Genomic DNA, 144,179 nt, shown 5'->3' with positions numbered 1-144,179 from the left:
TGGAGGCTGTCCCATCTGCAGCAGCCTCCCTTTGCAGCAGCAGTGCCATGCTCAGCAGCTTCCAGGCTGCACACAGCCGAGCAATGCAGAGGGGACAACTGAGTCAGATACCAGCTTCGTACCCAGTGTTCTCCTCTGGTGTGTCTTCCAAGTGATGCTGCCAGCTTCATACTTTCAGATGGCTTTCTTTTACCTCTAATGTCTGTTCAGGTCTGTTTGGTCTCTGTTTGTTTTTTCTTTCTTTTTACTGCTCTTCCACACAATCTGATCCCATCTCTCAGATGAGCACAGCCAAAATAACACCAATACATCAAAATAATAACATCTGATTCCAGGGGCTCTCACAGAGCCAAAGCACTGAGAGAAGGCTAACAGGTTTATTGATCTCAGTAGAGTGACAGCTCTCTCTAGCTCAGGATTTAGCTCCTAGATGGACACTAATGTGTAATTTGTTTTTTGTCACTGGCGAAAGCAATGTGTAAATATTCTGCAGTTAATGATACATGGCTGTTCCTAGTTGGATTAATGAGGAAAGAAAAAAATTGCCTTCTTGCCTTCTAAAGCCTCATGACTGATCCTAATGCCCTGTCCTTTTTCTATCAATCAAGGCTGATTGGCAAAGCTTTTTAATTCAAGTCTCTAAGCAGGATGATCAGCATTTACTTAGCTAGTGTTGATTTCCACTTGACCAGGCTGCTCTGGAGTAAGGTATCGTCTTATAGTGCAAACCCTCTTACAAGGGATAAAGAAACTGAGACTGCCTCGATCCTCCTTGTTACCTCCTCAGAACTAATGATCATCCCAAGCAGTTCTTGGTGTGGGTCAAGGGATGGAGCTGGCCCCAGCTGTGGGGGCTGGCTTGTGGCTGCCCAGCCCTGTGCCCCCCCGATCCCTGGCCCTTGCCCCCAGACACTATGCATAGCCTGGGCACAAGTCCCAGCTTGCTGTAATATAAACCAGGCCTGGCACTGGGAGAGCACAGCCTCTGGCACATCTCCCCTGGCTATTTTTAGCTGCTTTTTCAAGAGAAACAGGGATTATGCAGCCTGCCCCCGAGTGTGAGGGGCGTGCAGCTACTGCCCACCCCCCAGCACCTCCATGCTCGATGGAGCTGCTTCAGGATGGGTTTAACAGTGCTTTTGGAGAGAGCAAGCCCACAGAGTGGAGACATGAGCATCCCATGGATACAAACCCCAAGCTCTGCTACTTTCTGGTCACCTACCGAGGGCTGCATGGTAGTGAGAAAGAGGAGATGGAAATACGCAGTGCAACCAGTTTAATGTTAACTGAAGTGACTTATTTTTACATTCAGAGTTGTTCTGTTGTAAAACTTTGCTTCTGGAGAAGATCGGAGAGGATCCTGGTGATCAGAGCTGAGTGTGGCGGTTTGGCTTTGCAGGGCTGGTGCTTGCAGGTCTGGTTTTACCTCACTGGCTTCATAAAGCACATCCAGAAGATGCGTACAGCAGTGCAGAACTAACACAGAGCATTTACTCTTGATACAAAAATGGGGAACATTTTATTTCCTCAGGTTCTATATTTAGATCTGCTATGTGGAATAAGAATTTTGGGGCTTCTTTTTATTTTTTCAAGAAGAAACACTGTGCTGAGCCCCTGGAAGCAGATGGGTCTGGAAGGAGAGTCTGGAGCCAGGCAGGACCACTCTGCACTCTTTGAGGGATGTAGGACACACTTCCAGCCAAGACTCCCATGGCACAAGGATGCCTTCCGTCCTTAGAAGAGTCCGACGAGGCTGTAGGGACAGTAGTCTGGTCTCATGCAACATGCCCTACCAGTAGAGCCATCCTCCACCTGCTGCTCCATCCTACAAGCTGTTCAAAACAAAAGGAAGTGCTCACCTGTAGGAAAGCAATTAAATGCAGCTTGGGTCATTTCACAGCTCCTCTTGTTTGCCACCAAAGCAGAACATGTTCTGCCTTGTCACACCAGGCTGAGCTGTAGGGATGAGAGAGGGAAGTCAATAGGAGGCATCTGTGCAGGTTAGAAACTAACTATTCAACTAGTTTTGGGCCAGATGGGTCATTCTGGAGCACAGAGGTGTGCCTGCTCCTTCACACCACCTGGAGATGGTAGATCTCATGAAGCATCATCTGATATGGAGCGCCTCAATGGTATTCCAGGTCATTAAAGTGTTGCAGTGCTCAGCCCATGCACCAGCCGTTTGGTTGCGGATCACAGATGCTCTAGATCAAATTAATTCTTCCAATATTTCTGTAGTTTTCAACATTTGTATACGTAACACCAACAAGCAAAAAAGGGTCAGCAAAGAACCAGAACTTCAGGAGCTGTGTTGCAGCACAAAAGTCAGGATCCCTCTTTCCCCTCTTTGATCCATCCATTTATACTCTGCCGTGGGATCTGTGTTTGAGCACTGACTTTTTGAATGTGCTCACCTCCTCCTTACCAATTAAAACATTTAGCTGTTGCTGTTTGAAGTACCAGTGTATTCACATCTTCACTGCAAAGGTAATGAATCTCAGCTCATAATACTGTCTTAGCCTACAATAGCTCGGCATTCACATTTAAAGAAATGTAAATACTGAACAACAAAAATATTAGACAATTCTTCTAAGCCTGTGTGTACACTAATATTCCTATTAGGCTAGAAAACAGATTATTAAGCATGGAAAGACTATTGCACTAATGCCCTTTATAAAACCAGCCTGAGTTTGAGTACTCAGAAAGCTGCTTATCTGTTCCTTTGGACTAAGAGGACTCAAATGCCTTTCAATTATTAAAAGGGATGAATTATGTCTTGATCTAAACTTGGAAGCCAGAGGAGCCACAGACCTCTCCAAGACCTCTGAAGCAAGTAAACGCCTTTAGATCCAAGCTCAGATTTTCAGAATGAACATATGACTTCAGGATCTCTCATTTGTTTGTTTTCAATCAAACTTATTTCCAAGTGATTTGCATGAACACTCTTTCAAGTGCTTCAAGGAAAGCTCCAGCCTCAAGGACTGCGCCATCCTAGGTGATAACAGATAGACGTGCAGGGACGGACTGGGTGCCCCGTCCTGTGCGTGCAGGTCGGTCCAATGCCATCTAACAGCCTTTTATAAGCCTAATGCAGCACTGTAATCCTGAGAGGTCTCTGCATCAAAGGCAATCATCTCACTGGTAAGCTGCTAAAGCTTTGTAAATGGAGTATTTTTTTGTCGAACACCAGACCTGGGTAAAAGCCAAGGTCCTGGAGGTTAAAGGACGATAGGGAAATACAGCAGACCTACACGGCTACTGGATACATTTTCTATTTGCAGATTTATGTGTCTGTCCTGGCATGTGTCTCTTGTCATGCGTACAGTGTGAGCGCTGTGTTTGACACTTTAAATCGAGGAACAAAGGACTAAAACAGTAGAGAGGACTAAATTGAATTGAATTAATTTGTTTATCCTGCAAATCAACATCTGCTCAGACCTATTTCTTTCAACTCTGAAGTTGTCGTAACAGAATATTTTGCCTTCTGCTCAGTCTAATTATAGACACACAAGCCAAAAGCTTTTAATTTTGCTCATAGCCATCAGTGGGAGCTTTGCTCCTGCACTGAGAGCAGGAAGAGTTAAACCAAGCTGTGTTTTTTTCAGGACGGTGTTTTTCCCAGTAAATTGCATGCTGGTACCCATCTAAGGGGGTGTTTACTGAATTCACTGCCTAGCTGCTTTTCAGAACCAATGAAAATCATCAGAGAACACAGGATGCCAAAGGATCAGGTCCACTCAAGCAGGGATGCGAGGAAAGGGCTTGGGAGCACAGAGCTCTGTTATTGTCACCCCGCAGTGCCTGAGGTGACTTGTGCCATAGCACAAATGAAGCATCCCACACCACCCAGGGCCACAGAAAGGATCGTAACTCCATACATATCCACCATGAAAGCCTTTCCTCCACGCTCATGTGGAAGTACGGCTCCTGCAGGATGGAGGTGGAGCAACCACGGAGCTGGTGGCTCCACTGAGCCCAGCACAGACATGTTTTCAGGTTTAGTGGCATCAGGCCAGGGAGCCTGAGCCTCACTGTCCTCATACTTTCAGCTATAACATGTATATGACCTTAGCAATCAAGGTCATATACAGATGACCTTGATTGAACAGAGATAGAGATTTCTGTTCATTTCAAATTCTATCCCTCTCCTGCCATCCCCACGAGAGGTGCAGGTGTCCCACACTGTAATGATAAAGGACTGTGGCTTAATCCTTTCAAATTTCATTAATTTTCTTGGAAATATGAGGTATCCCCATTTCAATAGGTCTCCAAAAGCACAGGGAGATCTTCAGCTGCTGGCTGTCCTGATGGAAATGACATGGCTTTATTTGTAGCCTCGGGGCCAAACTAGGTTGGATACAAATAAATACAGCTCCATTGTTGTCAGAGAAGTGTCTATATTGACTTACACTGCACAGGAAGATAACATGACTTTTCTTTGCCTTGATTGTTTTGGCACAGCTCATGAAGCAATGTGTCTGGCTTACAAGGAACTGTCAACACCAAACTTCAGATCTGCTATTGAAGAAAAGGAGCACTGGCAGGGTGTCCAGGACTTCTGACCACAAACCTGACCAGAAAAAGGACATGGGGATGGGAACATGCAGAGGAATTGCTCTTCCCTCCCTCCAGAGACACACCTGCCTTTGCTCAGAACCTTTTTCTGGTCAGGAAAGTGTCTGCAGCATCTGGCGGCAGCAGCATCTGGCAGCAAGTCCCTGCCCTGTGGCTTCTCGAGATGTTGTCTGCCTGCCTTATTGCTCTACTGCTGCTTCTGCTGCTTATCAGCAGCCCTGGCTGGAGGCTACCCCAGTACAATGCATGGCCATTATTTCCTCTATAGAGTTGCAGAGCTGGGTGAGACAAGAAGCTATTCCCAGCGTTTGATATTCGCAGCTGTAGGTTGCAAACTTAATTAACTCCCCTATCTAAAGTCATCTTCAGCACACCAACGAGGTCTTTAAGTAAGGCTCGTTTAAAAAGGAGCATCTCAGTAGCAGTACTGGGCGTCATACATGTAGGGTTTTTCAGAGAAGTCTGGGGAGATTAAGAGTTTTTTGCCCCTAAGTCAGAGTCTTCAGATTTGAGTGCTTTTATCTCCATTAGAAATATGCCCTGGAAAACACAGCTGTTGAAAGCAGTCCCTGTGCACGGGGCCGTATTGGCCCCACAGGAGGGGTCAGGATGGGTGGTCATTTAACTTCCCTCTATGGACCTACAGCATCTTCCTTACCTGATGTCTCTGGATCCTCCATCAGAGTGGCTGCCTCAAACATCCCATGTATCTCCCCCCATAATATGACATATTGGACCAGAACTTATGGCAAAAATTTAATACTGTCATATAAGTGTAAAGCCATTATAAAAATAAATAAATAAATAAACCCCAACAAAAACACCACCACCAACCAAAGAAACCCAACAAATCAAACAAATAAACAAACAGATCCTCTGAAAATGAGGCTACCCATTCCCACTAGATAGCTCAGTTGCAAGTTTATCCTCCAGAATCCCTGGAGAAGCAAAATTCCCTCAGTGAGGGCAAATGCATGAGTGGTTCAGACGTTCCCTGTAAAATGGGGAATAAAAATCTGGAGGGAAGTTAGTGCTGTGGTTAGCTATTGAGATGCTGCCTTGCAAATGGGCACAAGAGATCCAGGTCTAAGGGACATGGTAACCATCCTTGTTCCTTCAAACACTGGAAAACATCTACATTTCTCTGAGTGGTGCCTGGCTGGTCTTTTCAGTTGGATTCTGTGTTCTAACAAACCAGGAAAAAGGGTATGAAGTAGAGCTGGAATGTGCCTGGTGAAACCCTGTCCTGCACAAGTCAGTCAGTCCACTGGTTTTGACAGGGCCAGTATTTGACTCTGCCAGCTGCCCTGTGTCTGTAATCCTGTGTAAGGAGTATGGCAGTGGCTGGATGTAACTGCTGTGTCCCAGACATCTGCAGGACCTTCTCTGCAAGTGGCACAGGCTTCGTCCAGCTGAAAGGCTTGGAAAATGAAGGTAACACTTAAGCAATATCCTTTCCTAGAGACCAAGCAGGAATTTGGAGCACTCGAATAGTCCATCCCCAAAGAATCTTTTCCAGGTCTGACCTCAGTTGTTGTGCATGCTGAGACAGGACTATGTAAATTTGTAATCAGTGCTGTGGACACGATTTAAGACACTATAATATGTATCTCACTATCACATCACAGTGCTTTGAATTGAGGAGCTCAAAGTATTGTATTTTGATGCATATAGCTTGCATCTCAGATAACTCACTGTAAAAGAACTGTCCTTTGCAAACCAGTATTTAGCTGATCTGCATCCTCAGATAACCCAGGGGTCATCTCAGAGTAACAGTATGTACTTGAAAACATGGGTATAGGGTGGCAAGCAGCCATCCGCTCCTTCCTCTAAGCCTCCACCATCCGTTCTGCTCCCACCTCCTTCCCACAAGAAGAGAGGTTTCCTGCTGTCCCCATTGCCCTCCCCATGTGCAGCAGATGTGACAACAGGCCCAAGGGAATCTCATTCTGTTCACACCTACCCTCTGGTTCAGTTTTGTTTCTACATGCAATTGCTGGTGCTTACACCAAGCATGGCCTACTCCAAGGGACAGTCAGTACAGTGGCAGCCTGCAGGTGCCAGGAGCTGATGCGAGGAGAGTGGAAATATGGAGAAAGTCACACGTTTGGCCCTAAAACTGTGGAGAAAAACAAAATAACTAATTCTGTCTCTATTGCATATGTTGCCCTGTCAGAGATAGCTCTATCCAGATGATCTTTCTGTCTCTTGTTTTCTTAATTCCCAACTCAGAAAGCTAACTCTAAAGCCTCACTGATGCAAATTTCCACTCCAGCCTACAGAAGCTTGGCAGCAGAGCTGAGCCTTTACAGGGTTGCTTGCTGCAGCCAAGAGCCTAAAATTAGACTTTTAATGCCACAGCCAGCACCCAAGAGGTGACCTGATTTTCAGAAGTGGAGAAATTTCAAAGCCTGATCCATGTATGGTGTGATACTCCACAGAAGCGGCCGAGTCTGCAGCTGAATCAGCTGCTTAAACCCTGTTTTGTACCAGTTGGGCAGGTCTGCAACACGGAAGGAAACCATGCACATAAAACCCAACTGTCCTCTCATTAGGGGACTTACCTGCAGAGATATTTCATCTGTGGCAAATTTATTAGCCCACCTTGCCTCCTCCAAACTCTTCTCACTGGCAAAAATGTCTGATCATCCCTTTCAGGTTCTGCAGTTGGGCAGCTTTGCACATGTATTTATTCAGCTGATAACAGCATAATGTTCTTGCAAACCTCAGCTCACAGGCACAGAAATTTGCCAGGCTATGGGGTTTATTTAAAAGCATAAATATATTTCATGGTTTCTGAATGAGCCAAAGAAATATCTAGCCTCCCAGGCAGCAGCACCAGTGCTGCTGGGTGTACACAAAGCCAGTCAGCTTCAGCAAAACAGTGACACATAAAACCATTTTTATAACAAAACCTGTGAGTGTATCAACCCCTTTGCACATGCTGCACCTTGGGGCCTGTGTTTGTTTTTGACCAAGGTCATCAAATGAATTATATCCTCATTGCAGGGTTTGTTAAAAAGGTCTTTGAAAGCAGATGGGATTGTGAAACACTCTTTTACTACACCTAATGCATTGCAAATAACAGTGAAAAAACTGACAGCAGGCTGGAATGCTGCGAAAATTGCTTTGATAAACTAAAGTGTTTAAAATAAACTTTAATGTTATTGATTTTAACCCATGTCGGGAAGCTGAAGCGAGAAGCATTCTTTCTAGAGTAAATGAGTTCAGCGTCAAGTTTCTGTAAAATTGAAAAAACCAACAACACAGAGAGCAAGAATTAATCTGTGAAAAGCTAGAGATGTGCGAGCCGCCTCAGATGAAAATAAACACACCCCGTGATCACAACAAATTGTCTATTAAAGCTGTGAAACAAGGAATCAGCACTCACTGGAGCAATGCCCACAGGGAGCTGCTAAGTCACTGGGCCTCATCTCGTCCCGAGCTTGGGGACATAAAGGCTGCCTTTGCACCACTACAGACTGGGACAAACAACAGTGACAATCTCCTATGGGAAGATGTTCTCAGAGTCATCAAAATACATAGAATCATAGGGTATCTCAAGTTGGAAAGGATTCATAAGGATCACGGGGGAGGGAGCAGGACCCATAAGCATCATAAAGACCCATAAGCATCATAAGTTGGACTCCCTGCTCCTCACAGGACTACATAACACTAAACCATATAACTAAAAGCATTGTCCAGGTGCTCCTTGAACTCTGATAGGCTTGGTGCTGTGACCACTGTCCTGGGGAACCAGTTCCAGTGACTGAGCACCTTCTCAGTGAAGAACATTTTCCTGATGTCTAATCTGAACTTTCCCTGACACAGCTTCATCCTATTCCCTTGTGTTTATCATTTGTGTTTCTCCTGTCCATAGAGCCAGGGGAGTGTTTGGAGCCCAAGGAACCAGACAGTGCCCTCCCATACCTCCTCCAGGAGAAGTGTCTGCTACAGGGAAGTGGCAGCACGCAGGGCAGCTGCTCCACCAATATGCATCTGATGGATATGCCACACTGGCATGGACCAGTATGCCTGGAGGGTTAGGCCCATCGCACACCAGTCCTGCCAAACAGTCTGGAGGGATAGGCAGCTCCATTCCTGGGCATTGGGATATCCTCCGTGCCAGCTGCCTGTATCCTTGGTATCCTCTCCTGCCCCAGAGGAGGCAGGAGATGGAAGCTGCCAGGGCTGTTTGTTATCAAAGCAGCTGGTCACTTGCCTTCAGCGATGAGAGCAGAACATATTGCTCTCTCCAAGCTTTTCTGCTCCTCCTCCTTCCTCTGATCCCAGCCCTCCCTTCTGGTTCTGCAGGTCCCGTTTCTGCTCAGGGATTGCGTGGGGTCTGTCCATCTCTGTTCAACGGTAGTCCAAGCAAGAAGACACAATCTTTAAACATCCAAAGTAATTCTATCAACAGCCCCAAAGAGCTGGGAAATGCTGTCTCCTGCCCAGGCCATGTCACAGAGCTGGGCTGGGACCTGGGATCTTTGAGCTGACCCCAGATTTGAGGCTTTAATGCCCCATCCTGCTCCATGCCCAAATCTGCTTGCACTGAGCTGAGCAGAGGGTCAGATTTGCCCAGGCTGCTTGCTTGCTTTTTTTTTTCCTGGAAATCTCCCAGCCAGCTGCTGCCATGGCCTTGTCTTGTTAGGCTCACGAGGTCTGATAGGATCACAGCCTGAGATAGTACAAGCACAGGCCAAAACGACTGGTGTCATCTGCTCCTCACTTATAGGAACAATAACCCAAAGACCTGATGGTGACAGGCCTGTAGGGTTCCCCTTTGGGGTCCTTCTGTCCACAGCACCTTTCTCTGCAGAGAGGATGTAGCTGGTACATCTTCTAGGTCCCCCCTTTCAAAAAAACACAAAATAACACTGGATTTGTCTCTAGGCTGGTAGATACTATTATGTAAAACAGCTGCTTAACCCCTGAGGGCTCTCCTTTTGGCTCAGTCTCAGGATGTGGAAGCCTGATTAAAAAAAATCTCCTGATGAACTATCTCTGCTGGACTGGGGACCCATGATAGGAGCGTAGGGCCCCCAGCCCCAGCTTGCCACGAGCAGCACAGTGGTGTCATCCCATTTCGTGACTTGATCTGTCTCTGCCATAACCCACTCCACTTTCTGATGGCAGCTGAGGCTTTGGTGCTTTGCTTTTTGCACATACCAACACAACCCCTCTGGGTATTAAAGCCTACCTCAGGTACAAGTCTTTAAAAATATGTATCAATACGCACTATTTCTGAAAGCCTACTGGAATCTGTAAAGCTGCTATTGTTGAATTAGAGATATTTGAGGGGCAAATAATAATAATGATAATACTGTGTCTCAAATGGACTGTTTAGGATAACGACTGTTCCTTGGGTGGTCACTACAGGCAGGGCCCCACGTGGCAATGTCCCCCCAGCTTGCCCTATCCTACTGTTTGCTGGAGGCCATGGGAACATTTGGAACCAAGGAGCCAATTGTGGGCCACAAACAGCAGAGCATGGCATAAAAAAAGAGGGTGTGATTTAGCCCTGCAGATGTATTTTTAGGCTTTCTATTTTGGACTACTCATCTCTAGCATAACATCTGTTGGATCATTTTATAGCTATGATATTGTTTACTGGTGACCGGCTGACACTGACACTGCAGGGATTCAGTAATAGTATTTTTTTCTGTGTAGCTGTAGATACATGTTTCTGGAAGCAGTGGGGACAGGTGAAAGACCTGTATTTAAACACGACAGCAAAGGGAATAAATTCTTAAAACAGTAATTTTCTTGCTACTTGTAGGATCATCTAGTCTGTAAAAGACAAAAGAAGCAAGCTGTAGGCTAATGCTTGCTATTCAGAGATTACCTTGAATTTGACCCTTCTGCTCAATTTACTCTGTAGAAGCTGCTGAAATGGTCATGTCCAAATGCCACAGAGTCAATTAATCCGGGCTTTGAGGTTGCAACTCTGTCCAGGGGCTCCATGGTTTCTGCACTGTCAGCTCCTGTGAGAGCCTTTTCTGCAGGGCACATGACAAAGGAGTAAGGGGGCTTTAAATGATAAAATTGTGGATTATTCCACAAAAATGGAGGGAGAGGGAGGGAGAGAGGCATAGAGGACAGGTAGTTTCCATAAGAGGGGAATCAATCCAGGTAGAATTTCCAGCAAGCACATTTAGATGCAGTACGTAATGGAGATTACATTGATTTTCCTCCATTTACTGTAAGGTAACTGTGAGTGAAACTGTAACAGGAAACTTCGAAATGCTCTTCACAGAAGCTATATTTAGGCAGACACACTGACATGATACCACTGAATAAAATAAACATGCAGGAGACAACCAGTCCTGAGAGACTTTCAGCTCCATCCGCATTACATGCACCAAGGCGAGTGGGTTCTCAAGCCATCTATGTGACCTTTACAGTAGAAACATACAGAAAACCAGCAGGCTGCTGGGACTCAATCTGTGTAAGCTGGGAGCATCTCACTTAAACATGAGGGTTTTGCCCTTCCCTGCTAAAACAAAATGCCTGCTAGACGGCCAGAGCATGGCTCCTTGGGCTGCTGCTCCTTTTTATATAACAGGATGATTTATGGCTTGTTATCAACAAGAAAAGAGCAACAATTTGTTTGCTGTGCAGGCTACAGGAGATGAGTTTTCTCAGAAGTCTGGGTGTTTTCTGGAATTAGGGGGCAGCTGCTTCTTTAAAGCCTCTGGCATCGCCTCCTGCATGAAATTAAGCTGTACACCAGGTCCAGCTGCCTGGTCTCAGTGATGCCATCACAGTACACGCAAGGGCCTGATTCTCCATGGGGCATCCAAAGCTTTACCCAGTTGCCTGTGCTGAATTCCCTATTGCTCCTTTCTCACTGGCAAAGGGCACCTTTCCCCAAAAGGACAGCTCCTAAAGTCCCAGGGAAAACAAGCATCCCTGTGCCCTGAGGCTTTGCTGGATTTTAGGTCCTGCTAGGGTCTTTCCAGAGCAGCCATGGAGAAGTCACTTAGCTCCCCCGTAAGTGGGAGCAATGATGCTTTCCCTCCTCACAGTCTGCACGTGACACACGCTATGTAAATATTTAGTATTTGAGCCAACTAATGCTTGCCAGAGTGGCACAAGTGAATATCAGATCTGCAAACATTACGTCCAGGAATGCAGCAGAGAACACTGTTTACTTTTATGAGCTAAGTAAGTGCACACCTTCTCCCCTTTGCTGCAAAGGCTGCTCTGTGATGGGAGGGAAAAGTATAAATGTCTGAATGCTGTCCCAAATCTCACCTTATTCCTTCTTGCACAGCATCCACATTGAAGTTAGCCTCACAGGCATTAAGGATGAGATGTGAAATGACCTTCCCACTAGGCTGGAAGACCTCAGGGTGCCACCACCACCACCACCACCACTACCCAATAGCAAGGGAAAACAGGGAGTTTCGGCAGGTAGCAGTGTAACTCACTGCTGAAGCTCTGAAGAAATGGATGTCAAGGCCAAATACCCTCAGAGATAAGAAAGCAAAGTCAGAAGATGCTGTGGGGCAGGCAAGGTCTGCAAAGGAGGCCCAGGAAGCTACGCCAGCTGGTATTTGCCATGATCCATGCTTGAGGATACCTTCTGAGCAGCTGGGGAATAAAGATAATCCACAGAGGCAGAGGGTATATTTCAGCCCAAGAAGGTGACCCATGTAATCTACTCTTTGTTATCAAGCAAGTCCATTGTTTCCCATCTTCTGGTTTATAACAAGTGCCAAAATGATGGATTCATTTGTGGGAATAAGCCACGTGAAATCAAGTCTTTGTTTTCGCATACCTGGGTTAAGTCACTTCTCTGTGCATTAAAGCAGGTTTTATCTATCTACCCACCAGAAAATAAATTCACAACTCTTAACCCAGATTGATTGCTAGGTTGAGGGGTGGGTTGCACGAGTAATGCCTTGTTCCATTTCAGCACGCACTTAATATTTGGTTACATTAATCACACAAAACTGATTGCTAGGTCATTTCTTCTGCCAGGCAGAGGCAGAACCCCCTTGCTCCATGGTTACAGACTGCAGAACACACTCAGTGCTGAAGCCACAAGCTAAGATAAATATGTTGCATAGATATTTCAAACATTTGCAATGGCTCAAAATCCAACTGTTTCCAGGATGAGTTTCTGTATGAGTTTCACTTGTTACAGACAAGTGTCTGTAAGGCACCTCTAAGGCTTTTACCGTGTGCAAGCTCCATCTTTCAGATGACTCCTGTGGTAAACCAGCATGAGACATCTACTGTAAAAATCTGCTGCAAGACAATTAGATGTGTTTGCTGGTGCCACTCATCCTCGCTATATTTAGCAACGTGAGCACCAGGTGGGCCAGCGAGGGCTGACCTGCTGCAAGTGAGACCATGGGTGATCTCACTCCCCTGCAGCCCAATGGTGTGAGGGGGAGGAGGAGGTGTCAGCGGAGGCCAAGGCGAACAAAGGATATATGTCACTTTTCAGTTATTCTGCTGTCTTTTTCATCATTTGGTGTAGGTCACAGGGAGGCCACTGGCCAAGGCAGAAACATCTCTGACACCTTGTTGGGGAATGCTTCTCCACAGCATCACTAGCGTGATCCAAGTGGCATCCACTCGGTAGGAGCCCGTATGCACCAGTGCAGCTGGAACCAGTGGCATCTTTAAGCAGGGGAAAGAGCACAGTCCAGCGGTTGCACCCTCAAGAGATGGTGTGATGGGGCACAATGCTGGGGGAGGGAATTGAAGCCTGGAGAAGGGTGAAACACGCGTAAGGAGTTGTGGACACAACACAAGCCGTCGAGTGCCATCTGCTGCTATCTGGAGATCATGTTAGCTCTGCGAAGGGCATGACACTTAGGGGTCTGCCTAATATGGAAGAAAAAGCAGGAATGAGCTCAGTGGTGCTGCATCTGATCTCCTAGGCTATGGGCAAGCAAGGAAGGGGTCTGGAAATTGTATAGATCCACCAGCTGGCTCAGCACAGCCCTGATGCAGAGTGCAGCCCTGCCCCTGCGCTGGGGAGAAAAGACTTTCTGGTGATGTTTTTCTTGCCACCAAACATTAATAACGTGGTGTGAGGTCCTTGCAGTCAAGCAACTGCTGCCCTTTGTCTTCCCACTGCAGAGCTCTCTGGGGTGATGTTTTTTGCTGTTGTGGCTCGTTTTCATGGCCCTTGCTGACACCATGCAGGGCCTACAGTAGGAGAGAAGACAGAACAAGGCTGGCAAATGACTCACAGGAGCAACTGTGGCTCCCAAAATAGTTGGGTTGTGCCATTTCAGTCCCAGTAGGCCAAATCCAGCATCTATGTGGAACAATCAGGAAGCTTTTTGGGCAACGTTTGTGGCTTGCACAGCACTTCCTTGTCTTCTCCAGATGGTTGGAGCTGCTGCACCAGGATGTGACCTGTGGGCCACCAAGGGAACTTCACTGCAAAGAGGTTTTGTGACACATGGTTGCCTGTTCTCCCCTCCCATAGCTCACAGCACCCCAAATCATGCCTTAATCGTGACAGAAACCCCCTTCCTTGCCCATGCCTGACTCAAGGAAACTCAACCCCTTCCCTTGACTTCCTCCTTGACCTCTCCCTAAATGCAAAGTGAAGTTCACCTCTGGCGTCTGCCTTGTCTCAGTGCAAGGTGAGCTGTACACAGAGCTGAGGCTCCTGAGTTACTTTACTCTCAGACAACGCAAGATCTGCAACTTTCAAACAACTGCTTCAATGACTATTTCATTACAGCATCATGTGAGTTTGGCCCCTCCTGTCATTCCTTTAGGAAAGACTGACTCGGTTAGGAGGGCAGGTTCATTTGTCAGTGGTTGAACAGCTGCAGTTAAACACAGTTCTCCTCCCTACCGTGCAGCTGACCAACTTGTTCACAGGCCTACCCTGATCGTCTGGCCACGATACCATAACCCAGTCCATGCAGCACTCAGCACTGAAAACAGTGATTCCTTTAGAAATATGGATGCATCACAGAAATAATGAGACAGTTTCTGGGTAGAAAATGCTTTCTTTTCTGTTGCCAGACTCCCCATGAACACTGCAAACCAAACCCCCTTCTTTTACGAGAGGCAAAAGAAAGAATACAAATTGCTGGTTTTTCCACTTAGGAAGGGTTTTGGCTGTTGTGAGCTATTGCACAGTGCCATTTCTGGGACTCCACCAGCAGCAGGAAAGCTTTGGGCAGAACCAGTGCTGTGGATGGGGGATGCTGGGGTGCTCGGTAGGGAGGCAGGGCTGGACAAGGTGGCACTTGCTGTGTCTGCCAGCAGCACCTGCTCGCGTGTGAGTCAACTGTGGGGCGGGAGGCTCTTGAGAGAGTATAAGAAGGAAAGCAGATATTTAAGAAATTAGTCACAAATACTATGGCTCAATCAAGAGCTCCTGGAGGCTGCTTCGGCCACCCAGGCTGAGACGAGGGGTGAGGGGTCTCGCTCAAGAGCATGGCTGGCTCTCAACAAGAGGTTCTTGTGCCTCTCCCCACCTAGTCCCTTGCCAGCACCAGGGAAACCCTCCAGCCATGTACCTGCCTGTGTGGTATCTCTGTGAGCCAGCCCAGGATGCTGATCCAGCTGGAAAATAACAGGGAAGGAGAAAAAAAATAAATCACAGAACCACAGAATCATTGGGGTTGGAAGGAACCACTGGAGATACAGTAGTCCAAGGCAGGGCCCCTAGAGCAGGGCCACCTACAGCAGGTTACACATGAACATGTCCAGGTGGGGTTTGAATGTCTCCAGAGATTGACAGCCTGTTACAGTGCTCTGCCACTCTCAATGTAAAGAAGTTCTTCCTCGTGTTGAGGTGAAATTTCTTGTGTTTTACGGACATTGATCCTCGTCCTGTCTATGGACACCACTGAAAAGAGTCTGGCACCATTCTCTTGGCATCTAATAAACAAGAGGATTTTCCCCACAGCCAGATCTCTGCTGCTGTCTTCACCAGACCCTGATACCCTCCTGCAAGCATGGTTAAGAGGATGGAGCAGGGCAGAAGCAAGTTACTGGAAGGGAGGAGTGGGAAGGGTTGGCTTGTTTGCAGCTCAATGTGTCTGGGCTAATGACCCAGAGATTGGCCGCTGGCCTGGGCCGGTGCATCCGTACGAGGTGTCACACCACCCCGTACCACAGCAGTACCTGGGCCACCGTGCTGAGCCATGCAGGCATCACTTTCAGGCCTTCAAAGTCTCCAAAGGAGATAATGCAGCAGTGGCTTCCCCTCCCTCACACTGCCTGATGCTCCTCTAGTTGTTGTTTGTCATAACAGCATGTCATATATCTATTTATTAAGACAACCTGGGTATCGCTACAGTATAAACCAAGGGAACAGAGGGATGAGATGCTGAAAACATTTGCATCTTAATGCAGTTCACACTTGGAAACTGATTAGGTCTTCAGTGTAAAATGGACATTGAAGGTAAGCCAAGTGTATCTCCCAAACAGGAGAATAAGGATTATTGCATGAACAAAGAAAATGCAGACTGTACCATCTAAACATAAGAATTCAGAGATTGAAACTGCTTTGCATTAATAGCTGTCTATTTAATTTCAAGTACTGACTGACACATATCCTACTAATAGATAGGAAGAGAGGACACACTGCTATAAGTAAATTTAGTTGAAACGTTTCTGCTGAGACATTTTTGCTAGCAGAAACAGTAATTTTTACATTAAAAAGCATTTATCTTTCCATAACAGAAATCCAAGTTTTCCTGAAGAAAGCCAAATGCTTCAATGCAGCTAAAACTTCATTGTGTCAGAAAATATCTTAGTTGGAAAAGGGAAGGAAGAGATAAGGAGAGGATTTTCCTAGTCCACTGTAGCCATTAGCAACTTTGCTGCTTTGATATCTTGATTTCATGACCTCTAATAAAAACTTAAGCTACAGACAGGGAAAAGTCCCAGCACAATGAAATTATTTTTTTTCCATCTCTACAAAATGCTTCAATAAATGTTTAGCACAAGGCAAGAAGTTCTGATAAGAGATATTGCCAATAAATTCCCAGCTGTATTAGGGTGTAAACATAAAAGACAAGGGAAAAATAAAAGGGTAATGATTTATGTTAAGAGCATTCAGGATGGAAAAAGTACTTGCTATAAACAAAACCAGAGGTTTGAATTAGATCTTTAGTTTGGTTAGCTTACCTACTTCAGTCTCACTCAGGAACTGAAGGCAGAGCCTGGCTTTTTCAGTGTATTTCTAGAATTTGCATATCAGGTCTATGAAAATGTGTTATCAAACTTAAATTGTTACTTCTCATCTGTTGCCTGAATGTGAACCCTTTGCACAAAGAAGTACATGGCCACATTTCACTTACAGTAAAACGAACGAGAGCAAGGAGGGAATAAAAGCCACCAGCAAAACCCACTCCTTCTGTTTAAAATTATAGATGTAAGCAAAGAGCCCAGGGAGCAGCCCATATTAGGCAAAGTGCAAGCCTTTCTTGTAAAAAGTTTAAAGAATTGGAAGTCTGCTGTCCCCACTTACAGTCAGCAGTACACTCGTATACTGTAAATGAAAACAAGAGAAGATGCAAGGACACCAGAGTGAAAGGAAGGGCTTTAAACTCCTCACTGTATGGACTGAGGGGTGGATGGGGAGATGAGATGCACACAGAGGGAGATCATGGGGTCACTCGGCTTCAGCTTGATACTCACAGCCAAGCTGCAGTGAGCATTGCTGCTGCACTCTCTCCACAAACAAGAGGGGACCTTTTGGCCACGTTCCCTGGGAGAAAGGGCAGCTGCAGGGAGATCTGCATCCTGGGGTTTTTTCCACATTGCCCACCTCTGCGATTGAGGTAGTGGTGATGAGCCATGCTCAGTCCCACAGTTGATGGTGCTTTGCTTGGGAACCCAGCAAAGAGCACACCACGCTCCCAAAGCACCATCACACAGACTGTGTGCACCTACAATACAGTACTCTGCCTGTGATGACAAAACCAGAGCTTGTTTTACCACTGAGAGCCTCACTGTACGTGACAGTGCTGGGTAATCTAGCTAGGACATCGCAAGTAATCAAACCTGTTTGAAGCATGATGTAACACTATACCTGGGTCAGGATCCCAGGTATGATTTTTGCCAGCTCTGTAGCTGAAAACGTGCTTTCTGGTATCTGGTCTCTATCAAGCTTCAGGGATCAGATTGGTTTATGAACCTGCTTATATTAAGAACAAACAATTTATCACTGCAGATTTTCCATGGAGTTGCCCCACTGTTGTTCTGGTTTCATAGCTACCTGCCCCCAAGAGCTTGAACCATGACCCATGGCTTCTGGGAGCTGTGCAGCCTGTGGTGACCCTGTGCATACCTCTCCCTCCTTCTGACCCTAAAGCACACCTCAAATCTGTCATTTTCAACCTTTTTTTTTTATTATTCTTGTAATTCTTTCTGTGAAGAGTCATCGATCACAGACATTACATAAAGGGTGCTGGTGGATAACTTGAGCGAGAATGGTACGCTCTCTACCCTTTACACACAGTTTTTTTCAGTGTGTGCTGTGGATTTTGGGTTGGTTACACCACAATCAGTAAGGTGTGTTTGTCTCCAGATAGACTCCGCATACCATGCAGTATGTTTAAAATTGCTGCATCAACAAATCAAAGTAAACAGCCTTCTCTCCTCTGTGAGATGATGAAAAACATAAATTATGTAGTCTTTAAACAAATGGTAAAGAGTTTCCTTATTAGGCTTCAGGGTCCTCTGTGTGTATATGCCCATTGTAAAATCCTTGTCATTCCTGGGTCTGTAGGTCTGTATAATGTTCTTCACAGGTTCAATTGAGTGGTCAGCATACCAGGCTTGGGGATTTGACATAGACACACACACATCATGCATATATATATTTATAAACTACAGTGAAAAAGTTAAAATCTTTGCTGCTTTGCAGAAATCGTCTTGCGGGTGACAGCTTGCCTTCCTTTCAGTATATTTCCTCTTCCTTTTCCCTTCCATAGCATTTTCTCCATTTCTTGGCTTGTATAGAAACATCTTCTACATTTAACCTCTTGCTTTACCAAGTAAGATGCAGGCTGGGGACATAACCTTGTTCTTCCCAGCCATGTAAGCTCTAGTCAACCTCCATCTCCCCCAGACAATGGTCCCAGTCACATCCTCACCCACTGCCCTTCCCTGCCCACCACCTTCTCCTGGCCACAGCCATCAAAGCACCTGAAAACCAGGTAAGACCTTAGCTCAAAACTGAAAGAAGACATTGAAAACACTGAATAAAAATGTATCGGAAGCTTTGCTCAGTCGCTCCATAGCAAGCTGGGCTGTGGCAGACATCTGATCTGGGTGAGCTTCCTGGAGGCAGTGCTTGGATAGGGCCAAGAGGTGCTGTGCTCACTGCCCCATGAGCAGGGGACCACCCTGCAGGAAATGGCTCCTTTGAAACAGGACATTGCTGTGACCATCAGCTACCCCAGAGTGCCTGTGAGTATGAGAATCACAGCACTGGCCTTCTCTGCATAAATAATTTCGCTTAAACAAATAGCATCTAGTTCATTGTACTTGTTACGGGACATATCTTGAATAAGGCAAATACTGAGGTTATCAGAGAGATATGTCTTATCTAAGGCAAATGGCAATTTTTAGGGGGGTCATCACTGTTGACTGATTAAACATGATCCTGATGGGCTTCCTGGGATGTACTTATCCAGAGATATGCCTCACTTCTTCTGGGTAGCCTTTGAGAGCAAGAGTCCTGGTCTCTTGCCCAACTTCTATTTCCCATGCAATTACCTGTTATCTCAAAGCAAATGTACAACCAAGGAGGAGAACCAACAAGAACTTTACAAAATGGGGTGCTGAACCACAGCTAGGCCTCAAAGGATTAGAGCAACACAAATAAGTAGTGTGTGTAGCCAAACGTACTCACTATCTCACCACTCCGGCAATTCTCTATCTTCTTTCTACAGCAGCTTTTCACGCCACCATGTTGCTGTGTCTCATTGGAGATGTAACTCACATTAAAAGTAGAAAATCTTTCAAGTTACTCTGAGTCAATGAACAACCATCCCAGGACCAAGCCATGAAACTGCAATCTCTGAATGACCTTTTTCTTCCTTCTTATTTCTCATGGACTGATAAGGAACTGTTAATATCTTTGAAACTACAAATGGAACTGGAAAACCAAGTACTGCACAGGTAAACCAGCTGGATTAAGGATGTCTTCAACTACATAATCACCTCAATTTTCTTGCCCCATTGCTAACAGTTGTTCTTTGCAGTAGCTGAGCAGTTTGCTAGCACTGAGGAGGCCACCAGCTTGATTCCCCGAGAGAGCTAGTGGCATTGCCTCTTTCTGAAAGCTGGAAAAAATGGGAAACCAGGAAATTAAGGTCAAAATTGTCACTTTTCCAATTACTAGGAGTGCTCAGCTTGAGATTTTTCTGAATGTTCTGTGTTTTATAGCATGAAGTAGACTTTGTGTTTTGAACATAAAGAGTTTGCACTGGCTGTGAGCACTCAGACATCTGGAAATCTGAAGTCAGGTGTTAATCCAGTGCTTGCGCCCTTACATGCCTACTGAAGCACAGCCAAGTCAATGGGTATCTCCTACATCTCCCCTCTCCTCCCTTCTCCACTGCATACATACATGCATGCTCAGCAGACCCATGAAGGGACAGGAGAGACAAAAGAGCAAAAAATTGTTGATGTCCAGGGACTTCACCCTGGCTCTCCACGGGGAAGGCTCTTAGGTGCTATAAAGCATGGTGGCAATATGTCGCAGTAAAGTGGATGTCTCATACAGCACACATAGAAAATGAGGAATACACTAAAAAATTGCATGTGAACAATTTGTGAAACTTGCAGGATGGGAGGTGCAGGCGAAGACAGTTTCTCCAGCCTGGTGTTCAAACACCCTACTCAGACCATCTCTTCTCCCTCTTCTAACTCACCACCTGCTTTCTTCAGCAGACAATGAAAAAGCCCCTCTAGAGGAGCCCCCAGCCCTTCCTGGAACACCAAGATTGAGAGGATGAAGGGAGGTTGCATGTCGCATGGAGGGAAGGAGTCTCACAACTTGTCTTACAATCAACTGAGTCTCCAGCCAGCTGGATTTGCCTGGAGTCCAAGAGCAAAAGAGAAGGAAATCACCTCTGTGACTGCCATTGCATGGGTTTGCCCCTTGCACTCTGCTTGGCTGCCCATCCCCAGCCTGTGGGAGAAAGCCTGGAGCACAAGGGATGTGGGCACCAGGCGGTTCACCATGCCATAGGAATATTGGCCATGTGGGAGATGTCCCAGCTGTGTGGTGAATAAAGCCTTGACCAGATGGCACAGGGTCTTGACTGAAACCAGTCTCTGAGTTGAATTAGGGAAACCGTTTTCATTTAAATAGGCATTTTCTAAGGTCACGAGCAATTTGAAGGTGGGTTTTGGCTTTGATTTCTTAGCACTCACTGCAGTTAACTTCTTTAAATCACTGCTTTTTAAACCCCCTGGTGTAAGACTATCCATTTTTTCCTTACTTTCACCACTGTCAGTCTTTCATAGTGCCACATATTTTTTATCTGATTACTCTTGTCCTGCCTGATGAGAATCCTGTGGAGTTTCAGCCCTTGCATCCTCACCCTTGACTTTGAAGCAGAAAAGTGGGAGGAAAAAAGGCATCTCATGCAAGGAAAGCTAGAGATAAGCATTTAAAAATATGCTATTTTACCTAAGTTGAGATTTTCTGACATTGGTAATTCAATGCAGTTTAACATAACATTAGGGACCTACCTCATGCTTCATTTACCTCACTGAAAAGCCAGAATAAACCCATTCTATTTAAAAGGTATTGGAGGTCACCAGTAGGCGTATGAAATCTAGGCAAATTTACATTATGTAGGAGTCCCCAGCTTTTCAGCCACAGTGTAGCTATTAAGTGAACGATCAGCGGTTCATTATATTAATGTTGGCATGCAGTACAAGGTAGCAGATGACTGGGTAACACATTTCAAACGATCGTTGTGAATCAGATTTAACTCATGCTTTCGTTGAGGGCTGCTCACCATTATCTCCTGTGGAGACCATTTCAGGCATTAGCTGTGGAGGGTCATGTACTGAAATGCTCCATCCCTATATATCAATAGGTGTAGATAGAGCCGGAGCAGGAGGTCTATGATCAGCATACCTATGCCCAATAGGACCAGGCTGGGCACTGCAAAAAGCAGCCACTACATGCACCAGCACAGCACTGCTTCAAAGCCCCATTGCTGCATCTTCTAACCAGGGTGGAAAGCACTGCCCATCCCCACACTCCCAGGACAGTTTGTGATGGGGCAGGACCAATAAATAGATGCTGTTTACATCTCCACTTCCTCCCTCTAAATGTCAAAAGGATTATGTGGTATAATTTGCTTTCGTACGCAGTGTTTGTGAAGTGCATCCCACGTTTCCTGCTCAGTTTTGCCCATGCATGCACTGATTGTGTGGATACTGCCTTATCTTTATCCCAGCTAAGCTTTTTTATCTGGACTCTGCTGTTTATTGCTTAACACATCCCCATATAGTCATTTGGCAGCTGAACACATGCCTTGGGAAAGGAAGGAAAGAAGTAGAAGGGCACTTACAGTAGATTTAGAGACTTATTACAGTAACCAGCAGTTTGTGCCAGACGCTATAGAGATAAAGCATTGAATAGAATTTCAAAACCTACCAAAATCCAGAGATTTTAGGCTGATTTTTCTGTTATTTCTGTATCACACATTACTGGCTCAGAATACTATTTTTCAATGTACAGGCCCATACCAATACTACTGTTTCACGTGGGTAAAAGAAAGACTTTGAGAACAAACACACAAGTCTCCAGGAGAGATTTGCAGCTCTGCGCCTCCAAACAGCTCCCCAGCAGTGGTAGTGGCTGGACTCCCCTGAGCACTCAGGGAGAAGGGGCAGTGTCCATGACCCAGCAGTCTGCCATGGAGGAGAACTGCTAATGGCATTTCTTATCTCTTGGCTAAAGCTGCTGGTGATCACAATTTCCATTTCTACCCATTCCCACCTCCCATTAGACCAATTTGTCTCCTGCAGCAAAGTAGGAGAATAAAATACTTGTGACACTGGTACATGCAGTCACCTCAGTGGCCAGCATAGCCAGACATTCAATGCAACACATTTAAAAAGTCAGTGTCATATGGCTTTTTCTTTGTTTTTCCCTCATCCCTCTCTCTTCACCCCACTGCTTTTTTGCCACCAGAACTTCTGGCTTCATTTCTGGCTTCCACCACAGGCAGAAACACCCAGCTCTGCCTGCTGTGCTGCTCAGCCTGAGCCGATACCTGCACAGCTCCTGGAGCAACAACATGCCTGTCAGGTCACAATGCTCCCTCCATATCCATGGAAGGAATTCAATATAGTGTAAATGTTGCTGCACCCAGTATCCAGGTCCAGAAACATGGCTTACAATCCCAAAGCAGGCACCTGGCCTCTCCAAACTGCTTTCTGACCAGGAGTTGCTTGCAGGCAGCAGGGCTGCATTGCTTACACTACAGATTGATGTCCAGGTTGCTTGATTCTGAAGAAGTCAGTTGTGCCAGATCAGTGGATGGATAGGATAGTGAGAGTGTGGGAGCACAAGGGAAGCCTCTGGGGTCACTCTTTACAGTGACACTGTTGTCACTTCTACTGCACTGGGTGAGCACCAGCTGTGGATCTGGCCATGTACTGTGTTTTCATTATCTCCCAAAAGCTGGACTCAAAAGACAGCTCTCCTGATGCACCAGCACGGCTCCTTGCTTTCTTTTCCCCAGAAGGAAAGTAGGCAGCCGGGGACTGAGACCCTGGGAGAGCTGGGCTTGAAGCCCTTCAAACAGCAGCAGTGCTTGGACGAAGTGGCTTCATTCCGTCTGCAATGAAGATGGCCTGTTTGCAAATCCGGATTTCAGCAGGTCTAAAAAATCGCCAAGTAAAGATATCCTGTGATTTATATGGGACATATCTTACTTAAACATTCATTTGGGAAAGAGTTTAGCTCTTAATCCTCCCTTCTTGAGCCAGAAGGGAAGGCTCAGTCCCCACTGTTTTCCTCCAATTGTATATCAGCTCTGAAAAATCATTAGACCCTTAGTGAAGTTTAGATACAATGATGATGAGAACATCACAAACTCCTTAGAAAACTAAATTTGCTTTGACTGTTGTAAGTTAATTGGGGATTTATTTTCCTTACAGCTCTTAGCTCCACCTTTTCAGTGTCTGGGTTGGTTTGAATGGGATTCAGAGAGAGGCCCAACATTCAACCTGGGCTTTGAATAGGATCCCACAAAGCATGTGCTTCGTTCAGACCCCAAATGCGATGGCAAGTGCCCAACAAGTGAGTCAGTGAGGTTCTGTAAATCTGTTTATCAGACAGCAACAATCATTTGTGGAAATGTCTTTTGTAGCAACAGAAGAGTCTATTTGATGGTAGCACTGACTAATGTAAATGAGGATTAATTAATGTTTTCCTGCAGTGATGTTGGCACTGATAGTGCCTTATTCATGTAATTTAATTTCTATTGACAGGCTGCTAATGGAAATGGAGAGCAATGGGTGTCTCTTCCATCAGGCACGCTCTGCCACAAAAATAATTCTCCGAACTGGCAGTTGGACTCATTCATTGCTGGAAATGTGAGGCAGTAAAAGAGGACGAGTCAGAAATGGGAAACAAAGGGACTTACTGTCTGATTTGTAGCAATCGGATAAATCTGGGGCTTCAGGTCTGGTTTGGGCTCAGCTGTCCCTGAAGCCCAGTTTCAATACAGCCCCAAATCATGGTTGTGCAGCTTCACAATGGGAAAGGGCATATTTAAAGTGAGCATGGGGATGTGCAGGCAGTCCCATAGCTCAAGGTTTGGGGGAAGAGAGGCTCAGGTCCTGACCTCCCCCTCACTTGCTGCCCAGCACTGCAGCCAGGGTAGGAAGGATACAGCAAGGTCAGTGTGCACCAACTTGAGTCCTCCCCTCCCCACAAGGGAATGCTACAGGTAGATATGCAGAGCAGGCCCTACTTCAAACAGGTCCCCCGGAAAGCCACTGGTGTTATTCCAAAGCAGTAATCAGAAGTGACTGCTGATATTCAGGGTTAGTTTGAGAGCAGCAAAAGACTCAGGTTGGTACCCCTGTATGAACCAAGATGTTTTCTTCTGGTGTTCAACTCCACACTGCTTCCAGTTGCTCTCCTTAATGTTTTGAAGTGGAATTAGGGAACTGCAGTTCATCAGAAATCATGGAATTAGGAAAGCAGAAATAATCTATGAAAAAAAAAACAAACCCCACCCTCTTACCTAGCTAGTTCATGTTCAAAATCCACATACAAATATTTTTTTTTTCTGCTTAAAGTAATTAATTTTGCACATTGCTTACTTCTTGAGAAAAGATACACTTTCTAAGTGTCCTTTTCTCCATGAGAATTCATGGTAAATTTCCAAGGAACAATGATTTTATCCTGTGCTGAGGAAGCCTCACACAAGGCTGACTGAAAGGTCCTCCAGGTGAGTGGGGAATAACCACCCCATCACAGCCTGACACATGCCATCACCTCTCTCCTTGCAGAACTGAATGGCAGGAAACGATCTTTCAACATCTCTGTAACTTCAAGCACCACCAAATGTCTGAATGAAGAAATTTTAACTGTTGAAGGTCTTTCATAGGATCACCCTGAAATACTCAAGGCTGTGTTTTGGGTCATACTCCCACTCGTATGACAGTCAGTAGGAAAACACTTTGAAATGTGACATGTGCCTGGTCATAATAAGTGGGAAGGCTGTAACAAGAGCAACATACCAATCTGCCAGGACCAACCAACCAAAGCATAGCAGCACCTCTCCGAGAGGCAGAAGCAGCCAAACCAAGAGCCCCCTGGCCTATAGCTGCCCCACAGTCCTGCTTGTCCCCACATGTAAGGGCCTGCAGCTCTCCTAATCTGATTGCCCATGCACATGCTCATCATTAGCATTTGCTTAATCCCCATACCTTCACTGAACTCCATCCTTGTCCTTTCAAAGGGAGAGCAATAACCTCTGCCCTGCAGGTATGCTGCTGCTATCTACTTCTCTAACTAAACAAGAGGCTCTAAACTGATGCTTCTGCAGTGCTCTGCCCTGCTGTGCAGCAAGAGCTGCAGCACCTTGGAAAACGAAATCTTTGTCATCTAAAGTCAAGCACCAAGAACAGAGGATTCTGAAGTCATGAGGGGCTCTGATGTCCAAATGAACCCCAATGTACACAAGGTCTGGGCAAGATCAGCTCTGCTCAGGGCTTCACCCTTGGTGGTGGCAGCAAAGCTATGGTGGCCCAGCTTACACAAAACTTCCCAAGGTCCTGGTAGCTGAAATCACTGCTGCAGTTCCATCAGTTCATGTGAGGAGCCAAACCCGTTAGAAGTCCCCCAGGAAAGCACCCACACCTGGCTGGGGTATGGCAGCATTCTCCATCCCTCTTCCCACTGGTGCTGAAACAAAAGTAACTGAGGTTCTTGTTAGCCAGGAGGTGAGGAGTGGAAACAACTCATCAGCCTCATGTTCAGGGCACCCCTAAGGAATGCACTCTGCATTTAAAATTAAACAAGGGCTGAAAGAGTTGGGGTAGGAGGGACAAGATTGCAGGGCTTTCCTCTTCCTGCCATTAAGCAAGGCCAGGCTTGTATGGAGATATAATGTCCCTCATCAACAAGCTCACATGGTCAGAAAAAAACAGGCAGGTTTTCTCATCTAAAAGCCCATCTTTGGGTTTGAAAGAGAAGCAGCAGTCCCAGTCTAGGGATACATGAGCACAATTAATCAAGCTTAATTTTGCTGATTACTTAAGTGGAAAGAAGGGTTAGCATCTGTACAGGGCAGAGGGCTATTAGCAAAGATCTGGAAAAAATTAATTACTACCTAAGGAGGGCAGAGAGGTTAGTTCAAGGTAAGGCCAGAGGGAAAGTGTAAATAAAAGCCTGTAGAGCCCTTGCTTTTTGCAGTCAGCAGAGCTATGGAAGCTGGCTTCCAGGCTCACCTTTGTCACAGAGGTATTCCTCCTCTTTGCCCTCCCTTCCTGCAAGCACCTGCCTGCATGAAGTCCTGATCATCCCATCTGTGACTGGGTATCTATTGTGCTCCCCTAAAAGGTGAAGGGACAGGGCTTGGACCCGTCCCTCTCACAGAAATGCTCTAATTAGGAAAGCGACTCCAGCTCACCTCTATTCCCCCACCTGCCTAGGACAGGGGCCTCAGCAGCACCTCCAGCCCATTTTATGGGGATGCAGATGGGGGTTACACAGTTTGGCTTCTCTTTTTTTTCAGCATCTGACAGCACCACACTGTGCCTGCTGCCTGGACTGGGCCCCTGACTACCAACAACATGCCAGTGGTGTTCAGGCAGCAGGTAAACAGGGGCAAGTAGGAATTCCTACCCAGACCACAGGTTTGTAGAGAACATCTGGGACAGTGAGCAACATATCTGGGTGGTGGACAGAAACTGCAGCTGTGTGCTACAGCATGTTTGACGCTCAGTGCTCCCAGTTTGTGCTCTGGCCATGCCTGCACCTGTCCCTTCTCTGGGGATTTGGCTGTGCTGGGGACTCGTTAGCTGATTTTACAGGGCTGCCCTGAGGCTTTGCTGCCAGGGTGTATGCATGGGCAGTTTGCACTCAGTGTGCAGCACCCATGGGACACCACAGCTAGGAAAGCTTGTGCAGAGACCGAGCATTGACTTGCTCCTGCCCAAGCAGTGGTGGATGCCCAGCAGCATCCTTGTGTGGGTCTTGAAAGCCTGTCACACTGACAGGCACTGCCAATGAGGTTGGGCAGCTCTGGGGTGGGCAGAAGTTTGACCATGGCTGCTTCCTCCTATGTTTATCATCTATATCCTTTGCTGAATGTAGCTTACAACAGCCCTGCACCAAGTTATGGCTCACTGGAAGCATGGGGTTGCACAGAGGCTGGCAAATGCTGCACTGCTGGAACTGAAACAGTTGCACAGACGACAGGAGGTGTTTTGTGGAAATAACTTTTGCACTGTTATGGGATTCTGCATTTTGGACATCAGCATACATCTTAAATAGCACCTGCACACCTTTGATCCCTGAGAGGCTGAGCGCTGAGCTTCTCTCTGCAAGATCCCTTCTTTACCACTGGGGTACCAGTAATTTGTGTGGGTTTTTTTAACCTATGCATTTGCTGCTTGCTAAGTGTGTAACCTCTGTGAACACGGTCACTTAGACCCTCTGTCCAATACATGTGACAAGCAGGATTCATTTTCTGCTGGATCCATCAAGACTACCTAGCAGCATGTGACAAGCATGCTTGATGATCTTCCAATAATATTACCATATCACCCTACATCTTCAACACTCCTACCCCACGCAGGCTTTCTCTGTTTCATTTGCAGAACACAGTAATTACTTGTTTTACACATGAAGATACCAGTGGCAGCCCAGCATTGTCCAGCTCACAGTGTTTCACCATTACTCTCACAGCCTGAGAGGCAAACAGCCTATTTAACGAGTACCAAATTCTGTCAATGCAGGTAGTTGCTATGGTGAGAATTCCCAGTGCGGTGCTGCAGCTCTTGGTCACTCCAAGAAGACAGACGTGCGCGTTTCGGATCACAACACTCTATTTACTGAGGTAGGTCTGAAATGCACCGGAGGGGAGGGGTGGAGGTGGGTGGAGGTTGCTGGAGCAGGGAGTCTGCTAACGAAACTGCCAGAAACAAACACTTGCAGATGGGAAGATTTAGGAATAATCAGAAAACCAGCTCAGGTCAGCAGCACCAGATTCAGTGCTGGCTGAGAGCTGTTTAGTTTCTGTTGCATTGGTATTTTCAGGGCAACCCTGAGTGTGCCAGAGCACAAAACCCCTCAACACAGTAGCTAACAAAGACACCACCAAGCAGCTGCAGATGGAGAAGTATCTGCTCTTTCAGCCCTCGGGGAAGCCTGTAGAGAAGAGATGAGCAGGCTGATAGCACCTTGCTTGATCTGACTGCTGCATCCTTGTGAGGAAGATTGCAGGCTCCAGGGCTGTCAAACCATCAACTTTCACTTGGTTTGACAACAAACTCACTTCACATATATGGTTACATTTAAAGAAATTAAGAGGAGGAAAACAAGAAAGCTGTTGGAGCAAGTAATGTCCACAGATGCTTCCTAGAAGTAGAATGTTATTCTGCGATCTGGCACCAACATTTTAGCAGCCTATAAAAGGTAAAGTTGGTACTACAGCCAGCCATTTGTACTGTACAAATAAGAGCTGTGAATGTATTCTGGAAGTAATGTCAAACAGGACCAGATGGGAAATGAGCAGCATTCATTCTAATTTAACAAAGACAGCTAACCCAGAATATGCATTAACATGTAGCATTTTTCATCTGCCTCCATTCAGAACAGATTCTCAGTATCATTTCCAAGCAAAGGAAATTGAAGGAATACTTACTCCTTGGTGAATTACTGTTCTCTCATAATTGGAGAAGTTTGGCATCCAAAGCTAGGTGTAATACGTTTTGCCTGGAAATGTATGCAAGAACACAATGCACCCACAAACCCCTGCGTGTGGGCGCGCAGCCAGCTCCGTGTGTTTTGGTCCATGCTATACAGATCCAGGGTTTCGGAGGCCCCGGGCATGCCGCTGGCCTGTGGAGAGCGATTTCATAGGGCACAGCAGCAAGGGGAGGCTGCACCAGCCCTATGGTGGGTCTGACACAGGAGCTGGGGGGGAGGGGGGGCATCTCACTCCGTGTGGGACTCAGTTTGCACATTAAAGTAACAACAGGTTTGATTCCCCGTTTCCTTGCATACATACATCATGTCTTGTGCGTGACATGCTTTGGACACACAGTTTGAGGCAGCTACCAAATTCTAGATGTACATTTTAAAATGCAAACTCATTTTTGGCTTTCCAGGACTGCACTAAGGTGAGCCTGTTTGAAGGGAGGGATCCCAGGGTACAATAAATTGGAATTTCTACATCTGTTTAGTAGAACCTCTGATCCTATTTTTAATCAAAGCACCATTTCCATTACCCATCTTCTATTTTCTTAAATATTTAGAAATTATAAGCTACAGAAAACAAGCCACATTCTGAACATTTTTTTCAGCATGAATTCAGTATTTTTACTCAAAATTGTTCATCACTGGAACCACTCTCAACTTCCAAGCGCCTTCTTGAAATATTCCCTTTTTTGAAGTCCATAACTTCCACAGTTCCCACAAATCTCCCATGCCTCCACATTACAAAACCGAAGTTTTCCAACATTCTGCTCAGTGGAACTCTGAATTTAAAACATACCATTTATGTATGACAACAGTGAAACTTCAGCACACAGTTAAGGAACCAACATCAGCTCCATTCCAGAGCTCTTTTCCTTTGTCTGGAAAGAGAAACAGACACAGCCTGTGCTGGGTCCTGAAGCTTTTTCTCTGCCATGTTTTCTCAGGCAGGCCCAAGGCCAAATCCTGCGTGGTTAGTGGCCCTTCCTGAACTGAGCATGGGGAGCCCTGCTGCAGAGCCTCTCATTTAGTAACAGCAAATGGAGTGAAAGCCTGAAAACCACTTGAGGTCAGACCAGATCACCATCAACTTTCCATCTGACCTTGAAAACCTGATCAAAATGCACAGCTGTGACTGTGAGTTGACACTGTACACAAAATGCTTTTTGTATGACTGAAGTATTTGGTTTAATGGATCTCTTCATTCCCTTAGCTTTTCTACACAGAATCACATTTGGAGCAGCTACGTGTAAATTCTGGCCAGTGATCTGCACCTGCAGGGCACAAATCCTTTCTCTCTCAATAATACCTACAATACATCCAGTTGGGTGTGAGGAAGCCACTTTCAGAAGCAGAATGGGATCTCCAGGTGAAGGCTATGCCCTAGATCCCAGGGACAGATGTACTGGCCTGGCTCAGTGGAGACCCAGTACACTGGAGACAGACAAACTCCAGAAGCAGATGCCAGCTAAGGTCTGCAGCCAGCACTAGATCTTTGCCAGCAGACTCACCCAAATCCCGGCTCACCCCAGCTCTGGGATTCTGATCCATGGGTGCCTGCACCACTTCCTAAGGAGTCACTGCACTAACACATATGTGCTGTGTAATTAGCCATGAATAAGATTCAGCAAAGCCCGCTGAAAGCAGTGTCAGCCTGTTTCACGCTTTGTCACTGCTTCATGTGCTAAGCAAGTGCAAAATTGGCTACCAGTGAGAAGTGAGGTACACACTCTGAGGCTTGCTTGTTCATGGCTTTGAGAGTTTATAGAGCAATACTGAACAATGTGAGACTGTGTGAGCATGCTAGGATCATCATGGCCAGAAACAAAAATGCAGACTGAAAAAAATCTTAACCTGCAGTTATGTGCTGTATAATGCACCAAATCTTCTATGCCCCACAAGCTTTTTTTCCCCCCCCATGCTTTCAGCCTCTGCAAAGCTCAGGTGCAGGTTGTATCCTATTCATTAGGGCTGGAGTAATGACTCACAATAGCTCCTGAAATCACTATCCTTGCTGGCTAGGGCAAAGAAAGCAGCATGAATCTTTATAGGCAAGAAAGGGAGAAGAGAGATTATTAGTCTTTCTCTAAAATCCTCCCTCACTCCTCCTCTCCCGGAACAAACACACTTTTTAAAAGGCTTTTAAATAATCTCATGTTCCTTAACAAAATTACAGCAGCAGTTTCCTCCTTCAATAGCACTCTTCTTAGTAATCTTGTTTTAGCTACAGGTTTTGATGGAGAGTACTGGTAGATGAATCATCTGTTGCCCCTCTTGGTTATTTTGCTTGGCTCCAGGAAGAAGGAATTCTGTTTCAGAGCAAGGTCTCTTGTTCAGAAGAGGAAGCTCTCATTTATGTCTGCTTTTAACTAGGAGTGATAAAAATTTTATTTGAATGTTTAATCAGGGCATGAACAGATGAATTGTGAATGTGACTGTGATCCAGAACAATGGATGGCATGGTCCTACCTCTCAGCCACTTATCTCAAATTAATTGAGCTGTCTTCTGCAAGCTAGAGGTCTGCTCCTGCACATTACCTTCTTACAGAAAATGCTGGAAGGCACTGGCTGAAAGAAAAGCCAAAGCCTGACCGAGATCTGAGTGTTAATGAAGACAGCAGCACAAGTATTTTAGTTGAAGAGCTATGATGTGGATGATCACTCCTCTGACAACCTCAGCTATATGGAAGTTCAGAGATAATTTTTTTGAAAGAGATCTGAATTTATTTATCAAAATATAAGGTGCTGGAGGCGCCAGTGAGGGAAGAGAGATTGCAGGAACATGCACATTAGATCAAATTATGAATCAAGCAGCAATTCAAATTAATGTAAATATATAGAAAAAAAAAATCAGATCTCTAGCAATGTTGTAGCTATTGGTCTTTTTTTTTTTTCTTAAGATCTGTGTCACTGTGTAAGTGCATCACCAGAGCTTTCTGCTGGAAGAGCTTCTCTTACACATCTCCGCTACTTGGGCTGGACTAGCATGAGGCTCACACTAGGATGTCACCAGTGTGGTGTTCAGCAGTGCCATGTACTGCATTTCCTTAGGTCTGACTGCTTTGCTTCTAAGCACCTTGTGTTAGAGTGGTCCTTATGTGACAGAGAATCCTAATTAAAAGCACGTCCTTCCCCTCCAGTGTTGGGTAGTTTTTCTAGGTGACCATAAATGTGGATAGTATCAGCTGAGGATGCTGCTGTGCAAGAGCCCAACATCAGTGAGGAATGTGTGAACCCTACTCCACTGATGGCAAGTAGTAAGTATGCTTTCAAATAAAGAAGATTGAATTATAGCTTGAAACACCATATTTTCTGTCATCTTCCATACTCTCCACCTTACTCACATTTAAGTTTAACAAGCTGTGAGCTGGTCAAGGCCAACCACATGGCTAAAGTGGTAAAAGAAATGTCTTTGTATGAAGAGAAATGTACCATTATACCTATGTACATATGTTTGATACCTCAATACATTACCCCTTAACAATCAATCGTATAGACAGATATCTGCTTTCCTCCCTGCTCATCAAATATGTCTCTTCCACAGATGTGGATACTTTACTACATTTTCTTGAATTCTGCTTCCTCCTCTCAGCAGGACCACAGTACCTCCTGGTCAACAACAGCTCCTGCTCTGCCAAGTGATCCAGATACATGAGGGGGATGTCAGGCCTCCCTCCTCTGACAGCAGATTATCCAAGATGTCAGTGTCTTAGTCTGAATCTAGATTAGGTTTCAATTAGAATAACTTGTAACTGCATCTTGGATAATTTCCCTATGAATTTCCCATGGGAATTAGCGATCTGGCATGCTGGCAGTTGGTTAGAAACAGCATATCCAAACTGAGCTTTGTTAGCATTGGTCAGACCAGTTCATGTATAAAAGGAGGAAAGGAAAATTCCTTCCATGAATAAAGCACAAGCTATTTTGGTGATGAGTGGCATCAGCTACTTATAACTCAACTTATAACTTTCCTGGAAGTGAATGCATGGCTGTGCAGGTGGTATCACCAGGAAAGTTTTTACTTGCTTGAACCTGGATATTCCAAGTAAAAGAACTGGTGGTCAGAGCTGGTATTCACAAGACAGGAAGAGCATCTCTGAGCCCTGACCTGCTGTATTAATGCAACCAGCATCCTCAAGGACTGTTTTCAAAATTGAACAGGTAAATACAAGCATCAAGTACTTGGGCAGAGCCATTATAAACTAGGGGAAATACCTTACTTGTAAGAAAATCATTGGAGTGATGCTGAAGAGGGTAACTTGATGAAATAATGCATAAGAAATAAATAAGAGATTAAAACCTTGATACAAAATCGAAATGAGAGCTAATTTGACTCTAAGCAAAAAGAAGGAACTGCTTATAACATGCAAGAGGAATGCAGCTTGGGTGAGAATGACCATGAAACAACAGGGTTCACAAGTCACAGGAAAGGAAAGAAGGAGAACAGCAAAATAAATACAATAGACTTCCAGAAACCATATTTCAAAAACCTCATAGAACTGTTAATCATGAGAAACAAGTCTCAGAGAAAACAAAACTCAGGAAAGATTGCGGCACCTTAAAGAAACAATGGTAAGGACATCAATTCAAACAATCCCAGCAGAGAAGGGAAAGCAATGGTTGTAAGGGAAAATTTGCTTAAATCATGACCACTTCATTGACCTCTAACACAAGAAATAGCATGTTAAGAAAATGTAAACCAAATTCACTTGCATGTGAATGTAAATGCACAGGCTGAAGATGTAGGGACCAAACAAGAAAAGTCAAGATGCAAAAAGAAATACAACCAACAGGTGGTACTTCAAGAAAACATAAAATATGTTGTCATTGACATGAAGGCTGTGGAAGAACTACCCAACAGGGAAGGCAAACTGGTAATTCACGATGTGAAGACAGTGAAAGTATTTGCCTTTTTAACTTGAGCCTCCAATCAAAAGACCACTCACACCCAAATGGTTAACACAGTTTGTGCCATGGATGGCAAGAAAGATCTGTCCAGAAAGAAAAAAGAATAACTGAAGAATATTTCCTGTGTTAAATATTATGTGCTTAGACTGCTTGTTAAAGCAATCTCACTCCTGTTAGCTGCTGTCTGGGACCCCACAGAGAGCCAACAAGGTGTCAGAAGACTGGAGAGGAGACACATAATGGCAGCAATGCAGTAACATACGTTATCTGATGGCTAATCACTAAAACAGGTTATCACAGCAAAGAAATTCCTATCTGGGGATGTTTTTAAGAAAGGGACGGACACCCACCTGTTACGCAAGAAGCAGGCACGGTCTGTCTTTCTTTGTGTAATGGGATAATCTAGATAATCTTAGGATAGCCCTCAACCTTATTTTCTGTGATTCAAACACCAAGAAAGCCATAGGTAGAGGGTTTTTTTTGAGGCTGACTGCAATGAAACTGAAGAGCAAAGGTTGGTTGCGAATAGTGGATACAGCATTATTCAGTCAGTTTTGAGAAGGCTTCTCAGATGGGTTATCTTCTGCACATCCACAAAGAAGGTAAGCTGCTATGAGAGCAAGAACTTCACATTAAGGGAGTGGATTTAGTCTCAGGAGTCAGATCAGGTGAGCTGCTTTTATAATTTACCACCACCAAGTGACCAGTTAACACATCCACCCTCACCCCAAGTGTTAACGTTTTAGGCAGGGCTTTGAAACATTGGAGGTGATCAGCTAGGAGGAACTTTCAAAGAATGCATTCAGTACACCTCCTTCATTTTATTAATACTGCTGGCCTGTACAAACTGACTTACTGGGCCAGACTCAGCATATGCTTCTGCTGGCAGACCACCAGGCCCCAGAAGCAGAAAGCATGCCAGGCAACAAAGTTGAAACGATAGGAAACCACTTTCTTTCTGCTCTGGAGCCCACAGAGACCAGTGCCAGCTCAGAGCTGGGCAACCACTGAAATAGAAAAGGGTGGTGCCAAGATCTCATCTCCTTTCCTGGCACAACTTCCACCAAGCATAACTTTACTTTCCTAGTAGTAGTTGGGAAAGAAAACAAATATCAGCATTACCTTATGCCTCCTCCACTTGATCTTCTATTTGGGCTGTACTAGCAGCTCAATCTTAAGAGAAATGGCTCACAGATCTTATACTGGAAGATATTTTAAAACACCACCTTTGCAGTTCAAGTCTGCTTTGCTTCCATGAAGAGCACACACATGCATGTACACACTCACTGAAAACATTACATGAGCCATACAAATCCAACAGGACTCTTCAATCAAGGGAGAAGACAGATCTCTAACCCTGCCAAGTCTACAGCAAAGCTCCACAAAGAAGAGAAGAAAAATCTTTCTCTTCTGGTTGCCCTCTTGCTCTCTTCCTGAGCAGTCTTCTCCATTCTTAGTCCCAGCCCACAAGCTTCTCATGGAGGAGGAAAGAGAGAAATTAATTCTTCACAGCTGGTTCTGTCCTGCAGTGCCTTGCTTTAAGGACAGGCAGCTGTAGCCTTTCTGGCCAGAAAGGGAGGGTTAACTCCTACCCTGCCAGTTTTCAGATGGACAACATCCAAAAGGATCTTCTTGCCTTTCACCTTCCCAAGTGAACACATTCTGGCCTGGGTAAATTTTGTATATCCCATATCCATACACATACTGACAAATGACATTCCCATACCTCTGCCATCTCTAAGGCAAATGGTTAAACCTTGCTCTTTCCTAGCTGCTATGATCCTCTGGGGATATTTTATGCAAATGATTTAATGGACATACTTGCAAAGGATTTGCACACAGGCATAAACTCCAGCATAAGCACACAGCCAGAGCACAAAAGCAAAAATCCTGTCCCAGAGGGCTGGGAATGAGGAGGCATGGCATGCCGGCACACCCCCCCCCCCGCCTGGGACTATCGGTGAGCACATCCCTTCCCTACCAGAGGGACTGATATTCTTCGGTCACATCCCTTGTGCAGGATGAGTAACTGCTGACTGCAAGCTCAAACCCTGGCTAAAGTTAAACATGAATTTTCTCAGCCCTATTTCCACCACTCTTTCATGCACAGCCCTGATTCCCACTTACTACCATAAGCAGGGATTGCTGGAGAAAGAAGGAGCAGCAGCTGGAGGATGGGAGAGAGCAGCAATAGGAGGATATTTATGGAGTTTTAATCTAGATCTTGACAACCTTTATTTTGGTGGAGAATGAGAGAATAGCACCTCACAGCTCGTGGTTGGCATAGGGAATTTAATATCAATCTCTCCTGAGCAGCAGGCAGGTACCCACCTGCACGGGTCTGCATGGATGGCCCTGTGACTCAATGCGAATAAGCATGGACCCTTCTCTGAGGAAGGTGAGGGGAGGATGAACCCAGAGAATGGCAGGAAGAGTCCTGGGCTCACCCAATGGAGAAAGGACAGCTGCCGGTGTGGGGAGCAGCCAGCTGCAGGACAGGCAGGAAAGGCGGCGGGTTGTATGACAGCAGGCTGGGCTGCAGGTGTGGGTGAAAGAGGAGACACGTTACACTTGGCAGCCAAGACCTCAAGCAGACCTTGGAGAGCACAGCTGATTGGGAATGAGTTATGGAGCCCGCCGCCTTCTGCGTGCTTGCTCAGCGCGGGGAAGCCCGGTCCTGCGAGCTGTCCTGCAGCAGGGGTCCAGAGCCTGGGAAACGCTGGAGAGCAGGGGGAAAAATCCTGCCACTGCTCTCCTGGACACACAGGATGGCCTGTTGGAAGTTACCAAGGCAACATGCCAAGGGCTGTGCAGGACCTTTTGCTTTTCATCCTACCTAAGTTCATCTCCCTTAAAGGGTGGGTGGTAGGCAGCCCTAAATGGGAGGTCAGGGACCATGCTTGGGGGTGGTCCTGCAGAGGCAGTCTGATCGAGGCTGTCCAAGCTGAGAGGGATGGCTCCTTTTAGCCTCGCTCAGCATTCAGCTTCAGATCTAGCCAGCAGGCTTTTATAAAAAGCTCAGAGTTCATAAGTTAAGAAACACTTTTCCTGCGTTTCCTGAAAACCATCTCTATCTGTGCATAACTCAAATGAAACAACTTTCCATACCTAGAGGAGAATAGAATGAAAGTCCATGACACTTAAGAAATAATAACCACAGTGAGAGAACTAAGGAGTTCAGGCTGAAAATGGGGCTGCAGCACCAAGAGGAATAAAATGAGTACTTTCCTGAGCAGAGAAAATGCCTGGTTCACCTCCCCTCTCTGCTCCTGTGAAGTCAGGTTACAGAAAGAAAAGGTGTCTTAAAATGGCACCAGAGTTTTTGAATACTGTAGAATATTTACCAAGGTGAAACCAAAGCAGAAAACCAAGATGGAGTGTGCTCAAGGTAACAAAGAAATTCTGTGATACAGCAGGTAACCGAGCTCGGCTTTGTAGAGACTGAGCATATGCTGTAACTACTGGATCATCTTTCTTTGGTATTACATTTGCTTAGCTTGGTGATAAAAATATATACTCCACAGGGATATTGACCGCATAATGCTGAAGGTAGATTATGAGGTTTTGTTTGTTTACGATGCTACATGCAAACAAAATACCTGTCTTGCAGAATATTTTGGCTGCTATCCACTGCAAAATAATCAGACAGAAAGCTTGTCTAAGAAGCTCCTTCTCTTCACCACCAGAAAAAGTAATTTAAAACTAAAGAGCATTTGCCTGCCCATTTGGAAGCCAGCAAGCCATGCAGCTGGGCAAGAAGATGGGCCCAGCAGAGTTTCTGATTAGCAAAACATAGCAACTTTCAAATAGCACCTCAAACCAAGGTAACAGCCTTCCCTCAGCTCCCCCTCTTTTCCCTTTGCCACCTTCTAAAGGTGGTTATACCAGAGGTTATCTTAACAAAAAAAAAATAAATGCTTGAATGAAGTTATGTTAGGAAGCACAAAGACAGGACACATAAAATAATTAAAGGCAATATTCACTGCTCCACTTCAGAGAGCTCCTGTCTGAGCTCAGGAGGGATGAGAGGAAAATAGGAGATGCTTCCCAGAGAGCAAGTAAGGTGAATCAGAACAGCACAGGGGTAGGATCAGGACAGTGGGGAGTTAGGAAACTGGAGCAGAATGTGGCAAGTGGGAAGACGAGGGTGGAGAAGGAGAAGCAGGTCTGTAGGTGGGAAGAAGGAAAGCAAAGGGAGCGGGGCGGACAAGAGGATTTTGGAGAGCGGCTAGCCAGCTGGCACACATATAGCAGCTGCTGCTGTGTCAGCCTAGGAGAGTAGCTGCAGCTGCACGCTGGCCATGAATAGCGAAGGAGCAGCGTGCCGGCTGGCTGCTGGAGAGACGGGAGGCAGCCGGGGCGCTGAAAAGGCAGGGGGAGGCTCTGTGAAAGGTTTTCTGCACAGGGGAACATGACAGCCCTTTGATTTCTGAGCTGTTTGTTCTCCAATTGTCCACTTTGGTGGGTAATCAGCACTAAACAGTTAAATGGGGAGGGGGCAGGGAAAGAAACATGAGGCAAACTTAGGTCCTAAATGCGGATCTGGGATTTGATAGCCTATCCATAGCATGTCTGTATGTATAGCTTTCATAGTTGTCATCAGGGATCAAAATCACACGGTGCTTAAACTAAAGGAGAAATCTCTGCTCTGTTACTCTCATACTTGCTTGAGCCACCACTGGAGGAGGACATGATCCCACTACTTGGCCATCTGCTCTCTGTGCTGCACATGTCACCAAGAGCACTCTATAAGCAATCCTGGGTGAACTACATGGTTGTGGGTTCACGCACCCTTTGTGCTTCTATATGAGCGTGGGTACATGCACCCCATATACTCCTCCACAGCCATGTGTTCGTGCACCATGTGTTCCTCCACAGCTGTGGGTGCATGCACCCCACACTCCTCTGTGGTGCTGTGGGTGCTCCCACTCCCTGTGTTCCTCCACAGCTACGGGTGCACCCACCCCACACACTCTTCCACAGCTGTGGGGGCATGCACCATGCATGCTCTTCCACTGCAACGAATGATCCCATGCCATTCTCTTCCACAGCTACGTTTGCACGTACCGTGCTCCTACATGGCTGCCGGCACTCCCAACCATCACAATCCTCTATGACTGGGAGTGCATCCTACTCCTTCACAGCTGTGGGTGATCCCACCCTGTGCACTGCTCCACAGCTGTGGGTGATCCCACCCTGTGCACTGCTACACAGCTGTAGGTACATGAACGATGCTGGGGCACTCCTACCCCAAGCGCTTTTTGGCTGATGTGTTTGAACCACATGTGCTCTTCTAAGCTTGTGAGTGCATACACCCTGCACAGCTCCATCAGTGGGTGCACATACCGCGTGCTCCACCTCAGCCAGGGCGCTACTCCGCAGCCACGGGTGCGCATACCCCAGGGGTGCTACTCTAACACTGCGGGTGCGCGCATTCTGCGAGCTCCTCCGCGGCGGTGGCGCTTTCACACCACGCCGCACACCACCTACATGGGGGTGCGCGCACCCCACTTGTGCTCGTCCACGCCCAGCGGGCGTTCCCCCATTCCCTCCTCCCGCCTAGGGCTGACAGTCTCCCCACTACCAGCGGAGCGGGGCAGGATAGGGGGGTGCCGTTTCCATGCGCCGCCCTTTAAGAGCCGCGGCGGGAGCGGCGCTGGCCCCACCCGCCGGTCGCGGGGCCGGGCCGTCCCCCTCATTAATATGAAGGCCGCGGCAGCAGCGGCGAATGGGTAATGAAGCTGTCACTCTGGCACCTACTTGTTGGGTGTCTGCGGAGCTGAAGCGCACAGAGAGCGAGAGGAGCCCGCGGGAGGGGAGCGGCGGCGGAGCGCTCCGGGCGGCCCCGCCGGCAGCCCATGCCCTGCGCCCCCCGGCGCGCTGCGGGCGGCTTCCCCGCCGCCCATGCCGCGAGCGGCTGCCGGTCCGTGGCCGGTGAGCTCGGCGGGCTCCTCTGAGGCGGCTGCGCGGAGCAGCAGGCATGCGGGGCGCCGGCCAGCGGAACCGGGCCCCCTGCGCCGCTGCGCTCGGCCTGGCGCTGCTTCTCGGCTCCTGTGTGCAGGTAGGGGGGTGCGGGGGGCTCCGCTCCTGTCCGCAGCCGACGCGGTTATCTCCGCTCCCTTTCCACCTTGCGCATGTTCTATGCATGCGTGATATTTTTGTTTTATAAAGATGTGCTGCCGCAGCGGGGTTAAACCTCCAGCCGGCGAAAGTTGCGGGGGCCGCAGCCTCGCCGCAGCCCCGCGCTCCCGGCGCTGCCCGCCCCGGCCGCGGTAGTAACGAGGCTCTTTTCCCTTTGATTTTTATTTTTAGGTGTCCCGGTGCACGGGCTATTTCGAGCTGCAGCTTAACTCGGTGCGGAATGTAAACGGCGAGTTGTTCAATGGGGAATGCTGCGATGGCATGAGAAGCCCCCAGAACCTGGACTGCGCCCGGGACGAGTGCGACACTTACGTGAAAGTCTGTCTCAAGGAGTATCAGGCCAAGATCACACCGGTCGGACCCTGCAACTACGGATTCGGATCTACCCCCGTTCTCGGTGGAAATATTTTCTATTTGAACAACAACAAGTACTCCTATCAAGGCAGAACCCCCGAGACGGGCAGGATTGTTATTCCCTTTCAGTTTGCGTGGCCGGTAGGTTGTTGATGATCGCGCTCTTGTTACCGACCCTATTTAGTGTCCCGTATAACCGCCCCCCTACCTGGTGTGGGTTCCTAGGCGCTGCCCGCTCTCCCGTTAGAAGACTGGGTGAGCCGCCGGTGCGCTGCCTTGAGCGGGGCCGGCCGCTTCCCGGGGCTGCAGGGCACGGCCGGCGGTATGGAGGATGCGCAGGGTCCGCGGCGGCGGGGGTTTGCTGGAGACGGCCCGGGGGCGCTGGGGAGCGGCTGCGTGCTGGCCGCATGCCGGGCTCCCTCGCGGGCAGCAGGTGCGGCTCGCGGCGGCTTGTGCGCCAGAAATCGCGGAAAATGAACGTTTTCCGAGGAGAGCACCGCTGGGAACCGTCCCGGGAGCAGAGGCGCGGCCGCGGCGCTCGGCGCGGTCCCCGGTAGGGGGCGCTGGCGGGCGGCGCAGGTGGGGGCGCGGGGCGCGTGCCGCGGCTCGCGAAGGGCGCGCGCTGCCGCTCCTCCTGGGGCGCGGGCGGGGCTGGGCCGTTGGCGCTGGGGGCGGAGAGGGCGGGGGCCCGGCGCGTGCCCCGCGCAGCGACCCCCCCCCCGCCTTCCTCCCTTCCTGCGCCGCGCTGCCCCCTCCGGGCGGCCGGGCCCCGCTCCGCGCCTCTCGCGCTCCGTGGCGGCGGGCGCTGCGGCTGTGCTGCTGTCCCATCTCCCTGCAGCTCCCGGCCCCCGGGGTACAGGGGGTGTCTGCTGCTTAGCCCCATCTCCCGTGCGCCGTATGCTCGAGGGCGCACACCCGCAGGGGCTGTGGGCCAAGGCTTGTCCCGGCCCTGGGAGGACGGAGCGCTTCCTCCTGCCTTTCGGGGACGCGGGGTGCGGAGAGGGGCAGTGCCGGGCCGGCTGGGCAGGAGGAAGGGCCGGACTTTCTGCCTGGCTGCAGGCAGGTAGGGCCCTGCAGCGAGGTTCACAGCTGCTGCGCGCCGCCCTTCCAAGTGGGCCACGGGGAGGAAGCTGGCAAGTTGGGAGGTGCCGAGGAATGGGGATGGTGCAGCTCCGGCGGGAGATGAGTATCGGAAGCCCCGGTACCTCCGGGTCGCATTTGGTACCTGGTGACCAATGTGAAATAGCCCTTGCCTTCCTCTCGAGACATGTAACGTTTGGGATCTTTGTTACTTAGAAAATTGCTGCTGCTCCCTTGTATTTTGTGCTAAAGGAAACCAGTCCACATACATTGCTTAACCTTCTGTGCTGCCAGGGACCCTCCAACCTGATGCTCATGCTCCTCAAGTTAAGAACTGATTGCTATTAGCAATAAAGGGTTTTGCTGGAGTTAGACAGTTAAATAATACAACCAATAAATTTCTCTGCACAGCGTGCTTGTGTTCTGGTTGCCAAGTTGGGGTGTTCTGGTTGCCTTTGTTTTGTCTTGTGGTCTCTTGAACTTAGGTTTCTGTTAATGGGTATAGTCAATACCGTAAAACTATGGTATTTAGAACTCCACTTGCAAGTTGCAAGATCAAAGGGAAAATTAAGATTCTTTCTCATCTTTATTGACCATTTAATGCAGGCTTGATGAAATCGTAAACTCTTCAGTAGGAGATTTTTGTACCATTAGCACCTCAAACTTTATATGTTATCTACATGAGGAAGTAAAGGTAACTTAACTCGCACTTTTATTTTGCCAGTTCTATTATTGCTACTTGAAACTGAAGGAGAGTTTGATAACCCGTACAATGCAGGTCCCGAAGCCCAACCTCTTTTGGCTTTTCTCTGTTGGAATAAGCACATTCTTACCTTGTAGCTGCCGGATATTGTTGTTCTGTGCTCATCCAGTCTGAAGAAAGGCCTGTTTGACCTACCTCTTGCAGGTGAATTGCCACAGTGTCTCTAGCATACAGTGCCTCATCTGCTGCTGTTTCTTGTATTGTTGCCTCCAGTGTTTTAAAGGACTTGGTATTTGGTCAGCCTTTCCACTGTTTGGTTTTAGATTTTTTTTGTGTGTGTAGCTATTACAGGTCAGCCTGTAAGTTATTTAAACAGTGCCACTGCAGTTCAGTGGGTGGCTGGCTGATTTTTGGAAGGTTTAATGAATACTCTCCCTGCCCACCCTTGATTCTAAAAATAAGCTGTGGAGTAGTTGTACTTTTAAAAACAGTCCCTGTACTGCAGTCTGCAGATGTGCCTATGGAAAGATTTTCTCCTTTATGTTGTGGTTACATGTTGAACTCTGCACCCTGGGGGATGTGGCATCTTTATCATGACTGTCGATAAGCCATACAGACTCTGCAAGGAGAGTAATGCTCAATTGTAATGCTAGTTTAACACAAGGGGTTTTTAAAGTAGATTGAGTTCCTGAGTTGAGTTTCAGTTCCCTGGGGTAATCTCAAAATTGTTCTCAAATAATATTCTCTCTACTCACGTTTGCAAAGAAACAACAACAATATGGGCATAATCTTTCCATATAATGCTTTTTTTTCTTCGCAGTGCAGCTGTAATGAAATTAATGTTCCTTTATTGAATATGCTGGGAAGGAACAAGACGAAATAGAATCAGAAATTATGTTCTTCACTTGTGAAACACATTTGCCTTGGTACCAGCAGTGAGCAAAGGACTTATTTCAGTAGTTCTATATTGGATTTTTAAGACTGAGGAATCCAACCCTAATGGAAGCCAGCATTGGTGTATGCAGACTTCTTATTAAACAGCATTTGAATGATAACTCCCTCATGTGTGGAGGCAAATGTATAAATTGCTTGAGGGAGGCTTTCTTTATCTGTTTGATATTGCAGTGTCCTGAGCTAGCAGTAGCTGTAAGGAAAGTAGTATCTTGAAAGGTGGAGTCTTTGCCTTGGTTTTGTTATACTGATTTCTTTTTGATTTTTATTTCATATGGTAAAAAATTTCTCTAAAATTTGGAGAAGTTGCTTCTGTAAAGCTATAGTACCAGAGCTTAGTGACTTCTGCTTCTTGATACAGTGTCAGTTATCCAGTTTATTCCTATTTCCTGTCTCTCTCTTTTTAATATCATTAATCTGATCTCTGATTTGCAAGAGAAGATTGGGATATTGCCAAAAAGTTCTTAAAATTGTTACCTTGGGATAGATCATCCACAGAAATCTGGCAGTGGGAGAGGCTGAGGAACAGCTAGAACAACACAGCTGTCTTCTTCACCCACCTACCTCATATTTTTTTGCCTCCTGCTGTAAAACTTGAAGCTTAATGCTTGTTTGAGACTGTTAACAAATAAATGATGCAATTAAAATATATGTGGAACTCTAAAACAAAGGAAGACAAAAGAATTCAAGTAGCTCTGAAGGATTCTGATCACTCACACAGTTCAGGGTTGTTAGTCTTCAGCATTTCTTTTTCTAATGGAGCTGTTTGCTCAGGGACTGAAGCTTCAGAAGTACCTTGCACAGCAATATTAATTACAGTTAGGTTATTGGCAAAGGTTTAGGTGTGGATTTAATTGAAGGTTGCTTCTGAAGATGATGTTTTAAAGTTATAGACATCTTGTGGGATGGGTTATGAGGAACCATTTTTCATACTCCTTTGCTAGATGCCATGAAATGGAGTTGTGTGTGTGCGTGTGGTTTTTCCCTCCACCCTGTTCCTTCCCTCGGGGAATTCACAGCTTTTCCAGCACCATAAATATTGGTATGGCATCTATTACTTCAGCTAATTAGTCATATAAAGGAATTGTTCTGACAAGTTGTGGATGTTGAAATCGTGTGTTATGGTATGCATCACTGTATCCCTTCAGCCCCTCTTTTTCTGATACTCCAGTGTGACAGGGCAGTGTCCATGTGGGCCTCAGTGTGCACTGAGCTCTACAGGTTAAGTTCCAAATTCAGGGCCTTGGCCATTAAGTAGCAGAAAGAAGCAGTTTCACTTCTTTTTCCTTGGTACTTAGCTAGGACTTCTCTGAAGAAGGGGTAGTAGAGGTTCAGGCAGCCCTTGCAACTTGCTTGGGTAAAGGGTGCTTTCCCCACTAGAATATGGCCACTAATTTATTATTTTTGTCATCACTGATCTTACGTTTTTCCTACTCCAGATGTGATTGTAGCACCTTTCTCTAAGCTTCTGAAGTACCGCTAACTTTTGGGTAGATAAAAATGTGAAAGTATATAAATGTAATACCCAGGTTCTGTGTGAGTTTCATCTACATGCAGTCTACATGTCCCATCCAGATGCCTGGAAGGGTTCAGTCTTGATCTAAAACATACACAGGAGTTTGAGACATCAAATATTTGTAAAGCTGTTGAGAGGATAACTTGACTGCAGCAGTAAATGTTGAATTTCTTAGAAAGCAGCCCCTCCTCTGCTAAAACCTGAGCAGGAATACTTGACCTTGTAGCTTTTATTAATGAATACAGTGTTTTGCTTGTCACTTTCAGATGTCTGCTTCAGTATAAGATTCTGTATCAAGCTCAGTTCTGCTAATTTGAAAAGCAAAGGTGGTCAGGCCCTGGAAGGCATCTAGTCTTGGAGTGCGTCATCTGGGATCTGTGGTGCTGGTAGGGAACTAGATAGCCAGGAAATGCTCTTCTCTATTTTTGTCTGGCTGGTTAGATACACAGTTGATCTACGTTCTCTTAACAGCCATCCACTACTCTGATCAGCATCTTGAGGGTTTGTCATGAAAATATCCTGAAATAGGTTACTGTGTGCTCCCTGACAGAGTAAACATGAATCCTGTCATCTTGAATGACAGCCGGTCATAGCAGATACACTTAAATTAGGCAGGTTAAAGTTTGGCCATTTAGCACTGAAAAAGGCACTTGTATACAGCTGTACCTAAGGAGCAGTAGGTATATTATGAAGAAGATCAGGATTTCACAAGTGAAGCATTCTCAAGTTAAACACAGCAAGCTTTACCTCTAAATAGTTATTTGCCTCATTGAAACTTCCTGTTAAAGAATAAAGTGTGTGCAAGTGCACAGTCCCAAGCAGGACCTGAGGGCAGGGAATAAGAAATGAGAGCAAGACCTTCAACCAGAATTCACCTGGTACAGTGATAGGTTAGTGTGCATGCATCATACCTGTTAGAAGAGGAGGTCAGGATGGGGAAAAATGTAGTTCATCAATATATGGCTAGCAGCTGCAAAAAAGTTTAGTGTCTGACTTGTCAGCAGCCTAACTTTTTTTCCCCCAGGTGGAAGCCTCTGCTGATAGCACAAAGCTTTCTTTTTAATACTTCAACAGTTTTTTGTTGTTTGTTCTTCCCTGAACTTGCTGCTTGCTGGCTGCCTGATGGGCTTGTCCATGGACTTGGGCTCTGTGGACCTGCCATGCCAAAGCACCTGTGGTTCTTGAGCTTGTAAAACATTCCCCTACCTGTTGCTTTCAGGGACAGATACATTGTGGATTAGAAAACATGGGTTCATGCTTCTTCAGTCTTGGGGCTGTAGATAAGACAATTACATGCTTTTACCTGCTCAGTACTGTGACCAAAAAAGTTTTTAAGGCAAACATAAATGAAAGGTTGAGGTTGGGGGACTGGTTTATTTTAAAAGTGGTATCTCTTTAGTTTCAGGTGACACAGATGCAAAGAGTGGCTTTCAGGTTTTGTTGTGTTGCCTTAAAGTAAGGTAATTGGGTGATGTTTTAGGGGCTGACTTCAGTGATGCTGGGTAGTGACAACTCTAGTTGATTTCAATAGCAGCTGCAGGTGTCACCTCTAAAAAAGAATCAAGGCCTTAATGGTGAGCACTTCAGAACCACACTTTGAAAAAGGGATTTATTATTGGCATGCTGTGTGTGCCAGCAACTCTTTGCAGCTTGCCCAAAATAGGAAGCCTAAAGGCTTATGTTTCATGTAACTATAGAAAATCTATCTTCTAATTTTAATCAGAAATGTTCTTTGCACTCCTAATCTTTTGTATGTGGATGTCACTAAATCTAGAATTTCTAATGTCTTTGAAATTAATGCACCTCAGAGGGCAGTATTTTGCTAACTATTTAAGCTTTTATACCTTAAAGTTCTGGGGTTTTTTTGAATGTCATGGAGATGGTCAGATAGTAAAGAACACTTCTATTTATACTCCTTGAAAGTTTCCTTAAATAAACACTTGCTTATTTATTGGAAACACTGAGGCTGAACTCAGAACTCACAGACAAGCTACCTTACCTCCCAGACACTGGGAGTGGTATGCTGATACACCTCTTGTCAACTTTCTAATATTTATTCCAGAAAGTACTCCAGCCAGCCTATCTGTGAAATGCTACACTCTTAGCCATGCAGCTGGTGTGGGCATTAAATCTTTGACTGAAAATGGAATAGGTATTAGTCAGGATTACTCTTATACTAGAGGATGTGAGCTGCAGAAGAGAGTGAGGTAGAAACAGAGCATGTTCAATTCACTGCAGTAGGATGGAGGCTTTGTAACGCTGTCTTTGGGTTGTTTGAAGATGTTTCAAACACCGTTTTATATTAAAAAAAAAGTTCTGTATATGAGAGGTCTGCTAAAGACATGACTACTTACAGCTTTAATCTTAAACAGTCACGTTTATCTTTAACATAGGTGGTTGGAGTAAAACCATAATAGGTTGTGTTTATATCAGGCTTGTGATGTTTGCCCTAATTGTGCTCTCTTCCCACTGTATTGTAGGCTTTCTGAGTGATCCTCTGAAGTTCAAGGAAATCTGTTGCTGCAGATGTTGAGAAGCTTTGTGGTGTAAAAGGTGCCTTCTGTGTTTGATGCTAATGCTTGTATTCCTTGCATGAGTACAGTTCACTTTGAGTTACTACTAGAGTTTGCTGTTTGTCAGCACAAAAAACTGCAGAAAATTAAGCTTTTGTCAAACAATAAATGATGTGAAATAAGTTTTCTGGATGTAAAAAAAAAAAATCCAAAAATGCTGTAGTGTGTTTCTAACCTGCTTGTTAGTCAGTTGTTATAAAGTCTGTCTTGTGTAGGGAGGATTGTATTTGAGACAGATGTGCAAGGTAAATGATAATTTTTTTAACTTTTAAAATTACTTTTGTGTTGTCCATGTAGGCCCATGGCTGTCTGCCCCCTGTTTTGAGAAATGCCATCAAGTCATTACCTGTATGTGAAATGACTGGAATTCATCCTTTTTGTGCAGTCTATCTTCTCTTTTTTTTTCCTGTAGGTGTTACTTTGTGCAAATGTTGGCTCTGAAATATGTTCTGTGAACATCCTTTAGAAACTACTGTTAAGTCTGTAAAGCAGCTGTGATCACACTGTATACTTAGTCATCTGCAGAAGCTTTAAATTACTGTGTGCCTGAAAGCTTCTCTCCCTCCTGTTCTGAAAACAAGACCAGTGTTTTGTCAACTCTGTGTGGGTCCTGTTTGCCTTGCTTGCTCTAGTTCAGAGCTGCTCAGCCTACTGAAAAGACTAAAAAAAGGGGTAACTTTCTTGCTAGTGAGCCAATTTACCTCTCCAATTCTAGCTGCTAGGAAACCTCTGATCTGGACCAAGCTTGGGAGTTCACTTTGGAGAAAGAGAGGCTACTTAAAGGAATGAGGGATAAGGGTATACCTGCACTGTTTCTGACTCCTTAAAGCTTAGCCAGATGCTTACCCAAAGCATAGTCACCATCATTTTTTTTTGGCAGTAACTCCACCATTCTCTTCCTCTTCAGCTCTCTGATCTACTTTTGATGGGCCTTTTGCTAGAAACCTGTTCTGGCCTTCTGGCTGCTGGGTGTCTAAAACTAGTCAGTCTTTGGCCAGAGGTGGCTGCTGACAGTACTGTGCCATAACCAGCTGGTGAGTTTTGAGCTGCACGTTCAGCTGTTGTGTGAGCAAGAGGCAGGCATGTAGCCTGATCACTGCCCCCAGGGTTGGAGAGTGAGCCAGTAGAGATGTCTAAGACCATCTGTGCTAGGCCATGATGGGCACTTGCTGAACTTCTGCAACCCGTGGGGTGGTGGGAACCTCTCAGAGCTGTGGTCTTCCCCTGCTGTATATACCCAGGGAGACTGGGAGGGTGGGAGCTGCAGAGAGCTGTGTGATAGCTCTTGTGTAGCTGATGTTGAGTCAAGGAGAAGTGGCCATCCCTGATTTAACCAGAGACTTTTGGTCCCTTTGCTTTCTGTATTAGGAAAAATATAAAATTTAATCTTTAAGACTGCTGTCTTAAGTGGAGACTGTCCACTGGTAGTCCATTGATGTTATAAGTGAGCAGTGATGGTAGACTAGGGCTGAACCAATGAGTTTATTTTTCAATTGCTCAATGCCTTTGGCTTTTTTTTTTTTTTCTGGTCTGATGGCCAAAGCTCGGATACTTGATTTTGGAAAACCAATGTGAAGAACATCGTAAATGGATTTCAGCATCACCTAAGGTTTAAATACCATCTAGCTCCAAGGTAAATGCTTGCTATTTACCTGGATGTGTCTACTGCTGCTTTGATATTAAGCATTTTTCTTGTAATGATATTTGAAGATCTTGTTTAAGAGTTGAGCTACAGCTTATGCTCATTTATTAAACTTTATGCTCAAGGCTATTTATTTTGCAGTTGTAGTTAGCCTTTATTTTGTATAAAAAGCATGAAAATTAAAGGTTTATTTTATTAATTGCTGCTTCAGATAATAAAGTGTAAAAAGCATATTTGACATGGAGATCATCTGATAGCAAGTGCTAAGAGGAACTCTCAGCTGAAATACATAGTAAGCATGGATTTTTATCTGTGATTGAAATGACAGCCTAGATAACAGTATGCTATTGTAGATGGAAGGTGCAAGGCATTTCAAGGCTAAATGGCAATCTTAGTCTTACTTGATTAGAGCTTGCAGAGGTTGCTAAGATACAGCCTAATAGTCCTTGAGTAACCAATTATATGCCCCTTGGACAGCTGTGCAGGTGCTCATTCTCTGAAGTTGTTTTTTTTCCTTTTTTTTAAAATCTGAGATAAGACTGGAATATCAGTATATAAACTGCAGTCTGTTTACGTCTTGCTTCAGGCTTGAAAGTCCTGAATATATATTTCTCGTTCTCAGCAGGGTGTGTTCTCATGGCTTTTGTTCAGTATGTAATGATTTGCTTATTATTACACTTAAATTTTTCTTCCAATGGCTCTCTTTCCAGATAGCCCATTAGGTATCTAGTCTCTCCGCTGCTTCCTAGTTCTCTGAACGTACCAGGTTAAGTAACTTTAAGTGTCTAACATTTGAATTGGGTAAATGTTACCTTTCTGGACTTTCAGTGAGCAAGTGATGTTAATATTGATGCAGTATCCAACAGGTGGTAGAAAAATGCTAGTTAGGGAGTTTGTTCATACTTGGAAGGCTTGACCGAAATTTGCTTTAAGCAGTAAGTTGAGGAATAACATCAATAGCTTAATTATTGATCTACTCCAATCAAAACTGAAGTAGAAGGCTTTTTAGGGTGTGCAGTTCTTGGTACCACTCGCTGTTCTTCCTGTTGATTGAGGACAATTTTAATAGCACTGGTCTAATAACTTATGCTGCTGCTTAATAGATTTTAATGGTAGTTCTAGTCTCTTACACCATGTACAATTTTTTGAGTGCTTTTGATAGTTCCAAGTCTCTTATGTTACAATAACATGATTTTTGTTATCTCACATGGAGCTTTTACTATAACTGGCTGCATGTAATCAGCAAAGTCTAGAAGTCAGACCATGTTTACTTGGACTAAGAACAGATATAGCCATCTGCTGCCCTGCACTAGTGACTAGGTTTTGTACACAATAGTGAACTGATAGCACCTCCTGTGTTGGTTATAAACTGTTGTTTAAACCATATGTTTATAAATAGGCACAAAATTCTTTAGTGTTGTGTTTGGCTGTTGGAAAACTTTGTAGAACAAAGTATTGTTTCAGTGATTCATACACACAGACCAGTACTTTCTTCTATCAGAAAGTGAGAAAGGGAAGGAAGTAGAGAAACTGAAACACTTAGACTTGCATACATACTTATGATGCTGCCTGTCAAATATTTAGTGCCCCTTCAGTGCCTTGTGATGTTTGCTGTTAAGCTGTGTTAGCTTTGGGATTGTATGGTTTACAGTTTGTAGTCACTTCATATCTTTTCTTGCTGTTTAAGAGTTAGAGGGAAAGTGGTTTCTCAAACCCAACCGATAGCAGTTCTTGAGAGGTTGATTTTCAGATTTCAGATCCCTTTTTGATAACTCTGCATGACCTGGACTTAAACTGCGGACTGTCAGAATGTAATTGTCACAGGGCTTGCGTAGAAGAACAAACTGTTGCGTATTAACAGCTCTTGTCAATCTGTTCATATCTACTCCCAGATCACCACAAATGTAAGGTAAATGAAATAAGCTTTAGCTGGCAGGAAAAGAGAGTCTTGACTTGTGGCAGCTTGCTATTAGTGATACTTTGTTTGTCCCTAAGCCTTTAGGATGAATTTTCAAGATCTGGTAGTCTGTGAAACTTCAGCTAGCCAAGGAATCTGGAGAAGACAGAGCAGTGAGAGTTGGTGGCAAATGAAATACTAAAGAAACTGAATAGTATTTGCTAGAACATTCTTGAGTTACGAGCCCAGTTTTGGACTAGCAAAATTAGTCTCCAGGTTATTTTAATGTTGGCTTATTTTATATGGCTTTATTCTTTTTTTCCATTAATGCTCTTCCTTATGAGGAAAGCTGTAGGATTGGCTCCCACCAGAGGAGTAACTAGGGGTCAAGGATGAAATTAACTTGAAGATTTGCTGAGATAATATCCCTTTCATAGGTTCCATATCCATGTTGATGGGAGGAGAAGGGAAAAAAATAGAGAAGCACTCTTATTCACTTGCTTAGACTAAATTTACAGGGCAAGCGCCTGCTTTCAGAGGGTGTTATGTGTACTCTGCTGTACTTGTTACAAACCTTTCCTTCTGAAGGCATGCCAGTCCGTGAGTTTTGTCTGATTTGTAGCAATACAAAGCTATGTCAGATCCCCTCCGGTTTGTTAATCTGAAAGACATGATTTGATATTAAAATTCTGAGGCCGTTATGGTGATTGATTTCAAGCCTTGGTTGGCATATATTCAAATGGATACCATGTAATTGTAGTCTACATAGGCTGTTGTATGCTGTGTTTATTTGCTGCTGTAAGTAGTTTGCTTTTAATAGTAGTTAAATACAACATAGTGGTTGGTGCTGCAGACATGGGATAGAGGATTACTGCAGCCATGAGGTATTTTCAGGAGATTGAGTCCTGTTGTTCAAATATGATACAAGTATTTGTTTTGAGAGCATACATATGAATTTAGAATTTTCACGACTAAACTCTGGAGCTACAGCATATATTTAAGTGCTCATATTTGTGTGCAGAATCCCTGTTTAATCCTTTAAATTCCTTTTGTGTGTTGGTCTACATTAAAGAACTACACTGTGTTTTACAGTGGTGACTTTTTTTTCTGCTCAACTTATTCCTGTAAATTCATGGAGAACAGTAAGACACACATACAGCTTTGGTTTTGTCTGCAGTGTCCTGGTCCAAATTGCTGAGGGAGGGTGTAAGGGAAGATGAGGAGGTGTCTGTGAAGATGAAATAAGGTGTTTTCTTTCTTTGTTTCTCTGCCAGTCTCTTTAGCATGTGCAGAAATTCAGAACTGGGCTGGTGTTCATTTGGGAGACCAAGTGAAGGACAGCCTTAGTGCATTATATCCTTTCTCTGGACTGACACTTGTTACTAGCTGTGAGGAAATCTGCAAACTGTTTGAAAAGTCTCTTTTGAAAATTTGAGATTGAGTGAAACTGTTGTGCAACTCATGTAGCAGTAAAACCTAGACATTTGTGTTCTTTTACAGTGAAAACACCTATGATGATACCTGTGCTCAGAGCTAATGCCCTTGGAGAAAAAGATTGCATCTTGTTTGGAGCTATATGGGTGTTTAATCAGTCAGCTGTTGCTATCACTGTGGGACAGCAAAGTCTTTGCCTCACCTGTCCTCTGTCAGGTGGGACTGATGCTGCTAGCTAGCTCTAGAGTTGATTCAGTTGGCTAGGACTGATGGGAGATTTGAAGAGGATTTAGAAAAACAGTGCCTTAATCTGTGTTCCCTTAGGAATAAAGGTTGAGTACAGGCCTCTCCTCTTCCCTGGGCAAGACTTCTAAGCTCATTAGCTTGAATTGGTTTTGAGGGCATTTGCTTTTTCAAAAAGAAAAGGGAAGATTGCAGTGCTATCACATCTAACATTATTTAAAAGGGTTAAGATTAAAACAGCACTCTGTTCCCAGAAACTTTGCATATGTAGAACTTGGGGATCTTTTTTTTTTTTTTTGGTATTTGCCTACCTTTTTAATATGCATATTTCCAATACAAAAGAGAGTGCATGCAGGTGTTCTGGGTTTAGAACAATAATTAAAGTATGTTATTACATAGTTAGTTAAATTCCCTCTTGACTTCAAGTTGAAATTATAATGATGCCTCGCTTGAAGTGCCCAGAGGACACTAATATCTGTGACACATGGAGTGTGTAGGGGAGGGGAAGAACAGTATTAATTACCAGTTCATCTTTGAATTCTAAATATTAGCATAAAACAAGTCTTGCACTAACTCTTAATGGGTCTTCATGGTTGTTACATATACTTCAAAAGAGACTAGCTACACTTTCATTAATGCAGCAAGAAAGTATATGTATAACGGGCTTAATTTATCTTGGATTTCTTCCAAGTCTTAGGAAAATAGTAGGATGTGGATGCTTGGTTAATATCAGGTTTGTCTGAAACAGTTCAAAGGTGGTAGCCAGGCTGAAAGCTTCTGCTTAAATCTAATAAAACTGTCTGGTGGTGTACACATATTGTTCTAAAAAGCTTTTTTCTCTTCTCTAATTTCATCAATACTTTCTTCTGTTCTTTGGATTAACTAAGTGGATTTCTGGAAACTCCAGCTGTGGAGCGGACTATCTTAATAGTTGTGAAATCATGAAAGTATCTTAAGAGGTAAATAGCTTGTTTGTTTTCTTCTGTGTAATGATCAGGCAAAATGACTATTGAAGCTTATCCTGTGACCCTCTCTCTAAACCAGTGGGGTTTTTTGTTTTTTGTTTGTTTTTTTTTTGTCCACTAAAATTGGATATTAGCAGAGGAACATCTGCTGGAATTGCTATTCTTTTGTGTATAGCTTCCAATTTCATCTCAATTTCTAATTTAAATTAAAAATCAACACCTTGTGTTCTTCCTGAATAGGATGGGAGGGTAGGCTGCTATTAAGATTCTATCAGGTTTGCAGGGTTGATACTGGTGCAGGTGTGATTAATTTTCCTTCCTACTGTTTCTGCTTTAGAACTGCCAAAAGAGAAACAAAACCTGGGGAGGTTGCTCTAGGCTCTCATGTTTGAGAGACAGGTACAACACAAACTGTGTGTGGCATTTACTCAGGTAAATGGGTAAGACATCTCTTCTTTGTATGCTATGGTTGTAGTATACCATACCAAATTCTATTGCTTTAGCAGCTGTTATATTTAAAATAGTTTAGTTTTGGTAATTGGCTGGCTTTTCTACTATGTAATTTCTTCTAAGGTATAGAAGGAAAGCTTGCTGATGCTATTTTATATCCTAGTTTGCTTTTGAGAACAGACACAATAACACCTATATTAAAGGATATTTAAAGATCAGTTAGCTTCTAATCAGGTTGCTTAAAAATTTCAAGTATATAGATGTGCTAGGTAAATTGACTAGCAGAGAGGAGCTGTAGCAGTAGGAAGGGTAACTAATGCTGCTTCTGAGCACTGGTATTTGCTGGTTGTATTAGTCTTTCATGTTCTGTGCTCATCACTCTGATCAGCTGTTTGAAACAAAGCTAAGTGATGAGCAGAGTGGTTTAAGTCTCTTTCCAGGTAGCTTTTACTTTGTTTACATATCACCCTTCTCAGTAGTGTTAGTTATTCTTCCACAGTGGTCATGATGAACAGAGCGTTTCAGTGCTCAGGCCGATGTGGAAGAGCTGGCAACTGGGAGAAGCTGTCCTTTTTGAGGCCCATCTTCCACATGCCTAAAGCTTTTGGGGGGGGACACTAGGCCTTTGTCCAACAGATACAAGAATCTCCTCCAAGAGGCAAGTAAAATCTGCTGTGCTCTTTGCAGATTAGAATGTGTGTGGAGGGATGGATTTCCTTTACGTAGAAGAAAAACAGCTTTACTGACTTACTGAGTGGTACTGAGTTTCTGCAAGTCTTTTCTAATGACTTTAGAGACCTGAAGGAGAAGGTCTTCTGTAGGTACTGAACAAAAGGCATTTTTTCTCCTACTGGACAGTGTGCAAAAGTTTAAATCAAAGAAGTTTACCTAAAATAGGTTTACTTCAGTAGCTATGACTCTAGAAGGCCTGTGGTGTCTTTATTCCTCCTTCCCAGTCCTTATTCATTTTGGTTCAAAATTTGATTTCCTGCAGTCACTGAGGATTCTGATCTCAACTCAAATCCTGAATCTGTGTTGTCTGAAGCCTCGGCTGAGCCTATAGCACTGGCAGGTACATAGCTATTGCAGCAGATGCCAAGGGGCCATGTGGGTATACCTTATTGAGAGTACTTTAGGTATCTGTGCAGTGTATTTAGGAGCATTTTTTAGAAATCTAGGCTGTTAATATGGCTTGCTCTGAAGAGACTGGATCTTCCTGTAGTTTGTCTGGTATCTTGAGTAAAGACAAGGATTCTTTACAACATTTGAAGGCAGGTTTGACAGATAGCAGTGTTGCATTTGAGGTAGTTCGGTCAAGTTGGGGATAATTCTGCAGTAAATCTGTGACTTTTGTCACTTTATATTCCTTTCCAGCTTCAAAGTTCTTGTTAGCTGGTATTTACAGATTGTCACAGATGCTTTTGACTTCACAGCTTTTTTGCCCCTCATACTAACCTGATCTTCACCCTTTCTATTCTATTCTTTCCCTAATTCCCACTGGAGAACATAAGTGGTTTTTTGAAAGCTGTTGGTTTGTTGTTTGATTTTAGGGTTTTTTCCTTTTTAGACAGGCTGGCTCCTGAGTGACTAAGAGGTCCAGCTTTTAATGCGGGAGCTACTTCTTGCTTGCTCTGCAGCTAGTGTCTGTCTGGAACTGTGATACTTGGCTCAGCAACATAGTGCAGAATCACTTTCTTAGTGGAGAAAGAGTAACTAGGGCTAGCACCAGCCTTTATCCATGCTAAATAGAAAGGTTTACAGTAGGTTTTGAGTACTGTAAAGAAGATAGCTGAAATTTGGAGATGAATTGCCTAGTTATTTCAGTTGCCTTTCTTTGTAAACCTCAGTTTTATTTCCCGCAAGATGAATACCGGTTTTTATCACAGATGTACTGACAGATTTTAGTGTTGAAAAAATGCTATAAAATCGGTAAGCTTAGTGTTTCACTTGGCACTTAGCAATCTTCAACTAGTTACTAAATGGAAAATGCTTGCTGTATTTGTGCATTCCTCTTGTCTTGGCTTGGATGACAGTATGTTCTGCTTTGTGTCACCTGACTTAATCACTCTTAAAAGACAGTCTGGATTACCTTTTCCTTAGGGGAGCTTTCAGAAGCCTATTGTCCTCTATCCATTTATTCCAAATACTAAGATCTCCCTGTTAATAGCTCTAGCTCAGCTTGTCTTTTTTTGAATAGCATTTGTTGCATCTACTGCAACAGGTACTTGGCTTGCTTTGCATCTATTGCATACATGGTTTGATTTTTTTTTTTCCAATTATTTTATGTGACATCAGTATTGCAGAAAGGAGAACCTTGATTGAAATCTGTGACAGAAGTCATAATTGAAAAATCCAAAGAGGAGTTCTGAGTCCATAATTATAAATCTAACTTAGAACTCTCTTTTGTTTCTCCTGGCTTCCCTTTTTCCTGTAAAGTTCCTTGGTCATAATTTTTATTACCCTGGGATAGATAATAATGTCTCAGGCAGGCATGCAAGATTCCACAGTGTAACTTGCTGGTTTGAGTTTTTTTACTACTCTTGTTCTAATGTCAGAAAAAGTGGAATAATTGCTTCAGAACAGCACCCATGCTGAAAGCAGACTTCAGGGAAAATAATGTTCATGGAAGGCTAAGGGCAAGAATATGGAAAATTTCTCTTCTCCCAAGCTTTGTTTCAACCTGGGAATTTCATGAACTAGTTTTGGTTTCTCCAGAGTATTTTTATCTCAGTCTGCCATTGGATCCAAAAAGCTACTAAAACCACTTCAGCCTTAGGTCACCTGTGTAACACTCTGCCAAGCTTTGTATGAACTGCCGTCTTCTCTTATTTCTGTTCTTCTGACCATGGCGCCTGTTGGCTTAGTTTGATGCCCTTCAGTTCGTGTCAGGAACAAGAAGACGTGATCTATTTCTAACCATCCCTATAGCCTTTTGTAGCATTGTGGGCCTCTATCACATACTTCTGCTGTCTGTCTTTCAGGCTGAGGACTTTTGACCAACTTTTTCATTCCTTCCAAGGAGGTGATTTGATTCTTTGTTCCTTCTTGTTGCTTTTCTTTTGACTTTGATTTCTAACATCTCCCCTCTTGGGCAATGTTACTCATACCCTCTCTTGGGAGAGGGAGGAGAGCCACACTGCTTCACTCCATCTTCAGCTACAGAATCATACAGTGGCATAACACTGAATGTAGTCTTCCTTGATTCTCTAGTCTCCTGTTCTAGCCAGGGTGTACTTTCCAGATCACTTCTGAATATTAAGTAGTCAAGGCATGGATGAGGGTGGGAAGCAGATCTCATACTGGGATCTGATCAAAGAACTTGTGTTGAGCTTTTGGCTTTCGTGGGTTGAAGGAGTATCTGTTTATGGAATTGACAGGTCACAAGATATATTTTTTTGAAGCTTTGCTCATCAGTACAAATTTGCACAGAAGAACAAAGTCACAGGTATTAACGCAGGGTTCTGTGGGGCTCTCTGAAAATCATTTTACATTCAGCAGAGTCAGAAGTTCAAATCACAAGATTTGAAATATTGTACTGCTCTTCTGACAGCTGGTACATAGAATTCTTTAAAAGATGCCAATTATTTCTCTCTTTCCATGGTAAGATGAAACTGTGTATGTTATTCGAAGAACTAGTTTAAAGGCTTCCTAGAATGCCACTTTGCTAGTCACTAGCATAAAATTGTAGTTCCTGATCATTCAGCTAAGATTATATTGTTTACTTGTTTAATAAGCATTATGCTTGCTCATTCAGTGGGGGGAAAAAAATCATCTGTGTCATTGTTGATATGTTGATTAGTTTTAGAAACCAATACTTTTGTTGAGACCTGTGGCACAGGAGGTCCCTAGAGATGGCAGAAATGGAAGACATTTGCAGTAATATAGAAGTGTTTCAACAAAACTGGTAAACGTGGTAGCTGATAGCATGGATTGGTATTAAACATAGTGGTTTTCTTCTTTCTTGCTGGAAAATCATAGCAAAGTCAGGTTATGACTGGAGCCTGTGTACCTGAGTAGCTAAGTTTTCATTGGTGGTTGTTGTTGTTGTTCTGAAAGTGTAAGGAAAATAAATGTTTAGGAAGTCAATCCTATGCTGTTTGCTCAAATTGAAGTGACCACAGTTGACAGTTTGGACTTCAGAGCTGGAACTTAATCTCCTTGAGTGCAGCAGAAATGAGTACATGCTGGGGTTGGGGATGGGGGAATGGAGTAGGGTGGAGATGAATAGCAGATAGCTATAAAAAGCAGAGGCAGGAATTGCTTCTATTTCATAGGACTAGCACTGCTGCTATGTGTGTAATGGTGAAAGGCCCTGCTTTAGAATGGGGATGGGCTCTTCAAGAACCTGTTGTGTCCTGTGACCTGAGAGTAGCTAGCAGAACAGCTTTTCTTCAGATGAACTCCAGGCATGACTACTGCCTGGTCATATTTCCTGCAGACCTTCTAAGAAAGAAGCTACTGACTTGCTTCTGGCACTGTGGAAACTTAGTGAGGTGTGTGCTTCCCATTTACTCAGGGATACTGCTGCTCTGCCTGCTGCAGCTGTCTGACAGAGGGTGCTGCAAAAGGTCAGGGCCAGTACTTAGGTACTGGGAACAAATACTCTGTTTCTAAGACTTGTCACAAGGTTGAATTGGCTGAGATTTGCTTTGGGTTTTTGTCTAGGGTGCTAGGATATGAGAAGCTTGTGGAATCTCTCTTCCCGTGGTTTAGCTTCTTCCGTAGATGGATCTCCAGAGAGTTTTCCCTTTGCTTTGTGTGTGGTCCGAGGTGGCTGTATTGATGTGCTCCCTTGAGGAGCTCTAGTCAGTCATGGCATTTTGGCCTTCTGTGATCTACCTGAAAATGGGTCATTGTTTCTACAGGCATTAGCTAAAGCTACTATGTGTCTTCAGATGATTTTTAGAATGCTACAGGTAAAATGCTTGCTGTCCTGTGGTATGTCAAGACCCCCTCATATTGGGAAACTCCTGTTGCAGTCTGCCATTGCACAAGGATCAGAGTATCTTCAAGCCTTCACTTGAAGATCTTTCTACAGATGCATAGTCTGTTAAGGTATAGGTATGTCATGATCTAGTAGCTTGATCACCTTGAAAAGAAGCATGCTATAGTCCTGTTTCACAAAGCAGTAGGCACTGCCAATTTGATGTTGACATACCCCTTTGAGCTCCTCCTTGAAGTTGTTTTATCTTTTAGATGCATGCAGCTGGTTGATGGTAGGACTCTTCTACCTAGTTGCTGGGTAATTTTCTTTAACTGAAGGTGAGTATCTACCTGGCTGTTAATTTTGACTTATTCACCTGTTGTTTTTATTTGTGCTCCTTTTGCAATGAAATGAGTCTTAATAGTCTAGACATCTAGGTTTCCCCCTGCCGCCCCATATGTGTGCACACATACACACCCCTCCAGTTTTGACTTAACTTACTTTGGGGGAGGAGGAGAATGAAGTGTTCAAATTCGTGTAGGTGGAGATACCAGCTTGTTGGCTGTTAACCTTGGCAAAAAGTAGCCCCCTCTCCTCCTGGTTTTGCAGGCTTCCTAAACATTATCAGGTGGAGCTGATTTATGAGGAGTCACCCTCACACAACAGTAGGGCTCCAAAGTTTGTAAACATTGTCTTGCTTTTGTGACAGGGCCAAGAGGAATATAACTGCAGTAATTACTCTCAAATAGAAAACTTCAACTTGCTCAACTGCTTTCTGCCGTCTGCTGCTGCTGTTTGCAGTACTCTGCCCTGGCCTTCCACAGCACTCCTAACAAAATGGGGCTGTTTAGCCATGTTTTCTAAAGGGAAGGCTTTTGTTTAGGACTTGCTATGCCGGTGGTGCTTACTTCTCAAATGAAAAATGAAGGTTTAGAGGATAGGCATCTTTATAATTTGGTGTGGTGAAATGGTCTCTTGAGTTCAGCAGACAAATTCTTGCATGTGAATGTGGCCCACAAGTTTCAAAAAACAGCCCTCTCTCCTCCACTTCCCCTCAATGGGGAACATTTATTCCTTCAGTAGAAGTCTCCATTATGGTTTTATAACATCTGCTTCTAAAAGACTGACCTGCAGGCTTGTTCCGTCTGTCTGCTATTAAAACATCTTTGTGTTGATGATGAGTCCTGGACCTTCTTAGAATCTATCTTCTTTTCTTCTGTACTCCCTTTGGACCTCTGAGTTAGTCATGAGGAAGTTGTAAGAACTTGCTGCAGTGCTCCTGGGGAAGGAAGTGGAATATGCTTGCCTTGAAGTCAGCTTTTTCCATGGGAAGCAGACTGCCTGGGGGGAGGGGGAGAAGTGCTGAAAAAAGGTAGGGGGGAAGCCCCCAGACCTGTGCTTGCTTCACAAGGAAACCAAGTATGAGAGTTGACTGTGCTGATCAAGACTTAATGGAGTTGGTTGCAAGGAATGTTGTTACTTATTCCAGAAGTCACAAAAAAAACTAGACTAGTAATAAGAATAGTGATACACTGCTGGTTTTGGACCTGATTTTACAGAAGGAATGTTCAAAACCACATGTTGCCTATCCTTGATTGAGGTTTGAAAGGAAATTATATTGTCTTTTGATGAAACCCTGTGTTTACTCTGTGACTGTGGAACAGGAAGAGAAGGTGAGCTCTGGATTTGTTTAGGAGCCACACTTTTTATTTCATAGCTGATTCCTGATTTCTTTTGAGGTTTTTCTTTGTAGGAACTCTCATCAGTCCTTTTATTCAGACGAAACTGATAATTCTTTGTCTGTTAGAATAAAAGTATTTTAATACACAATAGCATGTTATCAATGCAGAAAATTCAAGCTTCACTTTTTTGCATTTTTCAGACTTGGAGAATTTAAATTCTATGCTGGACTGAAAGGGCTGTCTGCAGATTGATCATCTTTTCTGGGATAAAAAATCTGACATGGCCGGTTGGCAAAAAATAAAATCCCACCTTTTAAATGCTGCTTTGCAAATACCAAGGTAATAGTTCACGAAAAGACAGTGCCAAACCACTATTGCAGGTCTTGTTTCCCCCCTCCCCAGAAAGGAGGTCGCTGGGGAGTGTTTTGTTTAGTGTAAACAGTGGAATAATGCTTTGAAGTTGCTTTTGTCAACACCAATCCTGGGGGGGGGACACACACAAAAAAAAAACCAGAACAACAGAAGCAGCATAACCAGGATAAACATGCTTAATTTGTATCTTTCCAAACTCCTTGGCATATCTATTTATTTAACTCCTGCCAAATGGTTCTTTCATAAAGCTGTACTCCTTTGGAGAAGTGTGCTGATGCTCTTCTGACTGGTAGCCTTAACGTCCTCTGGGTTTTTTTTTTATTTGATAAGCACAAATGTTGTCATGTTTAATTCTTTCTGGAAGACAAATCTACTGACTTTGGTGGCTAGGATCAAATGTATTTTCAGTGCTGTATGCTCACCCTTACCTTATCCACTCCCACTCCAGTCTGTGACATGGTCACTTTTCAAATATTTTCTAAATATTGTTTGTTACTAGGTGCTACTTCACAAAGCTTTTTTGATATATGAGAGTAGACTGGAATGTGCATGTCCTGCTGTTGTGAGGTGCTAGTCATATCGCCCTGTAGCAAGTTCTGTGCAAGTTAGAAAAGAAGTGAGTGTATTTGTGTATGTGCATTATTCATAAAAGGCTCGTGAATTTGGGGCATTCTTAGGATACTTGGTAGAAAACTGTAGAATTTTCTGTTAGCTTTATGCAGGAATCTAGACACACATCTGTATCAGTAGTCTCTGTGGAGAACTTTGTACTTTAAATAGTTTTTAAGCTAACCTGTTCTTATTAAAGACACATCAAAGAGCTAATACACCACTGGATGATGTGATGGGTTTAAAGATTTTGCAGTATGGACAGACCTTATATTCTGGACAAAAGCTAAATTCATGTGAGTTCTGTCATTGTTTATTGTAAGTACAATTGAAGGAAGGTGTTGTCTGGTGTAAGTATCTGTACTGTAGGAGAATTACTTGCAGCTGATGCTAGCAGAGGGTGTGCTGGGTAGTCTGTGTTAGAATTCCATACAAATAATGGCTAATACAAGGCAACGGTAGAACTTTTTATAAATGAGTGTCCATTATGTAAGCTCAAAATATTCTTCAGAATTTATATTCGTTAGTGTTTTTCAGCCTATAGCTCTTTGGTTTTATTGGACAAGGTGACAGTATGGGTGAGTGTATGCATATTATAATTTCAATTAATAAATGTTTTTGGTAGTCAAGCATGTTTCTGATAGTTGAGCACTCACTGGAAAGCTCTCAGTGCAGCGTACCATGAATGTGTTCAGCAACATGGATGCTTCTTCATAAATTTTTAGCTGCTTTGAAGTGCAGAAGGTTAGTGTGAGACTTGATACTTCTGAGGGGGGAGTGGTGATGGTGGTGTTTGAATCGGGAGGTTAAGAATCAGTTTCCTGTTTTGAGGCGCAGTAATTGTAACATGATGATTCAATGTGCTACCACAGAGAGGAATTCTTCTTTAAAGTTATTGACTAGCTGGAGGTGAGGAAGAGATAATCAAGTTGGGTTGGTAACCTTAACTGTCTTCTCTAGAGGCAGAATAACCACAAAAATCAGTTTCTCTCACGATTGTTTTTACTGTTTCTTTTAAGGGGGTTTTGAAGGGTGACTGTGTAACTGTAGGAGAAAGCAGGAAGTTGCACAACTGAGAACTGTCCCAGCTGAAATGGATCTTCCAGGAAACATGCATTTGTCCATCAATACCGTTTACTACCATTTGAGTAACATCTCTAATATCCTGCAAGTATAACTAGAAGCCTTCCTGAAATGCTGCTGCACTCCATTACTCATATGTAAATCCGCAAGTGCTAGCCTGTTACCCATAAGTAGACATGAGGAAACTGAGGCTGTGGGATAGCAGTAAGCAAAAAGATTGTCTTCGTTATGTACATTCTTTAAGCTTTTTATAGCTGGGCTTACAGTTTTTAATGGTCGCTAGTGGGAGGATGACAAAAGCTTGAGACCAGGCCTGTGCAACATGGGGCTTGCAGAGCTGTGTCCCTGCCCTGCCTGCCACCAGGAGGCAGTGTGGGCTTCAGGGGTCTGTTATTTGGCCAGAAATTCAGTTGTTCCACATCTTGGAACTATAGAGTAGTAGAGGAATACTTTCAACTAGAGAGTGTGTGGCAGCTTAGATGGTTGGATTTGCCACCGGGGCTATGGGACTCCTTACTTCAAGTGTCCTAAAACTAGCAGAATGCCTATTTATACCTTCCACCATGAGCATGCTGGAACAGTGTATTGCGTGGAACTCTCTTTACCCACAAAAATTTCCTAGCATCCTAGGCAAAGATACAAATCTGTTCTCAAGTGGAATGATGGGAAGGCATAGTTAACTGTTTCCTAAGACAGCAAGTCCAGCTTAGATTTTTTTTTTTTCTGCCTTAGCCTATGTGGGCAGTCAGATGAAACAGCCAATTTGCAGTAGAGAAGACCAGCCCTTACATAAGATGAGCAAGTGGACATCTGGAAGCACTTGAGCACCATTTTGTACTTCAAATATGAATCAGTGTAACACAGGAAAACTGAGGGATATGTTAGAAGATCAGTTGTTAAAGGCAGGAGAGGTGGATAACAAAGGTTTAGATCATGTGCTGATTTGCAGAGTTCTGCCTAGGCTAACAATTTCCTCGCCAAATAAGGAGACTTGCACTTGCCAGAAAATAAAATTAGAGCAATGTTGCATGTTATTTTCTAATACTATTCACTCTACATCTATTTTTCAGGTAGCAGTTTAGGTAGAGGGGTGCAGGTAGTGTTTTCAGAGTACAGTAGGACCCTACCTATCCTTCCCTAAATGTGAGTTTTGGGGGACAAGGTAGAGCAGGGAGTTGGAGGGTGAAGATACTGAAATGCTCCATTAACATTTGTTTTCCAGAAATGTGTGGAGCTGTGGGTTGTGCTGTGTTGTCATACCTCACAAGCAGAGGCCTTTACTTTCTCAGCTCGTCTATCAGTTGCCCTTTTCCAAAGGCAGTTCAAGCTCAAGTATGCCTCTGTCCAGTGTTGCAACTGCTGAGTTTCCTTTTTGCCCTCCTTCCTTCAGCATAATCTAAATGCTTGCCACTAAACTTTCTATCTGTTTCAGTGATGGAAAAACACCTTCCCTAATATTTGTTTGAAGCTGAAAGTACAGAAGAGAGTCTTTTTAAAAGGCATAGTTTGTGGTTTATATGTTTCTATAACTAAGCCGTAGGAAAATACATACTCGGTTAAGTAACATTTCTGAATAGACTGATCCCTTGCTGTAGTCACGAAAGACCTTGGGCAAAGAGCCTTTCTGCTTAGGGTGCTGCACTGATCTTTATTCTTGCAGCTGCTGTTCTAAAATGGGAACATTTCAGTGTTACGATCAACCCTCCTTGGTGGGGAGGTGAGGGGCATACAAAGCGCTGATGAGCTATCTCAAAGTAAAAAAATATACATCTTCTGATGTAAGAATTAAATAATCCTAAGCACCCTAGGAAAGATAACTGAATTCTTACATAATCCTCCTCCTAACAAGGTGCTCTTTCCATGTGAATTTGTAGATCATCAGCCTGTGGATTCTGTGCACGTTAATGCTTGGCTCTGCAGTACTCGGTTTCAGGTTTTGGTGTGGCTTTCATCTGAGTGCAGAGATGTGTATATGAGGGTTTTGGGATAGTGGTGCAGTAACTTTCTCTGTTGTTAGAGGCTTTTTGCTAGGTTTTAAATGTATGTGAGAATCCCAATGTTAACTTGGACAACAAGGAAACGCAAACCAGGTAAACATTACATGTGTGCATGTAGTAACTTCGGAAAAAATTTAGTATTTGGATGTCAGTATCTATCTTGCATATTTCTTTGTAAAACTAAGATGCCTGAAGCCTTGCTTTAGTGTGAAATAAAGACAATTTTTTTTTTTACAAATAATTTTTTAAATTGTCTGAAATGTTTTTCTTTCCTCAGGGAAAAGTATACTACTGGGTGTGCTTCCTTTAACAGTTACATTTCTCCTGTCTTTTGGAGGTCAATTTTTCACATGAACCCTTTCATCAGAAGTCTAAATTCTTTATAGATGCAGGGTGGTCTTTTGTGTGTTTCTTCTTTATATTTTTCTAGAAAGCAGCAAATCGATCAGTTATATAGACTGATCTTTTGTGTGCTTTCTAAAGGATGGCTCTGATTTTATTCCCTTTTTTTTTTATCTTTGTTGCCAAGTCTTAAGTATCCTACTTGTTTCCCAGTGTTAAGAACCCCTCACTTCATTCAAACCTTAGGGCTACTTATGAAAATTATTTCTGTGGCTGAGCAAAGCTGAGGATGAGTGGGAGGAGAATAATAATTCAGTCCTTGGAGTGTGTGGGGATGTTTTTGTTTTGCTGTTAGCATCCTTTGCCCCATGGTTTTTAATGCTGTTACATTCCATGCTTTTGAGAAGATGCCTTCAAGGGCTTTCACATGGCAGCAGAGAAGTGAAAACGTTAACAGCTTTCAGCTGGCTTTCTTGTAGCAGCAGTATCTGCTTATTCCAAATCATTGTTTGTCTGGTTTATAACAGTAGTTTTTTATTACTGTCTAACTGGTGTCTTGTTTCTTTTCAGAGATCATTCACATTAATAATAGAAGCATGGGATTGGGACAACGATACAAAAGCTGGTGAGTATTTATATAAAAATTGCGATTTTCACTTTGTGCTGTAGGTACACAGATTGGAGAGGGGAGAAGTGGTGTGCTGCTGCAATTCGTCTGAATGTACGCCTGCTATCTAAGTGAAGGGCATCTGTAAATCGAAGCAGTGAATATTGGGTTAGGAACAGTGAAAAATTACTGATGATAGGAAAAAGAATGGAGAATAGTAAGTCAATATTGTAATACTTTAATAATTAGCTTTAAAAGAAAAATGTTTAAAAATCATGGTAGGCCTTTTTTTTCTTTTAAGGAAAATTGTGCTGCAGAGCTGCATTTTAAAGTCTTTCTCAGTTTACCTGTAACCATGTTGTGCAATACTTTTCATGATCAGGTAAACAAATAAGCGTTCTTGCTTCTGATAAAGAAACCATGCTTGATGTTTGTGATGAAAGTAATGGGATAATTCCTGTTTCTCCCCAAGTACTGAAAGTTACCTTGCATTTATAGTCTGAAAATGTAATGCTCGGTATCAGAGCAGGGCTACTGATCTGAAGGAAAAGCAAGATTATTGCCTAAATACTTCAAAAATCATGTGAAGGTGCTGGTTGCCTTGTTGTTACAAAAGTAGGACTCCAGCTTGAGCCTACTCCTTAGTACTGGTTTACAAACCTGCTTCAAATAATGATTTTGGCTACAAGTTTTAAGTGAATTTCAGATTTTCATTGTGGTTAAGGATGAACTATTTGATCTTGGCTGGGATCAATATAGAGGAAGATAAGTGTTTGGACATTAAGATAGCAAAGATTTATGTCCCATATCATGATCAGTTTCTAATGGGTTCCATTCTCTGCTGCTTCATTCCTGGCCATTCTTACCAAGATGTATCAAGCATAAAAAATTGGTGAAGCTCAACTGATAGTAAGGTGATGTTAGAGTTTCGAGGCCCTTTTCCTTGAAGATTGGGATCAGCCCTGCTTGCATTTTCCTGGCAAACTTTCCTAACTTAAGAGATTCTTCTAACATACTCTATCTCCAATGATAGACAACCTCATGATGAGTTTGTAGTTTTTTCCTGAGCCCTCCTTCTCTAAGAATTAAGCTTTTGTCTTAACAGCTGGTTCAGCCTTTTGTAATAGGTATGTTTTCGTTAGATCTCTGGTAGTTCATGTTGCTGCTGTTAGTTGGTTCACTGCTACCTTGAATAGCACTTCCCAAATCTGGACATGGTATTCAAAATGAGATCTTGAGTACTAAGCAGAGTAAGCCTGAATTTTTAGTAAGTTTAGATATCCTATGTAGCAACAGATTGGAGGAGTCCTCTTGAATGTTTTGTTCACAAAGTGCTACATGAAACTAATTCCTTTAAATAGTTTCCATTTTGAGAACAATTTACCCAGGGGTAGCTAGTACAGAAAATGTTGGAATATTCGTGCCTTAGTTCTAAATGGCAGATCAGCTCATGACGTGGTGTAGAAAGGAGTGAACATGAAGAGCCTATCCTGTATCCATTTAAGTGGTGAATTTTGGTTTTTAATAAGCTGCTTAATATATAATGGTCTTGTAAGTTGCTATATTTATGTCTTGTGATCTGCCGAATCCTCTTGCAAACCTGTAGATATAGAACCCAGGTTTCTATTTAAATACGCTTGATAAGGGGACAGTTGCTTTAGGCTTGTGTTAAGTTTTTCTGTAGTTTTTAGGTTTTTAACGTGCGCTGATAAATCTGTTGACTTGCATTGGTGACCCTTTTTTTCCTAACTTCCGGCCCACAGTATATACAGCATCTTCTGGAGGCCCAGTGGGCCATCTTCTTAATTTACCAGTTTCCATGAACTACAGGAGTCTATACAAGTGTCATGTTACACAGTTTAGCTTGCATGAGAAATTGCTAATGGAAGGTGAATTTCCCTATAATATAGGCTACCAGAGAGGAGCTGTTAAATTGTATTGCATCTGAAACCTAGAAGGCTGGTAAGCCTACAATTTGACAGAACGCTAGCTAAACACTTGCCTCTGTTAAATGCTTCTGTAGTCTGTGTACTGATTCCATGATAGAGACCTGTTGCTTTGCCACGCTGCAGTTTAGACTTGTATGTTGGATTTCTAGGAAGAAATCCATTCCTTAATGCTGAAAGGTTTTTTTTTCTTCCTTCTTCTGCAGTCTTGGCAGGTCAAAACCAGTAGGTTTTGCCTTGTGAATCTGTCAAGATGCAACGACACTTCCTGTGTATTTCTGCAAGGATTACTGAACTGTCAGACAGGCACAGATCAGTAAAAATTCATGTGTAAAAGCACAGGAAAGGGAATATGACAACTTCTCCAGGAAAAAGACAACAATATCTGTATCCTGGAGGGGTGAAGAGAGTATCTGTGGAAATCTGAACTCCCTATCATATCCTGAACACTGTGCTGATCTTTGGATCAGGTTACCTGTGTCTTCTGTTGCTACTGTAAGATTAATCAAAGTAAATTGCCAGAGTCTGTTTATAACGTGATTAGTTAGTTCCAAAGTCAGGTTTTGCTTTCCTTTAGTGGGGATGAGTAAGGCTGAAACTTACATGCAGGTCCTGTGTTCCAGCTTGGACTTTCAAGTGGGTATTTAAGAAAACCCCAAACCAAAACAAAGCCGAACCAAACCAAAACCTACCCTGAATACCCAAACAAAGTAACAAGCAAACACAAAAATCGCCAAATGTGGAAAGAGGAGTTTCCAGTGAACAGCTTGAAGCTTTTACAACAGTTGCCATTCTTCCCTCCCTCTCTGTCCTAGCATCCTGTGTTCCTTCCTTGTGCTCATTAAAAGCAAGGCAGGGTTGCTCAGAGATCTGTGAAGTACCATCTCAAGAACCAGTCTGTCAGGGCAATGTTTCCCCAGTACTTACCTCAAACTACAAACCAAGAGACTTACAGACCCCAGTTCTTGAACTACTCCTGTGCTTTTCCTCCTCTGTGCTGCAGCACTGACTTGGAAGTAAGCTTGTGGCAGTATAATGTTACCACTTGTTTGCTCTGGGGGAATGTGGGACAGGAAGAGGAAACTGTCTTAAATACAAAGTCACTTTAAAGGGCCTGTTGTGCCATCTGTCACAGCAGTTCATGCTACTTTCTAGGTAAATCATTTGACTAGGTAAACTTCTGGACCCTAGCAGAGGTCTTAGCAATGCATAACCTGGTACTGCCATTATGAAGCAAGCTGGCATCTTCATGTATAAAGTAATCTTCCATTAGATTGTCTACCTCAGGGATGCAGTGGTTTCCTTCCTCCTTTGTCTTAGCCTGTATGAGACTTGTGCAAATACCTGTGCAAAAGCAGTCTGCTTTTCTAGAAAGGCTTGTAGAAAACTTTTTTAGTGATTAAGGAAAATAGGCCTTATTGCTTCTGAGATGCGTGGAGGGGAGCTTTGAGTAGTGTGTGCCAGTAACCAGACAAATTCGGTTATGTAGCTCATTGTCTTTACTGAGACCTAAAAGTAATGGGAGTTCATAAGATGAATTTTAATGGAAAGCCAGATGCAGGGAGAAAGCTTGCTTCATCAAAACAGTTAAATGTGGGAGAGTGGATATCTTCAGAAACACGTTGGCATGGTGGGGGAGGAACCTTGACAAACATGTTCTTCCCTGCAATTACTGATCTCTTTAGAAGATGCAGCTTCTCTTTGGGATCAGTCTTTAAATTGAAAGTAAACCAGAATTTTCATTCTAGTGCTTAAGAATTTAGTATTAGAAATGAGATGGCTTGGAGCTGATTTCCTGATGCCTTTTGTAGTTCAGGGTAAATTATTTGGCTTACTTATTTAGGTTGTTAAGCCCTATCTTTACTTGTGTAAGACAGAGGAAAAGCTCTTAAGATTCAAAATCTTTTTCAGAGGAGTTTGTGAAGATAAACTTTGAGTGCTTAAAAAAAAAAAAGGCACTGTTGGGTTATTTTCCCTGTTCTTGACCGCCAGGTATCAAGAGGACTGTTCTGCATAGGTATATTTGCAGTAACTGTAATGCTTGTTCCAGTTGTTTAACTGACTCTGAATTTAGTCTGAAGATGCTTGATAAGATTTTTATTACAAAGGAGTGGTTTATAATCTCAGGCCTGTTCTTCAGTCCATCTGATGCACTTTGAGGAAACACTTTTATAGCAGTGGCTGTTGCAGCCATTTTTAATTAGCCTGTGTTGCTTATAGCTGGAAAACAGCTCCAATAATGTGCATTTTCTATTTGTTCAAATTTCTTGACCACTCATGATTCAGCATTTTTTCTTTATAGTTTTTCAGATCAATAGTCATTAGAGAAGAATAAGATTATAAAAGGATGCTGAATCTAATCACAAAGCTTTTAATGGTGACTGGTGGTATAACAGATATCTGGTTCAGTCAAAAATAAAATGCAGGCAGCCTTTCCTAGTTTGCACGTTTGTTGTCCATGTTGCTACTGACCATGTGCTGCTTGATGACAGAGGTCTTGTTGTATAAGAATTAAAGAACAAGGGTAGACTTCAGTGTGTCATGTCTAGCCATAAAATGTTTTATGAAGACTAGTCCAGACAAGCACGAGTTGTAGCCTATACATGGCAATAGCACTTTAGTATTAAAGCAGAGATATGCTTTGAGTCTAAATATTTGGAGAAACTGTCAATACTTAATTAAACCAGCTTTTTTAAAGTTCAGTACTCATTAATTTTAAGAGAAAGTTGGTTGTTTGGTTTGTTTGGTTTTTTTTTTCTTACAGTAGAAGCAAACTTGAGAAAAAGACATTAACAAACTACATTCTAGAGTCTGCTACTTCTGTACCTTTTTCTTTAATGTTGGAGTGACTGAAAATTCTAGGTCATCCTTTCACAGTCTGAGGGGGAAGTGCAGCCTTGGTAACAGATGCACAGGATACCCCTATGCCATCAATAACTTTCTAGGTGAGAAACAGTCACTCCTTTGACTTACTTTCTAAACAAATTAGGTTAATGAGTAGTGGAAAGTAAGAAGGTCAAATCTATTTACTGAAATTGATACTGCTTACTAAGAGCTTGGCATGTTTTATATTAATAATCTGGAGTTTATACGTCATCTCACTACCATTAGTGTTCAAGGTTTTGGTGGTTCTTTTACCATGCATTTTAAAGAATCTCTTAATTAAAGAAAGTGGATGCTGAAACTCCAAGCTGGAAATACTACAGCTATTTCATAAATGGTTATGAAATTCATGTATACCAGTGGAGCTTTCATATCTTTTTCTTGTCCTGAAATAGTGTTTGGAGTTCTAGCTGCAGCTTGCAGTCACCTAGAAAAACTCATGCAGTAGGATGTTACCAGATTTGAGTAGTGAAAGCTTTTGAGGACTTCTGTCCCTGGGGTTACTCACTGTCTACCCTTAATCCTTACTGTGCTTTGCTTATTTTTAACATTTGCTGAAGCAATTGTGTAATTTTGTTGTATAATTTAATTCAGCTGACTATAATGGCATCTCATCTCCTAGTACTGAAGTGTCTGTGCTTCTATACTGAGTAAAATGAATAAAAATACAAAGTAGATATCTATAAATACTAAAATACTGTGGCAGTTCAATAATCTTATGTCCTAGTATCTTCTTGTCCTATGTGATAACACATTTGGTCTCGGTTAATTGAACTTGGCAGTAGCAGTGCCACTGCTTTCTATGAGGGCAAGACAGGCTGCTTATAAGACTGTATTGAGACACTGATCACAATTATGAGTAGTTCCACTGGGGATAAGGATAAGCAGGATGCAGAGTTGAGAACAGCCCCTTGGCAATCCTGGGTTCGCCTGTGTATTTCTTGTCAAAATGACAAATACTAGCTACACAGTGTTCCATGAAATGCTTATTAAAGATGTTTTGCCTTTAGAGAGAATGATTACATGGAAACAAGCTAATTTATGTATATAATACAGGTCTACCAGAGCATTTACTATTGCATAGTAGTTTTGCAGCAGATATGTTTTGCTTTATTTTTAAAATTAAATTTGCACCAGAGAACTTTAATGTCTTAGTTACAAAGTTGTGCAGATTTTGCAATTTTATAAGGGAAAAAAAAGGAGGCAAAAAGAGCTTCAAATCAAGATAAAGCTGCTAGTTGTCAGCGTGTGGGTGTGGTATGTTTGGCTGCCTTGAAAAATAAGCTATTTCCTATGGCTTATGTTCCAGGGTTTTTTAATATTTCCTTTGGGACACTTTTTTAAATTGGCCTTCCTGTAATGAACTTTGCAAGGCAAAGGAAAATTCAGTTATACAGTAGATCTTTATCATCTTCATGTTTTCTTTACTAGATTTTCTCTTAATGGTTTGAATGATTTTGATTTGAATATATATGCTCTTGTGTGCTATCAAACTTATAACCTCTTGAATTTACCATTTTCAAAAAGGTGAGGACTTGCTAATAGAACGAGTGGCACATGCTGGCATGATCAACCCAGAAGATCGATGGAAGACACTACAGTTTAATGGTCCTGTTGCCCATTTTGAAGTACAAATAAGAGTGAAGTGTGATGAAAATTACTACAGTGCTCTGTGCAATAAATTCTGTGGCCCTCGAGATGACTTTGTTGGTCACTACACGTGTGATCAAAATGGAAACAAAGCCTGCATGGAAGGTTGGATGGGAGAAGAATGTAAACAAGGTAGTATTGCTAGCTTTATTTCAGATTAGGTTAGCTTTAGTGTGTATATATAATAGGTATAAAGTGTAGATATTTCTGTGGTGTTGGTGCTGTAGCATGCTAATTTTAATACATATGGACTTTGTCCTTTGAATGCGAACCTCTGAAAAAAATCCTCTGCGAAGAGTGGAGCCCAGCACACAGGATACAGTATTACTTGTGGCCTGTGCTATGAGGGATACATAGTAAATCTAGTATTCCAAGTAATGAAACGTCTTTTTAACTAACTGACTTTATTCAGAGTTGATGTTACTTTAAAGCAAAATGACGTATTACGTCTGTTAATGTAAGATTTTATTTAACAGTTATATCAGTAGTACTATAGACATTCATCCTGTGAAAATTCCCTTGTAGCACTATTTTTGCAAATGAAAAAGTTTTAGTGTAATGTATGCAAAGCTGAAAGCTTTTTGATAGTTCTTAATGTGAACAGAAATGAAGTGTAGTCACCCCTTTTATAATGTACCACTCAATCAAATCTCTCTGCGTTTTGCCTTCAGTCTCAGTAATTATGCTAACATTACTTGACATAGTCTTCTGAGAGACTTTTGGTTTTCTTTTCTGTTTCTTTTCAGTAAAAAGCCTGTTAATGACAGGGGAGACCATTTTTAAGGCTTATGCAAGGTCATGTGTGCTTGGAAGCATGGAAGCTTGGGATTTCTAGAATAATACCGGGTTTAAAAAGTAACTGTATTTGAATGTTTCAGTGCTGACAGTCTTGCTGCAAACCTATTCATTAGCAAGTTTTTCAAAGAGTTATCCTAAGTTATTTCTTTTTTCATAAAGAGCTGCTGTGGGATTGCTTTGTGAAATAGCTAGCTGTAAACAAAAGCTATTTGAATGTGGCAAAAGACGATCTGCTTTGCATGAGCAACAAACACGATAAATGACAGAAGCTCTAGCTGAACAGTTCCACATTGCTGCTGTACAAATGGGTACCTAACTGCTCAAACTGATGCCTAAATCTGTTTCTGTTTACAGCTGTATGTAAACAAGGATGTAATTTGCTCCATGGGGGTTGCAGTACACCTGGGGAATGCAAGTAAGTCTACGTGCTTGAGTATCTTTTTGAGTGCTGATCTTTCTAGCATTTTCCATGTATGTTGCTACTTTTTAAAAGTCTGCTTAAAATGGAAAAAAATCTATGTGAGAGCATCAATGGAAATTGATCTGAAATAAATTTCATGTAAGAACTGCATATACTTCGTACTGTTTTTCAATCCTATTTTTTTTTCACATGTAAGACTGAACAGATTTGCTTCATGTAATCCAAAACTATACCTTTATCAAATGACAGTAATATTTTTCTTTCCCCCCTCTTTTCAAAATCCTTAGGAGCTCTGATCTCTATGTACTAATTGTTCCCCTCAAATAAAACAGGGAACTTCTTCTTTGGATTGTCATGACTAAGAAATGCTCACACTCCTAGAACACTCAATATATGTATTTTTTTTTTCACCAAAATATAGTAAACTTAACTTTTCCAAGAAAAAAAGGGTCGGTTTGTTTGGTTTGTTTTTTTTAGTACTAATGGATATACATTAGCAACCCCAAACTAAACTTTCTAACCCAGGTAAATGGTTTTGGTCCCTAAATACAAGAGAACAGTATCTGAAATGTTCCCTTAACTTTTTGGTGAAGACTGCGGTAGCAAGAGTTGGTTGTTTCCTTGTAAAAGTTCAGGCATCCAGTGTGGTAGGACAAGGGGAAGTGAGTGTTATTTTTACACTGGCTGTTGAAGACAAGGGAGAGGTCTGCTTGGAAGTTGGGGGATCCTGTGTAAGTTCTCAATTTTATGGTGGTCAGAGTTGTATGAGTAGATTTGTGAAGTGGCTCCTTCTTAAGTTTTGTTGAATCTGTTTGCTTGGAACAATGTGAAACAGAACTGGCTGCAAGAACCCCTGAGAGCTAACAAATATCATTTGTGGCAAGCCGTGATAGTTTATGGTAATTCTGCCTTCTCCTCCTCCTAGGAACTACACCAGTCATCACAGAAGTGGTAGAAATAAGATGCAGATCACTTAGCTTTGCTGGCCTTAGAGCTATGCTGGGGTTGAACTGCCAGTTTTGAGTCGTGGTAGGTGACATACAAACAAGTCTCATCCTGCTGGAAAGCCTGAAGTTTCTGGCAGTGAGGTATACCAGATAACAAAGTCTTAAGTCAGTGCACTTCAGAGATGTTTCTTACTGCCCTGAAACTTTCATCAGATGCTGCTGACTTGTAGATGATGTGGTGTGTTGCAGCTCTCAAATCTGACTGAAAACTGTAAATTCCAGTATGTGAAGTGCAGCACTTAAGTGCATGTGCAGCTTCACTTCTGCAGAGCTATAAAATCTCCCTTAAAAGATTTTTTTTTTCATGGCAGATATTTAAATCACAGCTTTCTTTCTGTGAGAGAGAATATTTCTATTTCATGTTATTTGTGATATTTTCATATCATTAAATATTTTGCTTGTGATTTAAAGTACTGTGTGTTACTACTGCTGTTGGTGATTATTTTGTTTTAGGTTACAAGTCGAAAGTGTGGTTGAGAGTTGTGCCAGTATCATTTCTGTCTGAGTAACAAGTATTCTTTCTCTTGAGCCTTCCAGGAACACATTTTTCTACTTGAGAACCTACTCTGGTACATTTTGGTTCATGTAAAGGTTTCTAGAGTTCAGTAGGTATCAAAGGAGTATCCTAGGAACCTAGGAATATTTGCTTTTCGAATGCAGGGAGCCTTTGAATAAAGGTGGAAAAGCAACATTTATGCAAATACACATGAGTACCCTTGGTGGGGAGGGGCAACACAAGGGAGGTGAGAGGTGGTGATGCAGTTTCCTTCTTGGCTTTCATTTCTCTGATACCAGCTGTATCTGGGAAAACAGAAGCTGGAGAGGAAGAAGAAGGTTTAAAAAAGGAAATACAAAAATTTAAAGATGGCTGGATCACTGTGGTGCTTTAAGGTATCTGTTAATAGGTAGTCTCATGGGCAAAGCCTATCCCTACAGCATGTCACTTGATACTAGAAGTATCTAGTGTTGTAAGTCCAAGTGCCCCCTTCTAACCTGCCCTGTTAAATTAAGCTCACAAAAAAATCCCCTCCGTTGAGTCTATTGAAGGAGTCTGAGCAGAAATCTTGCTATTTTGTTGGATGGATTCTCTCATCTGAAAGAAGATACCTTGGAAGGAAGAGGGAACAATATTTCAGATGGCTTGTATGCTATCGGCATTGTTTCTTACTGCCCATCTGCTTCAGTGATAGATCTGTGGTCAACAGGTTGAAAGAAAAGAGTAGCCTTTCTATGGCTATTCTGTTTGCAGTATTGCAGAAGGTTCTTAGCTTCCTCTTTAAATGTGATTTGGTAGTTTGAGCTTGTTCACACAGATATCTTTAACCAGTATTCTGCAATAGTTATGAGGGTAAATTAGTAATGTGCTTTTAACACAAATGGATAATACTTTCTGTAGAAAAATGATGCTGAACTAAAAATAAGCAAGGCTTACAGATGTGACCTTTATCTTCAGCAGTACAAAGGAAGCTGTTACTTAAAACAAACTGCTATGTTTGGTGCTATTGAATTATAATCTAGATTCCTTCATCCTGGTTTTTGGACAGTTGCCACTGTCATTTAACAGGTGAAAACAATGTCTTTTTTTTTAATTCAGAAAGAAAATGAAAATGTGAGAAAAACATGTGTGTGTGATGTATGGAAATCTGCTGGTGCCAATAGCTACTTGATTGCCAAAATCTGCAGTGGCATTTATAAATAGAAAAGTTGGAAAGTGGTTTCAATCATCAACTTGCATGAGCATGCAGGTAACTTGAGCAATGGCTCTGAGGCTTCAGCCTAACTAATAGGATGGATCTGCCCTCCATGCTTTGATGTTCCAATGTAATTTGGAACTCTTGGATTAAATGTTGTACCAAAACAATCTTAAAAATAGCTAAATGACTGCAGACTGTTAATAAAGAATATGCCATTAGCTATAACTGTACAGCATCTGTTAGGCAAGTTCATGTACCTATTGTTTTGAGGAAGTTATGGTATTGTAAAGTTTGCCCTTCCTTTTGTTGAGCTTTCATCAAAGAAATGGAAAATAAGTTGGGGATGACCTGATGTAGGTAATGATTTTGTGGTGTGGCTGGGTCTGGGTGATAGGTTTGTGTAATTATGGAGGCAGTTCAGCAAAAGTAAAAACTTACTCATTAATGAGCAGAAATATATCCTTGAGGAAAGCAAAAGCAACGTAGCTGAATCTTGCAAAGACTGGAAATTTCTATACTCTTTAAATAGTTGCTTGGGGTTGGGTTTTTTTAGTTTTTTTTTTTGGGGGGGGGTGGTGGTTTGTTTTGTTTTGTTGTTTTTTAATGTGAAACCCAACCAACCTTAATCTACATCTAGACAAGTGTAATCTTTTTTTAACCTACAATGGCAGACCAAATGGCGTTGTTTGAATTCACCAGCCCAAAGTAGTGGAAAGATTGTCAAAGAAACAACATTGCCAAGCCATGATAATTGGTGCTTATTGTATGTTATTGCATCATCTGAAGTACTTTGTTAAGTTGCATTAAACTGTCTAGAGAAGGTTGAAGTTTGATCTAATGGCTTATACCTGGCTTAGGCTCAATCACCTTAAGAAATTATCAGAGTTGAATACAGAGAAACCACAAGTAGCAGTCTCCTTACTCAATTAAAACTGCTGACTTGAGCGTGTTTGGTACCATGCATGAACGTCAGTAGGCTTAAGGACTTAATCTTTCTCTTCCTTGTGATCCAGAATGGTATGGGTTTGGCAGAAGTCCACATATGCCTCATATCTGGCCTACATTGTCATATTCCTGCCAGGATGATGGTATTTTCAGAAGCCTTTCTACTTTTCTTGTTGCCCTTGAATGGTTAAATTCCTCTTCCAAAGCAAAAATTAAAAAAAAAAAGGGAGTCAAATCCCTAATACTACTCAGCTTGCGTTCAGCTTCTGGAGCTGCAGTAGGACCCATGTTATGTCCTGGAAAATGCAAGTCTTCCCACAACTTGTATGTAAAATGTAAAAGCATTTCTTTAGAATGTGTAGAGTAGCTGAAATGAACTAGAAATGCAGTCATTCATGGTACTCTAATGTGAAATTGTGCAAGCATACATTTTTAAAAAACGTTTGAAGTAAATGAATTTGTGCTTTTGAACTCTAGAACTACTTTTGAGCTATGTGACAAAATTTTGATTTTTACAAGATTGGTGATCTTCTTGGGTTTTTTGTTTTTTTTTATGTTTTTATTTTATCACATCTTAGGTTTGTCCTGTTGAAACAGGTTTTTCAAGCTTCCTGTCTAGTGCTATGCCTTTTGTAGTCCTGTATTCCACTTCAGCCCTGCTTGCGAGGCTGATTTCTTGTGTCCAGCAGTGCCTGCAGATGACGTAGGCCTCTCCTAAGGGGTTTTGCTCCCTTAATCTGTCACTATGAGGGCCAGAACCTCAGCTATAAATCAGTACTTACTTTATGAAGATGCAGGAACAAAAGCTTGAGTTGCAAAAATGTGGTAGGCCAAAGGGGAACAGTTTTAAACTGAAAAAGGGTGGATCTAGATCAGACACTAGGAAGAAGTTCTTTACTGTGAGGCACTGGCACAGGTTGCCCAGAAAAGTTGTGGCTGCCTCATCCCTGGAAGTGTTCAAGGCCAGGCTGGAGCAACCTGGTCTAATGGAAGGTGTCGCTGCCCATGGCAGGGTGGTTGGAACTGAATGAGCTTTAAGGTCCCTTCCAACCCTAATCTGTGATTCTGTGAGCTACAACTGCCTGGACTGTTGGGGTTGTTCTAGATATCCTTTGTTAAACATTATAGACCTGCATAGTCTTTCTGTCCTTTTCAGTAGGAGGCCTACCAATATCACTGTTTTATTTCTGTCTTCATGACAGTTGGGGAGATAACATGGGAAACTCTGCCTAAACTAACAACAACAAAAAACTGAATACTTGTAAACTTACTCTTGGGTACAAGGAGATCTGATGCTTTTGAAAGATTGTACAAGACTAACAGAAGTGTTTAGAGATTGATAAAGGAAGGAAATACAATGTCTGCTTTTAAAACTGGGAGAAAGCAAGAGATGAAGAACTTCATACCAGCTAGATATCAGCCAGTTCTAAACAATATGGCTTCCTTCCCCAACTGTTGCAGAATGGGATTATGAGAAATCTCATAAGCTGCTCTAAACAATAAACTAGGAAGATTTGAGTAGTGTGCTAGTTGCTGTGACATCTGACCATTTCAATTTCTGCAATCCTGGACTAGCTTTGATCCCTAAGGAGCACAGGTCTATTGTCTGGCCGTACAGGAATGCCCTTCATACTAGTACCTGGACATCTTCTCTTCTCTTTGCAAGATGCTGTATCACAGCTTTAAGTTTCAAAGAACTTGTAAAATTATTTCAGTTGCTATGTGTCACATCATGTAAGTTCTCCTTCTTGTTATCATAACCAGTATCCTTTTATTATCATTTTTTATATCCTAGTCTTAAACCTTCTGGGATTGTTGGCAAGTATTTTGCAAATAGACATACTAAGTTAGACAAAGCATCCCATGTTTTGTTTCTTTATTGGTCACGGAACTGAGGCACGCTTCCTTGGATGCACTCACTTCCTTGGAGGGTTAGTGGGTAAGAAGGCACAGAACATACCCTAAAGGTGTATGCCTCTTCCAGAAGAGTGTGTGAGAGCATACAGGAAGTAAAAACATGTAATGCTTTAACTTGTGTTGACAATAGTAGGCAGTGCAGACAAATTAGAACAGTAGATCAAAGCAGTGTTGAGAAGCCAATGGCCATACTAAAAACACTTCACTTTTTTTCTTAATTTTAAAGTAGCTTTAGTCTGTTCTTGTGGACTGAATGCCTGTTTGCAGCTGGAACACATTAGGTGTGCTTCTGGCATACATTGTCTTACATTACCTTAGTTTAACCTAAAAGGCATCCAATTCTTTTGTTGCAGAACAGCTCTGTGATGTGAACCAACACAGCAACAGGAATTATAAGGCAGTTCACTTAAAAAGTATGCTTCTAGTGTGAACCAATGCAAATGTAGGCACACCCTTAGAGCCACTTACTGCAAGTTAACTGAACAATGTTTCCTCCTATATTCCGGCTGAACAATTTTGAACCATCTCTCTATCAACTCCTTCACAAAACTCTAAAGTATTGGAATGAGAATGTTACCTTTCTTACAGCTTCCTTTATTAGAGGAGAAAAAAGTTTGTAGGGAAAGGTTTTTGTATTTTGAGCTAACAAGAATGGTGGTGGTGAGAAATAAAAATGGCAGGCTTTCAGGTAACTAAATTATTGCAGTTCATTAATGAGCATCTTTTCCTTCCCTAGTCAAAAAACTATCATGCCTGTTTCAAAGGTAGAAAAGTGGTGCAAGCGCCTCTGTGATGTCTTAGTGAATGAGTACCATACTAGCTATAACACTGAATCCAGATGCTAAGAATTGCAAGATCTAACAGCTAGGCCATATTGCTGCCTGCTATGCAACAACTAATCTCTTAAAAGATTAAACAGACTTTTTTATAGTTATTTTAAGTAAATAACTAATATAAAGCTATTGTTCTGGCCTATGCAACACCATCCTGTTCACGTCATTAGAACATGTAGTGGTTTTCCATGTAAGAGGGTTATTTCTCCCCCACCCCTTAATGATGCATTTTGCTTCTGCTCTTAATGTCACTGTTTTGCTTCATTTTTCCTGTGTTGAGTGTTTTGGCCACAGTTTCCACTTGAAATATGAGTGGGAGAAGCTCCCTCTAAAAAGCCTGCCTAAAAAATTATGTATAAATATGTCATGAGGACCTTTGCTTTGGCGTTTGTACGATGTGCAGTGTACCAGTATGTAGAACCTTTGGTAATTAAAGGCTTATATTACACTGCTTACATCCTCTCTGGGATTTTTTTTATTTTAATTTATTTTTAGGTCCCTTACTCTGACCTAAACTTCAGAAATAGTTGTTTTGTTGGGTTTTGGTTTTGGTTTTTTTGTTTTGTTTTTTTTTTTCCATTTCCTTCCTTTCCTTATGTGTGTTTGTGCATTAAGTGCTGACAAAGCTCTGCAGCAAGGCATACGACAGTTTGTTTAGGTATCTTCTCGTTCTAGTGTATTATGAGCCTTTTTGTAAGGTTAACCAGAGTAGATCAGTGATTGGATGAGACCTGGAGTATGAAGTTACTTAGCTAATCTCTCTGCACAGAAAGTTTTGGACTTTTAAATAACCAGAAGGGATTGAATGGGGAGAATAAACAATTTGTGAAGATAGATAGTATGAAACATACAGGTTGGTTGACCATTGAGAACACTCTCTAACTTTTTGCTATGTAGCAGACATCTTCCTTCTGGATAAGGAGGAGTTGATCACGTGAAATGCTTGAGGGTTGAGGGATCATGGTTTACAAATCATCAGGATCTGTGTATGTTTCTTCTCCTTTCCATATCACTTGTGTAAGTACTATTGTAGGATTTCCCATTAAATCCTGGAGTTTGGAAAGAACCTCCAGGATCATCTTGTCCCACCTCTGGTCCAGTGAGACCAGATTACTCAGGGTCTTATTCTTGCAAATGGTGAGTCTGTTTACATACAGTATTTTTCCAGCACAGTTGCAGTTTCTCTGATCTCAATACTGAAATATTATCTAGAAGCTTTTCTCCTACCACCTCCCCTTTTTCTAGTCTTGTACGTAAATTCTGATTTTCTATTGCCATTACTGTCTCACCTAAGGAAAATGGAAGCTGTGAAGTGTGCCTGTAGAATTACCAGGATCTTCTTGGCAAGTTCTTGGTTTCAAGATAACTAGCAATTGTTCTTCTGTTCCTATTGCACCCTCTCTGTGTTAATCCTGACCTGAAGGGATGCTTTGGACTGAGAGCAGATGCCTGTGCTTCAGCCTTCCGTCAGGAAGTAGCTAAGCTGTAACAATCTATTTATGGTAGCCTCTTTTGTACTGCTAATAACCCAGCAAGGGCTAAGATTAAGCCATCTCTGATTTTGTTTTGTGTGTGCTTGGTTGTAGAGACAAGTTAATGCTGATGAAGTCAGTAGAGGGGAAGGGAAAAGGAAGTAGAATCTTGATTCCAATAAATTTTCTTTGTCCATTGAACAATGGGAATCCTTATGAATTCTGTACATTTGGCTTTCTAACTTGGTCAGATGTGAAAAATTTAGGATTGCAGAAACTTCCAACAAATTGTTCTCAACTGAGGGTAGGGAGGCAGGGAAGAAGTAACATTAGCCCACTGTTGATTGCACTAGCTGTTCCCTTTTGGCTTTTACATAAGTGGTTGTTACTTGAAAAGAAATTCTAGTTTGGTTTTCTTGATGTTGCTTTTGTCTCTGTGCCCTTTGGATTTCTCATAGTGGATCATTGACCTTTTCTCATCCTTGTGTCTTAACTTGATAGCTCTCTCATAAATGACTGTGCCCATCTCTGAATTTATTGAACTTTATTGATCACATCTTGCTATAGGGGTGAGTTGAGATCTGTGTAAACATTATCTTTTTTAGAAGGAAGTGGAATTAAAGCTGCTCTAGCACCTGCTAATGTAGGATGCAACAAGACTTCCTGTTCAAGAGGAAATCCTAATTTACTCTTCCTTGTAAACTGAAGGCTGATCAGCTTACCACATAGTAACCTTTTGACTTGTAAACACTGTGTTCCTTTTGGACTGCTTTTAGCCTCTAGAAATTATTTCCCTCAGGCATATTGGTAACTTTAACAGTAAACTTTGTGTTGAATGTCATGAAAAAGCAGCAACGCTTTTCTGCTAAACTAATTTTAATTCAGTCAAGCATACCTACAAACTCAAGTAGGTGCTTAAGATGCCTTCAAGTTCTAAGAAGGTGGCTGTATTTTTCTTTGCACTCTTAATCACCACTGCAGTGATTAAGAGTTAAACAAACTTGTTGTCCATTGGGTATGGAAAACAAACCAAGTTATTGTGATTATTTGTTTTGTGATGCAGTCTTTCAGCCCTTGAAAATGCTTGTTATATGTGGGTGGGGAGTTGGCCCTGGCTAGGATATTGTGGTGAATCACTGGCAGTACTGCCAGGTTTGGCATGGATGGAGATTTGGGTTGGGGCCAGTAAAGTGAGTTAAAGTGTTTTTTTTTATTGTTTATTACCAGCCCCGAAAAGATTTTTCTGTCCTTGAGGAGGAAGAGATCAAATTTAGCAGGAGCAGTATTTGTTTCCTCTTACTGCTAATACAGCAAAAGAAAGCTGCTTCTGAAATATGGATATTCTCCAGGCTTCTGACAGCTTTGCTTATATGAGCGATCGGAGGCCTCTGGACTAGGTATGCAGCTGAGGCTTGTCTTAGAGATCCCACAACTGTGAGGTTTTGAAGAGCAGATACTGGGACTAAGAACTCAAAGGAGTTCTAGAACTTCATGTATATGAAAATAAAGATTGCCTTGCAAAGATCTGCATGTTAGACTCCTTCTGTCTATGCAAATAGTAGAAATTTAAATAATATGCTGCCACCATAACCTGCTCTATTGCTTCAGGGATTGATGCAACTTGCTGAAAGGGTGGAAGTGTATTGATTCTCAGGGAACCAAGATTCCTTGTTTATACTTTTCCTTGTCTTCTCTTACTACACCCCAAAGAGTTAAGAATTTATTTTCTGTTCTTTTATGGTTTTTAAAGCATGTTGATAATAGAGTAATGGTGTTAAACCGAAAAGAAGTAGTTTACTTTCTAAGGCTTTTTTCCCCCTAGGCATTAAGGCTCTACTGGCATGCATGTGCCCGGTTCCCATTCAGTGTGGTTTTTATGCATCTCTTTGTTGCTACTATGGCTCTTATGTTGTTTGTAAGAAATACTATTTAAACAACAGGCATAAGAGGTTTTTGTTGGCCCAGTACAGCAAGCTTACTGTCTTTTTTTTTTTTTAATTAAAATGTGCATGAAATGTACATTAAGGAAAAAAAGAAGCATCTGTCCATTTTATTTTTTTCTCCCCCCCCCCCCCAGTGTTCAGACTTTATCGCCTTTCCTGTAGCATAAGCAGGTACTTTATTACCAGAATTATCTTACAGGTAACACAAAGATGCTGATCCCTGAAAAAATCTTGTATCAAAATTTCAACTGTTTAAAACAAATGACTTATTAATGGATTTTGTTTCTGTTCTCCTCCTTTCTCTAAAGAGCACTTTTTTTTTTACCATGTCACTAGAGAATGCTGAGGGTATAAGAATAAATCTGTAAAAAAGATTCTCTTGACAAACTACATCCTGAGTAAATTGACAAGATGGCTGTGTTTCTGGCTACCCTGGTCTTTCAAAACTAGCACTCTAGAGGAAGGTAGCTAACATCTTGAAATCTTCACAGACGTTAAAAACCTGTAATGCTTAATGCAGTGAGCCAGCGGTCTTCTTTTGAAAAGTTATTTCAACTTCTTCATATCAATCACAATTCTTGTCCTACTATGAGATGATTATATGAAAATGGGACTTGTTGTACAAGAATATGTACAGTTCTCATAACGCATAGTACTTGCTGTTGCTTGTTGCCATGATATGTAGTGCGGTTGAGCAAAATGAGTTCCAGTAAGGGTGTTCAACAGGACTAGTATGTTCCTTCTAAACAGGAGAAATAAAGTTTTGTTATCTATTGCACATTGAGTGGTTGACCTCATTCTTGAGAACGGTAAGTGTAGTGTTCCAAATACCTGTAATGCTGATAATTAAGCATCATGTTGCTAACTTTTAACATGTGAACTTACATCTTAGGTGCCATTATGGTTGGCAAGGACAGTTCTGTGATGAGTGTGTCCGCTACCCAGGCTGTGCTCATGGGAGCTGTAATGAACCATGGCAGTGTAACTGTGAAACCAACTGGGGTGGCCTGCTCTGTAACAAAGGTACTTAACATTACAGGAAAAATAAGTAAAGTTGCATGATTAACTGATAACTCATTAACCATTTTTTTCTGCTAGCGTGCAGCTGAGTATTTCTGTGCCTAATTCTTTTATGGCAGATGGTGCTTAAACATTGTAAGTATAAGAAGTTTAAGACAAAAGGCTTAGAATTGTCCTGACTCTTCAACTCATGTAGTTGGCCGTTGTTTATCCTTCCCTGTTCTGTGTCTAGTCCGCAGGTGACAGGCTAACTCATGGAATATGGGGATGATGTGGGTGAATGATGTTCGAGCCAGAAAGGCATCTGTCTGACTAGGAATTAAAATGGTGAGATTTGTGTTCCCTGTTGATTGATTGGCACTTTTCTCTGTCCAGATCTAAATTACTGTGGGAATCATCATCCCTGCCTGAATGGTGGAACCTGTATGAATACTGAACCGGATGAGTATCGCTGTGCTTGCCCAGATGGCTACTCTGGAAAGAACTGTGAAATTGGTAAGTTTTGGGTATTGTGTGTATCTTCAGAAATCTGAAACTGTTTCAGGCATGGCTACATCGTAGTTGGCCAGATGGTATTTTATGATCATTGCTACCCATGTGTTTGGTTTGGGTTTTTTCTTGTTTTTTGGGGGGTTTTTGTTTTGTTTTGGGTTTCGTTTGTTTTTTTTAGAGTAGAGGAGCTGTTTTCTTCTCAAAATCCAGCTTGGTTTCCAAGAAGGGAAATGAAAAGTAATAGCAACAATTAGAAAGCATTACCTAGTACTCTCCTAGTAAGGGATTTTCTTGTTTCCCAAAGCTTCCTTACCTTCTGAGTGAGAAAATATCAAAAGTGATGGCATGCAACTTGTCCTGCTCAACTTGGTTGCTTAGTGCAGTTTCTGCAAGTGTTACAGCCCTACATGGGGTGACAACAAGCAGTGCTGCCTATAATTGCAAGCTCTGTTCTTTGTTGTTTCCAAGGAACAGTATTAGAATGAAGCTAAACAGACCTTTGATACTTTGAACTGCTACTACTGTTCAGACCTCTGCACTTGGCATGTCTGTTTTGTCTCACAGAGCTGGGGGTGGGAGAGCAAAGTGCTGGAGGGCTCTGAAGCTGGAAGTGCACAGCTGGAAGCAGTAGGTTAATGGGGAACTTGTTCCTGGGATATTGAGGTAGTGGCCTGTCTTTAAGCTTTCTAGTCAATAGATAGGAAGGATGATATGCACCTTCAGTAAAATCGTGCTTTGGTCTCCTACTAGGAATCTTGCTCTCTGTAGGTAGGAGAGGGAGGCTCCAAGCTTCTGTACGGGCACCTCTCTACTGCTCATGCTCTTGGTCATTTTTAATCAGAACACAGTTTATAACTGTAAGTTCTCCTTAACTGTTACTGGAAGAGCAATTAGGAAGAATTTATTTTCCTCTCTTTCCAGCGGAGCATGCTTGTGTATCTAATCCCTGCGCTAATGGTGGAATTTGTCATGAAATTTCATCAGGCTTCAAGTGTCACTGCCCATCAGGGTGGAGTGGACCAACATGTGCTATTGGTGGGTATGCGTCTTCTGATGACTGACCCGTTAGGTTGGAAGGGCTGATACAGCTTAATCGATAATATCGTGCTCTCTTGGTAACGGATTTGATGGTAGTCTTTTACCTTAGTTTTCTAATGGCTATGGTTTGGGGTACTCTGAAAAGATTAAAGGTACTACTGTGCAGCCAGCAGTATCCATTTGATGGAGTTGAGGTCTACAGGTTATCAAAAGCACAGCTGGACCATAGCCAAAGAAATGCCCTGTTGCCAAAGTATGTAAGACAATTTCCGACTCTTTAGTTAAAGCAAAATCCAGAATGGATTTATTTTAAGAAATACAGAATCATAGGATGGTTTGGGTTGGAAGGGACCTTAAAGATCATCTTGTGTAGATGTGAAAGTTCTCCCCTTCTGAAAGTAATAGAAGAGTAGATTACTCAAATATATAAGTGTTTGGTTCGGAAGATGGGGAAATAGTAGAAACATATTGTGGTTATTTGTTTGCATTTTGCCTGTGATTTGGAGCACAGGGGTTTTATCCATTTTTCAACAGCAACTATGCTAAAAAACCCCCTAAATACTGGCTACTGTGTCATGATCTAGTAACATGACTGTCAATGAGCGTGTTCATCACTGGCAGATTAACTGAATCTTCTTGCTGCTTGCAGATAAGGGAAAAAGGAACTTTGAATTTTTCAAACTCAAAGGTATGAAAAAAGCCCAAGTAAAAATTAGGTTAGGAATGTTAGTCTTTTCCTAAGTTTGTGCATTCTTCCCCTTAATCTCAAAATAACTTAAAACCCAAACAAAAACCTCCACACAATAAGAAACAAGCAGGTTAAGCAGAGTTTTAAACCATGTAATGGAAGGCACACTTTGACTTTCCAGATATTGATGAATGTGCATCTAACCCTTGTGCTCAAGGAGGGACCTGTATTGATGGTGTTAATGCATTTGAGTGTATATGTCCACAACAGTGGATTGGAGCAACATGTCAGCTTGGTAAGTAATTGCCTTCTAAAGTTTTGAAGACAACTGAAGATAATTCCTAAATAATTATTACTAAATAATTAATAACTCTGGAAGCATTTCTGACTTTTTTTCACTGAAAAAAAAAATGGAAGATGTGCTTTGCTACTCTATTGTAGCTCTGCATTAGTAGATTGAAAAGCCAGAAGTTTCAAGTGAACCTGTAACTGTTTAAGCCCCAACTTAAGCTTACTTACAATAATTTTTCTAGAATGCCTGATAACTTTCCTGTTTCAAAATACTACATTGGTGATGGTAGCTCCTGCTTCATGGTGGCAAAACAGTGACTATAAGCTTATGGAGGCAAGGAAGGGATTTGCCCTGACTAACATAATACCTTTTTGAGGTTTGGCCAAAGGAAAAGTAAAACAACATGCATGTGCTACTACAGACAAGTATGCATTAAAATTCTCTGGTATGTAAATGGTTTTATTGCCCTACCTATGTATAATATGAGCTTCTGATGCTTGGACTGCATGGGAACTTTGCTTGGTGCTGTGGTAATCTGTTTCTGGGTTTGTTCTTTATTCTCTTCTTTATCTTCTTTCACAGATGCTAATGAGTGTGAAGGGAAACCCTGTGTTAATGCTTATTCTTGCAAAAATCTCATTGGTGGATATTACTGTGACTGCATTCCAGGATGGACAGGAGTAAATTGTCATATCAGTTAGTATTTTTTTTAGTATATATGTTGACCATAGGGTGCCTAATTCTTTACAAAAGGGTATTATGATGAACATAGCACACATACTTATACAAGAGAAAAATACCTGTTGGCAGGGTTGTTTTTTTTTTTAACTTCCAGCAATGTAAATTAAAAATACTGCTTGAAAATTTATTTGGAAGTGCACTTGGTATGAACTTAAATATGCACACACATAACTATTAATATCTCCCTACTCACCCTTGATTCTGAAAGGTGTCATATACTGATTCAATTTAAAATACTTTTTAGTTAAAATGCTAGATATGAAATTAGCTGATAGCACTTAATTAGATTTCTGTTAGTGTAATAGAAATGTCATATGGAAAACATATCTTTGTATTATGTTTTTTTTTAAATAAGAAATCTAAGACATCAAGTATCCTTGCTTTCCTTTGAAACATCTAGAAAAATCCTTCCTGAAAATCATTTGTTCCCCATTTTTATGCTAGAGATGTACTTTACAGCTTAGTGTTCCAGTGTGAATTCTAATGCCTTGCATATTTTATCCATAGATATTAATGACTGTCATGGACAATGTCAACATGGAGGGACTTGTAAGGTAACTTTTGTTTATTTCATGCCATGTTGAAAATTAATCTTGTTCTAGTTATGAAATCTATAGTTTGGAATTGCAGGTTGGTTAAATAAGGCTTAATATAAAAGTATAGTATTCTAGCAGCCTTCCAGTATCTGAGGGGCCTGTAAGGATGCTGGGGAGGGACTCTTCTTTATGGACTGTAGTGATAGGACATGCGGTAACAGGTAAAAACTTAAACAGGGGAAGTTTAGATTGGAACTGTTGGAACAAGCCTAGAGGAGGGCCATGAGGATGATCAGGGGACTGGAGCACCTTCCGTATGAAGACAGGCTGAGAAAGTTGGGGCTGTTCAGCCTGGAGAAGAGAAGGCTGCGTGGAGACCTCATAGCAGCCTTCCAGTATCTGAAGGGGGGCTATAGGGATGCTGGAGAGGGACTCTTCATTAGAGACTGTAGTGATAGGACAAGGGGTGGCAGGTTAAAACTTAAACAGGGGAAGTTTAGATTGGATATAAGGAAGAAGTTCTTTACTGTAAGGGTGGTGAGGCACTGGAATGGGTTGCCCAAGGAAGTCGTGAATGCTCCATCCCTGGTGGTGTTCAAGGCCAGGTTAGACAGAGCCTTGAGTGACATGGTTTAGTGTGAGGTGTCCCTGCCCATGGCAGGGAGGTTGGAACTAGATGATCTTAAGGTCCTTTCCAACCCTAACTATTCTGTGATTTGCAGACTCTTGCACCATTTCAGAAAATAATTTTGTGGTGCTCTTGCTGTTCACAAATCCAGAATATAGAAATAACTTCACTTCCTGTGTGCAGGTTTTATCGATAAACATATCTTTCTACATTTTCTTTTTTCTCCCCCCTCTGTGAAGGATGAAGTGAATGGTTACCATTGCTTATGCCCTCGTGGTTTCACAGGAAAAAACTGTGAGATGGAAACCAATGAGTGTGAAAGCAATCCATGCCAAAATGGAGGCCGTTGCAAAGACCTGGTGGATGGATTCAGTTGCCTGTGTTCACAGGGCTTTTCAGGAGTCTTCTGTGAGGTGAGGGCAGTGGTGAAATTACTGCAATACTTCTCATGGATTGAATTCTTTAGAGAAACATATCAGCAGGTTTAAATGGGAGTAACCCAAGGCTAAGGCATTACTAACTAATGTAGCTGTTACTTGATACTCTGAATTAGTAAATTTGTTGTGCAGTGCTGTCATAGTAGCTGTAACACTTGATTTTGCAGCCTGACAAAGTGCAAGTTGTTGCATATACGTGTTGGCACTCCTAAATGTTTAAGACTGCAAGTATTGCTTAAGCTTGAAACTTTTACCTTTGCAGTTTTCAGGACCTGTGGTTTTCTGCTCCACTAGAATGCTTTAGGTCTTCATCCTAATAACTCTGAAGTGTATAATTGAATTACTTTCCAAGTAATCCTACTGCTGTTGGTAAGAGCATCCACATAATTAAAAGCAGGCAGATATGCGAGTATCAGCTCTCAGATCTTTCTTTTTGAGATCATTTTGAGAAACATGTAGTTCTAGTGCTTAAATAAGATATGAAATACTAAAGTGCTAGAGATAATTCTAGTTCTTCCTAGGGAGAACATTAGACTTTTCAATGCAAAGTTATATTGCACAAAATGTGTACTTTCTGGCTTTCACTGATAGCAAAATTCTTCTAAGTATTATGGCTTGCAAGACAGACATCAAGTGGAGACACTGGGTTGGAGTTTTGTTGGATTTCTTCCAAAGTTTTTCATGGAGGACATTGGAATGACCTCTCTTAAATGATGAAGTAATTTTATTCTATATTTGTATTATTAAAGGAACAATGCCCTCCTTTTATTCAAAATTAAAAAGGGTTGCAGATACTGACCAGCGTAATAAAACTGGTACGGTACCTAAAAGCTCATGTACCATTACATAAAGATCATAGCTTGAGTGTTCTACTCTTGGCTGATTCATACCATACCACGTAATTAAAGTTTTAGCAAATCTTTTTGAATAATAGGGGGCAGTTGGCTGCTTGCCTTGTGCTTGCCTTGTGCGTTGCAGGAAATGTCTACCATTGATTCCAGATGCTAAAGTACCAGCTACTTTGCATTGCAAAGGGGAAATTTACACTAATGGAAGGAAACAAATGGAGGCATCTGATGGAGGAGATCTGAGACTCTTTCTCAGACCTTAGCTATTTTGTGTAGCTTTCTTTGAATGTCCACATGAAAACATAAAATAGCCATGTAAAAATCTTTCTATTGCAGCTGGAATTGTACATGCTGCTCTCAGTTAAAAACACTATTTGTGTTCCTTCTGCTTTAATTAGCTTTGGATGTTTAATGTATTTAGCTAAGAACTACTAAAAGTAGTGAGCAAATCCACCACTGGACTTAGCTTTCTCAACCTTACAGACATAAAATTATCATAACAGATGTGAAGTAGGAAAAAATTACTTGAGGAGAAAAGGCAATCCTTAAGAATAACAACTTGGAGGAAAGATACTGTGATGTAACTATATCCCTTTTGGGGCCGCTTTGTGGATTTTGAGGCCAGTTTAAGGCGTCACCAGTCAGTGATCTTGTATGTCAGTCTAAGATGTAGAGAAGCAGGATTGTTTTGCTATTTGTCTGTTTTAAGGGTGATGAAAGCTAGGTTTGAATTTTAATTTTTGAATCAGATGGTAAGAAGTATTCAAAATATACCTAGTATTTCTGTGTGTAAATTGGTATGATGATAGTATTTGTAAGAATAAGGCCCCTGAGCAGCTTGGTCTAACTAGAGCTGCTTTGAGCAGGAGGTTGGAAGTAGTTGACCTCTAGAGGTCCCTTCCAAGCTATGTGGTTCTATAATAAATTCTATGTATTACTTGAGGTGGAAAGAGAAGTTGCTGTGGAGAACAGGGTTTATTGTTTGGTAGGATTTTTGAGTTCTCTGTATTTTAAGTGTGTTGTAGACCCAAAGTTGACAAGTGCATTTCTATTTAACTTGCATTATAGCACTTAGTATGTAGGTGTGAAGGACGGAGAAGTGACTTGTAATGATCCAGAATCGTCACAGTAAGATGTCTTTTCATGGCTTGTTCTTTGCTAAGTTATTGCAAATGTGCTTATTCAGCCTCCTGCAAAGGAATGTTGTCTTAGGAGTGTCAGAAATGCTCTATATTAGGATTGACTAAAGTAGCCTGAAATTTCTCAGCTGCAGGATGGAATGTAACCTATATGATTCATAAACCTTAAAACTTGAGGTTCCTTGTACATTAGCTTCATCTGCATCTCTGGTGCACAGATAATGCTGCTTGCTCCTGGGAAATGAAGCAGCTGGTGCTAACTGTGGCCTCTCTTACAGATGGATATTGATTTCTGTGAACCTAACCCTTGCCAGAATGGGGCTAAATGCTATGATCTGGGAGGAGATTATTACTGTGCCTGCCCTGATGACTATGATGGAAAGAATTGTTCTCATCTCAAGGACCACTGCAAGAACAATTCTTGTAAAGGTACCTGCTGTTTTCCAGAAATGCTTAATGCAGAAACATTTTTATTGTACTCACTTGGACTTTGTGGAAGTGAGGCAGCCACAAGAAATGCTTGTAGCCATCCTAAGTTTTAAAGAGGTAGAGGTAACTTAAACTTGAACATAGCTTTTAAATTGTGATTAGTTCTAATTTTTGGTTGACATTTTAAAAAGTAAAGACTGAATGGTGATACAGATTAATAGTCTGATGTACTTCTCATTCTTAGTAATAGACAGCTGTACAATAGAAGTCTTCACTAATGCTACCCAAGAAGGAATCCGTTTCATCTCATCTAATGTTTGTGGGCCTCATGGACGGTGTATTAGTCAGCCAGGAGGGAATTTTACTTGTGCCTGTGAAAGAGGCTTTACTGGAATATACTGTCATGAAAGTAAGTAAGAATTTCTTTTAGATTACTTTGTTGCTTTAAAACTCTTTTTTGTTATGAAGCTTTACAAGCTTGAAACATCAAGGCTTTAAAAAATTTGTGTAGAGCATTGTTTCAGTTGTACTGCTTGAAATCTGCTTTTTTTTTTCCTGGTAACAGATGTCTCATCTCTGTAGTGGTATATACTTCCTCTGTGAAGGAAAACTGGTTTTAGTCCAACTTGAATGCAAATGTGTCTGTACCCATTACCTTTATGTACAGTCTTAAGAGAAGCCATGGATTTTTCCAATATGGGAGTGATGCAGAAGGGACAGACACATTAACAGCACAGCTTAGGAGCATGTGTAGTGCTGTTCAGGTATTTTTTTGAACACCTGGATACTTTTGCCAGGTAAACTTAATGCTTTTGGTTCAACTTGATATGTGAAAGAAAATAAGTCTAGAAACCTTACCAGGCTTGAAAACAGATGTTTGAGTTGTTGTAATGGAGGTACAAATGGAGTATAACTTTGCTCCTTTTCCTAGAGACACAAGTGTGTATAACTCCTGTAGGTAGGTGAAGACAGGCTATGAGCAATAATTGTTGATTTTGTCATAGATATCAACGATTGTCTTGGAAAACCTTGCAAGAATGGTGGGACATGCATCGATGAAGTTGATTCATTTAGGTGTTTCTGCTCAAGTGGCTGGGAAGGGGAGTTGTGTGACACGAGTGAGTACTGCTAAATATAACAGGGTCAAATATTAACAGTTTTGCTGTAAGTTAGTGATGGTTGGCACATGAGTAATAATAATGAGATAGTCTGTAATTGCAGAACAGAGAAACTACCCAGTGTTTTCAGAAGACTCTGGGGTAGCAGCTCTAAAAGTCCTTTAAGTGGAATGTAACCTGATTCTTGGTTTTAGTACAAGAGATCTCAGGAGGAGAGAATTGCTTTTTTTTTTCCTGAGAAGCAAAAGTGAATATACCCTGTTAGGGGTCAACTCATACTGCCTTTATTGCTTCAAGGATATACACTTTTTAGTACTTCCTGTACATAAAAGTTTGTCCCTTACCCAAACTACTCATACATAGTAGTTTCTAAACTTGAAAAGTTTTTTTGCTTTAAGCCAGTTCAAGCTATAATGTGCTCTCACCTTATTGAAGGAATTTATAATCTTCATATCTATTTCTTTATTAAGAAAATAATAGCTGAAGCCTGATTTTTTTTTACTCTATATCATAAGTCGGTGTTTTGTAGTCTGGGTTCTGTGGAAGCAGGTGTTTACTCTTGCTGCCCTGGCTTGAGACATATTGGGCCTCAGCTGACAGAGAAGTGTACTAGGCCAGTTCATGGTTACCTCTGAGGAAACTGCAGTTGTTTTTTTTTCTACTCTGAATGAAGCTGCTTCTAAAACATGACCACAAGGACTTGCTGAGATGTATTACAGGACATGTACTGATAAGATATGAACTGAAGACTGAGAAGCTTTTGGCAGGTGTCACTGTCAAAAGAGCTTTTTGTGTGGTCTAGATGAAGTTTGGCTTGGAAAAAATGTTCTACCTATTAAAATGTTTGTCTCAAGTAAGGAGAACTTTCTCTAAAATCCATGTATGTGTTTAATGCATGCATATGATTAATATGTATACACATATATATGTGTATATAGATGGTTAAGCTATCTAACAGCATTTTCTCTGTGTGTGTTAGAAATAAAGCAGGACAGGGAGACTTAATTGCCTCATGTGGATGTCCTGGGTTGGGGCTCCTTTTCCAGGATATTGTGGTCCCTATTAGAAAGTTTTCTCTGAAGTGCAGAATATGGCCCTTTGCAAAAATAAATCTGCACTGGTGCTCTACTAAGAAGCTGCAGTGAATAACACTTTTTCTCCTAAGCTGTCAAAGAATCTCTCATAATTCATGTTGTTGTGTATTAAATCAGAGGTTTTTTTCCTTGCTTATATAAAGATAACCCCATTAACAATTAGGAATGTTCTTCCTAAAGAGTATACAATGTATTGTCTTTATAAATGAGTATTTTTATATTTTTCTCATGGCCTTGGCTAGGCTGGATCATTTAATTTGAATAACTCTTTTTATAGATTTCAATGACTGTTCTCCTAACCCGTGTCACAACGGTGGCCGATGCATTGATTTAGTAAACGACTTCTATTGTGAGTGTAAGAATGACTGGAAAGGCAAAACTTGCCATTCACGTAAGTGTTCTTTACTTTGATATTTAGTTTAGCCAAAGATTTGTTTTCTTTCTTCTCATGAGACGAGTTCCTGAAATTTAAAATAAAACAATTGCACTGAAATAATAGGCATATTTTCATTACCTCTTTCAGTTTCCCAGCAACAAAATGGAACATTTAAGAAATCTATTCCTTCATATAGTGAAAGCGTTACAAGAGATGCCTTAGATGTGATACAGCAAGTGGAACTCTGCATTTCTAGTTCTGTTGCATTTAAATATGAAAAGTAATTTTGCGATTAACATGTACCTGGTCTTAAAATTCAGCAACACTAATGGAAATTGAAACTGCTTTGTTGTGATGTATAGGTGACTACCAGTGTGATGCCAATACTTGTAGCAATGGTGGAACATGCTATGATGATGGAGATACATTCCGCTGTTCATGTCCTCCAGAATGGATAGGAAGCACCTGCAACACTGGTAAGCTTTTAAAATTTTCTACAGGTAAAGGCAGAAGAAGTAGAGAAGTGTTTAAATAATGCCTGTTTTGTAAATAGGCATATTGTTCTAGCTGTTCCAGTTGGCTGGTGACTGAGGTTTAGAGTAATTTCTTCCACTCACCAGAGGTGGTACTGATTTTAGGAAACTGTTCTCTTCAGGCTGTTTACAGGGTCTTTTACTATCTTCTAAGCAGATTTGGAACACCTGTGTCTTCTGTTAGTCTTTAGATACCATGTGTAAAAGTTTTCTTAGGAACTTAGTCTCCTGCTTTGCTTGAAGGTTCATAATGTGAATAAGTTTGTGACTGAGAAGCTTATGTGCAGGCAGACTTGGGAGAAAGGAAATAAAGTGGTTCTTGCGGACTTCCAGGGTTACTGCTTGCTCTAGGGAGCTACTCTTGATCTTTTGGGGCTTTGAATGTAGTCTCCATGATACATTTTTCTGAATATGAAACTTCCATCAGGACCAACAAGTTGGATGAAGGTAACTTAATAGGGATACTAAAGAGATTTTTAGATACAATTGCAACATTCAATCAAAATCTGAACTTTAACTCACTGCTAAAGTAAGAATGTAGCAGTATTTGGGGAATGTTTAGACAGATGGGGAAAAATTAGATAATATCTTTTATGAAACTTCATGGTTCAATTAAACAATTGAGTTGAAATGATGGTGGAGGTGAGAGGTGTGATGTAAGAATTTATGGAGTCTTTGAATCATCTTGTAAGTCTTGCACTGTTGACTTAAATGCTGTTCAGGGCTGTGATATTAACATATCTAGATGATAAATACCATTTATTTTCTGTGTTAAATAGAGATTTTTTTTCCTCCTTTCAAAGCTAAAAACAGCAGCTGTATTCCAAACCCTTGTATGAATGGTGGAACATGTGTTGGCAGTGGAGATTCCTTTTCTTGCATCTGTAAAGAAGGATGGGAAGGACGTACATGCACACAGAGTAAGGGTTTTCTCCTTTCTTCCCCTGAATTCCCCTGTGCTATTAGGAGTGTCTGGCACAGAGCTGTTAACTGAAACAAAGCAAGTTTATACTGTTCACATGCCAAAATATCTGAATCATTCAGGGTGGGAGGTAGGTAAAGATGATGATGTTCACGTAATGAATGAACAACTTGTCATGATTTTTTTTTTGTACCTAGTCTGTGCCAAAATAAAACTTTCAGCCTTTCTACAGAAATACAAATTTTTGGAAATATGCAGAGTGAAAAAAACAAGCCCTTATAGAAATACTAATTTTAATGATGAAAACTGTGTAGGAAGGCAGGCAGTAGTGTATATTCCATCATTTTCTGAATTTAGAAATTAATTACTTTGACATACTAATCCAATTAGCTGGTTAGGTGGAGTAAAGCTTGCAACTTCTATTACTGTTGGGGAATTTTTTTGTTTTTTTTGGGGGCTGTGGTTTTGTTTGTGTTTTTTTTCTCATTGTGTAACATAAAGCAGGAGTGGGGAAGTCTAAATTTGAGCTCTGTTTTTGCTCTAAATCTATTGTGAAATTACTGTTGTATTGACGTATGCCCTAGTTATCTGTTTTAAAGCTGACGAGTGCTAAGTATAAATGCTAGCAATGAATTTGGAGCAGTTTATGATGGGAAAGATTTGTTTAAGAAATCTGGCTAGTTCCACATACATTATGTATAAAGTGCCAAAGCAGTAGTAGTTCTTTAGAAAGCTTTTAGAGCCTGGTTGAATTACCCACTACCAATGCAACCAGTACCTTTTTTTTATTTCTGTTATGTTGCCATCATGCTGCCTATCAAGATTGTGCTGTTGATATATCAAAATACACTGAAGTTGTGAAGTCAGGCATTTGTCAGTCTATTCATAAATGTTAAGGTCTGTTAGGTCTAATTGAACTTTCTTGGCAAGTGTGGAAGAAAATGTTTATTTCTATATTGGTCTTCTTTGCTTCCCTGAGCTATAATATAATATATTAGACAACAAATATGCCACTAGTTATATTAGCTTGTATTATTTTTTTATAGATACCAATGACTGCAACCCCCATCCATGGTAAGTATGCAAACTTCAGTTCTGTACCTACTGTGAAAATAAAAGTGAGCACTGTAATACGGATTCCCATTCCAGATGAGAACTCTGTCCAAAAATAATTGAAGCCAACCTGTGTAAAAGTCTTAAAACATATTTTTTTTTGCCATGCCTTATCTATTCCTTGGCAGAAAAAAAAGACGACAAAACAATCCTACTTGATTCGTGTGAAAAGGAAAAAGTATTTAGTGCTGTCTTTGTGCCAGAGTAAATTACTGTGATATGAAATGAATGAGACTTGTGAACATCTCAAGCACCTGCATCTTGGTTTTAGAATAAAAAATAATAAATTAAAACCTGTTAGTTTAAATAATTTTAGATAATATAAAAATGTCCTGCTAGATCAAATCTTATGTATAAATATGTTAAAACCAAAATTTTCTGGAGTATGCAATGGGAGTATTTCAGAAGTTGATATTACAGTTGTAGGGGAAAAATGTGGATGAAGAGAACCAGCTACCTTATCTTTCTCTATCATCCATTTTGATGCAGTAACCTGTACTTCATATATTAAAGAAAACCAGCCTTGCATAAGCTTAGGCTTTTTCCATATTCACTTTACAGTGAGGTTTTATCTCCTTGAGTTCTGTTAATACACTTCCCCTCGCCATGCATGCACTTTTATAGGATGTTGCTGTTCTAACAGGTAACTAAGGCATATTGTTTATCTAATATTATGCTTTCTTTATTGATGGGAATAGACCATCCCCCTGAACAGCACCAGAAGGTTTAATTAACAAAGCTTTAATTAGAGACCAATGAAACAATGTAGAAGGCTTATTAAGTAGGCTTATATTCTGAATTAGCAAGGACTTTTTAATTCTGTGTTCTTGAATGGTGAGAAAGTACACGAAGAGGGACAACAGAAATTTGCATTTAAACACGCCACATGAGAACTGTCATTTTTGCTCATCTTTAGATGACTGAATCTACTCTGTGAATGCTTTGTGTAATAATAGGTTTGTTACTTTTACAGTTACAATGGAGGCATCTGTGTTGATGGTGTGAATTGGTTTCGATGTGAATGTGCACCTGGGTTTGCTGGCCCTGACTGCAGAATTAGTAAGTACCTGTGTGGGTAAAGACCTCAAAGGCTGTACTATTCTGATGCACAAATCGGAAAGAACACCCTGTGACCCTTTTTGCACTAAGTTGGCTAAATTCTAAATATCGAAGCAGAACCCACCTGCCAGTCAGCCAGGTACTGATACTTGTGAATAATGGCAGGTTATTTTCCTTTCTTCATGTCACTAAATGAAACTGAAATGAGTTGCTTAAAAAGCTTGGATTTTGCTGGATTTTGTTTGACAATTCCAAATGTTCTGGGGTACTGACTTCATAGAAGCTTAATTAAGTTTTAAGTATTCTTCTTGATAAGCAACTTATTAAAGAAGTTGAAGAAGAATATGGCCAGGTGTCCTGTTTAACATCAGAAACTGAAATACACTGAGACACCTCAAATGAAAACAAAAATATCAGGAGTGTTCTGCTGGCATATGAATAACGGAGCAGGGTGTGGTGAAGGTCCGTCAAAGCTATAAAATCTGTTACACTTCTGAAGGAGGCTAGAATAGAACCAAATGCCCTTCCACAACCATTTGGTATTTTGTGTTGCTGACATGGGTGACAGTTGCACTACATTTATCATGTTCGCTTTCTAAGTCCAGTCCTTTAAACACAGAAGATGAACTGATACTGTGCATCAGTCAAGAACTGGTGTTTTAAACAGTTTTTGAGGGACTAGATGGGCCTTCATTTACAATAGAAGGAAGCCTTTCAAAAGATGCTTTGCAAGGGAATGGTTGTGGTTGAAAATGAAGTAGTTGGTGCCGGTGGCTCACAACTTGACAGGTTGATTTCTGTTGCCTTTGTTGGTAAACTGTTGCATAAATTACTATTGGTCACTTCCTCAGGATAACAACACATTGCTGTGCATTTGAATGAACTCTGCTTCCTTGCCTCTTTCAATAGATTGCTATGCCCAAATCTCTGAATCTTTGCATATTGTTTGTTTGTTTTAGGCTTTTGTGCTAACTGTATGTATTAATCTACTCGCTATTTCATGGTTATTAAGAAAAAGTAACATCAAATGTCTGTTACAAACTCAACTATTACTTCTTCCTTATGGTGAACAGTGTAAGAGTCGCTTCTTTTGAGCATTTTTGAGCCAATTCATTGTTCAGTTCTTGCATTGTGATAACTTCCTGAAAGCATGCGCTTTTCTAAGAAGCCTGAATGTCTTGAGATTGGTGCCAGAACAAGATGTGGGACTTAATTTCTGTAGCTGAATGTGGAGAAGACATTGGCACCTTCAATTGTCCAATACCTCTGCTGTGACATGAGTCAGCATATGACTGCTGCTTTGATCACCAGAACCTCACTTAGGGTGCAGTTATGAGAAATCTGTTGGGTTACTGCTGAAATGGTAGAACTATCCAATTAGGGGATTAATTCTAAAGCTTAACTGCCTTTTGCTTATTAAGAAAGCAGGTATTTACCAGATTATATCTTGGTAAATGTTTAATTACGATGTTCTATGCCCTTTCCATTGAGTTTTACCTACTTTCTGTCTAGATATTGATGAATGCCAGTCTTCGCCTTGTGGATATGGTGCCACTTGTATAGATGAAATAAATGGATACCGATGCACTTGTCCTCCTGGAAGAATTGGTCCTAGGTGCCAAGAAGGTATTCCTATATCTACTATCAATCTTTAACCCCAAACCCAGTAGGGTACAATACAGCCAGTGCAGAGTTTACATACAGTAGTCTGATGTGGAAGAAACAGTAGCTAGTATTTTTATTTTATTTAAATTTGTATAGCTTCAGTAACTCATAGTGGTGAAGTGTCTGAATGAGTGTCTGTTCCCTTTTGGATTTTTTTTGTCCTAGTGATTGGAATTGGAAAGCCATGCTGGCTTAAGGGAATGACATTTCCCCATGGCAGCAGGTGGGATCAAGAATGCAACAACTGCCACTGTTTGGATGGCCGTATTGACTGCACCAAGGTAGGTGTTTTGACCAATTTTCTTAAATCCTTCTGGCTGAAACAAGCTTAGTGTTCTTCATGCGCAAGTTCATTGGTGTGTCCCAAACTGCCTTTAAGAAAAAATCTAATGACTTCCTGTAAAAAATACTTGTGGGATTGTCTCTAATCATAAGCTACTGTCCTACTCTCTACCTGCTAGAACAAGCTGTCTAAAAGCAGAAAGGCACTTTTGCAGAAAAGGAAGTATGAACTCGAATTGAATAGTGATCTTTGAAAGGATAACGAATGACTCTGCTAAATCTTTGCAAACACAGTTTTAGAGCTCCTAATTTTGTGAAACATTAGTTCCAAGATAAAGAACATGTAGGCAGAAAAGTTGTTTCAGCAGGTAATAGTTGCCTTTTTGTATTATGCTTCAGAAGGTTTATGAATTGACAAATGGCAACTTTTGTGTATTTATTCTTTAGTGTATTTATTATAAACTGTATCCTGGTGGTTGTGACTTAGGAAAAATCAGACTAGCCTAAATGCCGATTGAACGTGTTAATGTGTGCTCTAAGCCTTTCAGCTCTCCTGAGATAGGCTTCCTCAGTGGATTTGTGGTACCTGTGCAGCTTTATATCGCAGATGCAGAGAGACAAAATCAGTAAGACAAGTTGTAAGGCTAAGTGGGTGGCTCCAGATGAGCAGAAATAGCACTTGAAACCCTGTCTCACACGACAGTCTCCCACATTTCACTGGAAGCACCAGTTTAAAAACCTCTGGGTCCTATTATTATTCTATCCAGCCTTAATCTTACTTTGTTTAGCTAGGTGGGCACTGTAGGTAAAGTTATAACTCTTGCAGTTAGTCATTTAGAAACACTATTTTAGACCCTTTGTGGTGTTGTGATTTCAAGTTTGAGATATCTTCAGAAGATAACAGTACATGAAGGTAACTAGAATCTCAGAAATGTTTGTGTGGTAAATATGGGCAAATCGCCCATATGTGGTGTTTAGTTCTTTCATGGAACAAACATGATTTCTTGCTGACAATTTTGCTTTAAGAAATCTGTAAGTACCCAAACTAATAGCTGTATAGAATTTACTGTATAGAATCTTCAAGGCTACATCATGAAATGGAGTGGTTTGGAAGCTTGCTACACCTCAGTGACTTGGTATCAGCATACTGTTTTCTTCTGGGAGCGTGGTTGCAATGATAGTGCTTATCACCAATGTGCATCAGCTCTTAATATCTTCAGTGTTCTGTGGCATGGATTGCAGTATAAATATTGAAGAGAAATTAATTCTTTTGGAGAGGTGTTTCTAGATTGTAGAAGCTTAGATGACTAGTTTAAAATAAATGCTTGAACTTCTGTATAACTCTGTTATGGGGGACAAATCCGTAAGCCTCCAAGGAGATATGGCCAGTCAGTGATGGTTTGGGTAATTCTTACAGTTTTTACTCTTTTGTCCATAGAATGTATCTTTGTGCAAGAGCAACTCCATATCCTACTAGGACTGCAGCAGTATTGAAATAGAATTAATTTTTTTCTTTTGCAGTCAGTAGTAGATCATGACCATTTTATGAGAATGGCTTATTTTGATTTGATGCATAAATGCAATTAACTGCAAAAGTACTTTGTTCTTTTTAATTTCTAGGTGTGGTGTGGGAAAAAGCCTTGCCTGTTACACAGACACTGGGATAATTCAAATAACCAGTGTCCTATGGGTCAAGAATGCCGGGAGAAGTATATGAAATGTTTTCAGCCACCATGCACGGACTGGGGAGAATGCAGTGCCTCTGAACCTCTGCCTGCCAATATCAAGTGTCTGCCTAATTCTGGATACTTGGACAATGACTGTGCTAGAATTACTTTAATTTTTAATGGAGACAAAGTCCCCCAGGTGAGGGCAAAATTGTGACAAGATATGTAGGGATATGTTCCATGTCAAAACTTGGAAGATTAATGTTTCTAATATGATTTTTGCCATCATAAACTTGCTAAATTTATTGTTAGACTCTTCTGCTGCTATTAATTGTGCTTTGTCTAAAAGGGTGAGGCAGAATAAGGGTTTGTGCTGAATATTTTATTTTCTTTAAATCTGAAAGAACTACTTTCTCACATTTCAAGAGGGGCTCACACTATACTGTGGTAGTCATGTAAGATCAGTTTCTCACCCTTCATTTTAAAGCCCTTTCTTGCTGCCCTCTTTGCTGCCTTCATCAAGTCTCAGTAACTGCAAAAACCCTGAAGATGCTTAATTTTCTGTACTATTTTTTAGTTAAAATAGTCATACAATCTCCTTTGCTTCTAACAGGGTACTACAACTGAAAATATCTGTTCTGAAATCCGGTATTTACCAGCTACTAGGAGTGTTTCTAGGGACAGAACTCTGATAATATTATGTGATCTGTCGTACTCCACAGAGAATGCAGTGGAAGTTGCTATTGTAAGTATGAGACTTGTATTAATATACATAGAATTATTTTTTTCTTATTAGTTTGAGCTGGGGAAGAGGTCGTTTAAGCTTGTTTCACTTCAGTGCAGTTGCTGCAATCTGTGGCTTAGTCTGACTGCAAAGCAATTTTGTGATCTGGCTATTTCCTGTAATAGTAGATAGTTAAAACTGCAGGTTTCATTAATGACAGAAAGTACCACAACCTCCTGATAAATTATTCTGAAGTCTAATTCAGCTGAAACTAGTGAACAGCTGCCTATCTTGAAATCCTGGGCTACTGACCTTCTCAGTAAGGAGGTACAGTTGCAGGTGGCTGGATTGAATCTTATGAAGAAGTTTCTGCTGTACATATGCAGTATGGTTGCTGGAGCTGTTCATGGCAGGGGGGTTGGAACTATATGATCTTAACTAGATGGTCCTTTCCAATGCAAACCATTCTGTGATTGTATTAAATACATAAGTAGGAAGTGGAAGGAGGTATAATTTGAGTAGATGAAAGTAACCGTTGCCCTATTGAGGTAAAGACTTGCTTTAGAAGCAGGTGAACCCAATCTCTCAGTGCTTGTGAATTGCTTAATTTCCAAGAGTGAGTTAATTTTTATAAAATGTTTTATCCAGGCAAAAGCTGAATTGTCTGTCTCTGAGTACTGTAAATAATGTGCTGAGCCATGATGCAAAAAGCAAAGTGTATGGTATAAATACAGCAGACTGTTACTAGTCCAAGCTTCTATCTAGATAATCCACATGTCTTGAAGTAGTCCATACTATGACTAAGTTTAGGTCAGCAGTGTAAGTAACATGGAAGTCAGCTGCCGTTTATTTGAGGTATGCTAGATTATCAAGTAGGCATGTTATCCACCAGGTCTTGATGCTGCCTCTGCAGTCTGGATAGAGATAACCATGCTATTGCTACAGTAAACTTTCTGAGGGTACTATTTGTAACTACTGTAAATTCAGCCTAGTGAATTCAATTAAGATGTAGCTAGATTTAAAAAGTAGATTTCCACAGTTAGGCGATCACAATAACTTCTTGGTTTTCCTCTTCTCTCCCTTTTAGTCTTTTGTCCCGCATCGAGATGAAGAAGATAATAGTCTCATACAGAATGCTGCTAATATAATAGTAAATGCGATCACTAAGCGGCAAAACAGCACTGTTATGTTGGCGGTAACTGAAGTTAAAGTAGAGACCATCGTTGTTGGGAATTCATCATCAGGTAAGATTCCCAATGCATGCATCCTCTGTGTGAGCATTTTCTGTTCCCTTACTGTCAGTCTTATCTTTACATGTTGGGGAAAATGATAGGTTGGGTTGTTTGTTTAATTAATTGCTATTACTAATTGAAGAGAGTGGCTTTAAAATCAAGGTTCTGTGCCTATGCGCAAGTTTAAACTCAACCTCGTCTCTTACATAGTATTCCCACCTACCCTTGCCACTGTTTTGGCCCTGACTCCCAACCCTGTTCTCCAGTCTAAGCATATCTTTCACAAGATCAGAAGTTCTTTTAATGGACTGTTCGAATCCTTTCCAGTTCTCCTGCGTTAACCTTAACCCAACCTCATCACTTGAGGCTGCTGTGCTGTAGGAGCTAAGACTCTGAAGTAATAAAAATATGGTGAGAGCAAAGACACATAGTGTGATACCAACTCTCTTCTGAAGCACTTACGTATTATTTGCCTTAAAAAGAGTTAAAGATGTGTAATATCTTCCAATAGTTAGTCATGATAATGTAAAACTTTGTTCTCTTTCAACATGCGCTTCTCACTAGTACACAGCTGGTTTAAAAAGTAATGGTCATTTCTCTTAATGAGGATATGGTGTGATTGGAGAGATCTTTATCTCTGAATACTGCCTCTCCAAGAGCAATGCCAGAATAAGCAATTGAAGATTTTGTATGCTTGTGTTCCTCTGCCTAGGTGAGGTGGGAGATGCTCTTGTTGGAAGATCTCTAATAGGCTCAAGTTCAACTAAGCCCCAGAGCGGAAGTCTTACAATGGTGGGAGGCCCTCCCAACTCCTTCCCAAACATAATCTGCTGGAAGGTCTTCCACCCATAGTCCAAACAATTAGTAAATTGCCAGGTTCTGCTTCCCTTCTGTTTCCCTTCTAGGGAATGCCTTTAATTTGTTAAGGCCTTTGCCATAGTGATAGTTCTTCAGATCTCCTGAAGGAGTGTACCAGCTTTGTTCTTTCCTTGAACAGAAATTGTGTAGACATGAAGGTTCAAGCTGAGTCTCTGACATACCTCATCTGCTTTCTTTTGATTCTGTGTTAAATGCTAGGCCAGAAGGGATGGGGATTACTTTGTCTCCCACCTCAATAAGATTCAAAGATTCTCCCAAGGAAGTGGATAGACTTCAACTTCTTGTAGCTAGGGGTAGAGAATGGTTTCCAGACTCATCACTTTAACGTAGATGTTCAGTACTGACTACTGGCCCCTAGTCCTTTAATAGGAGATTTTATGAAATAAACTGTAACCTGGACTAGTATTCCCTGACTTGGTTTGTTTTCCTGTTAGCCCTTAATTGGGTGAGGTAGGTGGAAACCTGTTATAAAATGTGGCATAAAGCCCTATGTCTGTGTTGAGAATCTCATTTCTGTGGGATGCGCAAGTGTCTAGATGGGGGTGATCATTTAGACATAATTGATTTCCTCTAGCTTTAAGGAAAAAAATATTCTGAATCTGGAATCTTTATGCATACAGGAATGGTTTTCTAAAACAAATAACCTGGGTCCGTGTGGCTGGGAGAGCACTAGTGGGGTTTTGTAACTGGAATGTGGAGAAAAGCAATTGCCTCAACTTATTTTGTTTATTCATTGAGCAGTGAAGACTCTTATCTCTAGTGAAAATATGATGGTGTCTTACTCTGAAGTAAAACAAGAATACCCTAAAGAGTGCATGACTGATTTGGTTACATAGCTCTAACCTGAAATTTTTTTGAGATAGCTGATACATAAATGTCTGTGGACTTGATGGCAAAGGACTCTTCTTTCTGATATGCAGGATATATTTCTTGCAAGTGCTAGTTCTTCTAGAGCAATTTAGAGGCATAGTACTCTCTTTAGCCTACCTCCTACAAGGATAGGCTCATTTTTTTTCTTAAGAATGTTACTGAGGTTTTTCTTGGCTGGTTAGCATAGATGCTTGTCAAAGAGGTGCTGCTCATACAACCAGTTTGTCTGTTGGAGGGGAAAAATCTCCAGTGTAACATCATTAAGCAGGAAAAACTCTGCCTTGGTTTAAGTTGGTAAAGCACATCTCTAGATGGAGTAGTGTGTTCAAACAGTTATTGTTGTGCTTGTAATGGCATCTTCCTCCTAAAAATCTTTCTAGTGATAACCTGTAGTTATGTATGGATACTTCTTTTGGAGATGCCCAGTGCTATATATCTAGTTTTATTAACTCAAGTCTTTGATGTTTTTGTGTCTTTCATTTGCCTTCCAGATTATTTGGTTCCAATTCTTTGTGCGGTATTTAGCATTGTATGGCTGACCTGTATAATCATCTGCGTGTGGTGGACTCGGAAGAGAAGAAAAGAGAGAGAAAGAAGTCGTCCTCCCAGAGAAGAGGGTGCCAATAATCAGTGGGCACCTTTAAATCCCATACGAAATCCTATAGACAGATCTTACAGTAACAAAGACATTCGTTATGAATGCAAAAACTTCATATCTCCTCAAAAAAGAACTTGTGATGCAGTAGAGGAGTATGTAGAGTATGAGGAAGAGGAGGATGAAGAGGAGGAAAGAGATGAGGAAATGGACAAATTCCTCTCTCACAAACTTGCAAAGCCTTTGCCCACAAAGGCACCTGACACATCAGAGAGCAGTCCAGTAAAGAAATCCCATCAAATAGGCAAAATGGACAACAGATCTGTAAAAAATGTGAATGCATCAAACTTTGAAGGCAGTAGAGACTAACCTGTATTTGGAATATAGGCAGACTGTGCCTACCCTTACTGGGGAGGGGAAAAATTAACATCTCCACTTTGCATCAAGGACTAAAAATATCTGGAGTCAAATGTTCATAGTTTCTTTATTTTGCGTAAAAAAAATAAATAAAAATAATAAATAAAATTTATTTTGTTTCTTTAGCCTTGTATAAATTATTCAATGACTGTCAGATGAAAAAAATGAGTAATCTTTGATAGTTGCTATTTTTGTAAAGTTTACTTATAATACACTCGCTGTGTGGCAGAGGAGAGGTTGTATTTTCAATATGTGTAAAGTTTATTACAAAAGACTGTACACTGTTTACAGAATGTATTTCTTTTTATTACTTGCTCTAATTTAATGGTGGCTTTAAAACCTCCTGGTTGAGGAAATTGTGTGAACTTTAAACTGCTTTCTTGACTTTAAATCTCTATTAATGGCAGCTCACTGCACTTGTTACGTTAGTAGCTTCTGTAAGATTTTTCCAAATTTGCCTTACACACTTTGTAATAGGAACAAAAAAAAATTATAGAGATCTTTCAACTGTGGATTAAAAGTGGCCTTTTTATTTCTGTTGAATTACTTTAGAATTGCAGTATTGAAGCATGTGACAAGTGCCTTGAGATTAAACTTTTTCTATAGCAACTGTCAAAGACTGCCATATCAATATAGTAAAATTGTGAGAACTCTAGGTTCCCCAACTGACACAGTTTATTTTCTAATAGTTAAAGTGCTTTTTTTCTGTAAATATGTACATATTAAATGAATCACTCTGTATATTTGATTTAATAACTTAAATATTTTGGTCTTTTTTTTTACATGTCATTCCTTTTAATTTATGTTGCAGAAAAAGGAGGCTTTATGGCAGTTTATAAGACTTTTTTTGGTATTATGTCCAGATTAGAAAATGATGTTAATACAATCAATGTTAGGAATCTGTTGGTCATTTGTATTTAGGAGCATAACCACTTGTGTGTAAATAGATCCAGAAATGTTTGTTTATCCCCACGTTCAGTCCATCTCAAGAACACTAACAGGTGCATCTACTGTACAGTACCAACATAACAAGGCATTGTTGTTTTTCTTTTGTGAATATGTTAATTACATGTGGTATTACTTTTTTTGCGTTTAAATACAGGCCTAATGAAGGGAACAATATTTTCCTCAATCTTGTTTCTGTTGTGCTTTATTCATCTTTTGCTCTTAAGAAAAAAGGCTGGCAAGCTCAGAGGATGGGAGTACCACATTAGAAATGGGTATTTGTCACGGAAGGCGTATGCGTTTGTTCTTGGGGCTTTATTTTTTTTTAAAGGCTTTTATTATTGCTATTAACTGGGCAAACTATAAGTTTATTTTACTTACTGAAGAAACATAACACTACATACACCTAGTTACCCTACCAGTGTGAGAAGCGGATGTTTGAGAGTATAAACTCTGGCCCATGAACAATGTAAACATGAATGTTTTGAAATCAGTTATTTTATACAGGAACGCAGGATTTGCTTTGCAGGATCTTCTGTTTTAGTACATTTTTTGACATGTTCTTAAAAAAACTTTCAGAAAAGAAACTATTTATTAAAGCATTTTATAATGGTGTTTGTTGTAACTTTTTTACTTGTGCTAAATATTCAGAACTTATTTTGATAACCTGGTTAGGAGTTAGTTTAGAAAAGGGTACTATCCTTCTCATGTTCCCCAGTATAATCCTGAGTATTTAAACCAAAACCACTTCTTTTTTTTTCTGCTACTCTTGTAACTTTTTGTACTGTAATGCTGCTGTCTTCCATAATCTAATAAAATGATTCCCTCATTGTGTGTAAGATACTTCAGATCGTGTTTGCTTCCTAAGCGCTTGGAGTTCTGATGTGATGAGGCTAAATGAAGGAGGAGTGACAGTCCTGATTTAATACAGGGTACTTCCTGTAACCTTATAGCCTGCACACAAGTGCCAATACTTCCCCAGCCAGCTTAGCAGTGTTGTCCTCTGCCCACTGCTGCAGCACTGACTGCACAGGATGTGGTATCATCCCACATGGGTCTAGAGACATGGACATCTCCAGTACCTAACCCAGGAGTCTCCCTGCGCTGCCTCTTTAAAAAGCACAAAGACTGGTTTTAGCTGACAGGTACTGACTGTGTGTATGATGTGCCTTTTTTGAAAGCTGCTGAATAGAGGCTTGTGGGAGCACTATCGCCTTACTTCCTTGGGTGATAAGAGAGCTGTTCAGGCATGCAGGGGTGTGAGGTATTCTTGACAAACTCAGTTGGGTTTTAAAGTAATACCTTTCTATTCTATTCTGCAGCCATTCCAGCCTTTTATTTGTCATGTTTCAGTTCAGTAGGTCTATGCCTGTTTCTTACGGTGACTTCAATACCTTTTGTATAGAATATTCTCTGTAGTAAAAGGTAAAATCTTACATAGGGTAATGTGGAATATGAAAGTGGAATTTTCTGTAATAGCTATCAACCTCCAAAGTAGAATTCTAGACCTTAGCAGAGTTTCTATTCTGGTCATCATACAGTTACCTTGTTATTTTTCTTGGAGTATTGGCATGTCTATATCTTGAAAATCAAATTCTATTGTTATCTTTGATTTTCACTTTTCAAATGTGTCTCCTGTCCTTGACAAATGCCTGATGGGGAGCAGGAATCTAAAGATGGGATAAAGAACCAACTTTTTTTTTTCATTGGTGACTTCCTAAAATCAACCCCATGGTGCCTTGAAAAAAGACTTAGTGACTGCTGTTAGCTCCTCAGAAATAGTGGGAGCAATGCTATAACTGCTCAGGAGAGTGACAGGTTTGAACAATGTCTTTTTGTAAGGTTTGCTATTCTCAGAGGCTGCAGTTACTTGTGTGTCCCTGCTCCAGAGAGCAACTTCCAATACTCAAAATGTACTTAAAATAGCTGAGAGAATGCTTCTTGTTGGAAGTTTTACGTGAATGCAAATCAATGTAGTGGGTGTCACTGCTGTAAGCAAAGGGAGAAATAATAGGGGGTTTTATATACATTGAAAATGAGGCTGTTGCTGTTCTGTCATGCAGCGGTGAGCTGGTCCACTGCTCCTGAAGTTGCTAGTTTGGCTTCTTGCCCATTACTGAAATGCTATGTAAAGTAGTGGCATCACAACAGTGGTCATCCCCCTCTGCTCCAAACAAAGGGTCAGAGCATTCCCCTGTGGCTGATACTGTGTCCAGGACGTGATCCCCTGGGGATTCACAGAGCCAGCATGAGCAAGTGTTCAATGTGGTAGTGCTGCTTGCCTGCCAAAATGGAGAATTATTTTATGCCACCTTCATATGATGACCAAGGGCAAGTTATGTAGACTGAGATAAATGAATTATATGAAATAAGATTAATAAAAGAGGAGGGTGAACAAAAAGTAAACTTCAATTTGCTCAATTTAACCTGGATCTTTTAAATGCAGATTTTATTTCTGTGCTGCTCTTAAATTAATTGCATGTCTTCTCCACTTGCTCCCTATCACCTTATTCAGTAATTTTGTTTCTATTTTACTTATTCTTACACAGAATGTTGAACTTGTATGTGTCAACTTCTTGCTGGTGCACATGTGCTAAGCAATATGTTACTTTCAGAATAATATCTTTTGAAATCTACATGATGAGGAAAATTAGTGAATGGGCTCCTCTTTGAGATTTTTCTAAGTAAAGAGTGGTTCCAGGTAAATTTGTTTTCTGTAATGTTCTTTTCAGGGTCTGATGCTAACCTGAAACCCTTGGTGAGCTCAGTTCTTTTGACTATTTGCTATTGTCTGGCTTGTTCTCCAGCAGACCATGTAATTGGTCCTTTTGAGGCCAAGCAGTGCTTGGATGGAAGTTATTTTGCTGTATGAACAAACTTGCTGCTGCCCCATACTTCTTCAAGAACAGCCTAAGAGTTGAAAGGCATTTTAGTCACTGACTTGAAAGCTGCAGAGGACACTAGTTGCAATGCCAGTTGTGATGTAGCTTGGACAATAAAGGATTCTGGTATTGTGGAATTAAATTGTACAGGAATTTAGGTTTAATTTGGTCATGCGCTGTATCTCCGTCTCACTGTTCAGAAGTGCTGATGGTTGTCATAGTCCTTTGGATGCAACAGAGGAATGGTGAATATGAAGAAAAGCTTGAGTAGCTTGTGAACCGTCCTAGGCAGTTCTCATACCTTCTATTAGACAGTCTAGCTGTAACCTTTGGGGGCTGCTAGTGAGTGAGGAGGGTTGGAGGTTGGCTTTGCTTTTTCTCTGTTCTCAGCAGTAAAGTAGGTGTTTGAGTTACTCTTGGTTGGAATCTTACTCTTGCTTTAGGAAAAAATAAGTAAATCTCAGACTTGCTCTGTTCAGTGCTGCAAAGCAGTTCCTAACTAGCCTCTTGTCTTTATTTCATCACAGATGGTGACTTATAAAATAGTAAAGGAACAAAAGGTTGCCTTGGGAATAAAATATGACTAAATCCTTCCCACGTTCATCCCTTTTAAGCACCCATTCTCATGCACACAATGTTTCAATACAAATATGTGGAAATTTTTGCTTTTGCTCTGTATTCAAGTGATTTCTTTCAGCATGATAGGGACTTGGACTAAGAGCAAAAACCTCTCTCTTCAAACACTTGACTGTAAACATCTGCTTGTGATCAAATGTTTATAAATTAATGTCCTAAGTAATATTCTTAAATAGGCTGTTTTGGTTTTTTCTGTTTCCCCTGCATGCATAGCTAAGTTTCATGGTTCATTGGGTCAACTTTTCCCCTGCAAAAACTACTAAAATCTGGGTGGTTTATATTTATCTCCTTTTTATACTGTATGTACTACTTCTGAATCACAAAAAAAAAACAGATTGTACAGAGAAGTGTGTGTGTTCATAGCACTTACGAGCACTGGTAAGTCAGTCTTACCAATTCGTTGGACAGAGACCCAATGCTCCTGCCTCAAAGTTAACAATCCAGGTTATTTGTAGAGAATCAGCATGATTTGCACAAGGTATGCAATTTCCCAAAGACTTAAACACTGCAATCGTGATTCTTGCTGCCAGTAACAAGTCCCATAGTTCATACCTATAACCTGTTCCTACAGCTGTGCAGATGGAGCACATATGCCTCAGAGTACCTTGAAGTATCTTTATGAAAGGTGTATATAAATCAACTAGCTTGGGTGAAAAATGACCAGGTGTTTAGAAACTCATAGGAGATAGTTTAGTTTCTTCCCCTGGCAATAAAGCTGCGTCAACTTTTCCTAGATGGGCAAAAAAATCATGGAAAAAATAGGCTGTGTTTGGGAGGTGTTATACTTCTGTGTTGGATGGACCATTTTGTGGATATGGAATTGGCTGGATGGTTGCACTCAGAGATGTGGTCAATGGCTCAGTGTTCAAGTAGAGACCAGTGGCTAGTGGTGTGTACCTCAGGGGTTGGTATTGGGACCAACACTGTTTAACATCTTTGTTGGCGACATGGACAGTGGAATTGAGTGCACCCTCAGCAAGTTTCCCGATGATACCAAGCTGTGTGGTGTGGTCAACACACTGGAGGGGAAGGGTTGCCATCCAGTGAAACCTCCACAGGCTCAAGAGCAGGACTCATGTGAACCTCATGAAGTTCAGCAAGGCCAGGGGCAAGGTCCTGCACCTGGATTGGGCAGGACCTGAGGAGAAGGACTTGAGGGTGTTGGTTGAGAAGAAGTTCAACATGACCTGGTAGTGCGTGCTTGCAACCCAGAAAGCCAACTCTATGCTGGGCTGCATCAGAAGAAGCTTGGCTAGCAGGTCCAGGGAGGTGGTTCTCCCTCTCTGCTCTTGTGAGACTCCATCCATATTACTCTTCATAACAGCAGAGATATAAAGAATCTTCTTTTTCAGTGGTGGATAAGGCAGAAGAATCACTTTGCAGATGTGTGACAATCCTGTAAGGATGCAAAACTGATTAGAGAGTCACACTGTCTTCTGGTCTATGTGTTCTCAAGCTAGAATATTGCTTTCAAGTGTTCTGTCAAAAAAAAAACAACCAAATGCAAACCCTTCAGCCCTGGTTGGTAGGGAGGGACTTGTTAACTTGTAGATCTTTCTCAGCTGCTATCCTATCTTTTCTCCCACCCATCTGAAGGAGGCTTGGGTTAGAGAGGACTTCTCCCTGTGGCAGATTTGCTGTGTGATAGGCTACATATGAAAGAAGGTTGAGCAGGGAGCTGCGGAGCAGGTTTGGAAACTGCTGTGGCAGCAGCATACATAAGGCCCTTTGAAGGCTTGGCCCATAACTCTGGGCATAACCTTGCCTGTTAATGAACAAAGCCCTACCTGTGGGTGGGAGTTGATTCAGCCACCAATTGTACTGATGCAGATCAAAGGCCCATCTACCTAGTATCCTGTGCCCTGCAGTGGCCAGCGGAAGACTCTTACAGAAACTGCAAGAAAGCAGCAAATTGTGGCATTAGCTGTCCTTGTAGCCATCCAGTTTCTATAAATTAGTGATTTAGGGGCTTCCTGATGCCTCTCCAGGGCATCATATAATCTTTTTGCACTTTAGGTCTTCACAACATCCTGTGACAGAGTTCCACAACTGCACCATGAATTGGGTGGAAAAGTGCTTCCTTCTGTTTGTTGTGAACCTATTCCTTTGCAGGGTGTTTTTAAATACAGCAAGCAGTTATTCCCTCTCTACCACCTCCACCACATTTAGGATTTACAGTGCAGACACTCCTCTACGTCCTAAATCCTAGGGTTCAGAATCCCAGTCTCTAATGTCTCCACTTGCAGAGATGCTATTCCACATCTCTAGCCAGTCTTCCTGCTTTTCCAAATTATTCTCTGCCACTTTTGAGTCAGGATGACCAAACTGAACAGTATCTGATGCATGGGCACCCCACAAAAACCAGCACTGTTCTCCGTTTGGTTCAGATCCTTTCCTGACAGTCCTGGTGGGTTGGTCACTTCTTGGCCCCTTCTGGTTTCAAGGCTGGTGGGGAAAAGAAGGCAGTTGTTTCATGCCTTGGCTTTTCATGTGCCTGGTTCTCATTAGAGAGAGGTTGCAAAGCAGTTTGGGGTGTTGGGGTCCCTGGAGAAGCTTACTGTGCCCATGAGTGTCTGTAAGGAGCAGCACCAGGAGGTGGGGTGAGGAGGTCCATGCTGGGCCTGAGCACTGCAATCCTATTCATTGTGGGGGTAGTGTATATGCAGGTATGTCAATGGCCAGAACTTGTGTAGAGAAGGCTACTGGAAGAACTAATGCTACAGCCTCCTCAGCAGAGAGGAGGCTAAAAAGAACATGGGCATCAGTGAGTGTGAAAGAGGACTGTGTTTCAGGGAACATCAGCAGGATCCAGAGATGAAGGTTAGGTAGTTATCACATCGGTTCATCCCTCAATTTCTGTGCTGCTGAAGAGCTGTGCAGCAAGTCACATCTGGCACAGTCTTTCTCAAAGTGGTGTATTCACAGCCCTGTGCTCTCCAAAGTGAGGCCACAGTGGCCATGTTCATGCTGCACCACCAACACTCCTGGTTTGCTGTTGAAGAAGCAAAAGAGAGAAGGAAGAAGGGTTGGGTGGCTGGTGGGATGGCTGTTGTCCTGTGCCCAGCCCTGGGCAGACACATGGTTGCTCCAGACAGGAGAGCAGCCTGGATGGATTCTCCACACTGTTATCTGGCAGAGAGCAGCAGCTCCTCATCATCACTGGGCTGCCTGTTAATAAAAGCTTGCCCACATCTAAGAACTGCTGCAGATAGCTCATGGTTTTAGGAACAGACGAAATAGCCTGGCAGGGCTTTTCCAGGTCCTGGTACCTGCCAGTGGTGGAAAAAGCAGCGACATCACTCAGACATGGCTAAAAATTACCATTTTGTATATTTAGGACCTGCAGTTTCATATAAAGTTCTAAGTGTTACATTGGTTTGAAATAGAATATGATAACTGTCGTGAAGAAAGGGGTTGTCCCTCCTTTTATCATGGAATCATAGAATAGCTAGGGTTGGAAAGGACCTTAAGATCATCCAGTTCCAACCTCCCTGCCATGGGCAGGGACACCTCACACTTAACCATCTCACCCAAGGCTCTGTCCAACCTGGCCTTGAACACTGCCAGGGATGGAGCACTCACAACTCCTTGGGCAGCCCATTCCAGTACCTCGCCACCCTTAAAGTAAAGAGTTTCCTCCTTATATCCAATCTAAACTTCCCCTGTTTAAGTTTTAGCCCATTACCCCTTGTCCTGTCACTACAGTCTCTAATGAAGAGTCCCTCTCCAGCATCCCTATAGCCCCCTTCAGATACTGGAAGGCTGCTATGAGGTCTCCACGCAGCCTTCTCTTCTCCAGCCTGAACAGCCCCAACTTCCTCAGCCTGTCTTCACACGGGAGGTGCTCCAGTCCCCTGATCATCCCCATGGCCCTCCTCTGGACTTGTTCCAACAGTTCCATGTCCTTTTTATGTTGAGGACACCAGAATTGTGCACAATACTCCAGGTGAGGTCTCTTGTTAGATTCAGACCCAGGAACTGACCTCTCTATGGATTAGAAATACAGGGACAGTTTGTATATTTCTTCTCTTGCCACGTGGCTTATCTAGTCCTTCCCTCTTTGTGGTCCCTTCACTGATGTATGTTTACATGACTGGGCTACACTTCAAAATCCTGCATGCGTTACTTAACAAGGTGGTTTAAAGAGCTGTGCTAAAGGGCTCTTTGGTGCTGAAACCCTAAGTCAGCCTGCACAGGAGATGTGCAAGCCAGCCCTTGATTCAACCAACGTGACAATTCTGACCTGGCCTGTCTTCCATGGGACTGAAATTCCCCTGGCACTGAAGGTTCAACTGCCGCAGTATTTTCTAATCTCTGCTTCTGCAAAGAAGATGGAAATGGGAAGTGCAGCAGCTTCTCAACAGGAGGTAAAATAAGGCATTGTTGGAGTTGAACACTTGGGCAAGTTAAAAGGTAAATGTGGATCAGCATGCTCTCCTCTCTATTTTTCTTATTCTTCCTTTTTTTTTTTTAATAAAGTGACAAAATTATAGCAAATTATAGCAAACAGTTTTTTGGCTCCTTGAAGAGAGATGCTGTGAAGTGTGAGGTACTACCTTTGCTCCCTGGACCCAGTGGGCTGCTGGGTTGCCTGGATGCTAAGCACAACCTATTGAGGGGTCCCCACTTGGTGGCACAGGGACAGCCCTTGCACACGGCCCCCAAGACATGGCAGGTCAGCAGGGAGGTGTTCTGACAGCCCGCTGACATCACTTTCAGTACTGATAAACCAGTGAGGTTATCTTAAGTGCAGCAATATCCTCTAAAAACATGAGGAGGAGAACCTACTTTACACTGTGTCACCATGGATAAAAGCCTGTTAATGAGCAGCAGTGGTGGGAGCTGAGGCCCAGCACATTCTATGGCATCATGTGGCTACAGCCTGGGTGCAGAGGACCTGCAGTGAAATGCAGCAGAGGGACTACATGGCCGGCATTTTCCAGCCTGGGTGTTTGGATTTTGCTCTATATTTAGTGCCCTAAATGAGTGCTTTGATTTGCAGTGTTTCCAAGCACCTGCTGCTTCCATTGACTCTGGTGGTCTATATGGGTCCCAGCAATCCTCAGGGTTAAGCTGCTCTAGCTACATGCCTAAATTTGGGTACTTGGGCTGGGAGCTGTGGGTGCTATATTCTGCTTGGGTTTGTGTTTCTGCTGCTGTGGGGTTTGGTGCTAAACTGGATTTTGTGGGCAAAGTGTTTTCAAAACAAGGGTGGCTTTGATTTCCCAGTTTCTGGTTCAGCTCATGTGAGTGACTGCTCATTTCTTGGAGCAGAGAGTCATTAAAACTTCTGGGAAAAGAAATTAATTAGGGTGCACCATTTTTTCCTAGCAGCAGATACCTGATGCGTGTGTAGCTCGGGCACTACAGTGCATCTCTCATGCAAAGGAAGTGTTTTTCTTGGCCTGTCCCCCATAGACCCAGTGGAAATGCTGAGCTGCAATACTGAATGCAGCCATCCCACTGTCAAAACCTCCAGCTGACTGCAACAGTTCAGCAGGACACTGCTGCCAGTGGAGCTGGCACCTGCCTTTAAAGGAGCCCTGGTCTAGAACCCGGTATAAACACTTTTCTCTTTCATGCTCATTTCCAGGGCAGGTAATTAATGTATCTTGGTAAGCACTGGCAACCATGTCCGTGTTTCTGTCCCTCTGTAATATCCTGTTGTTGCTTTCCAGAGAAAAATACCAGCAGACATTCAAGGTTACTTCCTTGGCATGCTCTGTGTGTTTTTAGCCTGATTGTATCTACACTCCTTAGACATTTCCTGACATGCTGTATCTCCCCTGCTCTTGCATCACAGGCTGAGCATTAACTTTGCATGCTTTGTTGTAGCAGAACTTTCTTTCCTGACTATGGCCCCAGCTATCTTTCAGAGGCTTGCTTCCAGCCATATTCCCTCCTTTCAGCTACTCCCACTTTCCCAGATTGCTCCTCAGATACGTCTTCATGGTGCTCAATAGACATTGGATGCTCAGGCAGGTCTTCACTCAGCGCAGGAGATGCAGAGTGAACATGGCATGCATCAGATGCCCACATGGGTGCTGGAAAAGGCACTCTTTTCAAGAAAATTACATCTCTCAAAGGTGGTTTAAAAAGTGACTCATCTGCTCCAAGGTTGCCTCCAGACCTTGCTCTGGTTCTCTGCAGTACCTGGGTGAGACAGAGCAGCCCTGGGATCTTCTTGTGTGCCTGTTGCTGACCTGACACTGCTCCCTTTGTTCATTCATACCCCGAGAAGTGTGATTCCAGGTTTGCCATTCCTTATTGCTCCAGGATGCTTCTACTTCTGCCTTGAAATTCATTACAGAGATTTAGAGCCCGTTCCTGTCTCCATTCCCAGGCCCGGGCTGAGGCAGTGCAGTCCAGCCCCCAGCAAAAGCCTCTATTGCATGTGGTGCTGCAGATGAAAGCTGTTGTTTGTTTACAAGCTTTCCTCAATTAGAACTTATTTGCTGTTCACACTGTATCTAAAAGCTCATGTTTAAATCAGTGCTGGTGATTTAGGAGTGCCTGTTTTGTTTTGTTTTTTTTTTTGTCCTAGATAGATACAATAATTCCTCCACCTGTTAAAAACCTGTTGCTAATATTTGCTGACAAGTTTCTTTTTCTTTTCATCTTTCTTTTGCTTTTCTTTATCTTTATTCAACAAGGTAAAGTGCTGGGTCTTGCATTTGGGTTACAACAACCCCATGCAGTGCTACAGGCTTGGGGAAGAATGGTTGAAAGCTGCTTCGCAAAAAAGAACTTGGGGTTGCTGATTGACCCTGGGCTCAACATGAGCCAGCTTGTGCCCAGGCAGCCAAGAAGGCCAACAGCATCCTGGTCTGCATCAGAAATAGGGTAGCCATCAGGGCCAGGGCAGTGATCATCCCCCTGTACTCAGCGTGGGTGAGGCCATACCTCAAATGCTGTGTTCAGTTCTGGGGCCCTCGCTGCAAGAAAGACATTGAGGTGCTGGAGTGAGTCCAGAAAAGGGCAACAAAGCTGGTGAAGGGTCTGGAGCACAAGTCTGATGAGGAATGGCTGAGGAAACTGGGGCTGTTTAGTCTGGAGAAGAGAAGGCTCAGGGAGGACCTCATTGCTCTCTACAACTGATGGAAAGGAGGTTGTAGTGAGGTGGAGGTCCATCTCTTGTCCCAAGTAACAAGAGACAGGACAAGAAGTAACAGCCTCAAGCTGTGCCAGGGGAGGTTTAGATTGGATATTAGGAAAAATTTCTTCACAGAGAGGGTGCTCAGGCATTGGAACAGGCTGCCCAGGACAGTGGTGGAATCACAATCCCTGGAAGTGTTCACAAACCATGTAGAAGAGGCCCTCAGTGACATGGTTTAGTGGTGGTCTTGGCAGGCCTGGGGTTAGGGTGGACTTGATGGCCTTAAAGGTCTTTTCCAACCTAGTTGATTCTGTGATTCTATGATTCATGTTTTAGCCAAGGGCCAAGTACTGACCCCTGTTTCCCACTCCCACACCACGGAAGTTAACAGAATCATTCCGTATTTTCTGCAATGTGCATGAAAAATCTTTTTTGTTCCTTTCATAATTTTTGGAACTCAAATGACTTTGGGGATGCAGTCACAAAACATAATCTTGAGTAAGAGAGAAAGAAGAAAGTCAAGTCGTTGTATCTTCCATGCTATTTCCATCTCCCATGTATTTCCTCTCTCAAATTGCTTCTCTCCAGAGTCACACTCTGCCAGAGATAACTAGGTGGCAGTGAGTGAAGAAAGGAACAGTATTGTCTACAGCTTTGAACCATGAATAGCCCTTGGAAAAACAGCAGCAGGGAGAGATAGAAGTTCACGTTGATAAAGCAGGTTGCCAAGTGACAGAAGACTTGATCATGTTTCACTGAAGCTGGCAGTGAACTCCCACAGATTTTGTTTTTACCACTGCTCCCAGCCCATCTTGGGTCCCATCCACCACCAGCCTGTGCAGAGCATGGGCAAAGCATGGGCAGAGCATGGCTGTAGGGATTTCTGCAGGGATGGGGCTGGCTTTGCTGGTTGAGCATCCTGCTTCTGCAGCTGCTGGGGCCAGGTTAACATGCACCCACGAGAAGCAAGGTGGGTTACCTGAGGTTCAGCAGCCTGAGGGGGCTAGATGAATAACTGAACTGCAGTAGCCTAATGGATTTTGGAGGCAGGGGGAAGTGGGATGGGACATGGCAACAATTTGTTGGGAGGCATGTGGGGAAATGCTGCTGCAGCAATGAAGAGCGGGAGATGGAGTAACAATGGCTCCGGTTTACATTGTGCTGTGCTGGCGCTGTGATCTGCTGCCAAGATCAACCCGGGAGAGAGGAACTTGAAAATAACATGAATAGTGTGGCAGGGGAGATACCCTACAGCATATCCTGCTCCCTTGGACTTTGCCTTTGAGTCAGGAGTGAAATATTGGAGCTATTGTAGTGAAGTAAGGCTTAAAAATAGAAGAAAAAACTGCTGCTTTTTTGGCCTTTTTTTTTTGTCTCCAAGGGGACACTAATTGTTTTAAGCTGTGCTACTTCTAGTTTGGGTCAAGAAGGAAAACACTTCAAGGCATTGACAGGTCTAGAAAACATGTCACTCATCAGCTGGTGTGAGGGCTGCCCCTTATCTCCATTGCCATAGCGATTCTGCTGCTCTGGTTACTCTCCCTGATGGGTTTCACACCTCTCCCCGCATTACCACCCATGCTTGAGATCCTTTCATAAGGGTCCTGGCTAATACCATGAGTCTTACAAAAAAATAGTGCCCAAGCTCAGCTTTGGGATTGTGGTGGCCTTTCTTGTTACCCATGTGTGTGCCCTGTGGAGAAGGGCTGGTGCCAGGGGTTTCTGCACAGGAAACTGTGCGTAAGCTGGAAATTGTCCTCTGTCTTGCAAGAGCAACACTCTGGAACCAAACTGGATTTGGGGAGCTATGAAGCTTATATTTGTTGTAGTGTTATAACCCGTTTGTTTTTGTTTTTGTTTTTTTTTTGTTGGTTTGGGGATTTTTTTGTTACTGTGGGGATCAGAGGGCTAGGGCTTGCTCAGTTGGCTGGTAAAGCTTAAGAGGCTCTGGGTGTTCAGAAAATTGCATTTACATGAATGTTGGATGAAGCAGACCATCATCAGATCTGCTCACAGCAATGTGGATGCTGTTTATCTGACATCTTCAGAAACAGCACACCCCTCTGTGTTAGGCTCCTGCCCAGCCAGCGCTGCAGGATGCTGCTGATCTTGGACCTCTTAAAGGTGCCTTTCCATTTGTGTAAAACCCTCCCTCCCTGCCTCTGAGCTTCCTTGGGAGCAGAGAAGCTGGTCTGGGATGCCAGAACCACCGCTACCCTAGGACAGCTGTGGATGGCCTCCAGCTGCCCTCCTGGGGAGTGCCCCCCATCCCGGACCTGCTGCCACCCATTGATAAGTGAGTGCTGCCATGCAGGGACAGGGCTGCTCCCCTACAAGGAGAGTACTGCGCTGGTTAGTATGAATACATCACATGACATTTATGTCCGAGTTTACCAAATTCAGCCCTTTCCCACAAATATATGGTGAGAACCAGCAGGGTCATAGCTTTTATGGCCATAAGGAATTGCTAAATCTGTACTTACGCAGATCACTGAGCTCAGTTGCTCAAGCTCAGCAGCCTGTTTTACTAAAGCCACATTGCTCTGAAGACACCGGGAGATGGAGTGACTCATTTCTCATTCGCTGGTTACCATTGTTGTTTAGTCATGTGCTTTGCTTCTGGTTCAAATATGCTATGCCTTTGGTAATGTTGAAGATCCCAGTAGCAATGAATATTTTCATCCCTTCAAAGGATATATATCAGTCCATTTCCCAGTCCTCTTTGCTAAATTTAAAGAGACACTCAGCTTCTTAAGAGACTGCCTGTAAGGTCTGCCCACCTGCCCTGTCCTTCTGTCCTCATATTGCTGCTGTGCCTCTTATGTCCATGATACATATGTTCCATATATCCATGGCATTCCGCATCGTAAGCCTGGTCTCCCACAAACAATTTCCAAAACTGAGGATGTTTCATTTTTTTCCTCAGGCTCTATAAAGGATCAGTGACCAAACCAGCTGCTTTGGCATGAGTTTAACTGAAGACATCCCCATGGCTGAGATCCCCTCGTCAGCAGATCCAGAGAGAGCACATCCATGATATGTGGCCAGAACTGACAGTTTCTGTGGGAGGTGGAGGACATGGCCGCACCTTGCCCAATTGCACAGCTTCTCCAGTATCTCAGAGGAGCCACCATGCAAAGGCTCATTTCTGCAGCATATTGAATCAGCAGAAGGAAGTGAATAAAGAACAAACAACAGATTTTAAAAGACAGAAAACAGCCCATTATTGATGTGAGGCCTCACAAAATACCCAAGTAGCGTTCAGAGATGGCATGACTTGATAAAGGTACACAACATAGGGGTAGAGAAACAGCTCAGGGCCTGCTATCACACTGGACATGAGGGCTGGCATCCCAGATGGGATCCCTGACCAGCCAGAGCAGGACTGATGATAGTGCTGTGGGGAGCACTCAGTGGTGTTTTGAGTGCATCACATGCTTGAGGAAGGTATTGTCTTAAACACTGAAAGAGGAGCAGACTCAAGTCATAGGGGTTTTCAAAACCCCTTAAAAAGAAGGAGCAGAACAAAACCAGCACCCAAACACTGGAAGAAAAAAAGAGTCATTGTCTAAAAATCTGAGCTACTCATGCCAGGTTATGGCACTGCTTTTAGGCCTCAAAGCTCTGAGAGAAGGCTGGGGAAAGAAGTACAGGAGGTAGGACCTTGACTGCCAGAGATGCTCATTGGAGAAAGAGGTTTCCTTTCCACAATGTGTTTTTTAGTTCAGCACCCAAAGGAAGCCTCCCATGCACCCTTCTGTGTTTGACCTGTGGTGTGAAGACTGAGTGGTTATCTTCCTCCTTCCCTCTATCCCAAGGCAAAGCCCAAGGGCTGCACTCGCCTCACTGTGTCTTTGGCTTTGCCCCAGATGAAGAAGAGTCAGGGGCATCCGTGGTTTGCACCAGGGACAGGGAGGAAACCTCACTTGCTCACTGGCCAGCTAGTACCTGGTTAGAACCTCTAATTGGTAGAAAGGCTCCTGGGACCTCTGTCTGGGTCCAGGCCTTGGTAATACATGGTGTCACCTCCAGATTTGGAAGTGAGAAACCAGGTAAAGATCACATTCTATCTGTACCATGGGCCACACTTCTGGAATTTTCTTTCTGTTGCTTTCCATCTGCAGCTCCTCCCTGAGCTAGGTTTAGTTCATCACAGAACAGAAACATACCCCAGAGACTACACACCCCATTAAGATTCACTTCATAGTTTCCTGCTGGAATTTGCTCACTTCATGGAACAGTGACATGTTAACATCCTGGATCAATGACATGATGTAGTCCTGCAGCTAGCTGTAACCAAATTCTCCCTTGAGCCACAGTAATACTTATTTTATCAGTAGACCATCACAATTGTGGCTTGCCAGTTTTGGCACAGTGTGATTTCATATGAACACGCAGGACTGCCTAAGAAACAAAACTAAGTGCATCACCGTTGTTGTTCTTGTTGGTTTGGTTTGGGTATTTTTTTTGTTTTGTTTGTTTTTATCTCTTTTAATTTTTCCACATGGGACCAAGTAACTAAGTTCATCCCCCCCCACACTTCTATCCTCTAGGCACAATTACTGATCCCCACTGAGTTGTCCTGCTATAAAAATTCCTCTCTCAGCGCAGATCCTGTGTGGTTTTATTTGGTTCATCAAGGGACAGAAACATATGCCACAGCCTTCATTTCCCATCAGAATGCACCTGAAATTGCAACAATAAACAAAACAAAAAAAAAAATCAAATCTCCCCACCCATAACCTGCCAAGAAAAATCCAAGTCCATTGTCAATAATTCTAATGAATTCACACTGACCTCACACATGACCACCAAATTCCCTGCTGGAAATTATTAGCTTGGTTGGAAGTAGGTGTTTTCTTGCCCTCTCTGCAGTGTTGTGTCTCAGATGACAATATAAGAATCATTTGCCCACAGACAGCTGACTCAAGAGATGTGCAATTTATCATTTCATCCACTGATCCACACAATAGTGTCAGTAAAAGGGGTCACATCATGAGGTTTGTTTGGTTATCAAATAATTTAACCTTTAAAATATGAAGACTCCTCAGAGGAGTACTTACACCTTTCTACTACCTTGCTGTGAGTCATTCAGTCTTCAGAAGAAGGAACATTGAATATTTGTTGCTTTTAATCTGGACAGGAGACCCAGCAGCCTTCTCCTGCAAAGCTAATTGGATACTGCAGAGCAGCCCATGGCTTACAGAGATGAGAAACCTGTCTTCGTTATGACTAATCAATAATAAAAAAGACCCATCTCAGGCAGAGGTGTGCAGTGATTCAGCAAATGCTCCAGCAATGGCCTTGGTGGCATTAATCAGCTCTAGTGTCGGAAATTATGTGTGCAGTCATCTCATAAGCCAAGTTCATGGCAGCAGCTCCTGCACACCTCTGAGTCAGCTGCAATTTTGAAACCTCGAGGTGCTAAATTTCTCAAGTGACCTCAAGGTGGTTTCCCAAATAGCGAGTCAAGTGCAGAGGGTTTGGAGCCCACACATCTGCAATGGGACTGGGACACCATCCAGCTGTGAATCTCCTGTCAAGTAAGCCAGCCGAAGGGCTATTTGTGTAAATCTCACCCGAGAGGGAGAATGTCATAGGAGAGGAAAATGTGCAAAAACCTTAACTGTATGAGGTCAGTTTTTAGTGCAGCTTCTTTCTTCTGCCTTTCTCCCATGTATACAGAAGCCGAGGTACTTGATGGAGAGTCAATGAGACCTTCTGAGAATACGTGCTTGGCTTCTGGCCATACAGAGAGATGCTCCCAGGCTTGCTCCTTAGGTCCAGTCTTGTGTTTGGATCTGGAGCCAGACATGAAGGAGGGATGCTCTGCCTGCCTCTGACCACAGAGCATGCCCAGCAGCCCAGCTCAGTGCTGCTGGTGTGGGACCAGCCCCTGGCATGGGCTGTGGCCATGCCGCATCACTCTCCACAAACATTGTGGTGTGCAGCTGCCATGTACGCAGAAGCCTCCAAATTTTGGTGGTGCGGGTGAGAGAGCCCATTTGGCAAGTCCTCCACCACCCAGGAATTTGGGTCCCCTCTAATCTGACCTCAGCTGTGTGCCTGCACTGGTCTTACAGCTGTTATCCCCTTTGCAGAGAGTCTCCTTCCTTGCAGCTGTGTCACCATGCTGGGGTTGGCTTCCTGATGCCCTATTGACACCTCTGGGAGTGGAGTCATGAGAAGAGCAGCTGAAGAAAAGCACCTCTGAATATTCTGCTTTTCAGCATTTCTTTCTGCTCACCACCACAGTGTGTCATGAAGCTGGATATTCCCGGGGGTCTGTCTCCAGCCATTTCCTCATCCCCCCCCAAAAAAAAAAGCATGGGGCATTATTTGGACTAAAACCAGAAAAGATTCTGGCTGTGCTACCTGCAGCACCACCCCATCAGGGGATGATAACAAGGTCACTGCACCCCTCTGCCTTCCATGCATCTCACAGATGTTCCCCAATAATTTTTTTTTGCAGTCATTCTGAAGCTAAGTCAAGTGGATATTGACATATTTGAATCAGGGCAAGATCTCATGTCCTGATTTCATACCTCCAGGTTTTGATTAAAGAACATCCACATTTGGAGGTAACTGATGTTTGGTTTTTCTCACAGGCTTTCCCATTTCCCGCAGCCCACAGGTGGCTTTCTGCCAGCTCTGCAGCTCCTCACCCCTACGCCTGGTAGTGGCCATGGCAATGACACATTTTGCAGGTCTGCGCGGGAAATGAGTAAAACTGCACAGGATGAGAATCAACTTTGGGGGTGGAATTTAAGTGATTTTGAAACTCATCTGACTTTGAAATATGGGTTCCAAACCAAAATTTAATACAAAAAAAAGAATTGTCTGAAATCTTCCAGAGGTATGAGTGGGACTTCAGATGTTAGAAGAACATTCTCTGTCAATACAATCAATGCTCCTCATTCCAGGCTCAGTCTTTTCTGAGCTGCACCGATGTCTGTAATAGAGCATGCATTAAAAATTAATGAAAAGTTATTAAAAAAAATAGAACAGAAAATAAGAAAAAAGGCTCTTGGAATAGGATGAGGGAATATCTTGACCTTGGCAGGAAAGTGCTGGTGCAACTTCTTGCGAAGTCACTTTTGGTTGAAAGCTCTGTTCCCACAGAAAGCTTCAGGTTTTTTAGGAAATGGCCCTTTCCTTTTTCCTTTTGTCCTTTCTCCTTTTTCCTTTCTCCTTTCTTTCTCTATTCCTGTTTTCCATTTCCCATTTTCCATTTCCTCTTTCCCGTTTCCCCTTTCTCCTCTCTTTTCCGTTTCTTTTTTCCTCCCCTTCCCTTCCTTTTCCTTCCCTCTCCTTCTCTCCCCTTCCCTTTATGCCTGAATATTTGCAGGCAGCTATCTAAATAAGCTATATCAGAAATGCGTTTTTGTGACACTAAAATAATGAGTAAATGTTTTTTGGTCACTGAAGTGGATGTACTTAATACCATGCATTTTCCCTCTACACTTTTCCCAATGTATTTCACAAAGCCGCTGAGCAGTGCACATCTCTGCTCAGGAATTTCATCCTGGGGGTTTTGCTCCCATCTGAACCTTGTGCTGCCATTTCATCCTGTTCCCTTGTAGGACCAAACATGAGCCAATTGCTTCTTCCCGCTTTTTCAGCAGCCTGATACCTCTTCAGGGATCGCAGCCATTTGTTCACAAAGTGTATATTGGTGCCCACAGGCAAATTTAAGTCCCTAAATCCCCTCTTAGATGCCTCAGTGGTGCATTGAATCTGGTTCAACAGTATCTTAAGCAACAGACTCTCCATAAAGAGCTAGGGATGGGCGCATCCCTTCCTTTCCCCTGCAGTTTGCCCTCCAGGACGAGTAGGAGCATCCCAGCCTGCAGCTGATGGTTTTTTTAACACTGGAGACATCTGCCTGGGAAAGTGACTGCCTCCCCAGGAGCCGCATGTGTTCGTGCGTCAGACACAAGTAAATGGAGGGCAATTTTCCAGAAAAGTTGCTGGGCGTGTGTGTGACAGCTAGGAATTGCAGAGAGGCCCCGATGGAGCAGGGAGAGAGGCTGTGTCCCATAAATGACCTTTCCTGAAGGAGGAGGAGGATTAGGAAGGCAGCAAGGAAGATGGGTGAGGGAATCCAGTGCAACCACCGTGCCCTTTCTCCTTCTGCAGAGATGAAATGCAAACACCAGTCTCAGACGAAGCTGTGAGCATGGGGAAATCCTGCATTCACTTCCAAAGATATGGCAGATCCGGTGGCTGAGTGACCCAAGCCCCGCAATTTTCTCCCAGTCCCTGCACAAACAGCTTGTCCCTTGCTCGCCACATCCCGCCCTGCGACTCGGCCATGATTACAGAGCACTGTGGTGGCTTTCCCTGTCTACGCCACTTGGCTTGTACCCTACATCACAAAGGAACCTTGTAAAATAGGGAGCAAGAACAGTGTTTGTCCCTCCAACCCCTGACCCTCCAACAATTTAGTTAATGATTCTGGTTATCAGATATACACACTCAGCAGTGCATCCATCACCAAGCTGACAGGGATTCAATCCTATAAGGGGAGGGAATGTGCAAACACATTCAATCCTGCCCCAGCCAGCTCCCAGTGTGCCGCTCCCCCTAAATCCAAGAACAAACAGAGAGTTTCCATCAGGGGAATATCTGCTGTGATTTATTGTAAAATAATATATAGGAAGGAGCTGTAGATTCTAGCAATGCAGAACAAACCCAGGAGATGCTGCTTAGTTGCTATGCTCCTTGCAGTGTACTGGGAGAAGCAAACAAGCAATGGTGTTTTTCTTTCCACAACAGACTTTGCCCAGTCCTCTGCAATATTTTAATTACACTAGGTTCAGTCCTGCAGGCAAAAACTGAACTCAGCAGCTATCTTTGCTGAACCTAAAGCTTACACCTTGTATATATACTGTTTCAATGGCCCTGCTCACCATTAAGGTTTTCAGCCTCTTCCCAGGACACTCTGACCCTGTCTTGTCCAGTTTCCCCCTGTTTTGGTAGATTATTCTGCACTAAATCACTGCAGTCTTCAATGATGGAAAAGCCCTGTTTGTTCTTGGATCTGGGGGAGGTCGGTAAAGATGCTGTCAGCCACAGCAGCCCCAAGGGCAAGTGAGGAAGAGAGAATTGGTGTTGCGACACTGAGAGCCCACAGTCAATTTGCCAACACTTGTACCCAACACAAAGCTTCCTAAGGCTTGCAACTGCTGGCTCACTCCTGTATTTTTTGCTATCACAGTATTCCCACGGTGAGTAAGGTCTTAGACAAAACACAGAAATACATCTGCTAAGCTCACCAGATTTTTAATAGGCTTCAACACTCTTTGAACAGGCAGTGCAGAAACAAGACTAAACCCAGAGTCTCTAAAAACCAGTCCCTCCTTCTGCTCGAATGCCATTAGAAATCCCCACTCCTGTTTCATTTTCTTGCCTCATCACATCACACGTGCGTGGGGTGGGCACAAAAGACGCACAGGGCCTCTCTCAGGGTGTGATTTTTCACCCTCTCAGCTCCTCCGTGTGGAAGAAACCCCTCCAGAGGAGAGGGTCAGAGAAACCATCATCGAACCCCAGCCATCTAAGGAGCACCCGGAGACAACCTACTGTAGAGTGGGGCATGCATTAACCACCCCAGCGTGCATCTGTTTTGCACAGCAATTCTTTCAAATAAAGCCAGGGTTAATTGGCTGCTCCTTGTTGCTGCTGCCTGAAACAGACCTCCTTCTGTGTGAAGGGCAGCAGTGCAGAGCAAACCTGGTGCTTGCCTTCACTTCTGATGAGAAACCTGACTGGAAACCCCAGCCAGGTTTTGGAGGGGTGACAAACACCATGCTGAATGCTTTGGACCCCTCAAAACTTTGGCTTAGCCTTCTCAAAGCTCACCCATAAGCAGATACCATGAACACAAGAAAGCTGACTGTAGCAGGAATAAGGCAGCACAATCACCTTCTGACTGATGTGTGCTCTCTAAAGAGTGCCAAGGCACTCTTCCTGGAGGTCCTTATGCTCCCTGTACAGGCTGATGAGGATTCGAAACCCCCTTCACCTGCATTTACAACATAGCTAGGTGCAGCCTAGCAACTGCACGCAGCATGCTTGCAAAGGAGAGGCTGCCCCAACCTCGGAGCAGCACCCAGCCGGAGGGAAAGCTGTGATAAATGCATAGGTTTCCCCCTGCACTCTTCCCTCCATGCTTATATGGGATCCCTGAGGAAGCTGAATGTGGCTGTCAGTGCAGGGAATATGGCCTGAGCCATTTCTGGGTAGTGCTGCTGTGCTGGTGTCTCTGGTCCCACGCTGGCAGCCTTCACACTGGCTGGTCTCAAGGGGACCACTGTGTTAGGGAAGCTGCACTGTAGCTCTGCGTGATACGAGCAGATAAAAGAGTTCCTGCTGTGATTACAGCATGACCTAACAAGTTTCCTGATTCCATACCTACGCCTGTCACTCCTTGAGACAATACTATTATCCCTGGCGGGAATGTGCAGACAAGCAGGAGCAAACCAAAGCTGCAAGCCCTGCTGCCCTGTGGCAAATAAACATCAATATGTACCCTCATCCCATGCAGAGGGCTGGCTCAGGGACTTGGGGCAGAGAAATTTCCCAAGGAAATGTCCTGGAAGGGCAGAGCATCCTCACTGTATCACTTGGAAGGGACAGGGAAAGGGGAATGTACAATGAAAAGAGAACAGGATGTGAACCAATGCTGAAAATATGACAAATAGCAACTAAGCGTGCAGAGAAACTTCTCTATTTGCATAGCTGCAATTTGCAATAGGATGCCAGAAGGGAGCTAAGGCTCACAGAAATGGAAATGTTCTTCCTTCCCAGCTCCACCATGATGATAGGGCTGCTCCAGTGTGGTGGTCCAGTATGCCCTGAGCTAGCCACCCACCACCTTGGCCTGACCACCTTGTCCAGCAGAAATGTGCCTGGAGAAGTTATCTGCAGCTTTGCACGTGTGGTCTGGGCTTTGTTGGCTTGGCTGCAAGAGAAGAGCCTGGCTGTCAGACTGGATCAAGCCTTGCCAGTGCAGTCCCTGCTGTCTCAGGATAAACACGGCTGAGGAACTCTCAGTGATGTTTTCCTGTGGGACTGTTCATTCGCATGGGCACTGAGCTGGGAAAATGCTCATACTCAATGGTACGCACATCATTGCAGGCTGGTATTGGTATATTAGGTAGACTATGTGCTGACCCCTATGGAAATTGCTGAACTGGGACCTCACCCACAAAGTTTTGCCTGCCTGATTTCTCAAGCCATTGAGGAATTTTCACTTTTCTTTAAAGTGAGTTAATGGCTTTGTGATGCTTTATAGCTTAGCAGCTGTCCCAGCAGCAGACTAAAACAGAAAGCCCAGACACACTCAGGACTGTGCCTTACCAGTCTCATACGTGACTTTAGAAACACACATGATTTTAGAAACAGATATATTGCACCATTATCGCATATTCAAGTCCTACTGTAAGTGTATAGACACTTACCATGTGCTCCTTACCCTGGTTATACGGCAGTGAAGTCATCAGGGCCTTGCCTGCGTAAAACTAGGGCAAATGCAGCCCAAGAAAGGCCTCCACCTGTGTGACAGTGTACAGCTGAAAGTGTTTTCTGACCCTCTTGGTTTTGCAAGCTCAGTGCATCTGCACTCATTTAACATTAGTGCCCAACATGTACTCTGGACAAAGAGCATCATGCCAGGGTGTGCATTCAGCATGTACAGTCAGTACAAAAAAGCAAAAAATGGCCCGTTAGACCACGGTGTTTAGCAGAGCCCACAAAAAAGAGCTTTCCAGCTATCCTAGAGGGCTCATTTGCATCAAGAGAGCCAGTTTGCTTCTCTGAGCTCTTCCTGGCCTGCCTCAACAATGCCACCCCAACGGCTCTCAAGAAACATTTTAATAGGTACCACTGGATAAATCTTTGTGGCTGAAAATCAGAAAGGTGACCATAAAAATTACTCTGAAGTTCTCTTTTCCTCCATTGAGGGTTAATCTGCATAAATACAGAGCTGTTCTTTGAGCTAGTTTCTGCAAAGGACCCATAAGGTAGAGATGATCTCTTCCTCTCACAAGCAGAGAAAATGCTCTAATAAATACCTCTGCAGTAGTCCCAAGGTCCAGTGTTTGAACATAAGCTTTTTCATGTATCCATGGAGCACACAGTCCTGTGGAGACCTGCTGGGCGAGCTACCTCCTTTCATCATGAAAGTCATTGTGGTAGAACATCTCTCGTGTTTTTCCTCTTGGGAACTGCATATTGGCTGGGAGGTCAGAAGAAAAGAAAGTTGTGTGTGTCATTGGGCAGCTCAGACCCAGGAGGTGAGGTGTGTAGAAACAAAACACATTAGTAATACACTCATATGGTGGTAGTGATTTCTATTTTACTAATGAACCACCTACCAAGTCTCCTGATCTCTATCACTACTCAGCAGATAGGCAACCCTAGTGTCAGAAGAATAGCAATGATACTTTATCATAATTAAAGGTGCAATAGGTCTCTCTAGATGTAATTGGTGCTCTCTAAAAGGAAGACACTATAGCTAAGCCTTGCAGGCATGTTTACTTGACCACATAGGGCCCTCATCAGAACATTCAGTACTAATATATTATCCCTAATGATGACAACCAGCAGTTCCTTCTCCCCATGAATTATAATTACACATTCTCATTTGGCTGGAGAGTCAAATTTTTCACAAGGAAATTTTTTTCAGTCACATGGGCCTAGTCACAAGAAATACAATTTTTTTTTTTTTGACTCTCCATTTTCCACCACTGATTCCTTTCAAATTATTTCCAACATTACTAAATTGGTGTGAATGATCAGCCACCACTTTGCTGTTTCAACAGCCCCCATGTCTCTTTAGATGCTCCACATTCTTACAGTTAGCCCAAAGGCTAACTGTAAATTGTCTGATCTCTTAAACCAGCCATCACAAGAGGGTTTGCCAATCTTTATTTCACCACCCAACACTTTTCCACTATGGCATTTGACATCTGAGCTACATCTGAGTACTTTCCTTTCTTTAAGATGTCCTGGCTAATGCAGCTCTCCAGGCCCCAAGCTGCACATCAGAGAGATGAGGAGGTGCTAGCAGCAGCCAAGGTACTCAGCAGTGGAGTATGAGACCTTGTTCTGCCCCTTGTGTAACGTGCTTCCTCCTGCCCAGGATACCCAGAGAAAAGCTGCCCATTTTGTGCAGCCTCTTGTCTGTGGGGCAGGAGGAGATTGCATTCAGTTGCTCTGTCTTGTCAGGCTGAGGGACTGTGCCTTGGGACTGCACATGTGTATTCACCACTAATCAAAGAGCAAGTTGCTGCCTAGACAGGCCGGGGGCTGCGTCTTTCAGATTCAGGTGTCTGTCCTGTGGAAGAACTGGGGTGGAGCCAGCACTGGACCCGTAGCTTTTAGCCCACACCCTACTTTGATGTCCTGCAGAGAGCTTAGACTCAGCTCTGAGAGCAGACTGAGGTTTTTGAGCTCCCCAGCATCCTCTATCATGGCTCCAGTCCTAGCTCCGACTGCAGAGCATTGTTACACCTCTCTGCTCCTATGATTTTGTAGCATCTGTCCAAGTACCTATCTTTCTAACACTTTCTTACTTAACAAACCTCTGCAGCTACTTCCTATTGTCATTTGCAGTAACTTCACTACGCTGAGCTCTGCTGGCAGCCTGTCACCAATTTCAGCAAGGCAGCTGGATCTGACCCTGAGAAATCAGGGCATTGCAATCAGTAGGTTTCATTGCCTGTAAAATGGAGATGAATGCCACCCATGTTTTTCTTGGAGTCTTTGCTTGGCTTGAAGGTCCTGCTCCAGTCTGCTGTGCAGCCTGTCCTGCACAGTGGTACCCTCTGTCCCGCCTGGATGGGACACAGAATGCTGGAATCTCATTCATGCATCTGCTGTTGCACTGCTGCTGCCAATCCAGCTGAGACTTTAGGAGAGGAGAACATGATCACTTTGCAGGGTGCTGGAGGAGTCACCACACAAGCAGAGAAGACCATCTAATCCTCACATTCCTTCAGGAAAGAAAGCTCTGAGTGAGCTAAACATAAATGGCCAACGGTGTGTGTTATTTTTAAGTCCAAAAGCCTGAAGGCAAGGTTTAAAGGCAAGCCTAATGGCATTTTTTTCGTGAGCTGTCTTAAGTCCCCTTGTCTCTTGCCTGGATTGTGTCAGCCAGCAGTGAAATATTTTGGTATGGGAGTTGTCTCTGTCCCTGTTCTCAAGGCACTTTAAGTCTCCATACGTGGTTGGAGTGGGCAAAATGAGACACAGAGCAAATGCTGGCTTCCGTCTACATATCTTGTCATCCAGGATTGACAGAGACCGCAGAGTGGCCTCTTGAAGGGATAAAGTCAAATGATACTCCTTCCTGGTGTTTCACGTTATACCCTTCCTCTCCTCCCCAGAGCCAAGGGGAGGCTTCCATGCCCTGCAGTGATTTTCCTGACCGCCAGCTGTCCATCAGTGGCCGCAGTGAAAGGCCTCTGCTGTGTCCTCCCTGCTGCCCAAGCAGGAGCTGGGGATGTGGAACCTCATCACATACCCTTTTTCTCCTCACTGCTTTGCCAGCCATAGAGAGCTGGGGCTGTACCAGCCCTCCAGAGCACCCAAGAGCATCATGATTTCCACTCCCACATGCTCTGCTCCCACAGCAGTCAGAGCACCATGTGTGTTCCGGACAAGACAAAAATCAATGGCCTTACACTATGGATATGACTAAGTCCCATTGTTGCTGTTTGAGGCAGTGTTAGGAGATGAAATGACGGTTGCCAATTCAGAAGGAAGAGCACAATGGCCCATCGAAGGCCATTCACCCAGCGCACCCAGACATGGCAACTGGCTCTTACTGTGCTTATTTTCTCATAACTGAGCATACCAGATACATACCAGTACTGCATGGCATTAAATAACGGGCTCCTGTTTGACAAGTCCTTCATTGGAAGCAACTCTAGAGGCAGTTGAATGGTCCCAAAGCCTACACAATATCTGCTGCACTAATGCTTTTAGATTCCAGCAATCATTTCTGACAACAATGACACTTTTGTGATACAGCTCTGCCATAACTGCAAAATATAACCAGCTTTGACTTTTGCAATGTTTCATACTCTAAGATGAATGTTTTCATTACAGTACAGACGGCTCTTGCTGAAACAAGCAGACGTTGAATCTGGGATGAAATCTGGAAGGTTGGTGAGGTTATTTTTTGGAAGGAAACATGACTCCTGCAGACAAAGCAGCCCAAGTTTTTCTCATATATAAAGGACTGGGACCAAAGTCAAAACCAATCACACTACAATGCCAACGAATGTAAGAGGTAATGGGCGCAGCCTCAGGGCTGAAGGCTGAGTGTGGATTCCAGCCCATCTTTCAGGATGGCCTCACCTACCTACACAGTAGCACAGGCTGACAATCCTGAAATCCTGAAATCCTTGGCTTGTGTACCCTGTTGCTGTCATTCATGATTCTCAGTATAATGGAGATACAGAGTCATATAACACAGAAAACCACCACTGGTGCTTTGTTTTCTGAACACAAACTTGTTCAAATGATCTGTCTTTCTTTGTTGTTCCTTTTTAGCTTTGGCTACAACACCTTCTTGGTTGCCTCACTTTTCAGTGACCTTATGTGCATTTTTTCTCTTCCTAACCCTGTTTTTACTGTCCTGTCTTCTGACACATGGACACCCTAGCTCTCAGATAACAGAGGTAATGGAAATAAAATATATATCCCTCTACCCACCAGATCAGCATCCAAAATTCTCTTCCTGCCTCTGCTGTACCAGGATGGAACCTATGTGGCATCTGGTACAAATGTGACTGATCTGAAAGCAAAGTCCCCTGCACATACAGGAGAAGGGCCTGTTAATACGGGCCAGTCTCTGCATCTCCAGATGAGTCTAGAAGCAGCAGTGGCTTGGGAGTGGTGGTGTGATGTTCATGCAGAAGCACTCGGGCTTGTAAGCAGGGCCTCATCCCTGCTGTGTGAGGGAGTCTGGGCAGACACTAGTGTCTGGGCACCTGCTTCAGACTCCCTTAGAACAGAGAACTCACTGCAGAGAAAACAGAGGAGAGGCAACACCAGCATCAGTTTGGGGGTGGAGGCAAGGGGACCTTGCTTATGAATTTTTTAATTAGTTGGGTCATGACAGTGAAAACAAAATCAGTTTTAAGAAGCCAAACTGATTCTATTAGCCATGCAATTATGAATGGACTGCCTTCCTAGGCAGAGGGAAAGGCCTCAGCTTCAACAGTTTCACTGAAATAATGACTTCTACAACCCCTCCCTCCCCTCTCCCCTCACCGTAGGCTCTCCCTCTCCCATGCTGGCGACTGTGCTGGGATATGCCCCGATAATCTTCTGCTATCCTGGGGGCCTGGGAGGCAGGAGGGCCATGGAAAGAATCCCAGCGTTTCCATCTGTCGAATTCCCGAGTGGCAGAAACCTGACCCTGCACGGAGCGGGTACTCGCTGCATTATTGCTGCTGTGGCAGAGCAAGCAGCCTGTGCTCCTTGTCATACATTATTAAGGAGCTCAGAGAGAAGGAAAGACACCAATGAGAGGGTGAATGAAGCTGGAAAGTGGAAAAGTCAAATCTATCCTCATAATAATAAAAGAAATAAACCCAACCCTGAGCAGACTCAGCAGCTGATGCAGCAGCTGTGTTTATGGGCAGAGCTGACCTGACATGAGTCAGAGACATGACAGCCATGCTGATGGTTTGCTGCAATAGCATAGGGTTTTCCCATTATTTTACCAACTACCTAGAAAGGGAAGAAGCCTGTATGAAAAATGAGGCAGCAAATGTTGAAGTCTGCTATTCACTTGTTTCTGTCCTAATTAGCCCAGGGCTGAGGGACTGGGACAATTTTGCCATTGCATCAACTGCCCCAGATCCAAACCCCACAGAAGTGGTGCAATCCTATACAGTGATGTACGGGCTACAAGCCTGGCCCAGGTCTGGTGGCATTGCTGGTACCTGAGGCTGGGAAATACCTCAGCTGGTGCAAAACAGCTCAACTTTGGCTCCTCAGGCAGCATATCCCCTTGCTTCCAAAACACATTTGGGAGTGGTGGCAGGGCAACTTGCCCCATGCAGGGCCCTGCCATGAGCACAGCACTCCTAAGCCATCAGATGAGACTACCCTGAGACCCACATTTAGCTGTGCGTGTACATCCCAAACTGCTGCACCATGAAACTGCATTGCATGAAATACAGGGGAAGAGTGTGGGCATAGGGTTTGTCCTCTGGGACTCCATCACCCATAGAGGTCGATGGGATTTGATGGGGTGAGAGAAGGAGGACCCCAGACATCACCTGCCTCTGCCCAACTGACCACCCTCACAACAACAGCAGGAGGGTTTCAACCAGGAAACACTGAGCTCACCTGTGGGGAAAGGCCACCACCAGTGACCAGAGATGTAAACTTGACCAGGTTTGTGATCCCTTCACAATCTTTTCCCAAGCCTGCTTAGAGATGGCTTTGTGGATGCTTTTGCCAATTTTCCAGCCCAACTATTCCTTATCTGGAAAAAGAAGAGTGCAGAGGAACTTAATGTGCTCCTAGCTACATTTAATGAAATATAATGACTTTTGTAAGGAAGCAGAATCAGCCCACCTAATTCTTCATGAACCCAGGGCCCATAACCCGAAAGCCTGTCTCAAGCAGAACAAAAATGGCCTCTCCTGTTATTTGCAGAAGAGGCAAAATTGCAAACGGCCAGGTATTGCAAAACCTCAGGTTCTGCAGAAGGTGATTTATAGTTACCTGCAAAGACGTGACTAAGAAGCTCAGGAATCCCAAGCTGAACAACAGTCCATTGATAAGCCCCAAGACACTGCAGGCCAAACTCTTGGCTACCCCCCAGCTGACCCCTGGCAGTGTCCTGGGCTCGCCCAAAAGGCAAATGTATGCAGGTGAGAGCATAGGAGGGCACTGCTGCGGGCCAGGGGCTCTGCACAGTGGGATGGTTTGCTTTTGTCAGCAGAGGATGGACCAAATCCATCGCTGGAGGCAAGCAGCTTCATTGCTGTCAAAGGGGCAAGGGTCAGACCTCTTCTAATAGAGTTCTGTTTTTTTTCAGGGAAGTTTTCTTTCCACTTGTGCTCTTGGAAATGCAGAGACACACAAATAGAAAAGGAGAACTCAATAAGCATTTATGAGCCTTGAAAAAGCTTTTTTCTTGCTCAGGTAAAATCTTAGTTCTGCTCTTTATGTGTCTGGGGTGATTCATTATGCTTCCCTCTCCCCCACAGGCAATCAGAAATAAACAGGAATACTTCCCAAATTCAGGAAGGACACCCTCTCTCTCTCTTTTCCCCAGTATTACTACAATTTTCTCCATACCACTCAAATCATTCTCCCTAAATACATGTAAACTCCAGATTGTGCTTAGTTTGCTGCAGCGCAGCCTGGAATACAGGTCTTCCCAGCAACGGATACGCCCCTGACGAACAGTTCATTTCCCCGTGTGCCAAAACCCTCCTCCAGTGCCCTGAGCTCTGCTTGTGCTGTCACTGGAGTTGAAGGCAGAACTTCCCCTGGTTCCAGCGGGAGCAGGAGCACGTTCCTCCAGCGAACCCACACGTACCGCCATATGTTGCTTTTTCTCCCTGTTCTGTTTTCCTTTCAGCCCTACCTGCTTCATCAGAGAAAGGGCGGTGGTCACGGCAGCCACGCGGGGTGTTTGCACAGAGGTGGTAATTCAAGCCCCGGCGCGAGCTGTTTTGGCCGCGTCGCCTAGGCACCGCTTGCTGTTTCAGCTGACCTCTCCGGCGGCGCCTGCCCGGGCTCCCGGCCGCGTGCGGGGGGCTCTCACAGCAGCCTTCCCCCGGCTGTGCGCTCAAAAATCACTTTCCTGTGACTCGCCCGCGGGTGAAGCGGCTCCTGCTCTGCTGAGCAGGGCGCCTGGAAGCCCTCCCCGCGCACGGTTTACACCCTGCATTGCTTTTAAGACCCTGAGGGGCCAAGAGGTGCTGGACAGAGGCAGCAAACTGATAACACTAAGGGAGGGTGCTGCCAGAGATCTGGCTGGCTGGGTCTTTGCTTGGTCAGGACATCCACTGCTGGTCTCCATCCTGCTGCACATGAGCATGCACCCGTCACACTCATGGGACCCAGCTGTCGATGCTTCCACCATCTCATGCCGAGGACAGGCATTTCAGAGGAAATAATGACCTTCTTTCACATAACCCTCGCTATGAAGGTGACTCCCCACACGGTGGGAGGCACCCCAGCCTTTCTGCTCATCCTTTGCAATGGCCTGGGACGGTGCTCTCTGGCCCTTCCATTGTAGAGACTTTATTCCAAACCCGTTGCCATCATCCAAGGTCTTTGTGGTGAGTTTGCTGGCCCTGGATGGGTTTGGAGAAAGTGCAGGGTGAAATTCCTTTTAGCTGCATGCCTCGGTTCAGTTTCTCCCCACTGTAAGAAATTCCAGGCTGGAGAACAGTCAGATCAAAGAGAGACAATCCCAGCTGAAACATGCACGATTTGCATATTCCATTAAAAAAAATCAAAGAGGAGGGTGGGTAAAATATTTGCACCCTGGAGCATATACAGTGTATGCCCCAACAAGATGCTCTGTGTAGGGCTTATACCTATTTACTCTGATGCTTAATAACAACAACAACAAAAAAAAAAAAAAAAAGAAGAAGAAGAAGAAGCTGTTGTAATTTTCATATCCCAAAAGATTCTGGCTCATCTGATACGCAGACTAGCTCCTTGAAAGAAGCACAGATACCCCTAAAAAGCTTGGGCTGACTTTTGGCAATTGCTTACTTTTGAAGGTCAAACTAAATACATTCCTTGTGCAGTGGGAGGTCCCCCATTGATAGAAATCTTTATTGCTCTGGTTCTGCGATTTCATTAAAGTTTTGATAGGCCACAACACAGGGGAGGTGAGTGGAGGATACATGTGCCTTTCTCTGCCAAATTTTAGAATGGTGCTGTGAAAACTCAGAATGGCAAAGCTGAGTTTGTTTTAGGCTAAGAACAGCACGGTTTGTAAATTTAATTGCGCTGCTGGCTCTGCTGCCAGCCAGCTGGATGACAGTGACAAGGTCACTGCTCTGTGCCACTGTTTCTCCAACTATTAAAAAATGCTATTGATCCTTTGTTGAAGTATTTTGAGATGGACTGTTGGAAAAAGAGCTTCCTGGTTTGTACACCATTACTGTTAGCATTAATATTCTTTCTACTTCTCATTACCACTGAGGTGGCTATTAACACTGCCAGCCCACGTTGCACCACGCCAGCATCTGAGCACAAGCACAACCCTTTTGCAAAAGACAGGTGATACTATTTGCATGGAGAGATGTGACCTGTGCTGCTTATCCTGATTTTAATGACTGTGTTCTCTCTACGTGCAGTTTCCCGCTTCGAAGTCTGCACTGGTCTGTGCTGCCTTCCAGCAGGAGACAAAACATAGAAGACCACCTGGTCTGTGCTCTCCATGGAGCAGTGGGTTGCAGGGCTGCTCTGGCAACCACCATCTCTGAAGCCTTTCTTCCAGCTGTGGGTCCAGTTCATACATCAACAGGTCCTGAGGGATGCAGTGAAGGCTGCGAGGCAGCACACAGAGGAGAGGCAGGGAAAAATGATGGGTGCACACCCAGATGGGAAAACACCACTGGCAAGAGCTGAGCATCTCCTCCCGCCTGCGGCTGCCCCAGCCCTTCTCCAGGAAGGGCCACAGCCTTTGGGTGTCCTCTGCAGAGCTACAGGCTGGAGGAGGCATTCTGCTCCTCTTCCCCACAGGGCTTTCCTCATGGTTAAAGCCCTCCCATGCCAACACCCCACACTCGCCTGAAAACCTGACCAGCTGTGTGCCTCATCCCATGACCATGGCTGCTGTGCCTCTCTCCAGCCTCCCTGTAGAAGTGGTCAGGCACAGCAGCTACACGTGGTAATGCCTAAGAAAGACACTGGCTTCTTCCCATTTTGTTTCGTGGCTGTTGGCATGCCACAGCAGCTCTGTATTGATTTGCTTCAAGGCAGTGGTCGAGTCCCTCATAATTTATTGAAAACCAGCCGGGTGGTTTCTGCTGACTCCCCATGCCTTATGTGGCTCACATTAATAGCAATTGGGTGCCAGTAACAAGTTATTTTTTGAGACTATAATCCCTCTCACAGAGCATCTTCCAAGAAAAAAATAATACACAGGAAGAATGCACCTTGAGACATCAAGTGCTTTAGCTTTGGTTTGTTTGCTTTTTCCCAACAGCCTGCCTTTAAGGTACATAATTTCTGGCATCAGGTTTCTTCACGTAGAGACCATTTAAGTACTTAAGGTGCTCTCTATGTACTCAGCCAAATGTTTTGCCAAGAAACCTAGAATTTCTTTGCTTTAAAGGCATAAAGTCTTCTATCTGAGTTTTAATTATAGGGTTGAATACACAATGAAACTGCAGCTAAGCCCCTACATGTATGGAATGTAACACCACTTCACTGTGCCTCACCTGAAAGACTACTTGTAAAAAAGCCACAGATGAGTAATAAACTGGAAGGACAGTCATAAGAAATGAGAAAAGATTTAAAGAAAAGAAGAATCCCCCCAGTAAATAATTAGATCTTTTCTGATTATGCTTCTCCCGATAAAAGACAAAGGGCTCTGTCAGGAAGTGACTCCATCTGAGAACCTACTTCCAGAAAATGTGGTTTTAGTGGTCTAGACCATCTGCTCATGGCCAGGGGAAGGGTGGGTCTGAATACGTCTGCATTCAAACCACTCTGACATAGGGCCAAAGCTCTCTTATATTGCACTCTTGGGCTGGGTGTCCCAGGGGAGGCAGCGGGAGTGATGGAGTCCCGAACATCACCTTGGAGGAGGAAGCCCAAAAGCCATTCCTGCTGGGACATGTCCTTGGTACTATTAAAGATCTGCAGTGCTAGAGTCAACAGGAAATTTGCCTGGGTTTTTGTGGGCTTGAGGTCAAGCCTATCTGAAAGGCTCCTTTTGCACCTGGGCAGGAGCCAAGGTGGCTCTAGGGATGTGGCAAACCCAGATGCTCTTTCAGGGCTGCCCTGGGGCTCTCCACAGCACAGCAAAGCTGTGGGCAGTGGTCTCATGGCCATGCCTGGGCCAGCCCAGACCCCAGTGGCATCATGCCAGCTCAACTCTTGCTCCCCACAACACCATTTCTGCTTCTATGACTGTGCCATGGAGTTTTGGTGTGGATAAAAGGGGTTGCCCAGCTCCAGGGAAGGGGAAGGCATGTATGGGCTCTGCTTCCCAGTGAAAGGGGTCAGGCTGAGCTGGGGCAGTGCATGGGGTGGAAACCCCTGGAGAGGCAGGTTTGTTCTCCATGGTCACAGCAGCCAGCTTTGCCTTTCCTTGTGGGTTACATGCTGCACAGTACAAAGAGCTGAAAGGCAGAGGGAAGCTCCCTGGATAAATCCTTGGCATGGCCAGGTCATCTGCATGGGGACAGAAGCAGGATAACAAACAAGTCAGTGCTGCTGTTACTTTGAAAGAAACATGCACTGCATTTCCTAGCAGCAGCAGAAACCTCATCAAAGCATACCTAAAAGGAGGGAGCATGCTTCACCCAGAGCACATAATCTTCATTTTTAACCTGTAATTTATTTTTTTGCATTGAAAGATCAAATTAGCTCCTTTAACTCTGCCCCTAATTAAATGGTTTTCTTTTTTCCTTTTTCCAAATGGCAAATTCCTGCAAATTCAAACAAGTTATATCACCTGGCAGAATTCATTTTTAGTCAAGACATGCCTGTCATTCCAAACAAATTAGATATCTGAAGGGGTGGGTTTAGCTGCATTTCTGTGCACTAACCAAACCAAGTGGTTATGATACACACAGGGCCAAAACCAATCTTCAGGCAACAGCAACCCCTATGCATATCAGCACCTTGCTGAATCAAAGAGTAAACACCCACTGTACCCGGGTATATGCCGCTGTGGGTCTCTGAACTGATGTTTAATGACCTTGTCAGGGAATGTGTGTGCTGTACCCTTACATTTTTAAGAAAGCATAATGGTGCTTTTGTCTTCTGTTTTTTCCTGTGTGGCAAGTTGCAGCTAGTCCTCAAACTTAGCTTAAAAACTTCACTTCTTCACTTACTACTTCTGGACAGTTCTCTTGCCAGTTATGTGCTTGCATTATTTTATTTATTTTTTTTCCCCTTTCAGTGGGGTGTTTCAGCAGATATCAAACTTTCTTTTTTAGTGCTGTAATTGATAGTTTGCAAACCAGTTGTGTGTCTGTGCATGTGTGTATCTGCAGACTCACAGTCTCCAGTTCATTGAACAGCCACACGGCAAGAGCATAACTTCTCCCCCAAAACCTAAAATAAACACTAATGCTCTTTTCAAAGGGCCCTGGTGTTTCGTGTTTCCTTATTCAGGAGGGAAGTTCACTCGGTGGCTGCCTTTTGTCATGTGCCAAAGTCCCACTAAATTAAAGACTCCACAAGCTTTTACAGACACTGAGAACTGTGAAAATGCAGGATTCACAACCAAAGGTAAACTTTTTCTTCTCCCCACCTGGAGGCTGTTAGGAGAACTTAGAGCTCTTTTTGCCCACGATTGTCTGGGTGTGGACATGGGTGTGCAAAGCATGCCCACAGCTCATCAGCCTGCCCTAAAATCACAGCTACAGAGCTGGAAAGTATCTAAACGTGCAGTTCAGCTACAGAAAGGGACACTTCATTACAGACAAGATAACAAATTGTGCACATACACCCAGAAAGCTGAGACAGAATTTTCATATAAATTTCTTGGAGGCTGCTATTGGGATTGGGAAATTCAAGAGGATGCTTGGGATTAGGAGGCAGTAGGAACTACTCACCTGGAGCAATTAGAAAGAAGTCAAGGCTTTTTGATGGCTTTTTCAGTGCAGCTGTGAATTTTTTATAGTTCCTTACGGTCTTCTTTTAACCAACTTTAGTTTCTGGAGAAAAATGTTTGTGGCACAAAAGCAGGATTCATCTCACAGTATTTTAGACATTTACAACACTGTTGTCTTATCAGAGCTCCCTTCACAGACATGTAACACCTTCTAGAGAAGGATGGATGTAATTGATTTTGGCATCTATTTTAGCATGAGATAAATCCCACTTGAAGCCATTGACTCTAAAGAGACAACAGCAGGCTAGATGGTAATCAGCTAGATGGAGGTACCTGGAGCTAGGGAGATTTATTTCCCTCTAGGTACAATTTAAGTGTTGAGCAGGTTTACCAGCCAACTGCTTTTGCTGCAAAATTTGTAGGAAAATTAGTCAGGGAGCTGGAGGAATCTGGCTCTAGGCAAGGAGCGTTATCATCTTCTGGCAGGAAGAAAAGGCACTGGGAAGGGAACAATTAGAAAAGTGTATGAATATGGCTCCTGAGGTGCCTGTTAATTCTGCTAATATCTGAATGGAATGGAAGACACACAATGGGCCTTCCTAAAGATAAGTATAAAAAGTAAGGGAGCCCTTGTTAAGATGATTTTACTTTATGCCCTCTAATGCCTCTCTGGAGCCAATATCACACTGGAGGGCAGATGAAGCATGGAGAGCAGGAGCCCTTATTCTCAGCCATGGAGCCTTGCTCTTCCAAAACCACCTCAGAGCATCATAAAGCATGCTGAAGTGAGGGGGAACCCTGGGAAATCTCCTTGAAGATTATGAGACTTGATGTAATGAAATCTCATAGAGTCAAGCTCAGATGATTTTCCTGGAGTCAGACACATTTGGTTTTGCTCCCATTGCCTTGACGAAAGCTGTGCAGGAGGCGGGAAGGAACCAGAAAGGTGGGCTGAAGGACCCCTTTCTCTCCTTATCACTCGACCACATGCCATGAACAGGGCTACGAAACAGAACCAGCTCTGGGAGGTGGACACTGGTAAGAGATGAGATGAAGAATGGAGAGATGCAAACAGGAAGGTAGGAGGAGGCCCTGAAGGTGTGATTGTCTGTACGACATGCTGGGAAGGGGATTGAATTTCATCACTCATGGCTCACCTGAGTGCTTCACTTTTCATTCTGGATCAGGAATTGCTGACTCCATATACCACATCCCCATGCCTTACACTGCAAGTCTCCCAAGAGCCTGCACAGGAGCATCATACCAGGGATGGACACACAGCCAAGCCCCAACATAGCCAAGATACGTCACTGTGGGCAGGATGTGTCCCTTCCTCCAGCTGGGATGATGTGGTTCATCAGACCCTGCATCCAGCCCCATGCCTGCTGGTCGTCCCCCCACACACACACCTCTCATGTACTCTCACACCATCATCGAAGGGTCACAAAAAGCCACACCACGCAGTTTGTCCATGCGTCTGTGCGCACACTTTCATACATACCTACAGACAGAGCTTTGTAGGTTTATGAATACAGAAAACTCCTAAATCTTTCCACAGTGCCATAGAGGACCATTACATATAATTTCAGAGCATTAAGGCCAGCAGCTTGGGCTCTGCACAAGTGCCTCACATGAAGAAAACGCCTCCTATCCCAAAGCACTTACAATTGAAACATGAGAGCAGGGCTCTGTCGAAACAGACAGCCAGGCTGGAGGGAAGCGCCAGCCAAAAAGGAAACCAAGAAATGCATGCAGCGCGGGTGCAGCTGAGCTTCTCTGTATTGAGATTGGGTTTGCCCATTTTTTGCAAAGAATTGCACCAAAAAATTCACATGCTCCATTCTGGGTTGTACAGATAATGGTGGAGATAAAAATGAGTCAGACATAACCATACCCTCAAACACTGGCAACTCATAAGGGCTTGTGTTCTGTACAGGAGATCCTAAATTAGATATTTTTGTTTAAATGACACTTCTGCCCTTACAGCTTTTCTCGCCAGCTGTCCTATGGAGGACTATGTTCTATATCCGTTTGTTTACCTAGTCTGCTGTAGGAACTGTTCCTATGACAGCTCCTATTAGAGGGAACACCTGCAAGTCTGAAACCCCGCACTCCCTGGTTCAGAAATTAATTGTTCCTCTTGATGGGCTGAAGCCTGAATCATTTCAAAAAGGGCACAATCAAGAGTTTCCAAAAAGTGGCTAGAACTGTGTATGCGAAGTTACATCTAGAAGATGGCAGTTGCAGATAACAGTTTCCGGAATTGCCCTCTGCCAGCATGGTACGCGATGGATTTGAAATGAAAGTCTGCAGTTCCCTTCCTTTGTTAAGTGCCTGTCTGACCATAGGTCTCCAGGAACCCTGGACTTGTGCTAGCAGGCGCTATGCAAACATACAGAAAGGACATAGCCCAGAGTTTACAGTAACGTTGCAGGATGGGCATTTTATTCTATTATGTTCATTAGTCTTTTTTTTATTCTGCTCATGAATAAGAGCTGGGAAAAAGGTTACTTGCAGCTTCACACAGCTCAGAATCAAAGGGCAAGGCCAAATCCAGAAAAACAAATCTCCCAAAAAAACCCAAATTCAACGCTTCTTCTGCATTGTTAAAATTGAACTGAGGTCCAACACAGAGTGAAAATTCTGGCAGAATTAGATGCCAAACATCTAACAGCAGACGTTGTAAAAGCACCCAAAGATTGATACACCAGCAAACACTCCAGCAGTTGCATCTAATACTGGTGTAACCTTCTTCATTCAACAGTCAAATAACCACTGACTGTACCAAGGAGGCCAACCTGGACTACAGCATATAGGTTGGAAATCTGCTGTTTAGCCCTTATCTACCTGATAGAGGACTATTCTTGGGCAATGCTTGCTAGGAGATTGGCTTGATGCTTAGCAAGGCTGTTCCTGTCACTTCCCAAGACACATTCCTGTAATTTCCTAGAGTGAAAAAACAGAAAAAGACTTTTTAATGGGTGAATGTTTTTTGCCTTATCTGTGTGTCTTTCCAC

At 43.0% G+C, this 144,179-nt stretch overlaps 1 protein-coding gene across 2 annotated transcripts; it reads left to right on the top strand.

Moving 5' to 3' along the window:
• The first annotated feature begins 39,645 nt into the window (after positions 1 to 39,645).
• JAG2 (jagged canonical Notch ligand 2) lies at positions 39,646 to 107,593 on the top strand. Of its 2 annotated transcripts, XM_062630689.1 has the most exons (26): positions 39,646 to 39,962; positions 40,214 to 40,537; positions 65,430 to 65,484; positions 71,823 to 72,077; positions 73,098 to 73,158; positions 83,868 to 83,998; positions 84,371 to 84,490; positions 85,409 to 85,522; positions 86,395 to 86,508; positions 87,088 to 87,201; positions 87,754 to 87,800; positions 88,650 to 88,823; positions 91,113 to 91,263; positions 91,508 to 91,672; positions 92,268 to 92,381; positions 93,753 to 93,866; positions 94,214 to 94,327; positions 95,188 to 95,304; positions 96,353 to 96,380; positions 97,393 to 97,478; positions 98,991 to 99,104; positions 99,309 to 99,424; positions 101,046 to 101,291; positions 101,706 to 101,837; positions 102,904 to 103,060; positions 105,289 to 107,593. In XM_062630689.1, the coding sequence occupies exons 1-26, from the start codon at positions 39,882 to 39,884 to the stop codon at positions 105,759 to 105,761; spliced, it is 3,717 nt and encodes a 1,238-aa protein (XP_062486673.1). In that variant the 5' UTR covers positions 39,646 to 39,881; the 3' UTR covers positions 105,762 to 107,593. The 2 variants fall into 2 exon arrangements, with proteins under 2 accessions (XP_062486673.1, XP_062486674.1); XM_062630690.1 differs by lacking the exon at positions 87,088 to 87,201.
• Positions 107,594 to 144,179: the final 36,586 nt, after the last annotated feature.

This window comes from Pezoporus occidentalis, unplaced genomic scaffold, assembly GCF_034315485.1.
Source record: "Pezoporus occidentalis ecotype Australia unplaced genomic scaffold, CSIRO_AGI_Poc_V1 ctg36, whole genome shotgun sequence".
Classification (NCBI taxonomy): Eukaryota; Metazoa; Chordata; class Aves; order Psittaciformes; family Psittacidae; genus Pezoporus; species Pezoporus occidentalis.
Note: the sequence above shows the minus strand (reverse complement) of the source record. Positions and strands in the feature narration are given on the sequence as shown.

Bases quoted from the DNA above. Each gene is read 5' to 3' on its own strand.
- JAG2 (XM_062630689.1), top strand. From the start codon at position 39,882: ATGCGGGGCGCCGGCCAGCGGAACCGGGCCCCCTGCGCCGCTGCGCTC. The intron at 40,538-65,429 runs GTAGGTTGTTGA...GTTTCTTTTCAG, and splicing joins CCTTTCAGTTTGCGTGGCCG to AGATCATTCACATTAATAAT. The intron at 99,105-99,308 runs GTATTCCTATAT...TTTTTGTCCTAG, and splicing joins TGGTCCTAGGTGCCAAGAAG to TGATTGGAATTGGAAAGCCA.